Source organism: Sus scrofa, chromosome 15, assembly GCF_000003025.6.
Source record: "Sus scrofa isolate TJ Tabasco breed Duroc chromosome 15, Sscrofa11.1, whole genome shotgun sequence".
NCBI lineage: Eukaryota > Metazoa > Chordata > Mammalia > Artiodactyla > Suidae > Sus > Sus scrofa.
In genome coordinates this window covers 6237203-6381381 of record NC_010457.5, presented here as the reverse complement: position 1 = coordinate 6381381, position 144179 = coordinate 6237203, and positions in this window count along the sequence as shown.

Below are 144179 nucleotides of genomic sequence, written 5' to 3'. Positions count from 1 at the left end.
AGGACCTTATTCTCTCTATTTCTATTGCCATTCTCCATGAAAAGTGGGAAAAAAAAAACCTTTTTGTTTGTTTAAAATTCAGACTAGTTTAACACTAAAACCATATTTGAGGACAGGTTAAAGTCACAGTGTTCTTTATGGGATGTGCATTCAGTTCACATTCTTTTGAATTACTGACTAAACTGAAGGCAAGACCCATAAACAGCAACTATATTTACCTCCACATCTACTGCATTCCTAAAGACAGAATATCAGTTGAAGGACAAGAGTTGGGGATTATTAGGATTTTACCTAAAATCTTATTTTGATTCTTTTTCTCTCCCCCTTTCAAAATTACCCCCGCCAAAACATGTTTTATGATATGGCTGGACAAACAGCAAATTACTTCCCCTCTCTTTGAGAACATTATTTTTCTTCCTCTTTATGGAATCAATTTTACCTTAAGTTAGTTAGTTAAGATTAACTAACTTAACTCACTGGATCTTAATTTCTTCTACCACAAATGAGGATAATAAGAAAACCTACCTCTCATAGGATTGTTAGGAATATTAAATGAGATTATTTGTATAAAAAGATTATACTACAGGAGTATTCAATGAATATTAGTCCCTAGGCAATTCTGGAGTAAGTAGCAGTTGAGAGTGTAGAAAAACCTCACCAGGGTGATACTGAACCACTAGCTAAGTTAAGTAGGATTCCTCAAATAGAAAATTAAAATTTGTATTTTTTTGCATACCAAGTTTGGGAAATGTAACATGCTGTATACAGGAACCAAAAAGAGAATCAGGAAAGTGAAAATATTTAAAAGCTAGAGGAAGCAACAATATTAATGGAGGCTGAGATGGGGCTGAAAGGTGAATTAATAATATCCAATGTTATTGTATAAGAACTAAAAGATGCCTCTTTGTTTTATCAACAAGAAGATCTTGATAATGTTGAAAGAAGTTATTGCAGTGGAGTGGGGAGGTGAATTGCTTTGGTTTTAGAAATGAATAGGAGAGAATGAATTGAAGATTGTAAATCAGCAAATATTTCAGAAGTTTGGCTATAAGGGGAATGAGAAAGGGAATATTGAGGAGAAATTTAAAACAATTGTGCAACTCCAGTGAAATGTGTTTTCTAAACCAGTGGTAGGTAGTATAACAGCCCTCCAAGGAGGCACACATCCTAGTTCCCAGCACCTGTAAATATGTTGCCTTCCATGACAAAAGCAATTTAGCAAACATGGTTAAGATAATAAACCTTGAAACTGGAGATCATCCTGGATTATCCATTTGGGCCCAGTCTAATTCCATGAGTCCTTAATAGCTAGTAACCTTTCCTGGCTATTATCAGTGAGAGAAAGATCAGAGAGGTGCAGAGTTTCTCACTTTGAAGATGGAGAAACGGGGCCACAAGCCAAGAGATATATAATCTCTAGGAATTAGAAAAAGCAAGTTACTAGATTCTTACCCAGAGCCTCCAGAAATGAATGCAGCCCTGCTGACAGCTTGATTTTAGATTAATGAGACCCCGAGCTGAATCTGATGTATAGTGTAGTAAAATAGTAAGTTTATGATGTTTTAAGCAACTACGTGGTCATTTTTTGTGGGAGTCATACAAAACTAGAGCAAACCTATCTTTTCCTCTTGGCTCACATCCTCCTCTGAGATTAGGTGGTTCCATGTGACTAAAATCCAGCTAATGGGATGTGTATGAAAATGATGTCAGTAGCTCATGAGATCCTTCCAAGTCTTTCTCTTTTTTGCTATCCAGTCATAGAGGATCCAGTGGAGTTTTTCCTGTCCTCACATAGTGGAATAACCATAGGATGGAAAGATCCTTATGTAGAACTTTACTGGACGGAGTTTTGTCATGATTAGAAGTAAACTTTTATAGTGTTAAGCACTCATATGATGAGATTTGGAGGGTTGTTTTTGTAATAGGTATCCCATTTTTTCCTCTAAATTAACAATTATTAACTAACAGTTGTTAATACTTTGGATTTTTTTAATGATTGTTGAGATTAAAGGTATTCGCATCCTCATGAAAAGAAGCAAGTTGACATGGTAATATTCAAGATAGGGATGGAAAAGGTAGAAAGAGAAAGAGAAGGAAATAAAGCAGTAGAGCCAGAGTGTAGAACACAAGTAATTGAACTAGACTTGGTGTGGGAGGGAAGGAAGCAGAGAAAAAAAAATGAGGGTAAGTTTTGAAGTTATGGTGGAGAGTTCCCTTTGGGCACAGTGGAAACAAATCCGACTAGTATCCATGAGGATTCAGGTTTGATCTTGGCCTCTCTCAGTGGGTTAAGGATCCAGTGTTGCCTTGAGCTGTGGTATAGGTCACAGACTTGGCTCGGATCCCGCGTTATCGTGTCTGTGGCATAGGCCAGCAGCTGTAGCTCTGATTGCCCCCTAGCCTGGGAACTTCCATATGCCATGGGTGCAGCCCTAAAAAAACAACAAAAAAATTAAAGATATGGTGATAGAAAATAACTGATAACTTCTGTTTTCTCTATGAAAATGGTGGTAAAGTCATTTGTTGGAGAGATGGTGAATAGTTTGGTCAGAGATTGGATGAGGATGAGGAAGAATGACAGTTGTCACTGAGGAGAATAGGAAAGTATGTTGACTAGAGTTTCAGATAGCACTGAGTATCCAAATGTGATGGAAGATCATGATTTTATAAAGACATCAGCATTCCCACTTCTTAGTCTGTTTATGTAGTGATAACCAACACATACCTAGTATTGGATACTTAATCAATTGGATTAAAATGGTGTTGCAGTCTTTCTACATAGGTATGAATTATAAAACATAAAACTTGGCATCAGAATTACTGAGCTGATGGGCCATATGTCATTTAACTACCTGGGAGCTGTTTTCAGTCTTCTTGGCAATGCTTTCAGCCACAGGAGGCTGACTTTTATGGGCTGCATCGTACAGGCTCTGTAACTTTGACTTTAGTTTGCCAGAGGGAGGCACTACCAGGAGGTTTGAAGAGAGAGAGGATAGAGTACTTCCTCCTCTTGCCTTGCCTTGATTCTATCAGTGACTGAATTCTCCATAAGCCTTTTTGTCAAATGGTCCTTGGCACATGGCCTCAAACTCTCTCTGGACTCTAGCAACAATGTTTTATCCCATTTTCTCCTCAAATCTAAGATTGGTAGTGGCTTTTCATTATTGTTATTCTCTGGATGTTTACTTCCAATACTAGTTTCCTTAACCCTACTTATGTCCCTGTGAATGTCCCCGTTATTATACACTCTTCAGTTAAAGCACCTGTGTATACCATCGGCTTCTTCTAGGACCTTAACTAACATTGATTTGGAGGCTATTGTAAGGCCCTTGGTTTTGCCCTGATTGGGATGGGAAGTTCTTGGAATATTTTGAGCTCTGCAACTATTTAGAAGAAGTCACATAGCCTTTTTCCACTTTAATGTAATCTATAAAATAATTACTGTATTGAATAATTTCAAGGATCCTTTGTGTTTTATAAAGTATTAATGTGTTAGTCATCTTTAGACTAATTACTCTGATTATTTATTTACTCAGTGAGTTAAGAATGTGGATCCAGGGGGAGCTACCTTTCAATTTATTCCCCTTTTCTATCTCTTTTTAAATGTACTTCCATATATACCTATATATCTCACTATAGGTAAATATTTTTTTCATTGCTTTCAGTTTTTATATTTGAGAATTTCTGGATATTTACTATAAATTGTTTAGGTTTTTTTGTTTGTTTGTTTTTTTTGTGTGTGTGTGTTTTGGTGTTTTTGTCTTTTTAGGGCTGCACCCATGGCATGTGGAGGTTCCCAGGCTAGGGGTCCAATTGGAGCTGTAGCTGCTGGCCTATGCCAGAGCCACAGCAACATGGGGATCTGAGCCACATCTGTGACCTACAACACAGCTCATGGCAATGCTGGATCCTTAACCCATTGAGCAAGGCCAGGGGTAGTACCCATGTCCTAATGGATGCTAGTCAGATTCACTAACCGCTGAGCCACGAGAGGAACTCCTAGTTTTGAAAGAAATTATTTAATTTGTGAAGATAGTGATACTAAAATTATTCCCTAAGTGCAGATTTTATATAGAATGAGCAGTAAACACAAAATTTAAAGAATTGTGATTGCATATTCATTGTAATGTGTATTTAAAGTGATGAATACAAGATGAAAAGACCCCAAAAAAAAATTCTGATATACTCAAGCAAACCTATTCTGTATATTAAACATGCATAAAGTATTTATTATCCATGACGTAGTCATTTTCAGCAATTGGAAATATATGGTTAATTTTAAATGTCCTTTTTCCATAATTTTGATCCATCAGAAATCACTAATTGAGTGCTCTCATTTATTGCTCAATACTTTTGCTCTTTATTTGGCTTATGAAATTGTGATTTCACAGGGTTACTTTCCAAAGAAAATGTATCATTCCTCTGAAAATTCTCTTAGCATTCTCATAACTGTGTTACAACTTATATTTTATTTTTCAGTCTTTAATATTTCCATGATTAACCTAGAAAGTACAGGTTTTGTTTTTTTTTTAATCATACTTGGTCCACTGTCATTCCCTACCTTCCCAACATTTTAATGAATTTATTTGAACTTCAGTAGTAGCATTAATAAGGGAAGAAAATCACAACAGATCACGTTCTGTTAATGAAATGACAGAAAATGTTAATGAATGAGGAATGGAACAGTAGCAGCTACTGTTTTCCTATAATGCTAGGCGGGTTTTATGGGCTGATTTTAGAGGTTTTTAATGTGAATCATGTCATTTTTACCATCAATATGTAGAGTCTCCTATTACCTTATTGCTGAATCATGAACTATTTATTTGCCCTAGAATTTACATTCCCAGATGAAAAGATTCGTGGAAGTTATATTGATACTCCACATCATGTATGTGTGTATATGTATATATATATACAGGTCTTAGACAGGTCTGTGCTAAGATACTCCTTTTATCATCACCTAAACTAATCTAAGTAGTTGCTGTTTCATTTGTCTTATGCTCTACAAGATTGCATTTTGGAAGTAAGGATAAATTTATATTCACTGCTATATACTTTCTAAAAATCCCATCTACTATGATTATTAAAAGCAATGATTATGGATATATCTCTTCCTTCAAAGTATGAGAAAATGAGTGCCAAGAAATCCAATAATCTTTCAAAGTCTTGTAACTAGTTAGTAGTAAAGCAGGGCATAGAATCTAGGTCTCTTTAATTTCAGACTGATTTATCTATTTCCTGACACCACTTTCTTGGAACTTCTCTATGAACTTTCCTCATCCTACATCTTGTCTCGAACTCACTTCAGTGAACTAACTCACTCTTTCTTTCGTTCTTTCGTTTTTTCTTTCTTTCTTTCTTTCTTTCTTTCTTTCTTTCTTTCTTTCTTTCTTTCTTTCTTTCTTTCTTTCTTTCTTTCTTTCTTTCCTTTTCTTTCTTTCTTTCACTCTCTCTTTCTTCCTCCTTTCCTTCCTTCCTTCCTTCTTTTCCTGAACTTCAGTGGCAATTTTGGATCTCAAGAAAATTTTTCTGGTTTTGTTGTCAGCAGAATGCATTCATGTTATGCCTTTTTATATTCTTGTTCAATCATTGTCTGAAGGATGAAATATTGGACTTGCAATGCTGCACATATGTTATGTAAATTATAGCAGGATATTGTATTGCTTTGACCTTTACAATACTCTATAATTTGATTGGCTGACTAGTCAAGTTTATAGTGTTTACAACCTTGCCCTTACTTGGATGGACATGATGAGATGCTCTAATCCAGCCAATCAAAATATAGAATATCAAAAAGGTCAAAGTAGTATAATGTTTTCTTAAACTATATAGTCTTCTTCCCTATTCTGGTCAAATAATGCATTCTTATAGAAAAGAAAGATATCCTGTGAAATAAAACATATCTGATATAAACTACTATATACAAAATAGATAAACAACGAGGTCCTTCTATATAGTACCGGGAAATATATTAAATATCCTGTAATAGGCCATAGTGGAAAAATATTTTAAAATATATATATACACACACATATATATGTGCACAAATAAATCATCTTGCTGTACACCAGAAACTAACACAACATTATAAATCAACTATATTTCAATAAAACAAGAAGAACAAAAAAACAAAAACATATCTGAGAATACTACATGTGAGGAGTATTTTTACCTGATTAGGTCGATGTCAACTTTCTTGTTTTCAAAATTGATTTTCTTAAGTGAACTGCTTGGTTTTTTTGTTAAAGCTATGTTGTCACTAACACTATGTATTTCACTATTTAAATCTCCAGCACATATACTAATGTTATATTATAGTAAAGTGCTATATATTTTATTTATATTTTATGTATTTTATATATATGTATGTATATATATAAATAAAATAGATGAATAAAATTTGCAAACTATAACAAAACTGACTCATTCTTCTGGTTCCTAGGTACCACATTTCCTTGGTCTTCTTTGCAGGCTTCTTTTGTTCTTTTCGGGGTCTTTCAATGCTCTTTTCACTGTATTCTTTCTTCCTGGGAAATAGCATTCAGTAAAACATATTTCAATCATTATCCCTGTAAGCTGAATATCTTTCATATGTGTATCTCTAGAACTCTCTTTTGAGTTATAGATCCTTGTATCTAATTTCCTACTTGAATTTCCCAATTGAATTTCAGGGGGAACTCAGTTTTACCATATCAAAAACCAAACCATGACCCTCCACAACAAACTTGTTTTTCTCCCAGTGCCCTTATCACAGTGAGTTGAATGGAATATTGGAGGTGGAAGGAAACTTATAGACAATAGACTCACCTCTTTTGTTTTAGAGAGGGTAACTGATGGCTCAGCAAACTGCCCTGTAGTTAATTAGCACAGAAATTGCCCTTGAACTCAGACTTCCTGTCATACCATCTGCTCAATTTCCCATGAACCTTGCATTACTTTGCCTCTGCTAGTTACTGCATTACTATTCAATAGAATCTCATATTTCTATGTACTTTAATAATAATACAGTATCAAGACATAGTATCATAGTATCAGTATTAACCTCATGATAAATTCCAAGAGATTGGAACTCAGATAATATTCTGAACACCTTTTGATCCTATCTAGTAAGATGCTGGACAGGATAGAGACGGGATGGTACGTGATCAAAGGTACAAAAGTTAGGGGTTTGAGAGAATAAATAAAAATAGTAATGTTTCTATACCCCTGTAAATTTTAAATACTAAATTTATATCCTAGATGGAAAATCATGATAACTTTCTGTATTTGTACCATCTATTTTAAGTACCCTGGTAAGTACTGTTATTGAAGAAGAAAAAAAATGCTTTCTGATTAATCCAGTTTTAAATTTTTTTGTCTTTTTTGGGGGGGTTGTATTTTTTATTAAAGCATAGTTGATTTACAATATTGTGCCAATTTATGCTATATAGCAAAGTGACCCCGTAATGCAGACATATACATTCTTTTTCTCATATCATCCCCATCATGTTCTATCCCAGGAGATTGGACACAATCCTCTGTGCTATACAGCTTATCCAGTTTTTTTTTTTTTATCATTTATATATATATATTTTGACTGTACAACATGGTGACCCAGTTACACATACATGTATACATTATTTTTTCTCACATTACATGTTCCATCATAAGTGACTAGACAGAGTTCCCAGTGCTACAATGGAATTAGCAGGATCCCATTGCTAATCCATCCTGAAGGCTACATTCTGCATCTGTTTACCCCAAGCTCCCAGTCCCTCCCAGTCCCTCCCCCTCCCCCTTGACAACGACATGTCTATTCTCCAAGTCCATGATTTTCTTATCTTTGGAAAGGTTCCTTTGTGCCATATATTAGATTCCAGATATAAGTGGTATTTGTCTTTCTCTTTCTGACTTACTTCACTCAGGATGAGTCTCTAGTTCCATCTATATTGCTGCAAATGGCATTATCCAGTTTTAAATGCCTGTTTGCTTGAGGATGTATTAAGCAAACCATTATCACAATTAAATTTAAACAAAGATTTTGACCATTTACAAATACTTGATTTTTCTTTTCACAAAAAAAAAATAATGAACGATATGTTTATATTGTCCAAAATGAGATGATCAACCACATAAAAAGAGATGGAGGGTGGTTTTACTGTAAGGTGGATCAGAACCTAGGAAATTTCTTCATTGATAATTTTTCTAAATTCTATATGGGACTAAATATTATATATTCAGTAATTTAGTAAGAGGAGGGTTTCTCCCTCCCATTTACATATACAAACATAGGTTCCTTGCTTTATAACCCTTGGAAACCTGCCCAAAGACTAGAGATGGAAAAGATTAAAATCTGGCCTATAGCTTCTAACAACGTATGGAGGGTCTTTTTAGGAATTGGTCAAAACAAGAGGTTTTTGATAATGGAGTGGCATTTCTATCAAGGGGATCTAAACAATTGTTTCCTCAGATTTAAAAACCACTCCCCCAACACGTGGTTATTCTCTAATTCCTTGGCTGAGTAAGTAACCATTTTAATTAGACTCTGAGGCAAGCAATATTGTGTCCATGGTAACAGGTATAAAAAGAACTTAAAAAAAAAAAAAAACAAGAAAAAAAATGTGATAACTGAAAATGTGTTTAAATCATGATAAAAGGATTTAAACAGATGTTATTTTTTTCAAAGTGTTATTTTAAAAAAGAATTTTAAAGGGCTCTTGATATGAGAAAAAATCATTTTTGGATGTGTCTGTAGGGAAGGTTTCTCACTCCTAAATGCTGTAGTTCATGATTGTCATGGGTGAATTGAGTGCCTGGTAAACGGAAGGGTGCTAGAGAGGAGAAATCTGAAAGGAAAACCAAGGGGCCTTCAGTCAGACCCTTAACTCCAAGTGAGTTAAAGTGTCTTCAGTATTGTTTAATAGATTGTAAGTGTAACTGTCCTTCTTATTGAAGTTTGTGTTCAGAAAAGAGAAAGTGCTGGACATGAGTTTTGGAGATAGGACTGAGTGTGGATAAATCTAGACTTATTGCTTAGAGTGTGGAATGAAAGGCAAGAATGTAGAGCAGTAAGTTAGACATACTTATACACTTTAGGCAGTAACTACCATGTATCAAGTGATTTTTTCAGACTCAGTATTTTCAGACTATAACACCTCTTATTATATGTATTCCTACTTTAAAAGCTACACACACACACATGCACGCACACACACACTTATTTTTATATGAAAAGGGAGATGGGCAAGCAATTGTCCCTTCCCTAGCAATCCAAGTTTTTAGAATCATTCAGAAGCCATTAAGAACAATAAGAAGTCTTATTTCTCTTGTGTTCAGTTTTTTTATTTTTATTTTTGCTTTTCTGCCAACAATTGCCTTCTCTGGGTACAGTGATTCTGCCACTTTGTTTAAAATGAGTAGTAACTCCCTAAAGTTAAATGTCCCTCAGAGGGCCCAGGCACATTCCATGGAACTAAGTGAAAGGTAAAGTTATAAGAGGAAACCCAGAGAGAGTAGGAGGAAAGGAAACTTTGGACCTGGCAGAAGGATGGCTTATTTTGGCTGAACTCCTCCTGTAGTTTAAATACCTACTGACTGAAAGCAAATTGGACGTTAAAGACTAGAGTGCCCATGTAAAGGAAAATAAACAGGCAGTGACCCTAAGTTGGACTTAGAGGAAATCACATCTTGTGTTGCTTTGCCTCAAGTGTTGAAAGAGCCTAAATGTTGCTTTGTGTGCAACATGATTTTTAGTTCTTTGGTTTCTGATAAATAAACTGGTTATTTGAGAAAATGCCAACCAGTGGAGGTGAACTTTGAGGAGCAGGAAAGAGTATGGGAAGATAGAATAGAATTTAAGAATAGAATTTTTAAAACTTTATTTTAAATTTGTACTCAGATCTGATGTTTAAATTAGTAGGCTTTCTTGGAATTCCTGTCATGGCTTAGTGGTTAACAAACCTGACTATTATCCATGAGGACGTGGGTTTGATCCCTGGCCTTGCTCAGTGGGTTGAGGATCTGGCATTGCCGTGAGTTGTGGTGTAGGTCACAGACATGGCTCGGATCTAGTGCTGCTGTGGCTGTGGTATAGGCCAGTGGCTACAGCTCTGGTTGGACCCCTAGCCTGGGAATCTCCATGTGCCACAAGTGTGGCCCTAAAAAGACAAAAGACAAAAAAAATAAATAAATAAATTTGCAGGCTTTCTAAGATTTAGTAAGTCTATATTTCATATGGGATAAAGTGAACATAGTATAGCAGTAATTATAATACATGTTATATTAAACAAGGAATTTCATTTTGCCCATCATTTACAGGTAAATGCAGTAGTTACATAAAGACATTCCTAAATCTGTGTACATAAATACAAACTCACATACACATGTAAACACATACTCATACAAACACACACACATACTCATACCTGTATGCAAACAGGGAAAAAAAAGTTCTCAGTAGCTATACATGCAGTTTATATTATGAAAGTATTTCATTCTGCCCCTCCATCACAATGTGGGTATAAATGATAGGTATATAATTAAATTCAAAAGCCTGAAGTTTCATTTTGCCCATATCAGTTTGCCTACAAACAAAATTATATGTCTTGTTAAAATTTTAGTAATAGGCATTCCCTGGTGGCCTAGTGGTTAAAGGATCTGGAGTTGTCACTGCTATGGCACAAGTTCACTCCTTGGGCCAAGAACTTCCTCATGCCATAGGCATGGGAAAAAAATATTTAGTAATAATATAAAGATATTTTCTAAAAGAGTTTTTTTTTTTTGGCTGTTACTTCCAGGATATTAATAGGTGTTCCATGAAGATAAGGGCTCCATATCCACATATGTTTATGGGAATGATGTGTTAAAGTCAGTTTTTTTTTTTTTTTTTCATGAAGAACTTCTCAAGATTTTGAATCTGTTGATCATGATCTCTAAATGAAAATTCATTCTTCAGTATTGGCCAAACAGATTTGTTCATAGAGCCTTATTTTCATAGCCATTTTAAGAATAATATAACATGGGATGGGGAATGCTAACAGAGGGAAAGATGCTTTGGTTCAAAAGGTTGCTGCTCTAACACTGCATCCTTTTAAAACAAATGTTAGTTACAGTTTTTGTTCACCGACTAGACCAAGCACTGTACAACAGCTTGTTTTATTCTTGGGACAACCTTGTGAAATACATATGAGTATCTTCATTTAGTGGCTAAACAAGCTAAAATCCAGAGAGACTAAATATTTTCCCCAAGTCCATGCCGCTAACAGGAGATGAAGCTCACATTTGAAACGACTTTGTTTTTTTTTGCAGGCTGTGTTCTACCAGGGATGATAAGCAGCCCACTGACTTATTTTTGATCTAAGATTTAATCAGGGTCCAGGCACATAACAGGAAAGCAAGAATACATCTTTTAGAAAGCATAGTAAGTAATTCATATCATAATTTCAGAGAAGCCAGAAAATTCCCCCTCCTCAAAATACTTTCTTAAGACATCTACAGAATGCAAACCTTCTGAATAGAAATGCTCTGCTTAAAACATTTATTTTCCTCTTTGAAAAATGTAAATGGTCTTCCATATACTTCAAATGTGTCCCAATACTTTAAAAATAATCCCAAATCTGACTGAGCAGCGGCATTACTTAGAGAAAACTTAAAAAAGAAAATCAAAAACAAACAAATCCAGACACCTTAGAAACCACTAGACCTTTTAAAACATAGTATCTAAAACTGAAGTTCAGGAATTTTTATTAATCTTCTTAATGTTCCCCAAGTAATTTTAGGAATCACTACTTTAATGTTTATCAATATTTCCTTTCTCAGCATATATAGAGTAATTAGAGAGGCATTATGATGGCATGGAAAAAAACAATAAATACCCTCACTGCTTAAATCCCCAAGACCTTTTTCTTCTTTTTTTAAGCTGTAAGACCTTGAAGTCAGTTATCTTATGTGGTTTAAATGCCCTCATTTGGTATTGGAGATACTAACATGCCTCAAAATATTAATTTTATTAATAAAAGATATCCTAGATGCAAAGAGGTATTTTGCAAGTGACTCATTTCTTCTTTCTGTGGGGTAGCTACAGGAATGTTCATTCATGGTGGCACATGGAGATAGTTAGACACTTTGTTCCTTTGAGGGAAGACGGGAAGATACAAAGGGGGTACCTCTTGGACTTTCTTCTTTGTCCTTTTCCTATTCATAATTCTTTCTTGGGTCTTTTTCATCAGGATAGGACTGGAAGAACCTTTTAGCTCCAGGTGTTTTCTTATCTCTTCTTAACTGATTCTGGATCAGGCTCAGGTTGTTTGAGCATTTCCTATTTACGACTAGTGCCTCTTAAAACAAGGTCCAATTTACCTAGCAGACCAGACCAGGCTCAAAGGTACATTTTCATTTTTGATTATATCTGGCATTTGTGTAGTCTACCTCCAGATCATGACTCTAATAAGGAAAGGGACTCATATGAACTAATTTTGAGTTTAGGGAGTGATTATACAAAAGACTAAAAGTAATTTTTTTAATTCTAAAAATTCCTTGAAAGTGAATAATTCAAAATAACATTTGAATGTAAAAATAGATATTTTTCATTTTTAGTTGAGTGGCCAGTTTATTCCTTGAATGGCTATAATGTAAACTAGGAAGTTAGATTCTTGTGGGGTTTTTGTTTGATTGTTTTGGTTGATTTCCTAGCCCCTTTTACTTGACTCAACCTATAAAATCCAATTATTTATAATTATTTATATAACATTAAGTGGCTACTTATGAAGATTCACATTCAGTGGATGTTTTTGAAGATACTTCTCTACTTGCACATGAAACATTTTCCAGTTTACAAGTGAAGTATCACTATTTTTCATGTAATAGTGTAAGAAATTATCAAATGGTTATTAAAGGAAAGTGATGTGTTATCGCATAAAGTAGAAAGATCTAAATCACTGTAATTTTTTTTTTTGTTTGCTTTTTAGGGCCGCACCCATGGAAGTTCCCAGGCTAGGGGTTGAATCAGAGCTACAGCTGCTGGCCTACACCACAGCTCACAGCAACGCCAGATCCTTAACCTACTGAGCGAGGCCAGGGATCCAGCCCGCAACCTCATGGTTCATAGTCGGATTTGTTTCTGCTGTGCTACAATGAGAACTCCAAATCACTGTAATATTTTAAAATAATTCCTTTATGCTTGTACAGTGGCAGAAAACAGTTTTAAATTGTATCTAGATGAATTTATTGTTATCACAACTGTGATAAGAATGACTGAAGATAATTATGTTCATATTTTTTGAATTTATCCTTTTTATTAGTTTATACTGTAGATCATACTGTATATACGTATTAAAAGAAAATTTAAAAATAAGGTTTAATTGAACAAGGTTGACAATTAGTTTTGAGAAATCCTGGATAACGATATTTTTAGAAGGTACTATAACAACTCAAAAAGAAAATTATCATCAATATTCCATTTTACTCATTATCCAGTCCTTCCCTTTTAACAGAAAACATCACTCAGAAGTAAGTCGATCTATATGAAATTGCCAATATTGAACCATTTTTTATCTGCAAAAAAACCGGCAATTTCTTATGGTTCCATTAAATATTAAGTTAATTATGTAACAGCAGATAGTCAAGTTAACATTATCAAGTCTAACAAAAAGCACATCTTCTCAAAAAAAAAAAAAAAAAAATCCCAAGGCACAGGCACATTCAAGTAGATAAGTAAATAATCTCTAGTTCAAATAATTTTCTTTTAATTCGATGAAACTATACACCATCTTTTGTTTTAGAAGAGGTTAATGAGAATTAGCTTTACTAAATAATTTCCACCAATTTCCAATTTACTGCAATAGCTTCTTCCAAGTACCCCATTAAAATAGTGTGGGCACCATTTTTGTTGGTAAGGAGTCTTTTGAACACTGAGTACTGTACATAATTCTAATACTGACACTATAACTTTTATAGGACCATAGCATTTGTCTATTCTTTGAGAAATATATAAGAAAAAGAGGACTCGAATAAACTTCATATAAGCTGCTATAAAATAATAGACGTGTTTTGATGGTCAGTAACATCAATATGATTCTTTGATTATATCAATAATTTTCAAATTTCTGAGATATGATAAATTGAGACAATTCTAGGAGAATTTCTTCAAGACCTGAAATTCCAAAACTGAAACAAATATTTATCATTTGTGAAAACTGGCAGTCTCCTAGAGGAAGTGAAGTACAGTATTAAAAAAAGACCACACAGTAAGTTCAATATGTTGTTAAAGATATACTACCATTAGGTATATTGTTTACTGAAGCAACTCACTCTGTTTGTTAATAATTCAAAAATGGGATGGGGAAAGGGGTACTCACTGAGATTTGAAAGACAAGACCAGACTTCTTCATTCCCTTTTAAGCCTTCTTCTAATGAGTCAAACTGCTTCCCTCTGAATCATTGTTAAGCAGACTATATGTCATATAATACTTCTGAGTAAAGACAGATTTTAATCCCCAGATTAAGTCCTGCAGAATGTCAAAATAAATATGTGAATAGGAACTTTTTAAAAAAAATCACAAGCCCTTGGTATTGTCTCACTTTCCACTTTCTTTTTCCTTTTGTTTTCTTTCATCCTTTGTATAAAGTTGATGCTCCCTATGACATACCCTACTTGGCCTTAGTTCCTACTGGGATTTTATTGTTGTGGGGAGAGGGATGAGAGAGATCTTCAGTAAGCTGTATATTTTTCAAGTTATCAATCAATAGGAAACATTATTTTAGTAAATTTCACTGGCAGCAAGCCTAAATTTAAAATAGTACCTTGGCCACATAGCTCTAAAAAATAGTAGTGTTCTCACCCCGAAGCTGCAGAAAGGTATATAATTACACCAAAAAGGACAACAAAACAATCCTTGATCTCAGTGTATAAGACCAAGCACCTGTGTTGAGACTTTAATATATAGCTCTGCCCAGAAACTCTTCATTTCCATAGCCTACCTGACTTGGAGGAAACACTTTGGAGAAAATCCACTAAATTACTTGAGAGATGCTGCCTTTTGTTTTGCTCTGTGTTCATCTTTGTGCCTCATGCTCTAACCAGGGATGCTGATCATATGAAACCTTAGACAACAATTTTTTGGAAAGATGTCTTTAATTACTAAACATACTTTCCCATGTGTTAGTAAGTTACCTGATAATTGGTTGTGCCAGAGATACTTGAGAGGCCTCTATGCCCTTATTAAGCCTAAATGATGTTTGGGTTTGGTTTTATTTTTATTTTATTTTATTTTACTTTTTTGTCTACTTGGGGCTGCATCTGCGGCATATAGAAGTTCCCAGGCTAGGGGTCCAATAGGAGCTGTAGCCTCCAGCCTATGCCACAGCCACAACAATGTGGGATCCGAGCTGCGTATGGGGCCCACACCACAGCTCATGGCAACATGGGATCCTTAACCCACTGAGCAAGGCCAGGGATCGAACCCGCCTCCTCGTGGATACTAGTGGGGTTCATTAACCGCTGAGCCACAATGAGAACTTCTGTGTTTGTTTGTTTTTAATTGCAACATTTAGCAGGTTATATTTCTGTTCTGTTCTAAGAAAGAAATTTCCACTGCCACCTTTTATTGCTGGACATTTTGATTCTAAATAAAGTATAATATGAGTCCAGACCTTTGCAAAATCAAGAAAAACATCATGCTGCTTAAGATCTTAAAAATGCTGTTCTTCCTAGTTATAATACTCTGTGATAATGATTTTAAAATGTGAAGTTTCCATTTAATGTAACTCTGTGTTGCTCCTCTAAATGTAGGAAATTTTTACCCTTATTATTTTTTGGTTTATCTTCACACCAATGACAGGGAAGTTGAGATTTCCAGTCAAAGTTGCTCTTTCACAGTGATTCCAGTTAAAGTCTTGTTATATTCCTTGCTCATGTCAAACATCTTGTATCTAAACTTAAATGGAAGTCACATATGCAGCCTTGTGAGATCCAGAGTACCCTTTAAATGTTCCATGGGCCTCAGCCAAATGAATAATTGTCCATCAGCTTATGGTTCATTAGGGACCATAAATCAGTTGAGTGGGAGGTATTTCATAGGAAACTATTCAAACCTAAGTTTTGCTAGATTCCTGATGAATAGAACAGCCTAGGATAAAGAACTTTCATCTAAGAGCTCCAAGGTAGTTAAGCTGGTGATAGCTAAGGCCTATAAAGCTAATTGGGCAGATAAGAAAAAGGGGTAGCAATCTGGTCTGGGCATAGAAAGGAGACATTCGTCGGTGTTTATTGGTGAGTAGAAAACTTCACTGGAAGGGTGATCTATAAATGAAATTCACTAAAGAATTAAACTTCAACAAGCGTTCTCCATAGTGGAAAATATAGCAATAAACCTTGCAATTTTGATTTTTGTTTCTTTATAAGGGGAAGACTGTTTTTTGGTGTATGTAATTTTAAAATGTATTTTTATTAGCATTAGCTTACATTATAATTGATTATTTTTATAATTTTTTAAAATTCATTTTGATGAGAGTTATTTTTATATTATGTTCAATTAGACTACTGTTTTAAGGAGAAGAAAACTGTAGGCTAGCTCTAAATATATACAAATAGATTCCTCTTGTCTGCCTTTCCACCATTTTTGCCCTATACACATATGCTTAGAATCAGTTTATGAAGAGTTTTCTCTTTAGTCCCAGTGGAAAGTAAATACATATTTCAGGTTTCAGAAATTCATGAAAGAAATAAGGTACCTCTGTTAAGGTCATATTAAGAAAAGCTTTAAAGGGACTGAATCTTACTAAAACCAACACAAACAAAGCAAGACTTCTTGTAGCATTCCACAGAAGATTAGGGAGATGCAGAAATAGTCCACGAAGTTTTTCAGTTCCTAGTGACTTTGATACTTGAAAAGTGAAAGGGAACCCGTGAACTAATTCAAATGGTTAGCTGATCTTTTAGAATCTTACAGACATTCTGTATTGTTAATTAAAATATACTTTGAATAGATTAATCAGGTAACTGTGAAACAAATCACCCAGTCTTGCTTTCTATGAGAATCGAGAAGGTCATTAACCCAGAGAAAAATAATGTCCTGCATTTCCTTTGGAAGAATTTTAAAAGGTACGTGTTACCTAGGAAGAAAAGGGGAGCTCGGAGACATCTGTTAAAACACAAGCTACTTAATGAAATGAGCTAAGAATAATTCTGGAGCCAAATAGGAAAGTGTCCCTAATGTCATGCAAAATGGGACAGAAAATTTCATGTGTGAAGGGGAGGGGTATGGAGCCATCAACATTCCTTCTCAGTGGCTAATCTGGGCATGCATCAGAGGGAGTAGCAGCAAAGATGATACAAATATTTCACAATTTTTCTTAGCAAAAGTCAGTCAGAAGAAACATGAAAGTCACAGTATCACATTGACTAGAAGGAAATGTAGCATTCCTTTTTCTTGAACAATTAGGGGAGCTTATTTACTGGCAAGAATTCAATTCTAAGTGAAATATACATTACACATTTACATAACTAGGAGTTTTTATTATTATATGATTTTGGAATTGTTAAATATCTGTGTTGAGTAAATTAAATCAATTCTACATCTGAATCTAATTTTGTATACATAAAATTGACATATGAATTTTAGGCCTCTTATTTATGTCATAAAAGCTTAAATGATTTTTAACCCAACTACTCTCCATCTCTCTTATTTCACATATCAATATACTCATATGTAAAATTATTACAGTACATTAATACAAAATTTTTGTTGTAGATGAAAGCTCAGTGCATTATTAGAACTGCTTTCCCTTCTTACAAGTGCAGCCATTCAACTTTGAAAAACAGTATTTCATTGATTTACATAGCAGAATTTTAAGTTATTGTTGAGAGTAATTGTTCACCTTGCCATCTTTGGCATAAAAATGCGTAGATCTCAGAATTTCTCCAAGAATTCACACATCTAGGAAGAAAAAAGCAAACTACACAGAACAGTTCTTCCACTGTGAAAAATAGCAAAATTCCACACCTATAACAAATTGAAAATTTTCACATATTTGCTCCAGGCAAACATTTGCAATTTTCACAGCAAATAAGGCTTTTGGCTCCAATACGCAATTTTTTTTGTATTCTCCCCCCTAAAAAAAAAATCACTTTCCCTATTTTCCGAAAACCAGAAAAACACATGAGGCAAAATTACTGATAATATCATGCTTATTCTTAGTATTTTAATTTTGATATTTACCATTTAGACAAAAAATACTAGTTCAACATGACTGTATATGATTCAAGATTCAGTGAGTTTGGAATTCCCATTGTGGCTCAGTGTTGTCTCTCTGAGAATGTGGATTCTATCCTAGGCCTTGCTCAGTGGGTTAAGGATCTGATGTTTCCACAAGCTGTGGCATAGGTCGCAAATGTGCCTCAGATCCAGTGTTTTTCTGGTGTGGCGTAGACCAGCAGCTGCAGGTCTGATCCGACCCTGGCTGTAGGGGAAAAAAAAGAATCAGTGAGTTTGTACAGAGACTCTGCAAATGAAACTTAACTGTTACTGTGACCAGGGATACCACATTCCATTCTTATCAGAGGGATCACTCTTAAATTAATGTTGCTTAGTGCTTTCAGGAAATAGGATTTTTTTTTTTTTTTCAGTGATCAAATAAAAAAGAGAAGTTGGGTTTCCCCTAAAATAATTACTTTTTAATTTTAGTACTATAAGGTAATAGTTCTCAGGCAAGGGACAACCAGCTATGAAGTGCAAAGAATATTTTTTCTGCTAATACTCACGCAGACATTTTTTACATTAAAAATAAAGAACATAAACATCTAAAGACAATGCAAGTCTGTCATGATACTAATATGCTCCGATTTACTTGCTTTCTAATGTATTTAATGGAAGGAGAATGACAATTGTAGCTTTATTACAATAAGCACATTGGAAACTGTGCATAACCCCCTCATGGGAGAATCTTTTCCAGACAACATCACCCACAACTTTTTGTTCTGTTTTTTTTTTTTTTTTTTAAAAAAAAAAGATGAGAAGTTGAGCATTGCCTTTATGTTATGGAGATAAAGTATGTCATTTAACCAATATTGGTTTGGGTTTTCAAACTTAGAAATTCTGTTCTATGCCATTCATTTGGTTTACTTCAGAACCACTTTATTTTTTCTAGTAATGTAGGGGTGTGTGGTGTGTATTGCATAAAACTTTCTGGGTTGCATAGCTATCCACTTTACTTTTAGCTTCTGTACAGAATTTGTAAGTTATTCTAAGAAAGTCATCTTCAAGGACAGAACAGAGCAGCTCTGCGTCTCTTCAAACATGGCCTTTGACACAGAAAAAGGTCCAATCTCTTTAGCCTGTTTTTTGTTTTTTTTAAAAACAAGCACAATTGGATCTCATTCTACATTACCTGGTTTTTCTTCCATATCTTTCTTCCGTCTGTCTCTTTTGTGCTACCAATATTTGAACATTCTGCCATATTTAATATTGCTTGGTTGTCTTTTCTTCTGCTAGTTTGATGTGTTCTTTCTCCATGCTGTTCCCTTGCTGGATTCCTCATCGGTTAAGTTTCAGGTAACATTCCATTTCTTTAGAAAAACTTTTCACCGTTTCCCTGTTTAGAACTCTTTCCTGTCTTCTGTACTCCTGTCTCTATGATATCATTAATTCAAATCATTCACTTGTCAAATCTTTATTAAGTTCCAAATATTGCCAGCATCTGACAAAGACAAATGCAGAAGTTATTAAGCATAGATTTTGCCTTTTAGAAGTTCACCATGAGGGACATTTTCCCACTCCAACTTTATAGGCAACCAGAAGGACAGGCTATCTCTTTATACTCACTGGTACTTTAAAACGGCAAGCACTTAATTTTCTTGGATGAATTACTGTGCTTCACCATTTGAAGAATACACATAGTCATTTGTTCAATATTTGATTTATTAGAAAAGTAAGAGTGAAAAAAACAGAAAATGGGGACTATTTATATAAATGTAGTTTTTAAAAGTGCAATTATCTGCTCTACAACTGAAAGTACAGTTAATTTACAGAAGGAAATACCCTGCTGGCGTGTTTGTGAGCTTCTTCCTTATATCAGCTGTGCTTTGATAGTAGTTACTATGGCAGCTTCCTATTGTGAGTTACTTTGTCTTTCAGAACTAATAAGAAAGGATTTTTATCTAATCCTGTTAATTTAATGTACATCTTAGGTGTATCATATAAAATGTTCATTTTCTTTTTTAACCTCTATTTTCTCTACCCTTTAAATTGTAGGCTAATTGCAATAAACACAGTTGTGCAAAAGCTTTCATATGCTGACACAACTATCTGGTGGAAAACACAATTATCAAAGTTGATTTTTTTTGTTCTGGCCTAGCTATGAGATAATTGTGTATCTATGTGTGTATATGTCACAGCAGCTACCTCAGGGATCTGGCTGCCACTCTAGTCCCAGTAGATTATGTTTTTATTTGCAGAGGACAGAAGGTGAACTCAAAAGCTTAACCAGGTTGCCCTCTTCCTCTCCAAACTTATTCTTGACTAGACTCTGTTTCTCATTTATTATCACATTTTAAAGAACTGCTTCTCAATTCATTTCCACTGCATACATAGCCACACTTCTATGCCTGTGTTCTTACTGTATCTGCTGCCTGGAAAACCCTTCCTACCCACCATGGAAATAAAATAAATTTGCCATAACTTTAGTTATTAGTTGGAAATTCAACATAATTGTAGTTTTTAAGAAGCTTCTCAAATCATAAGTAAAATGTCACCCTCCCCTGCCCTACTTGTCTGACACTATGTGTATTTATTTTAGCATTTCTTTAATTTGTGTTAACTTTTTGTGTGTCCTTCTTTGACTAGATTGCATGCACTGGGAGTAAAATGCTGCTTATTTTTCATCTCCAATGTCTACCACATTGCTTAGCATTTAAAATGCATTCAATAGCTGAATGCTCTTGTACTGAGATGAACTTTTGGGTAAAGGAAGAGAAAGAGACTCATTCTGTTTAACTTATATACTTTGTCATATCAAACATAAAATGAGAGGTTGTTAAAATTCTGGTAGTTCTGAAACTAACTGGTAAGGCTACAGATACTTTCATCAACACTTGGGCAACTCTGTCTGGTTTGCCTCTTCTGTATATGATTTCATTTGATCCTCACAGTGAAAGTGTGGTGGGTATTATTATTATCTCCAGATTAGAGAAGAGAAAATTCAGATTTAGAGAACTTGAATAGCTTCCTTAAGATTACACCGCTAGACAGTAGCCAGAAAATTGAGATTAGGCCATCAGACTCTAAAACTCTTTCTGTAATACTTAACATTAAGGTTGTTACAAATGATTTAAAAAAAAAAGCAGTTGATTTATTGAACCCTCCTAATGCATCAATGACACTCAACTGGTAAATGAGGTTTTTTGGGGGGAAGAAACAGTTATAGTATGTTTGGACCCTGTGCAATAGATGATAACCTTAATTTTGTCACTGATGTATCAATAAAATTATTTCATAAAAGAAATACATGTTCAATAAAAGGTAATTATTATTTGCTAATTTTATTTCTATCATTTAATCTATATATATGTATATAAGTATATAAAGTATGGAAAATTTCACAGACATCTTCAACATAATTATCATGCTTTCCTTATAACTTTGTGTGAAGTGGGCTTTTAACTATAGTGTCCAGAAACTATAATATGATGTAAGTATTAACTTGTTCAATAAATAAATTCTGGTTTATTTCCTGCAGACATTTATTGAGTGTTTATTATGTTGGACCTAGCACAGATCTAGAATTGTGTTATTGATATAGTGGGGTAAACAAAGATGAAGAAACCGTATCCCTTTATATTTGTGTTCTGATGGTTTTGTAACTGAATAGAACTGGAGATCATATTTGAAGGGTCTGTAGATTTTGGAAAACCAATTCAGATATTATTTGATAGACAGAATAAAGCAGGAAGGTGAAATTGTTACTCGTATCTCATTAAAACATCTTTGATACTAGCGTGAGTTAGAGAAAACCTAATGGTGCAAAGTCCCCCGAAGGTTGTTAAATATAAATATAAATATAAATATAAATATAAATATAAATATAAATATAAATATAAATATAAATAAAGTTTGTGCATATGTATGTATGTATGTGCAGTTTGGTCCTTGTTCAATGGATGTGGTAAGGATAACTCAGAGATTTAAAGACTACTAAGTAGAGAGATTGTAACACCAAAATTTTAGAGACAAGGCAAGGAATAAAGATATTTTTAGGAGGGATTATTATTCAGTTTAAGACAGAATTTGAATGTGCCTTATGACTGACCAAAATTATTTAAAATTTGTCTACTGAAAATATGTTATCTCACTGATATACACACACCTTTGCTTATACACTCATACGTCCAAACCCCTCTGCCTCACCCGACGGCTAATATATCCGTACAATGAATATTTCTTATTTCATGATAAATAACTCCACTGCATTGGAATAAAAAAAACCCTGATTTCTGCTCATGAGAATTAGTGTTAAAAATACATGGACTGCTGAAAATATGTGACTTGGATGGGTATACATGACTTTGTAGGACAAAGGAGGTGAAAACACTGTCTATGGGTAAAATGGTAGAATAAATTAAAATATTTTAAATGCAGATTTTAAAATAAATACTGAAAATTCACAAATACCCAAATTTTTTTACGTCTATGAATAAAAATAATCCATTTCACTTGTTTACTATTTTTATTTCCAAAACACTTTTCAAATCTGAAGGATATTATTTTAATAAATGTCTGAAAAAGGTGCTTAAGTTTTTCTTAAGCAAAAACCCATGTGTCATGGGGGGTTCAAATGCCAACATACAATTTTGGTGACATTCTTACTTGCATCTCCCAAGTTGGTAACTGAAAAGTCAATGCAACATTCTGTTTAATTATCTTTCTCCAGATACTGATTATAATACTGATATATTACTTCATCACTTCTGGGGAAATGTTTACTGAGCATTTCCTATGAGCAAAGAACTCAGGTAAGTATTGATGGCCATGTAAACAAGTGTTCTGGCTCAGATACTCCAGAATGACTTTTTTCTCAACTGAATCCCTCCATACTTGCCCTCTACATTCCATCTAATTGCAATTTCCAATGTTTTATCTCTTGTGTATGCCTGACTTTGCTAATAGTTAATTTTTCTTAATTATTTCAAAAGGCTTGATGAAGCTACTGTATGTTAGTGTGCAGGGTAACATGTTTTTATGGTCTTCTAGTTTGCAAATTTTATAGCGATTCAGTTTTCCTTAGGGGGGGTTGATGTCATAATAGTTACGTGGTGATCAATAGGCAAGTGCCCACAATTCTGTGATAATGATACTAGTATTACCTAATGACAGTTAAGATTGTGGAATAACGCTTCAGAGCCAAGTGTTTGCAGCCATTGAAATGAAGAACTAAGAAGCCTTAAGGTTTTATATAGTCACTCTTTAAGTTGTATTCGTTAACTATTATTTTCTTATCAAGGTTTTTGAAAGGACTTGGCTATCAAACAATTTTGAGGGCATGCCTTTTAGAATGTCTAGAATTTGAGTTTCCCTCTTTGTTAAAAAGGGCACACATCTATGATTCAGAAATCAGATAAGCTGGTGATTGAGTCGGGATTCTTTTGGCCATTCTGGGAAAAATGATTTTCATAAACTCCTCTACATTTACTATTCTGAGAGATCCATGGAAATGGCTAGCAGAATATCAAATGGAGGGGAATTTTCATCAGTGACCAATATTGGAAGTATGATAGTTTCACGCCCTCAACTTCAAAGGATTTTAATTAATAATCAGGAGGAAATGGTGAAGTGAGTAGGAATGTGTCTTCTGTCTAGACTCTTGACTCAATAGCTCCATGATCACAGGAGAAAATATAAAAAAATCTTACCCAAGTGGTCATATTTTGTAACTACCTTGTAGAGTTTCTGTGAATTTAAATAACAGGTTAAGTACTCATGCTGGTGCCTCATCCATGGGAAGCACTCAAAAGGTGCTATTTAGCAGTTCACTTCTTCCCCATCTTCCTCACCTTTGTTTTGCAAGAGAATTAGGATCAGATTTCTGACCCTCTCCCACCACCAAAATTTCCCCAAGGAACTGTGTGGCCAGGGTCTGAGTGGATAAAATGCCGAGAGAACACTGTTCACAGCCTCTGTGAGGGAAAAGGATAGGATGTGGTCTCAGTGAATGTTTTAGAAACAGTGTGGCAGGGTTTCATCCCTCATTGGCAACCAGAACAAACAGAAAGTTTCTAACTGAGTATCAGAAAAAAAAAAACCTATAAGTTCTATAAAAAGATGAATTATGTCCAAAAAAGGGGACATTCCTGAGGAATGAGGGGACTTAGAGGAATAATTTCATTGAAATACATATACTGTAAAAACAAAAGGGAGCCATATAAAAACCACACAACAGAATAAAAAAGAATGTAACACAATATTTGAAACTTTCTGATTTATGATCTCCTTAAAATTCGAGAGAATGTTTTATCTGTTTACATAGAGGAAAGAAATATGAAATAGGAACAACCAGAAATCAGAAAACATTGCATGAGAAAGAAAAATGTGATTGCTTAATTGAAACTGTGATGGGTTTCAAAAATAACAAATAAGATACAATAGAAAATTGATTTGTAGAAGTCAAGTTTAAGGAATTCAAGCAGGACTCAGATGAAAACTGTGAAAAAGAAAATGAAAAAAATAAGAAGGGTGAAATACAGATAGAGGAAATAAAATATAGAGCAAAATCCCAAACAAGAGCACAAATTAGTAGCAATAATCAAATAAATTATTTAAAAAAAAACTTTATTGGGATAGCAGAAAATCCAGATTTACATGTTGATACTTCTCAACAAACATCAAGAGCAAGAAAACTGAGGAGTTCATTACTTGAGTATATTCTGATGAAAATATTCAGTCTTAATTATTTTAAAATATCTTACTAGCAGTCAGGATGACAAGTAACCATAAGGCAATGATTAAGTTAGAGTGAATGAAGTAAATATTGTGAATAATAATTTAACAATTATCACCTAGATCAAAACCAGATTTTATCATAAGATCTTAGAATGATTTTAGCCAAGAGTAAGGAGATAAAAATGATGGTGAATTTCAAGACAATTTCAGTATTCTATCATTCAAAAATCATATGTTTAATGTAAGTGGCAGGCATTCTGTACTGAAATAGATTTATTGGAAATTTGCTTCCTCAAAATTTTACATTATTCCCCAAACCATCACATTGAAAATGTTATGAAAAGAAAATAAACTGAAAAAATTTCTAAAAAAGTAAAAATGAAGAGAAGCAAGGCAATTTAAAAACTTCATTTTCCTCTTTTTCTCCTTCTTCTTATTCTTTCCACCCAAAAGGAGGGACAGCTCCTCTTTTCATGGAGCTGGATCATAATCATTTCCAAAAGCAAGGCTTTCTTATTTTCACCCAGCCATCTCCCAAGGGCTCTTCAATGGGATCTAAGATTAGGTCTGGCAAAAATGATGCCTTTCAAAACTTCCTCACATACCACCACCATTCTGAAGAGGATGGGAATTCTTCAGTTCTTATTTATCTCACACAAGGCTGCTGTAGTTGTTGGCACTATATCCCTGGCCAAGCTATTTCCCTTTCCTGGCTTCAATCCCTCCCACCCTGCCCCCCCAACAACAGTTGGAACTGGTCAAGGTGTGTTAGTGTTCTTTGTGTTTATAATTTTAAGATGGTTTATGAATTATGGAAGTGATATCAATCTTGAATAACATCGGAATAATGTGGCAAGATTTTGTTTTGTTTTGTTTTTAAAAAATACTGGTATCTGTTTCTCATCCTGAGATTCTAATTTAAATTATCTGGGGGTAAGGCCTGGCAATCAGAATTTTAAAAGCTGATCAGGTAGAGAACCATGGAACTAAATTAATTTATTGCACACCAAGAAAGTGTATTCATGTAAAAACATTGAATAATGGTGAGAAGTTGGATTACAGTAGCCAAAACCTATTTGACTTTTGTTGTTGTTGTTGTTGTTGTTGTTGTTGGCAGGGAGGGGGGCGCATCTGCCAAGAAAAAAAGCAAATACCTCAAAAATTAAAATATTTTACAAAATAATCTGGTTCCTTCAAAGAGGTCTTTTTGCCAAGGAAGGCAGCTGTCCTGAGAGGATTCCCTCTGGCCATACCAACTACAGGGTCAAGAATCTTTTATTTAATGTGAAGTCCGAGCAACGATTTGGTAGAATAGAACAGGAAGAATAGGTGGGACATGTAAACTAGCAAGCACTGGAAAACTTTGAAAAATTCTGCTTCAGCAGTACAAGACACTTGGCCTAGAATTCTCTTGCACCATATTGTCCACATGTCTCTCTCACTATATTTGGTCACTTCTAAGAGAGTGGGACATTCTCTGATCATTCTGCCTAAAACAGCATATTTTACCCTTTCTGTATTTTTCTGTATACTTTTTGCTATTTTATTTTTCTTTCTTCATAAGACTACCTGACTTATTATATACTTAGCTGTTTATGTGTGTGTAGTAATATGGTTCCATTCTTGAAGAGCTTCTGGTTTATAATTTGCAGTCAGTTAATACTCATTGACAATGTCAGCAAGATTGGAGTTCTCATAAAGAATCAATTTTAAAACTACCATAAGAATTGACCCACTTTTCCATCAAAAGTGTACTTTATAATCTTTATAGAAGGTCTTGGTGGCATTTAGCATAAATATTATTCAAGAACATGTTAATAAGTGATTAGACCATGTCCTCAAAGGACATTTCTTATTAACATTCTGTCTGCTAAAAGACTCTCACCCAAACCTCTGGCTTATTTAGCTATATTTTTTAAAGGATATTAAAAATGAACAAACTGGATTGAATAATTTTGTATAAATCAAATAATGGTTGAAAATTACCTGTTAATCATACAGAAGACACTGTGAAGGAGCAAAGATATTATTGCTGTGGTTGATAATAAACTATGCTACTTTATATTGGCTGTAAGGATCATTATCTCAGAACTACTCACTTCAAGTTCTTGATATCCAAATGATATTATTAGTTATCATTATACATTATCTTTGTTTTACGTGGTATGCTACATGTCCATTTTACCCAAGCATCATAGAATAACAGTCAATAGTAAAATCCAACCTTGCTTGCATCTTGTGTCAAATATTGAAAATGAGAGACCCGAATCTGAAACTTGTTAAGAAGAATTAGAGTCACACTGTACACTTTACTTTAGCAAGAATTAATTGTCACAACATTTGAGAGAGTAAGAAATCTAAAAATAACTTTGTAAACTATACTTTGAACATACAGAAGGAAATGGATTAAGTAAATATGGCAAAGAATAGTGCTCACAGTTAGAAAAAAATTAAATAATCTTTCAGTGTGTCATCTTTACCCACACTTTATATAATATAAATGAAAAAATATAGTGAGTTTTGATCAAAGAAAATATTGCCAAAAAATAGAAGTATGTGGATATTCAGAATTAGGAAAACATTCCTGACTATGGAGCTGTTTTCAAAAATTTGCCTTAATGTACTCATCCCTCTATCACACTCCTCTAAAATAATAATAATAATAAAATAATAATAATAATATACACTTAGTATTAGAATCAGAATTTGTGATCATTTGAAAACATGTTCACAATTATTTGACCCTCCTCCCTTTGAAAGGTAAGTTCATGCCTCCTACACTTTAATCAGGACCAATCTTAGTGATTTACTTGTGACAAGTAAAACATAACAGACGTGATCCCATGTAACTTCCAACTCTAGGTTTTAAGAGACCATGAAGCTTCCTCCATCTTAAGGTTTGATCTGGGGTAGGTCAGCCCCTATATGAGAAATCTGATTACACTAACACTGCCATGCTAAAAAGGCCATGTGTAAGTGTTTCAGGTACCAGCTCAGCTGAGCTCCCAGCCAACAGCCAGCATCAATTGCCAGCCATGTGAGTCAGCCATCTCGGATGTTCAACCCAGATGAGCCTTCACATGACTTCACTCTCAGCAGACACCTGACTACAATTACACAACTGATACAAGCAAGTATTTATTGCCCAATGAGTATCTCCCAAATTTCTGACCCTTAAATACAAAAAAGATAACCAAAAATAAATCATTTTTTTAAACAACTACATTTGGGGAACATTCATTTCACTCATATATTAACTAGTACAAATTAAAGACCCATACTTCCACAACCTCTCTGCAAAATGGAAAAAAACAAAAACAAAAACTATGCCATACACAATTAATTTTTCAAATTGTTTGTGTATTCCAAACAGAAAGCATCTCAGAGGAGTATTTTAAGCTGACGTTATTTCAGGTTTCAAGTTGCTTGTAACTGACTTAAACTCTCATTTTATGATAACCCCTCCCCTTTGGTATTCCACTTTATATGTCAGACATCTGTCAGCTGTGCCTTTTTTTGCCCCCCCTTTTTTTCTGACAATCTTTGTTGTACCCTAGGGAAGGTGTCCCTCAGATTTTATTCAAATAAAATTGGTTAAATTTTATCTAATAAAATTTTCCAATGGATTTGTCTCTTAAACCATCATTTGTGTTAAATAATGACATTACTAAATTTGGCCAGCCAGTTTTCTTCTTGACTTCAGACAAATATCCCTTAGAGGATTGAAAAATGCTTTGTCTGTAAGTAACTATATAATTATTATTATAATCACAAATATGTATTTACCCAGGTGCAGGTAAAGTTTTGGCAATAACATCACCAGTCCTTTCCATTAGATATTCAGAAAAATTATACTTGCTATATAAACATATGAGGAACACAATGTTGTCAAATTGAGTCCAGACACAAAACATACATATAAATATAGACAAAAACATGCATATATATATATATATATATATATATATATATATATAGCATGAAACATGTATCATTAAACAAACTAAATATATCTAATTAGGATATTAATTAAGTAGGCATCGCACATTCCCATAAGAATTGTAATAGAGTTTTAAGAATTAGTTTCTGGAGTCATGCTGTCCAATTTTTTCTTTCCTGTCTGCTTTTAAATTCAGCCTCAGTTCCTATGGTAGAGACAGCAGATCATTCACCAAAAATGTCTGTTTCCTTTTCCCCTGAGCATATTTCTCACCATCTCTTGATGTTAGGATGACCACGTACCTAAGGTTTTGAAATTAGACATGAGTAAAAGAGATGTGCCATATCTAGGTCTTTCCCACAGAGCCTCTCCTTCCCTCGTCTGTATGTCATCTTTTCAGATGATCTTGAAAAAACTGTTTTTTATTTGGCAGAACTTCTATCAGCCAAGTTCCATGAGTGATAGCATGGAAAAGAGCTTCCCCATCTTCAACTCAAACTCACCTTTGAGTAGGACTGCAATTGAATATTAAATGTGCATATATATATATATATATATATATATATATATCCTGGATTTAATGTTACTGTAGACACAGAATGCTAGAATAACAACTATTAGCTGTGTGACCTTGAGAAAAATTAAACTTTCAGTGTCTCAACATCCTTATGTATAAAATGTCCATAATAATACCTCCTTTTGGGGTTGTTGAAAGGATTACATTTAATATATGTTGAGTACTCAGAATAAAACATGATTGATGGTAAATACTGGGAAGTCTTAGCCATTATCATCATCATGGTGAGGATTCAATATAGATAATGTCTAATTGATAATTATCATCTCACATTTCTAAAATAAACACTAAGGATTACTTTTAATGTTTGACCTATTAAGTTTTAAAAGTGCCAATTCATATTTATTCTTACTCTGATGTATTAAATACCTACTTTTTATGAAGCATAACTAATGTTAAACATGACAGATACCTTTCTAGACCTCACAGAACAAGTCCTTTGATGGAAAAAAAGTTATTACTTAACAGTCGCAACACAGGAAGTCTCATATACAAAGTAGAGAAGAATGAAATTGAAGCAAATAATCAGAAATATCTATTTCTAGACAAATCAGTGCCTCTAAAATAAGACTTTAGTGTTAAGTGTGAATTACCTGGGGTTTATCTAGTTGAAGAAGTGGATTTGAAAGCTGGACATGGAGGAAAAGAGAGTTCCTGCAGAAAGAAAAGCATGTGCCAAGGTTAGGTGGTAAGAGAAAGCATGGTAGAATCTTAACATTAGCTAAAGCAATGTGAATATGTGAAGGAACAGAAGGTTATGGAGAAGGACAAGAGGGAAGAGCAGGGCCAGATCTTGAAGAAACTTAAAGAATGTGCTGAAGCCTTTGGGTTTATCTTAAAGGCTATAGGTTTCATGTAGAGGGATTACAAGAAAAGTTTAGGGTTTTAGAAATGTGACTCTGTCTGCAGTGTGAGAACAGATTGGCAGAAACAAGTCCATTCACCCTAAGTATTCAGTGAACTTTGGGAGGCTGTTGGAGGTTGCAGATAATGGTAACCTGGGCTAGGATAACAGAAATGATTTAGAGCAATGCATAAATTAAGGACCTGTAGAGGCTGTGAATATATAGGACTGAGAGATTGTTATTTGTGAACAAAGAGAGGAAAAGTCACAAATAATATTCTAGTTTATAATCAGGCTACAGAATGGCTGGCAGCATTTGAAGGGACTCCTGAAGAAAATTTTGTTGATTTTGAGTCTGCAGAATGTAGTGGATTCCAAAACAGAGATAATGAGTAGGCATTTGGCTTTTAATGTTCAGAAGTCACATCTGCATGTATTGTCAATGTATTTGCCTGAAAGAGTGGTGAGCAGGCAAAAAGGAGTCTTCTCTTGGTCTACTCAATAGTCCTGAGTTGACCTGAAACAAAGTTAAGGTCAAGAAACGTGACTAATGTAATGTTTGTATGTTTATCCAGCTGACAAGTCCACGTGGAGTAATGGGGATTTGAATGAATATTTATTGGGATGATTTAATAAAGGAGAAGATTCCTGAATTCTAAAATGTGTTTTAGTGATAATTCCATATTGGAAATTCTCTCCTTTACTCTCATCATCACTGCATAGAAATGGGAAGCTCTGAAAGGAATCTTTAATAAAACCATTCTTTAAAAGAAAGAAAATCAATGTAATTGATCTGAAGATAGAAAAGAGATCCTGTTCTCCTTGAAAGGACTTTATATTGCAACTTTATTAGATAGGTTCTTCAGATTTTTCTTCTTTATAAAATATTCATGATCAATTAATTTTTCTGATTATACAAGCAAAACTTTTTATGAAATTTGTAAACATTAAAAAGTTAATAGAAAAAATTATCTTAAATATTTAAGTGAAGACACTGTTAATATTTTTGTATATTGCTTTCCACACTTTTAATATGAATATAAATTTTTTCTACAAAATTAACAATACAATTTTGTATCTTGTTCTTGTTTATTTATTCTTTTAAAGTATACACTTGTCATTAAATATTCTTTGAAAATTTAAAGTACTTGAGCTTCTAGTACTTTAAATGTTTATCTGTTCCCCTGTTGTTGGATATAACATGGATTCTAATTTTTCTTCATTTAAGCTAACTCCAGTGATATTCTTTATACATGATGCAAGAATCATGTATTCTTAGAAGTAGAATTACTTGACTTAAAATTATGCCTAGAGGGGAGTTCCCTTTGTGGCTCAGTGGTAATGAATCTGCCTAGTATCCATGAGAATGCCATTTCGGTCCCTGGCCCTGCTCAGTGGGTTAAGGATATGGCATTTCCATGAGCTGTGGTATAGGTCACAGACGCAGCTCATATCCCACGTTGCTGTGGCTGTGGTGTAGGCCGGCACTACAGCTCCGATATGAGCCCTAGCCTGGGAACTTCCATATGCCATGAGTGCTGTCCTGGAAAAAAAAAAAAAAAAAAAAAAAAGTATGCCTAAGGGGTTTTTAAGTCATTTGGTTATTGTTCAGTGTTGCCACTTGGAAATCGTACCCCAGAACCTAAGCTAAGTGGGACGTTTCTACTACCTTCCTCTTCTATAGTGTTGGTTTTCTGTTTATGAGGCGTTGACTAATAACCAGTGATAGTTTAAGGGATATCATGGAGATGTTATCTGGTCAAATAATACATTTTCGCTAAAGTTTCCTCTGAGTACTGCTCCAAAGCATGTTTACCATTCTCTACAATGGTCCTATTTCTTTCCACACAATGCTCAGATGTACAAGGAAACCTTGAAGCCATAGCGTTCTCCATAGCTTTAATGTGTTTTATTCTGCATGACATTGAAAGGCAGTGTCAATTATGATGAATCGTGAAGCTCACAACTAATGATGCATTTAAAGCCAATTCATTTATCTCTTTGATTATGTAAATGCATTGGCATACACCAAGCTTGCTGTGATAGGACATTCTAGCTACTTTGGAGTCATTTCATTGTTACTTATATATCAGTGCAGCTGCCACTAATGTTTACAGGTCCATGTGCTGCACATCTTCAAGATGTTTTGCAGAGGGTAGTGCTCATGCACAGTAGATATATTTATTATGCAGGCAGTAACAGACCCACAGGAGCCATTACAGCTCTTAAGAGATTAGTATCTATGATCACTCCATTTTATCCTATTTCCTTCTTACTCTCTTTAGCTGGTGAGTTCTTTTTGTTTTTTAATTCTCCACCCATATTAAAACCATTTTGTTACACTAAAATAATAAAGTGTCTTATACTTGTAGATTGTAGATTTTAACCATTTATTGGCCTATAAACCAAACCGATTTATGGAACTGCTAGTATTGCTCTTTGTCTTCGAAGTTATATCCCTATTCTTGTTAATGCAGCCTTGATAGGTATCTAGATAATAGTCTATTATTATATAGGAAATATTTCACATCTTGCAAAGGTTTTGGCAGTTCTGCAATAGTAGGTGATATCAAGGCATAAGATGTTACTCCCTAGATCCAACACCTTGCAGCTTAACTTACAGAGGCTTTCTCTTCAAGAAAAATTCTCACTTGCAACTCATGTTTAGTCTGTTTTTCCTATCTTATCCCTAACAGCTGGGTTATATCTGCTTCCAGGGGAATGTGTTATGTATGTTTAATACCAATAGCTAAAAAGAACTTTGAAAACTGAAAATAGCCTTACATTTAAGTTTGAAGCAATCTGCCATATAATTTTTAAATTGATCACCAAATTGGCAATTATGGCATTAATCATTAACAAAGGGTATAAGGACTTGAGGTTCAGCTGACAGAAATACAGAAAAGATAACCAAAGATAATCGCTTTGTTTCAATCATAATTTAATATCTACCATTTCTTTCTTTATATCAGGAAGCTTTTGATCTAGGGCCAATTTTCTTTAAGTAGAGATTGTATTTAATCCACAGTGTCTGAGGTTAGTGTGTGAAGATATGAGTTCCATTCCTCCCATGGCCTCGTTGAGTTTCACTCTGCTGAAAGGGCTTTGGTCTTGCCAGATCACGTGCTTGGAATTTACATGCTCAGCCAGGAAGGTTGTTGTGATATTAAATCAGCCTAATTCCCCCAAAACCACACCATTTTTGCTCAAATTGGAAAGACCGTTGGCCAATGGGGGCATTACTCACAGAATATTTGTCAGGCCAGATGTATTGGTGTTCATCATCTACCCATGAGGCAATGTCTTTAGATTTTGAGTCACAGGGGAGGGGTGAAAAACTTAAGCAAATACAAACCTGCAGATATTAACAAGGAAGGTCTCCTTCATTCAGTCTATTCTTTTTTTTAAATTTTACATGAGAATTGTTTTTTTCTGACAAACGTTCTACCACTTAAAATGCATCTCATAGCTTCTACTAGTCTAATTTTACACATTCAGAATCATCATAGAGCATTTTGTTATGAGGCTTTGTACCAATAAGCATAAAGTTATGGGTGAGTCCTGAGTTGTGTAAGTGTATTGAAAGATGGTGTATATAACTATTGCTCTACCCAGTGACCTCAATACTGAGTGGGAGTGTTAATGTGAAAATGGTTTTATCACCTTGATTTAGTGTTATCTATCAGTGGTGGGTAAACAAGGCTTCCTAACTCACCCTATCTGAAGAACCATGAGAGTCCCAATGGATTGTTTGGTTTCTCAGGCCACAGGAAATGTTCGATCATAGCACTATCTAGGAAAACCCCAGAACTCACTTTATGTTATGTATTTATATAAAAGATATTTAAAAGGCCATTGGATTTATTAAATGTTCATTTGAGCTCTTTCTGTTAAGCTATCTAGAGTAAATTCAATCAAAACTATAAATGGATTTGTAGCCAGAAAAATCTCTGAATATACTCTATATTAGTGTTTTTAAAGAAAATATCCTTATTTATTTCATACTTTTATACTAAAATATGATAGAGCAATACCTGTGACATATTCAAACTCCACTGTTATTTAAAACCAACTTAAAAAACAAAATACCTGTAAACTAGATTATATTTTGCAAAAATAATGCATCTATAATATTGAGGCAATTTTGTCCATAAAAAGAATAGTTTCTTTCTGAACACTAATCAGTTCTTTCTCTTAGCTCAAAGGAATATTATATAGGTAGCCGTGCCCTTAAAAATAAATGGCTTTTTCATAAGCAGAGGATTTGGTACTATATGCGTTCTGTCTCATGAGAGAATCTTTTCATAAAGCATGACACTAAAAAAAGCACTGATTTTAGTGCTGAGTAGAGAAAACCTACTAGATACTATAGGAAGATTTTTAAAAATAGAATGATAATAAACCTAAGTTCATTGAGTGACAAAGGTAGATTTTCCTCTGGGGAAGCATTAGGAAGGTCCTCTGATATTACTAATCTAATTCCTGATGAGACGAGTAAATTAGTCATTTAAAAATGTAGTATCATTATTATACTTTGAGACATGATGGAAGGCTGAATTTTTGATGCTTGATGCCAGAAATTTATTTTCACATAATGTCTACGATGTAAGTGACCAAGACATATTTACTACCAAATAGAAAAAAATTCCATGTGAAAAAAATTTCTTGGGCAATATGAAAAAGATTAGAGGCAATCAAATTATATTTGTTGTATGGGAATGAGCTATTTGATCTCATTTAAAAAAATATACAACTTTCAAACAGTTTCCAAATTGGGATCCTGCATCATTAAGCATTTGACATTTGTCCAGTTAAAACTATTGACTCATGCTTTCATTGCTTCCCCCTCAAATTACTACAGTGCCACAGCTGATCTGACTATATTTTCCATTTCTTATAAATAGCCACAAGAAAAGTATTAATTATCCTTGTACGATTTAATGCACCAACTGCCTTAACCTTTCAGGTTTTCTTAAACGCCAGCATAACAAGGCATATCCATGGCAGCAAATGTGATTTATGACAGGAATCTTTAATTTCTGTTTTTAAATATGTTACCCACCGATCTGCATACATTTAAATTCGCCTGCAACACTTTTCTCTGTCTTGAGGCTGTTGTTTAATATTCAAGGATGATTTTTGTCCACATACATTTTGGTCTATGTCACCTCAGATTAAATTATTACTGTTTGCAGCCTTTTCGGAGCAGGCCTCAGGCCCTTATTTACAAGAATCAATGAAACAGTAATGAAAATCCATTTTTCATACTATCAGCTCTGGCCTGCTTTTATTTAGTTAGCTGTTTCTAAGCAAGCAATTCATTTTGTGCAAATGTCATGTAGAGAAAAAAGGATGAGCCGTGAAAGGGTTAATCATGAAATAAGACTGGAGCATTCCCCCATATAAAAAGCATCCGTAATGTTAAAATTAAAAAAAAAAACCTCTTAATATATGCAAAGTAATGTATATTGACACATAAGCAAGGCTTTTCATGATGAATATTGAAATATATATGCAAAGCACAGGAAATGTGTAACATGTTATAGATCTTTCAGTGTACATTTAGAGGAAATGAACCATTTATATTCTACAATTTAGTGAATACCTACTGTTTATTGGTACAGAGCACATAGGAGTATATTTGTCTTAGTAATTTATTTAGGTAAATATATTTATTCTTCTAGGGGTTCTTGTGCTTTTCTTGGTTCTATAGTACTAGACATAAATATTTAACAATGCATTGTCTCAAATGTTATTCATGTAATTTATCAGAGAAAACAGTGGAGTTGTAATAACTTTTAAGCCTGCACCTTCTCTTAAACCTGAGATTGATTTAGAATACAGGCAACTGAGCTGGATTTTCTTCACATTACTGAGAATTATTTTACTGGATCTAACCAAGATAAGCTAAACTGGTCCAGCTACCAAAAGAACAAGGTTCATTTAGCCCTTTTTGAATCAGCTTTCTTAAGCAAATACTTTGACTATACAAGAAAGGGGGTTAGTGAAAAAAGAGAGCATTTAATTATTATGAATATATTTTTCTATGCTTGCTGACCTACCCACTTTCCTTAATACATATATGTATACACAGAAATATACATATATATTACCCTTTATGAGTATTACTCTTGGGAATTTCTTCTAAATTTTAATGCACTTGGCTATAAGGATGTCAGTTCAAATTATAGCGAGGGGCTTGTAAAAATGACTGTCCACTTTTTCACATCACAAAAGAAATGAATGGAGAGTGAAAGGATTTGGAGTTGTCTTCATCTTTGTTATAGACTTTCTTGGAAATGAATTTTATAGACACAAAACCTGGATTTTTCTATCTGTACATTTTTTCTTTTATATTTGGTTTTAAACAATCTGTTTCCATTATTTGGTGATAGAATTTCTAATACGGCATAATGTGCAAATCTAAAAGCTAGCTGATTTGACAGTTTTAATTATATTTTAAAAGCTGAGCATAATTTTCTATAGAGCCAAAGCAGGAAATTCCTGCATCGTAGTCCAAAAGCTGCATCTAAACAGTGGATTTAATACTGCCTTTGCTCATATAGATCAAGACAAGGCCTGGTAATTGAACAGGTCACTGTAAACCAGTCACACATGAAGCAAAAACATTTAGTCAACTTCATTTACCAAAGTGTGTTTACCTCCCAAGATCTATATCTATTACAATGCACACAGTGAATAGTTTCTATTTCAGTATTAAAGCCTTACATTTTGAGATTTTGAAGTATAGGAAGAGGACAACCTTGTGCATTATCAGAGTCTGAATTATTCTGGATAGTTTATCACTAAAACCTTTATTGTTGGGAGTTCCTGTCGTGGTGCAGTGGAAACAAATCCGACTAGGAACCATGAGGTGGTGGGTTCAAAACCTGGCCTCACTCAGTGAATTAAGGATCTGGTGTTGCCGTGAACTGGGGTGTAGGTCACAGACATGGCTCGGATCCTGAGTTGCTGTGACCGTGGCACACGCCAGCAGCTATAGCTCCAATTAGACCCCTAGCCTGGGAACCTCCACATGCTGACGGTGCAGCCCCAAAAGGCCAAAAATAAATAAATAAATAAATAAATAAATAAAATCTTGTACTGTTGAATGAACATCGCTAGCTCAATCTGATAAGAAAGACAATTGGCTGGTTAGTGACTGGTAGAAAATGTTACTTTTTTTTCATGTCTTTTCCTCTAGAATCAAGCACACCATTAGCCTGACTTCATACTGACATTTATATAAGGTGACAAGGACTAAAAGGTTTCCTGACAGACATATAAATATGAAAAATAAAGTACTCTGTGTTCAAAAACTACTCTTAATTTCTCAAAATGTTCACACGAGAGAAAAAAAAAGCAAAAATTTGCCTTTAAAGTTTGAAAGCAATCCATTTGGCTTTCATTTATTCCAGCAATCCACCCTGCTTGTCACTAAGTCTATCAAGTCCTGGCCTATACAGTTGAATAGATTTTGTTTATCTTGAGATGTAAACATTCTCACTTACATGTTTTTCAAATACATATAATTGCATTACAAATTCAACCTTACAGGACAAAGAGGTAAAAGTTGTTTGCAAGCCAGTCTTTGAATTGAAAACTCCTGTTTACAAATGGCTGGTAGATCTGTGACCTGTGTTCCATTCTTTTCACTCAGAGAACATTTATTTTGTCTTTTACATTACATCTGTAAAAATCTGGTAACAACTTGGGGAGAACACTAATGTTATGAACTAAGTTTAAAGAGATAGATACCCAGTTGAGAGACTGCAATTAGTATCTATTTACAAACTATAAGAGATGAGGTGTTAAATAAAAGAATAGAAAAATTTAACATGATTTAAGATGACTTCTTAAATAAGAAGATGACATCTTAAATAATAAGATGACTTCTTTTTAAAATATTTTTGTGCTTTTTATATTCAAAAATTATGAAATGAGTAGACACTTGATAACATCTCCGTAACAGGAAGGATTTTTTTTTTAAAAAGAAATGAAGAAGAAAGGCAACCTCTGTTAGATGGAGGAGGTTTTCAAAGGGGCTCAGAACCAAGAGTGCCTCTCTCACCCAAACGGGGTGTTATCTTTTCCTTCACTTTTCTTTTCAATGAAAATTATCCCCATAAGGTATTTGTCTGAATTCAGAAAATTATCCCCATAAGGTATTTATCTGAAATTCAGATTTTACCTTTTAAAATCCCTCTGAGAAGATTTAGAAGAAACTAATATTTAGATAAAAAAGTAATACTTGTTTTGTAAGACCTAGGTTAGATTAGCTATGTGAATAAATGAGTAGTTTGATAGTGGGTTTAACAAGAGGGGAGAGGGCTAGCATTGTGGAGGTAGACCTTGGTGTGCGGCCGCACTGGGATGGGATTTGGGATGGAATAAATATACTTGGGACCCAACCCTGTCACTTCCTCATTGTGAAAAAAAAAAAAAAAATCTCTGAATCTCCTTCTTTTATTTACACATCTGTAAAATTCTGATAATTTTAGTACACACATCACAGAGTTGTGGTTCCCATAAAATAATACCTATAAAGCATTTGAACTTACCCTTGGAATATAGCAAGAGCTTAAAAAATGTTAGCTATAGATAGTATTTAAGTGTTTAGGAATCAGTAGAGTAGACTATTTTAAATTAGAGGTAGATGCAGAAAGAAAGTCTTAAAGGTGTAATTTTTTTTTTCTAATTGACTGTTCCTAAAAGTATTGAAACAGTTTTAAATCCAAGAAAAAGGGAGGGTGGGGGGAGTAATTATCTTCATTATGCTTCTCAGTCTCCTCTTCCCTGAAGTAGCAGGGACCCTGCTGTCAACAACCATGGCTAGTATAATTGGCATTGATTAAACAGTATGATTTATATATGGGCCAGTCTGGGAATCTAACAGCTATATTCTATAGAAAAATATGTTACCAATTACAAACAGCCAATCTACAAATGCACATTTGGAATATATTCATTTTTAAATTGACCTTTATATTTCATATATTTATTTGCCATCTACTTAACAAATGCATTTAAAAATAGTATTGATATCTATTCAACTGAGAGTCAATAAGGGATATAAAAACAAGAACCGGAGAATATAGTGTAAAAAGAATTTCTCAAATAGACTAAATATTGGTTAACAAATGTTCTTAATGAGCAAAGACCAGGATTTTTTTTTTTTTTGTTAACCCTAGCTTAGAATTTAGAAAATTAACTAAATTACAAATATGTTCTATTGCATTGTCATATCTCATATAAACCCCAAACTGGGAAGATAAAATAAAAAGGAATAACAAATAGTTATCTACTAGATACTTGAAAATGAACCCTTGTGACCAATGTACTTAGACAAAAAGCTAGACAAAACATTACAGCAGACGTATATAGTATATAGTAACTAAAGAGAGGGGGAAAAATAAGAGAAAAATATCAGCATCTGTATTTTTTTACAAATATCCTGTCACAGCACAGAATGTTACAAATATGGACAACAAAAGTAGCTATTCTTCTAAGAGAACCAGAGGATGAATCAATTCATCTTAAGCATATTCAGATTCCATCAATGATTTATGACCGTTTATAAAGAGAAAATATCAATTTCTAAATTTATATTTAATATTTACAAATATGTAAATGAGGCTGTCTCAGAAATGTGTAGCAGATGTCCCTATCTTCTTGGTGCTGATGGACTGCCTAGGTATTACTTTAAAATGATAGATTGGCAATGAGAATATTGTTTTCTACTCTATTTCATCATATTCATTTGGAAGCATTAATTCTTTTAAAGAAGATTATACATGCAATCCAATCTTGACAGCCTGCCTCTATGTAATGGGATGTTCTATTTAAATGTGAGGACATATTGATCTCATTCTGATGTATCTATGTAGTATCTATCAAGAGGATAAAGTTTGAACATTTTCCATGGTAGGTCCTGTTCCAAAATTTTTGAAATTGAATATGCTGTAAAGAAATAAAAAAATAGTAACTTTTCAATTCTTGATTTGGAGACATTTTAAGCAAAGAAAAGAACATTGAAAGAAGTGTGATTTTTCTTTATACAGGATATCCTTTAGTGGGAGGATAGACCATACACCTCAAGAGAAAAGTAAGCCAAAGGGTTTATTTAGTTCTGTATTTTGAAAAGTGGATTATTTTTCTCAGGGGCTCTGGGCTGTGAACTGTCACTATCTCTACATGCTCTAATTATGGCAGTGTCCCTCCACATATACTCTTTCTGAGCACTTATGAAAATGATTGAACTAAGTATATCAGTTCACATTACGAACTTAGCTTTCTCTTGATTATTTAAAATTTGAGTGGAGAAAGTGTTCTCACTAAATTATTTTTATTCTTCATATGTGCAAAAAATGGGAATCATTTCTTTAATATCCATTTAGGGAGAGTGCATTAAACATGGAAAGAAAGAATATTTTAACAAAATAAAAATTGACCATAACCAATGACTGCAATCAAAAAGAACTGTCATTTGGAGGGGGTGTGTGTGCATGTATGTGTATATAAAATATATTACATATTACAAACCAAAAACTAAGAAAAATTTAGAGTGGTGCCTAAAGCATAAATATATTGAATAACAAATGTTGTTTATTTAAATGTTCTACATTAAAATGTTTTAGCCTAGTAGAATTCTCCCAGTAAAGTTTGGATTACATTTTGCATATGAATATCGAGTGCAATAGTTGGTAATCATAACATATTACATTTGACTAATTGAAAATATTTTCATTTTAAAACAAAAACAATAATGACTAATACATACAGATTTTTCTATATTTTAACAGAAATGAATTAAATAAAATTTTGAGCTTTAATGATACATTAAGAATAATATCAAAAATAATTTTGGAAAACTTATTAGTAATTTTCTGTTTGGGCTTTTTAATGGTTGTATTAAAAAGTAATAATGTTCTTAAAAGTACAGGGAATTTACGTTAGTTAGCATCCAGACACTGTATTAGTAAAAATACCATGATATCTGTGAAAAAATTCCCATTCTTTATAGGGCCTAGACTATCTGGCATAATAATTGTCAATACAATGGATTTTGAAGTATGAAAAACATGTATGTTATCATGAGATGTTTTTAGATGTTCCACTCAATCCCTAATATAGAGTTATGATTGAAGTGTGAGAGCTAGAAATTATAATATACATTTTGATATAGAGATTTTATAGTTAATATTGACTATTACTAGTAAACATTTTAAATTAGAATGCTGTTATTCAAACTCCTGGAAACATGATGGATTTTCACAAAAAAGGTGAAAAGAAGACATTGTCTTAGAAATAAATGTATACCCATTTAATATTCACTGGATGTCAAATGATTTTCCTAAAAGATGTTCCCACTCATTTTTATATTAGTTTCTGTTATATATAAAATAAATTACCTTTTTGAGACAAACCTATGACTTTCTGCACATGATATATTTTTCTCAAGAGGCATTCACTTATTTTCCTTCCAAGAAAAAGAGTAGTCTTTTTATTAATTACTATCTAACTGGAACCAAAAAGGCAAAGTGATCTAATTACTAAATAACAGAAATTAGAAATGGGATAAATTTTCACTTATCTAGCTAAACAATGTTGAACAGATAGTTCAAAACATAGACAATAGTCATTTCTATTTGTATTTAGAATGCATTATTAAAATCAACTTGTATCACATAACTGATGGCTGAAGGAGCTGGCCCAAATCCATTTTGAATGATGGTAAGAAATCAGCCTGGGAGTCAATTTGCAAAATATTCTCTCTCGTTCAAATGAATGTTTCTGTAGAAAGGTTGAAAGCTCCAAAAGTTTCTTGGTGAATGTCTTTAAGCAATCAAAAGATCAAAATAAATTTGGAACCTCTTCTTCAAGGATCTATGGAAGGCAATCTGGAAATAAGTTAAAAATGACTCTTTTTTATGAGTTAGTGGCTATAGATATTTTCAAAATAGCCTCTTATAATAAAATATTCAAGAATTGTATCCTAAGTGACATCTTTTCTGTATATTTTGAAAACAAAATTCTAAAGAGGGTAGTCTCACATCCACTTCGATGTCCACCGATCTGTACTGCCTTCAAATCTTGGTTGCTCCTTCCTACTATATCTTGGTCTTAAATCATTGTTGGCTTCATGGCTGGTTACTTTCCAGAATTCCAGGATTCATAGTAATCTGGTTCATGGAAGGCCTTGCCATGCTGTCCTTAGTAGAAGCATCCTGCAGAAAGGCCATCCTCTTTGTACTGAATCCTTCTTTCATTTTGGCCAATATTACAAGACTGGGAAAATACTGTAGTAGACAAGACAAAGTAGAGAAAATGACAATATTGAAACCTTCCTGTTAGACTCAAGAACTAAAGAAAACACATTTCTCTCCTCTCTCTCTCTCTGTCCATCTGTCTCTCATACACAAACACACTCTCAAATACAGGTCGTTCCTTCCAGGTCTGTTCTCCACCTTGTTTATGTCCTGTTCCACTCCTCTGGGAAATTGGCGCTACAAGATACTTTTTCTTTGGCTGCTGGTTCACTATCCAATTTAGCCAATGAGAAATAGAGGAATCCACTTGGAAAGTGGAAGAAAAATGATGTTAATATATATATATTCCACTGTCTCCCACTACAGGTCATCCTTCTCCCAAAGGACCCAGATCTTGTTAAGTGGCCCACTCCACTGAATACCCCATAGTAATCCCACTACTTGCCCCTTCAATGTAGGAAGTGTTAATACTTTTTTTTCTTGTTGGTCTTAAGTAAATGCATCATTTGTTTTTGTTTGTTTTTCTTTTTCCCTTAGTATCCACCTACTACTTTAAAAATAATATTAATATTAAATGTGGCTCAACTGCAAGCCAGAAACCTGACCGAGTACTCTCTTTATTAGCAGACCCCTTTTCTTGACCTTGTTTTCCTCCTGGATCTTACCTTCTTTTAATTCTTATAAGGGAACTCTTTTCTTTAGACAAATACATCTCACTGCTCTCAGGCATGATGTTCCAAAAGACTCTCACCTCTTCCTGTACCAGGGTGATGTGTAGTACTGAGTATTTCTCAGCAGTATATTTCTGAAAGGCTGATTTATTTAGTTCAGAACATGTCCCCTCTTTGTACTTGCTGACTTCTAGAATCTCATGGAGAGTTTTCCAAACAGAACACACATATCTCCCAAGGTAAGAACACACACATCTTATCCAAGATAAGAAAATTAAAATTTCTGTAAGAAAACAATTTCTTAAAGGAAAGATATTGACAAAACTACTTGACTTTCAGGGTCATGGCTTTTCCATAATGTTGTTAGTTCTCCTTTTTTGATCTTTCGGTTTCCAGACAAGACCCAAGAGTCTATGGTACATAAGAAATGGGTTTCATAACAACCCTTTTCTAAACAACATGGTGTCCACCCTTGATTAAATTATTTTCCTTTCCTTGAGCAAAAGTAAATTCAAACTCCTGGGTGTCCATATGTAAAAGAAAACTGAATCTAGACACAGATTTTACCCACGTCACAAAAATTAATTCAAAATGGAATTATAATATAAAATGCAAAAATGTAATAACTACTGAAAGACAATATCTTATAGACAATATAACTAGTCTATATAAACATAGATATGAGGATGACTTTTAGATACAAGACCTAAAGTACTATCCATGAAAGAAATCATTGCTTTCAGGAATGAAGCTGGATTTCATCAAAATTAAAAAAAAAAAAACAAAAAAACTTCTGCTCTGAAAAAGACGTTGACAAGAGAATAAGAAGACAAGCCACAGACAGAAAATATTTGCGAAAGACTTGTCTAATAAAGGAGTATTGTCCAAATTATACAATGAATGCTTAAAGCTCAACAATAAGAAACAGCCTCATTAAAAGTTAGAAAAGACCTGGACAGACAACTCACCGAAGAAGAGATATGGATGGCAAATAAGCATAAGAGAGATGCCCAACATCATATGTCATTAGTTGGAAATGCAAATTAGGGAGATATTATTATATACCTATTAGACTGTCCTAAATCCCAAACACTGACAACACCAAATGCTGACACAATGTAGAACAGAAAATCACATTCATTGCCGGTAGAAGCGCAAAATGATTCAACCACTTTAGAAGAGGGTTTGGCAGTTTCTTACAAAAAAACATATTCTTACCCTACAATCTAGGAATTGGACTTCTTGGTATTTACCCAAATGAGTTGAAAGTGTGTGTCCACCCAAAAACCTGCACAGGGATGTTTATAACAGTTTTACTTATAATTGCCTAAACTTGGAAGCAACCAAGTTGTCCTTCAGTAGGTAAATGGATAAATAGACAGTGGCACAACCAGAAAATGAGATATTATTCAGTGCTAAAAAAAAAAAAGAGCTATTGAGCCATAAAAAGACACTGAAAAATATTTTCAAATGAAAATTTAAATGAAAGAAGCCAGTCTGAAAATGCTACCTATGATTACAACTATATGATGTTCTGGAAAAGGCAACACTATGGAGATAGTGGAACAATCTGTGATTTCTAGGGATTAAAGGGGAAGGAGGGATGAAAAGGTGGAGCACAGAAGCTGTTTAAGCCACTGACATTGTTTTTATAATACTGCAGTGTTGGATACAAGTCATTATACATTTGTCAAATCCAGCAGAGTGTACAATACTGAGAATTAACCATAATGTAAACTCTATGAAATGGAGGTGATAATGATGTATAAAATGTAGAGTCACAGATTGGAACCAGTTTACCTTTCTGGTGTGAGATTTTGGTGGTAGAAGAAACTGAGCATGTGTTGGGGCAGAAAGTATATGGGAAATCTCTGTATGTTCTCAATTTTGCTGTAAACCTAAACTCTTCTGAACAATAAAGTCTATGTAAACAGCAACAAAAAAAAGTATATTTGTAGTCAGGGTTTTCAGTTCTATTCCCACCCTTATCCCCACCAAAATATACTAACTACAGGAAAGCACTATAGAGAAGTTATATTCTCCTTTGTATAGTGATCACGCCACCATGCACCGTATCACCCCTTATTAAAGAGTTGAGCATCATGGATTTATTTCGCTTAACTGAACTCATAGGCATGTAGAATAGTGGCAAATAATTCAGGGTTTATCCAGTAATTCACTGGGCCATAGTCTATAGGATGCTAAATAATGTCATCATTGTCTTACCATTGAAGGAACTAGGGCAACAACAAAAAATATTAAACCTGTCTAGGCTAAAATGGAAAATTAAAACTGCAGCAAAGACAAGTCTTTAGAATTTCATATATTTCAAAATATGTGAAAAAAATATCATTTTACTGAACCAAGTCATCCTTCTTTCAATTTCATTAAATAACGTATGGAAGCTAATTCTAGTGACACTATCCTCCAAGCTATTAACTTGAATAATTGGATCAATGCTTATCTTTCTAGGAGTTCCCATGGTGGCTCAGTGGTTAATGGACATGACTGGTATCCATGAAGACATGGGCTTGATCCCTGGCCTTTATCAGTGGATCTGGCATTGCTATGAGCTGTGTTGTAGGTCGCAGATGCAGCTGAGATCTGGTATTGCTGTGGCTGTGGTGTAGGGCGTCAGCTACAGCTGATTCGATCCTTAGCCTAGGAACCTGCATATGCCGTGGGTGCGGCCCTAAAAAGACAAAAGACAAAAAAAAAAAAGCTTGTCTTTTTAGAGATTTTTACTTTGACTTTTCTCACTACAGGTTATTTTTTTTATACAATTTCAAAATATGATTATGTAATTTTATTTCATCTTTAAATTGGCAAACTGGAAATGACCATTGCTATTTTCTTACAACCTAGAGTTAGTCGGCATGGTCTGTTGATTTCTACCTGATAATGACTCTCAACTCTTTCCCTTCTCTTTTCTCCTTAATCAGTTTTCTATCGCAGTTGCTTATTCCACCTGATACTAAATTTACCTCTGGAATTATAAATCTGTGGGTGTATGCGTGTATGTAATTTCTATGCTAAAAATGGGCAAAGGTGGATAACCCCTTTCCACAAGAAAAAAAAAATCCAAATTCCTCGGTATATTTGTTCATAACCTTCAAAGTTTAGAATAACTTACCTTTCTAGTGACAATTCTTAATACTACCTCATTGTTTAACCCATAAACTTTATTTTCCATACCACAGCCTTAAAAAAACATGTGTTTAATGTTTCTGTGTCTTAAATCTGCTCCCCTTTCTTGATAAAATGCCCTCCCTCTTCCTCCTGGTAAAAGTATACTCATCATTAAAAACCTAGCTCGTATTATTTGATCTGGAAAGTCTTACCAACGTTGACATCCCTGGAGAGAATGGATAGTTCCAACTCTTGCAGGTCTTTATACATACCTATCAAATTTAAGTCAGTCTATTCCAGTAGACTGAAATTTCCTGGAGAAATATTCATTTATGCAAAGCACATGGTAGATACATAATAAATACTTTCTGAAAGAATGAAGGGATAAATGAATGGTTCTCCATCTTTCAAACTGGGGCTTAGAGAGGATAAAGTGACTGGATAACACAGTGAGAAAACGAATTAGTCAAGAAGATGACATGGCTGTTTCAGGATTTTACTATTCTTTCTACAAAAATCATCCAAGAAACTTATTCAAAATATAGATGCCATGTGTCAGGCCAGATCTAAAGCAGCAGAGTCTCTGAGCCATGCACCAGGATGTACAGGTTTCCAAGGCTGCTCAAGTGAATAGTGTCAGTAGGGAGTGCTGAGAATGACTTAGTTGTGCCATGTCACACCCACACCTCATCATATCCACACTCACCTGCAGAAACACAGTTGTTGGCATCACAGATACTGCAAGCCTTGACTCAGTCTTCTGAGAATTCCAGACTCTGATTCTGAAAGAGGAAAGTGAGGAGCATGGGACTAGAGTGGTGAAAAGAGGAAAGAATACTACAGAAAAGAATTCTGCAAAAGAGAAGGCAAACTCCTCAGAAACCATGCTTGCCTGGGGAGGGAGTGTGTGGCCATTCAGCCTCTGCAGTGAAGTCAGGGATATTGTAAGACAGAGAATATAAGTCAGACTGCTGTAAAGTTGCTGATATTAAGATATAGACACTTCAAGACAAATAAAAATTTGCCCAGAAGTTACATAAAAGAATCGTTGTCATTTAATAAGACTGAGGTAACTTCTGAAACTTTCCCAACTAATCACTTTTTGAAATTGAAATATAGTTGATTTATAGTATTGTTAGTTTCAGTTACACATCACAGTGATTATATATATATATATATATATATATGATTCATTTCCCTTACAGGTTATTACAAAATATTGAGTATAGTTTCCTGTGCTATCCAGTAGGTCCTTCTGAACCCATTATTTTTTTTGAAAGGGCACATAATTTGAATAATCCAGGGGTATAAAAATCATCCAAAACTCATCTCCATTTCTTAAACTTTGCTGTACATCCCTTGAAAATGACATTCTGTACCTTCAGAATAGTGGGAGTATCATCATATTTAGAAAGAAAGGGCGAAAATTGATCTGTAAATAGCAAGTATATCTCCAAATATATACTTGATTTTCACTGTACGCAATGGGGTTTTTTGTTTGTTTCTCTTTATGCTTTTTGTTTGTTTGTTTTGTAAGTTTTACCACCAACTACCTAGTAATGACATTCGACAATTTCTTTGTGAATCAGTTCAAATCCCAACTCACTGTTTACTGATCCTTTTTCTGCTCTTATTGATTATATGAGTTCCTTAGAATCCTAAGCCACAAACAATTTGATTTTCTTTCTTCTGTTTTCTACCTGCTCACTGTTCTCTTTGCCCTGACCTACTAGGCACCATATTTTGCGTGTGTGCTGCCTGCTACCAGCATGTCCTTTACATGGATAGGCAATGTTTTGCCCCCTTTTGGCCTGCAGAAATGATCATCTCTTTGATTTTCTTGCTTTGTTCTGTTCCCCAGTTTTCTTCACCCTAGAGGCAATTGCTGGTAGTGGGCTAAGACCCCCAAATAGATTCAATAGCAGTGCTGCATGATTTTTTCATTATCTCAGGGTTGTCTTTTCAGATGCTCTGTTTCATTTCTATGTTGTTGAGAAGTTTGAAAGCTCCTGAGTCTAATGAGCATTAAAATCCTCGGGAGTAACTCTTCTCTTCCCATCAGCTATTTCTGTGTTCTTTCAGAGTTCACTTCCCCTTTAATCTTGGGGCCTCATTAGTTACTTTTATACTTGGATAAAGAATTGAATTGTACAGAATGGAAGCTCATGCTCTGAAAACACTGACATTTCCTCTGTCATCGTGACTGCATATGGTAGTTGCTGTTACTGACATTTGTTGAAAGATTTAATATCAAAGATAAACTTATTTTTCTTAGGTGCATCAAGCTGATCATTTTATTGCGTAAATATTCATGTAAAAGTTCAGAAGTCGGGAAGAACCTTGAATAATCACATTAGAGCTTGTGGGAATAATTAATGGGAGGCAATAAACATTTTTTGCATATATGCTACACATATATAGTGAGAGAAGGAGAGAGAGAGTCACAGAGTCACAGAGACACAGAGACAGAGATGGAGAAAGAATGAGTGTTAGGGCAACTCTTAAAGTTTATTTCATTTATCCACTGAAGAAACAGTACATTAGAATTTCAACAGTGTATACAGAGCCTTGTGTGAGACCTTTGGGAAGGATGCTTTAGAGGCACTAAAAGATTATCTCTGACATTGAAAATGCCTGGTCTCTTGTCCTTGCCTTTTAGACCTTCTGTCTTCAAAGGCGTTGCCTCTAGAAGGACTGACTGCAGTGATATGCTTATAGCTCCATTTGCAGACTTTCTTATAGGTTCATAAATGGAGACTAGAAGGAGGAGGGAAAGGAATAAAATTTAATAACTGAATAAAAATGTAAATAAAGATTTGCCTAAAATTACTTGTCCAAGAAATAATTCTCCCTCCCCCTTAAGCTAATACTTTGATAAGCTCAGTACAGTGATCCTGATTTGGAGCGTGACCTTTGAAAATGCTCTCCAGCTTGATTAAAGATGTATTAAATTTGTTTAAATAAACCTCGTTGTAATGGCACATCATTTGTAAGAAGCTATTAGGGGGCTGGAAACTGTGCTGCTGTATTTGCATGAAAATGTGCCCTGCTAGAATTGAGGATCTCTCCTGAATTAACTGCAAAGGGAAAGTGACACTTTCATAATTTTTTCTGACAAAAAAAAAAAAAAAAAAAGGAAAGAAAGAAAAACTTTATGCAAATCTCTGCAAGAGAGGGAAGAACTGCATGTCAATAGCAGAGCCATACACTTGTCACTCTCTCAGTCCAGCTGGCACTCTTGTTCTCAAGGTATTTGGTTAAAAGCAATCAATAATATTTATCTGTCAATTACTTTGCTCCCAGAATGGCTTCATCTTGAGTCTGTGTGTGGGAGCACAAGAACTATCTGAGAGTAACCAGATCCACAAGGATGTTCAAAAGAAATCTGAATTAAATTCCAGCACAAGGAATTCCCTTCATGGTTCAGTGGTTAATGAAACTGACTAGGATTTCTTGAGAATGTGGGTTCAATCCCTGACCTCACTAAGTGGGTTAAGGATCCAGCGTTGCCGTGAGCTGTGGTATAGGTCTCAGACGTGGCTGGGATCCCATGTTGCTGTGGCCTTGGCTTAGGCTGGCAGCTGCAGCTCAGAATCGACCCCTAGCCTGGGAACTTCCATATGCCTTGTACGTGGCCTTGAAAGGCAAAAAAATAAATAAAAATAAATCCACACATGACTGGAATTATCTTCCTAGCTTCATTTGATGCCTTCTCTGCCAAAGTAATGCCCCCTGGGTTTGTGGAAATCCTTAAGCACCCAAATGTCCCTACCATCACGCCCTCAAAGTACATAATTGCCAGATGTACTACAGTACTTCGCTGCTTGGTAGCAAATGAACTCCTACTCTGATGAAAAGGGGTCTCTCCTTTAAATAAAATATTAAATTAAACCTTTCACATCTTCTTGTAAGAGTTCAGGGTTCTAGGTAGGGCACCTGTCAATTTTGCAGGAACCCCGGCCTCTTTCTAGTCACCACTTTCCAGTCTTATCAGGTACAGATAAGACTGTTCCAGGCATTGTGCTAAGACTTTTCATGGGTTTTTTTTTTTTTTTTTTTTTTTTTTTTTTGATTCTTAAAATAGCCCAATGATTAAATAATGTTCCCATAATTATAAGTTGATGGACTGAGGCTCAGTAACTGGCCTGAAATCACATAATTAGCAAGTAGTGAAACTGGGTTTTCAGCTTAAGTGTGTCTGACTCTAATGCCCATACCACTTTATTATACTTTGATTCAAATTTACCATCTGGAGATAAATTAAAGGACCCAGCTAAGAAACATGACCAGTAATATTGATTAAAAGTTCCAGATTCAGACACATATGAGTATGTCCCCAAGAAGATAAACTATTCATGTGAAGGACAGTTCTCTCCTGATCAATAATGTTTAAGGAAAAATAATTATTTGTTTGTTGGAAATCATTTAGAGACACCCTCCCCCCCCAGTGCTCTCCCTCTCTCACTTGCACACATGCCTTTTTACAAAATTTTCTTTATGGATGCAGCACTTCCTATAAATAGTTTTAGAGAGCACATTTTCAATATTGAAACTTTATAAAGAATTTTTATAATAGCCTAATGTCATTTGAGAGTCAATATGATGATCAAATAGGGTTATAGTTAGGGCATGATGTGACTTCTAGGTAATAATGTTTTCCTGCTGTCTAAATTTCATGAAGGCAATTCCAAAAAGTTTAGAGCAATGGAATCATATTTGGAGTCAGTACAGTTTTCTTAAGTGACTCCTTTAAAGAGAATAATGCAAAAGGAAAGCAAAGGAATATAATTCAAGTTTTATCAGAAGACTAGAAAATGAACAAATGAACTTTCTTTGATTATATTTGAAAGGAAGTCAAATCAAGCTTGAGTTAATTCCCTTTTTTATTATTATTTTCCTACCAATATCTGAATAAAAATTTAAAATAAGTATATTTTTGAACTAGAAATTCTTTAGAAAATTGATTGCGAGTTTAACTTTCTTACCCAATAAAAATAATCAGATAAATTTTAAAAATGACTCTAAATTATGGAAAGGAAATTGATGACAACATGGTTAGTTAATGGCATAGTTATACAGTTTCCCAGCCTATACTTTTCTTTGTTTTCTTTCTTCTACATGATTCAGTCCCACTTTACTTCTTAGGCTTTTTCAAGCTACAAAGGCCTTTAGAGAAAAGTGTCATGTCAATCTTGTCATTGTGGAGGTATCATTTTCTTTTTCATGCAAATTCTAATTCAAATTTTTTCCTCTAGGTTTGATATAGAAAAAGGGACAGAATAGAGAATGCCCAGGAAAATCATGAAGTAATAAACTTATTGTTTCTGGAGACGGTTCTAGTTAGGTTTGTTATCTTTGGTTCAGATGACCTACTTGCTCCTGTTCACCATCTTCATCAATGTGAAGCCCTAAATAAACTCCACCTCCACATTATTTTTTAATATTTTCCTTAAGCAGCATTTAACATTAAGATAGTGAATAAAAACACTTCTTTTTTACCTAAGTGTGGCTACAAGTACTACCTGTGCCCCCTGAGATTAGTGAAGGCCCACATAGGGTGACCTGCTATTTGCTAGAGATCTATTCATATGTTTGCTTGTTTTTCTGTAAACAAAGCAAAAGGGATCTCTCTCAGAAACTTTCACATAGGGACCCAGAATTCAAATGGATGATCCTGCCTTCTAAAGCTTTTTTCCTCCACATTTCCTTTTAGTTTTTAATTTACCATTCCCAGCTGAGATACTTGAGCAGATAGAAGCAACCCAGCTCCAGGCTAATTGGTTCATCATGCACTTTATGATAATTTTCATTCTGGATTTTGATTAGGTCAGTATGGGGACTGCTTTGGTCAAAGCTTGTAATGATCTGCCTATTAACTCTGAAATAGGGTCTTTGACTGTACTCATCTTATTAGATATCTCAGCTGCCTTTAACTCTGCTAACCATGAAGTACTACTGAACTATCCTAATATCCTATACTGGACTCTGATATTTTCCATATTCATTTTAGCCCTGTTCAACTCAGTTTGTTACATTCATTGGAAGTTGTAAGTGTTGCTGATGGGCAGAGGACATACTCTTTACCCTTACAAATCTTTTATAGGATCAGCTCTTCACATATATGTAGTTCATTGAAGTGTGTCACTGTTTTTCTGAGTCAGCCATACATGGTTGCATTTGCAGCTCCACCACTTACTAGATTCTCTACTGGTGACTAAATCATATATCCTCTTTTTGCCTCTCCTTCTCCAGTGTGGTGCTGAAAAATAGTTGATATGATATTGATAATGCATAGCACAGTGGTTTGCATTGTGGAAAACTTCAGGTAATGCTGCTAGTATTACTACCATTTTAGGGTTATCAAAGCAGATTTAAAATATTATATTTCATGGAAATATTGATTTAGGCAGGTTATTGCATGGAAAAAATGGAAAATCTTCAGGATTCAAACTAAGAAACTTTGCTTCAGTTTTCTTGATTTTTACGCAGTGATGATTAGGGAAGTAGAAGTATTTGGACAGTTGTTTCAATTCTCACTTTCATTTTCTATGCCTGCCATTCTATTAGGTTTTGGTTAATTCTATCCTTGCCTTGTTTTTAATAAATGTCTATGCAATAACATTACAGAATAGTAACCCTTTCTTTGTTCATATTCTATTGATTAAGATGCCTTTATAATTTATTTTTTAGCAAATTTGAGTCCAGTCTGCATTGTAAATTTAGTAATCCATGTCCAACCACTACTTCCACTCTAAGTTCTTATTTTCTTTCTTTTTAATAAATTACTTTAATCATTTGGAAACTTGTTTTTTAAGTCCTGATGTAATGCATTTTGTTATCTCTGATATTGTTTCCCATTTACTTTCTACAATTTAAAGTTTAGACATGATTTAATTTTATTCTCAAAAGGCTAAAAAATGCTGAGAGAAGAGCTTTTATATAACCAAAGTGAAATTTTGAAATATGGCCTTTCAAAAATGGATGTTTACAGGGAAAAAAACACATCTTAATTTATCTGAATCAATAATCAATATCTCAAGGAAAAAGCCACTGGTTTTCATATGTATATATAATTTTCATATATTTATTTTATTTTCATTCCAACTCATCTTTCTATATAGTACCTTATTATGTTTTACCTTTAACTAATTGGTTTCTAATTTTATTTATTTATACTTTTTTTGTGTTTCTTCGTTTACTTTTCGTCAAAAAAAAGTAAAGGTTTTCAGCTGCATATTATTGTCACAAGTAAGGATTTTATTGTATTTAACAATACATTATATTTAAAAAACAATATATTTATTGTTTTTAATTGAAAACAAATTAAATTTTGATCGCATTTATTGAGATTTATCAGCTACTTAGTGAGCTTCTTCTGTAGTTGCTAGGTCATTTTTACATTAAGTTTAAGTAGAAAACAACCCAAAAGCAGCTGTCAACCTCCAACAACATCTAAGCCAGAAATTGTCAAACTGGATATTATTATTTTCTTTCCAAAGCCATTTACTTAAGAAAATATGACCTTGACTAATTTTTGTAATTTAGAAAGATCAGACTACAAATCAGCTACTTTTTATTCCCACGTCTGGAGAACCGGAACCGTTCGCTTCTGAATTGTGGAAAGTAGTATTTTATAGACTCTTTGAAAGAGGATTTTTCCAAAATTATTTTTGATATTTTATTTAGAAATCACTTAGTTACGAAAGATAATTTTAATGTTCTGATTGTAAGAGATCATAAGCACCTGTGAATGGAGTGTCCAGGTGCTGCCGTCCGAGGGAGCTGGGAATTTCTCTGCAGCTCTCTGGATGCAGTTTGAGGAGGGCGTTGTGGAGCCCTGGGAAAAAACTCACTTTTGGGCAAGTTCTTATAGATGGGGTCAGCATATTTGAGGATGTTGTTCTTGGTGTGGTAGGCTTGGAAACCTGAGGTAATTTACTTCGGTGGGCTGGCTAACTAACCTCAGCCAAGTAGTATATAAATCAGGCTCCAAATGTATTCATTTACAATGCGAGCTAATTCTTTTCCTGGGGCTAGAACACTCGTGTTTACTCCCAGGAACAGCTCTTTTTTCAGAGCAATCCAGAAACCAAATTGGTAACCAGAAAGTTATTCTTGCATCTAGAAAAAGGAACACTGAAAAGGCAAGGATTTTGAACCCTTTTCTTGGAAGATGTGTCCTAGTTCCATCTCTTTTGTGTGGGGTTAAATAATAGTGAACCAGCCTAAACTTCCTTAAAATATATATATATATTTTTGAATTAAAAATTAAATCTAATGTAGTACATCAATTTTTCCAAGATTACTAAATCTCACAGCTCTAAGTCACACCATTATTGTAACCTAGCATGGATTAGTAAAATTTCAATTTCAGAGATTTAAAAAAAAATAATAAGTTATTCTAAGAATTAATGAAACACAGGTAATAATGTTGGTTAGTGTCTTTGTCCATTCAAGCTGCTATAACAAAGTACCATAGACTTAACGGTTTATAAACAGAAGTTTCACAGTTCTGGAGGCTGGGAAGCCCAAGATCAAGGCTATAGCAGATTTGATATCTGGTGAAAACCAGCTACCTGGTTCATAGACAGCTTCTTTCTGTATCTTCCTAGGATGGTGAGAAAGAAGGAGGGGGTGTCTTTTATAAAGGTATTAATCCCATCCAAAGGGCTCCATTCTCATGGCCTAATAAGAACTCCATCTCTAAATACCATCATATTAGAGATTAGGTATCAGGATATCAATTGGGCGGGGAGGGAGATGAAAACATGCATGCAGTCTATAGCAATTAAGTAAGAATATTTTCTCGCACTGACAACTTTTAAATACACGTGGAAGCTGACTACTGCTTTTAACTTGAGAAAACAACTTTTTCCCCCTTTTCTTTCTTTTTTTTAATATGCCTTTTGTAAGTATCCAAACTCAATTATTATAAATTGACCTTAAAAAACAGGTATCCCCACCAACCTACCACAGGCCTGAAATTTTCTTGCATTATTGCCTTTCATGTTTTTCTTAGTGGAAGCAGCATAAATTAAACCATGGCTCCTATTTAAACATTATGTTAGTGGCTTAATTCTTTGATAAACTGTTATCAGAGAACTGGAAAAATAATTATATAGGGTCCAAGGTTTGAATTTTGGTTTTACCATAAACTACGTTAAAATTAATTTCTTTTTCAATGCAGATCATAGTAGCACTAATGCATATTGTCATGTAGATTTAAAAAGATAGTGCGTATACAATGGCTAGTAAAATACCTGATGGTGATCAGCATCCAATATATTTCTATTGCAGCTCTATTTAAACCCCACCTCAGTTCTCTTCTATCTCCTCCCTTTCAAAGATGATTTTAAGACAATTCAAGGCAAAGTAAAACTTGTTTTAAAAATTGTTCTTAAAATCTTAAAATCAGGAGTATATTAAGATTTCCCATTCATTTCTGATCTTTGTCCCAGGAGTATTATTGAAATTACCTTCCCTTTCTACTCGGACATAGTTGTTTGTTGTCTCCTGTTTGTAAGTGCATTTGTGTTCCTGCTCATGTCTCTCTTCTTCCTCCTGCTCGTTACCTCTCCAGTCTTCTAAATTTTTCAGTGTCAAAATGTCATTATCAGTCAAACCCACTTCTCTGTTTTCATTTACAGTTAAGCTTTGTAACAACAGGTTTTTTTTTTTTTTTTTCTTACATGTCTTCCACTTCTTTCCTGTCCTTCTTTCCTTAGTCCCATTGTTGCATGATTTCCTACAAAACACTCCCCTGCAATTGGTATTATCAACGCTATTGCCCAAAGGACTCCTTTCTTTTTTTTTTTTTTTTTTTTTTTTTGTCTTTTTGTCTTTTTGTCTTTTTGGTATTTCTTGGGCTGCTCCCGCGGCATATGGAGGTTCCCAGGCTAGGGGTCTAATCGGAGCTGTAGCTGCCAGCCTATGCCAGAGCCACAGCAACTCGGGATCCGAGCCGCGTCTGTAACCTACACCACAGTTCATGGCAACGCCGGATCGTTAACCCACTGAGCAAGGGCAGGGATCGAACCTGCAACCTCATGGTTCCTAGTCGGATTCGTTAACCACTGCGCCACGACGGGAACTCCAGGACTCCTTTCTTGAACTTCTTTGACTTTTTCAATTGCATTAGCCATTGCTGTTATGAGAACATACCCTCTCTTGGCTTTGATGTCTCCATTCTCTCCTAAAATAGTTTTAATGTCCTCTTTTGTTCCTTGTTCAGTTCTTGATAGTCACCAGTGCTCTATCTGCAGGTCTTTTTTCTTTATATACTCTTCATAGTATTCTAAGGCAGGTCATTTTCATAGTTGCATTGTATATATCCTGTAGAAACTTTCACTGATCTCAGTAGTATACCCATTTCCCATCTCCTCCCAGAAATCTTGAATATATGAGTAGATATACCTGATACTCCAGGCATTTAAAACTGACCTCATCACCTTTCTCTTTAAACCCATTACTCATTTATTTTGTATCAGAGAGTGCATGATTACTGAAAACAGAAATCAAAATGTTTTGCAGGATTTCCCCCATAACCTTATAGTCTCTTGGCATTGACTCTTAAACATTAGAAGTACTTAATATTTTTGAATTCCCTTCTTTTACCTCCCCCTTGCCAGATTACTTTATTCTCTCATAATTTCTCAGCAGCCTATATAACCAATGCAATCAGTGGGCAATAGTTGGTTGACTCTCTTGAAGCCTTTTCCCATTTTCCAACAGCTGCCTTTTTTTTTTTTTTTTTTTTTTTTTTTTTTTTTTTTTTTTTTTTTTTTTTAAGAATATACTGCTTCCCACCCAGTTCTGTGATGTCCATCTAGTATGCCAACCAGGTTTCAGGAATGAAGCTAGTAATTTGGTTCTAAGCCAATTGATACTATCCTGCTAAGCAAGTCCAGAAAGGGCAATGCCTAGACTCTTATAGGAAAAACAAGGAAAAAAGACTCCCTCTACCTACCGGGCTTAACCTTGGAAGAGGTAGGACTGGAATGTAGTGGCCATTGGGTCTAGAAGAACCTAAGAATAAAACCAGCTTAGGGAAAGAAAAACTAAGAGAAGAAAACTGTTTCTTGCTGTCATTAAAATTTTCAGTTAAAAAGACCAATACATTGGAGTTCTCATCGTGGCTCAGTGGTTAACAAATCCAACTAGGAACCATGAGGTTGTGGGTTCGATCCCTGGCCTTGCTCAGTGGGTTAACGATGTGGCGTTGCCATGAGCTGTGGTGTAGGTTGCAGACACGGCTCAGATCCCGTGTTGCTGTGGCTCTGGCGTAGGCTGGCGGCTACGGCTCCGATTAGACCCCTAGCCTGGGAACCTCCATATGCAGGAGCGGCCCAAGAAATTGCAAAAAGATGAAAAAAAAAACAAAAAAAAACAATACATTTACTTTTTTATTAGGTAATTTTGGATGATTTATTATGAATTATTATTAGTAGTCTTAGTAGCAGTAGTACCTAAAATGTACTTAAATGAAGTGTTTCTTAACTTCTGGTGTGGTCAGAGCGGTGCTATTCACATTGCCTAGGGCAAGAATTTGTATGCAGGTTCACAAACAGTATGTCTAAGTTTTTAAAAATTTTAAGTCTAGCTAAAAACTGTTAAATGAAAATACCCCCATTTTAGTCAAACATGCATTTATAAGGACAAAATTGAAAACATTATGATGTTCTATTTTTTAAATGACTGAAATTCAGTAAAATATTATAGAATTTAATTATTGTTTTTGAATTTCCAGTTCTGTGATGGACTAGTAAAGTTTGTATGGTTAATAAAATAAAGACATAAGAATTAATATTTTATTAATTACTCAATATAATTTATATTTATTTCAGCTAAATTAATAAGTTATTATTGTAATAATTATAATTCTAATGGCAATGTTTATGTAAAGGATAAAAAATAAAATACCATTATTCGCTGTGTACTAAATTGTATATAATTTCATAAAATTCTTGAAAAGGAAAAAAAGTTTTTAGATTTTCCATATTTTCAAAAATATTTCATCCCAAGAGTCAAATCATCTATTAAAATAAAAATACCAATATAAATGATAATATAATATCAATTATCTAAATAAAATGAAAAAAGGAATTTAAATTTTAAAATTTTATCAACTCTTATTAAATACTTTTACAAAAATAAAAATGCTACAGTTCTGTTCTATGCTCACCTAAGCTGGTTGTAAAGAAGCAGTACCATATTACATCTAGGCCTATATATAAAAAATGTTAGTTTTAACAATGAAAAATATTTTTCAGCTATAAAGTAATTATAGCAAAGATTGCACTAATTCATGAAATCTCTCTAGAACTTCAAATTAGAGCATTGAAAAAAAATTATGAAGATGATGCATGATATTCCTGGGAAATGATACTTCATATAAAAATGTATTGCACACATGCTCTCTGAAAGGAAGAATTTGACAAGTTAATTAATGGGTCTTTCCTCTTATCCAGTGCTTCCACTGCTCATGTACTCTACTCTGAAAAACTGTCCTTCTTTGGTATCAGCAGAAGCAAACTCCTCATATCTTTAAGACATTTGGTTGTATTTGTCTTTTATTTAATTTGTAATTAAATAGCATTTATTTGTTTTGTGTTTCTGATATGTCAAGTTGTCTAAAGTGTGGAGCTCCTTATGTCCAGGCTTAAGGATATCACCTGCCTTTGTCTTAATGGACTGTATTCCCTACAAAACAACCTCTCCCATTAATGACTCCCCACTGTCTACTGGAAAAAGATCTTTAAATAATATTCAAAGGTATGCCCCAAATAATGCCTGCTTCTTTAGATTAATTTATTACCACTTCCAGACCCTGCATTGATTCCCCTTGCTTATTTCTTCCTTGTTCCGTAATGTTTCCTCTTTCTATTTGTTGTAGAGTCAAGACTTATACACAGAATCGAAATTCAGGACCTGTGTTCTTATCCATCGAGTTCCACTATCTTCTATCACTCAGTTGTCCATTCTGCTATTATGCATCTATTGCTTCACTTTCCTTCATAAGAGCATTTAGTAATTCCTACTGCCTAAGGACAAATGTCTATATACAATTATATGGCACCACCTATTGAATCTTATCTTAAATGCTTACTAAAGTTAATTGTTCCCTCTCTTTTCATATTAGAGCATATTTGTCACTAACTAGATTACTCACTCTTGAAGGCAGAAATTATGCCTTATACTTCTTGATATACCCCTTATTGCTAAAGATAATCACTAGAATAATATTTAATAGTTATGATCTTAATAAGTCCATTTTAATTGAAATCCTACCTATCATTGAGAGTTGCTTTGTGTAAAATAAGTCATGGTGTTACTTGCTTTCCCTCTTCAATTAATTTGGTGAAATTTCCAGCTAGAACACCATGTCTGTATAATTTATCATAGGGCAATCCCTCTTTTCCACTGGGAACACCTTCTCCTTGTTCTACATCTGTGTGTGCTTGGGATAGACACCTGGTGGAAGGTCTGTTCACACCCATGCAGATGGGTGCTCGGAGCACACCGCCCCCTCATGAAAACCGGCTTGCTACTGAGAGAAATACCTTATGTCCTCTAATCCAAAACCATTCTGCATGTTTTCCTCACCAGGATTTAAAGAACATACTCTGTTCCCATCCAAATGTGAGAAGTTTAATTTCAAAATAAAATGTGTCACAATAGCAGAGAAACAAAAGTGGAAAGATACCTTATGCCATCATCAATTGACATGTCTTACTTTTATTGAGTATGTACATGGTACAAATACTTTAAAATACTCTTAATAAAATGATTAAAAAATTCTTTATTTCTATGAATCTGAATCATTTAGGGAGAGATGTCAAAGATATTTTCTTCACACTGCCCAGTCTGAACATGATAGTTTAAGAACTACTCACTTCACTTCTCAAAAATGTATAAATTCTCTTTCCTTCTGCCATAATTTTTTTCTTACTCTAAACCATTACTGATGACCCTATAGATGAGACAATGGCACAACCTGCTACAATGAATCTAAGGAACTTACGATTTCTATTGCGATTGTCTTTTTCTAATAGAATGCATCCATTAATTCATTAAAAGCAAACAAACAAAATTGAGCAGCAGCTAAGAACCAGGGATTTTGTCCAGTGGTTATGCAAACAAGCATCAGATAAATTCCTTACCATGCAGTAGAATTGATAGTCCCTGTTAAAATGCAAATGTTATCTAAATAAGCTAGTACATCAAACCACTTAACCACAAATGGTTTGTGGAATTACTAGTCAGTCACCCAGCAGGACACTGACCTGATGGAATGGAACTTGATGAGATGAGGGTGTGTGAGAAAACAGAAATGAGACATTTGCACAAGGGATGATGTCTAAATGAAATTTTCAGACCATTTGGTAGATCATATGGGTTTGTCAAAGAGGTTAGGTAAATAGAAAAGTAAATTCATAAGTTTTAGAGGCACAGTTGTTTCAATTTGGATTTTTCTTGTGACCAACCCTGGATAATGCAGACATCTAAATTCTTATGGGTGTAATATTTTTCTTCCAGTAAGGTAGATCTGGTCAAAATGACTTTTGGCCACATGCTTCATGTACATAAGAATATGGATTAAATAATTTTTAAAAAAGAAGGCACAGTTTCCCATTGCTTTTCACAGAAAAAAAAAAAAAAAAGAATAAGAAAATGTATTGGTGTGACAGGTTAGGGTAAAAGGGAGGACTGCCAGTGTCCCAAGGCAATTGGCCTCAGGGACTTCAGCAGACCCTGTCCTATGAAGCTTCTTTAATGGATGGGAGGGGGGATACTTCCTATATCTGCCTCTCATTTGGGACACATGAATATCTTCAGGCACATTCAGTAAGCTTTCGGTGGAATCTGAAACAGTCCTTATAGAGTGACTCAATGTTATCCCAATATGATTATCTATAATTATTTATATTTCTGATTTTAAAAAATCAAAATGACAAATAATTACAGATTGTAGGATCAATTCAGCAAAATTATCCTTTTTTTTTTTTTGGCCTTTTGTCTTTTTAGGCCCGCACCCACAGCATATGGAGGTTCCCAAGGTAGGGGTCTAATCGGAGCTGTAGCCACTGGCCTACGCCAAGGCCACAGCAACTCGGGATCCAAGCCGTGTCTGCGACCTATACCACAGCTCAAGGCAATGCTGGATTCTTAACCCACTGAGCAAGGCGAGGGATTGAACCCGCAACCTCATGGTTCCTAGTTGCATTTGTCTCCACTGTGCCACAAGGGGAATTCCAAAATTATCCCTTTTTTGACAAATAAAGACTTTGCCTCTTCCAGAATCTTTGAATGCTTTATTTTGAAACAATTGTAAAATACAGAACGTATTTCTTTCTTATTTTGCTCTACAGTCCAGGCAATAGAATATTCAAATTAATACATTGAATAATGTTAATAAATAGCAAATATCTTCTCCCTGAATTTACAATAAAAAAAATCATCCATGCAAGTTTTATATTATTAGATCATTTAGTGACGTATATATATAGATCATGATATGATGTTATATGAAATGACATCAATTCACAGTATTATAATATAGGAAAGGGAAAATACACACTCTTAAAGAAAGAGAATATGCTATTTATATTACAGAAATTGTTATTTCAAAGGAAAAAAAAATCTGACCATTGGGAGTTACAGAGGTTTAGATATAGAAACCATATTATTTCAAAATGAGGGGGAGGAATGGGATAGACTGGTAATCTGTGGTTATTAGAGGCAAACTATTGCATTTGGAATGGGTAAGCAATGAGATCCTGCTGTATAGCACTGGGAACCATATATAGTCACTTGTGAGGGAGCATGATGGAGGATAATGTGAAAAAAAGAATGTATATATGTATGTGTGACTGGGTCACTTTGCTGTACAATAGAAAATTGACAGAACACTTTAAACCAAGTATAATGGAAAAAAAGAAAAATCATTAAAAAATACAAATAGCATTAATAATAAAAGTAATATTCAAATGAGTGAAAATTAATATACAAAAATGAATATAACTTTTTATCTTTTTTGTACTTTTCTTGACTTTCTATATTTGCTGTAGTAACAACATACTACTTTTGTTATTAGAGAAGATTATTTTGATTAGATAATGTGTAAAGAATGTGTCATTGGGAATAACTTGGTTGAGCCCTTCCAGTTTCCCCTGATGGTATACAACTGTGTTCAAAGAACCTGAGATATGTAATCTCACTGCTCAATGTAATTACCATGCAGTAAGAGATCCTTTAAATATAAATTCAATGCATATTTAGGAGCTAAACACACTTAATTGAAAGTGCTACCAGTTGTCTATTCTAATGAGCTGCTAGCTAAATGGGAAAAAAAAAAAATCACTGGATTGTCTGTCCTTTACTTTGAAACCTTTAAATAACTTGGAGAAAGAGAAGTGGAAGTAGGACTCGAGAAACAATTGAGCAATATCACAGTTGTGAGTTTTACCTCCTGTCTCAGCAAAGCTTTTCCTGTCATTTCAGTAGCATAGCTTTTCACAGGCTTGATGTTTGTTCTGATGAGAACAGTATTGTTATCAAAGTCTGCCAAAACTCTTTCATTGAACATGCTATTATTTGAGAATTTAGTTCCCACAACATTTCTATTTTTGCTTTTTGTTTCAAACTTATTTCTAGAAACATATAACATTGACTTTTTTGAATTTGTGATAGGTTGCCTTGAGATATATTATGAGGTGGCAAATAAAGCAAATTTGATTGAAATCAAATGTAAATAATAATTTTAAGGATGATATTGATTAATTTTAGGTTCTATTTCCTGCATTTTGAATGCTTATTATTTTTTCCAACTCCTGTGACCACAAAGAGCTGATTCTACTTTAAAAAAAAATGGAAGATTTGTACCTATTTCCTACCAATTATCCTGAATATTGAAGTCTCTCTTTATTTTGAAAGTTAAAATCATCTGACTAAAATTGTTACATGCAAATTGTCTTTCTTGTCTGAGAAGAGCTCAGACCTTTGCTAAATTTTTCATCAGTATCTTCTGGGGATGAGTTATTCTTCTCCCAAATTGAGAAAAAATCCGAGTGAAAATAATAGCCAACCAGAAACTTTGGGAATTATTTTGACACATGATTTTGATATTTGATTATAAGACTAGAATAAGACAAAGAAATATAGATGTATCACTTCTGGTATTTTTTTGAATATTTAAGAAAATATAGGAATATCTTCAACTGAATATGTTTAGACATATGGACACCATAAAAATAAACCATGGACTTAAGATGGTGGGTGGGAAAATAGTAATTTGTACCTAGAGCAAATAGTAGTGTCTCTTTATTCAGTTTAAAAAAAAAAAAAAAAAAAAAAACTTCCTTGAGACAGAAGGAAATTAATCTTCTCCTCTACCCATTTTCTCTCCTCCATATTAATTCTTAAAATGAGATTGTAGTCAATTTAGTTCAGATGAGATAGTGCCTTAGCTCAGGCTGTGAAAACAAAATACCATAGATTAGGTAGCTATTTAGGTAGTAGAAATTTGTTTCTCACAGTGCTGGAAGCGGGAAAGTCCAAGATCAAGGTACTAACAAAGTAGGTTTTATTCTGAGGCATCATCTGATTTTTAGGCAGCCACCACCCCCGTTTGCTCAAATGACCTTTTCTTTGCATGCATACAGGGACAGAGACCATCTCTCTGATATATTTTCTTATAAGGACGCTAATTCCATTATGAGGACCTCTTTCTGATGACCTCATCTAATCCTAATTATCTCCCAAAAGCCCTGTCTCCCAATGTCACCACATTTGAGGGTTAGAGCTTCAACATATATGACTTTGGGGAGGGGGAATATGCCTTCAGTCTACAGCAAATGGTGAGATACCTTTTTGAAAAAAAAAATAATAATTTTTAAACTTTAAAACTTATAGGATCCAGAGAGAGTGCTATGTCTTGAGATGATGCTTGTGATTTTCCTTAAGTTCCTTTGTATGTAATGGGAGAACACTGGCCTGACAGTTTGTAACAAGTGAGTTTAAATCCTGGTTGTTTAATTTTCTAATTGTGTGTGACTTTGAATGTTAGTCTCTAAACATTCATGGGTAAATATTTTGCCCTCTTTGTTGTGTTATAAAGTATCATAAAAGTAGTATACCTGAATATGATTAGAATGTAGTAAAAATTTAATATATGCTTCTAAAATGCTTTGTAAATAAAGTGATCATGTATCTTATTATACAAAAGGAAAAAAAAAAAAGAAAAAAACACCACCATGCAACAAAGAGGCCATTAATCAAATAACTACAATTGGCCATAGACCCCACAGTCAATATGCAAGAAAGGGTATATCCTGTCTTTTGATCTTTCCCTAATTCTATTGAATTGCAAATTGACCATATTAATTATGACCAAAATGTTAGCGGAGAAAAAAAGTTCTCTAAAGGAATTATCATGTATTTTAAGTTACATATCAAGTTGAGTCAGTAGTTTTATGACTATTAAGAAGGATTTTTTCCAAAGAAAATTATCTGCAAATATGACCTATAGGATTATCACATGACCTTTTAAGGGAAACCATTTTTCTTGAGATGTCGAATATTTTTGCTTTCATTGGTGGTGATAGTGGTTATTTCAAGTTTTTGATATTCCTGAGTGGGTATCTCTCACACTCATTGCAAATTTTCTTTAGCATTTAATAAAGGAATTCGAAAAATATATTAAAAATACTGTGATACAGAACATGTCCTCCGTTTCAGCAGACCTATCATCTGGGCAGATGTGAATCTTTGTATTTTTGTCTAGACCTCTGTTCGATATAAAGATAATAGCTTCAGCTCATGGAGTATTTTGCCACATTTATCTCTTACTTTATTAATGATAATTCCCAGAAGAAAACTGCATGACTGGGTATTAATGAGTCATTTCCAGTCACATCACTGACTAGAGTAACTAAGATAAGATTTTGGAAATGAGTACTACCTAGAAGGAAAGTAGGCTATGAAAATAGTTTTGGTTGAAACTTGGGTGAGTCATTTTAGCTGTATCTATGAACTTAGCAAAATACAACCTCAGAAATAGTGAATGTCTTCAACTATAAATGACCTTTCAAAGTCCAATTACAAAGTGTTGTTTTCTGTCTTCTATTTATTTGCTTCATGTTTAAGGTGCTTTTCTATACTACCATTACTTACTAGTTTCTTGAGTAAAATAAGATGTAGATTCTGAAGAAGAGGATGACAGATGAGTGTGGGAGTGTTGTCTAAACAGAGAAATGGGTGTGTCAGCTCCCATCTCAATTGTGACTTCCACCATCATGTAGCAGAGAATCACTGGAGACATAAGCTATTTAGCTAACTGACAAAAGAGGTTTCAGGTTTTGGACCCAAGGTGTAGTGACACCAAGGCACTACAACCTGTCTCATGGTGTTTTACATTACGTCATGATGATATCACAAAACATAGGGAAAGCTCTTCAAATGATTTGCTACATCATCTCACACCATGGGTTCACAAATAACATACATAGCTGCTGATCAATTTTGATTAGTATAATGGCTACCAGACAGTTGCAAATAGAAACAGTAGTGTACTCAAACAGTCCTTAGTTAGATACAGTAGGACAGAGAGACAGAACCAAAATTAATTATGACACTAAAAATGCTGGGTTAAGAATGTGGGACACAGTCTACCTTGCACTTGACTTAAATTAGATTTGAGTAGATTAGGTGGTACTAATAGGCTTGTGGCACAAATTCATGTTGAATGATTCTAGAAGAAGATCACAAAATACATATGAGCAGACAAGGGGATCATCCTAGGTTTCTATACTGTGAGAATAGTATCACTAACAAGCTTATTAGAATCTAATATTACTCATTTGTTTGACTTCCTTTAACTTTCTTTTATTCAGAGAGGTTTTGAAATGGAGTGCATACCTCAACCAAAATTATGCGTCCGTGATCAAATAGTTAAACTAGTGTTTTCAGACATGATCAATAAAAATAATAAATGAAACTTCGGGGGCCACCATACTGCCTAACTCTAGAGGGACTCTTATTGTGTTGTATTATCTATTGTAAATAAGAAACACACTTATGCTGCATTTTATCTAAAAAATAAAAAAGTCAGGACTTATTGTTGCATTGTATGCACACAGTCTATTGTGCAATCATGTGCCTCTGCAGGATTTTAAACACGGATTGATCACATAGTACTTATTGTTAAGATGGCTTATATCTTTATGGGGGAGTAAGGTGAATGGGTGTTGTTAATGGAAGGAAAAACAAAAACTCTTCTGTAAGCTATCTCATTAACTATCTTATTTAAGTGTATAATCTTTCTTTCTCAGAAGCAAGGAAGTATTTTTTTGTTTATTACTTATATAACTGGCCACTGCAGTTTCAATTAAATACCATGTTCTTATTACTCTTCTCTTTATTTCTTCTTTCCATCTTTATTGTTAGGTGTCATAACCACCTCAGTCCTCTGAGAAATGGAGAAGACATAACCCCTGAAATATGCTGAGAAAGAGGAGACCTTAAGAAAACTGTGACTTGAAGGATGTGAGGGCTGTCATCATGCTTTCACCAGTCCCTGTACAAAGACTTCTTGGCAGGAGAAAGTCAAGGAGAGAAAAAAAAAAAATCATAAACTACAGATGTTTAGCTTTTCAGATTTTTGTCATTGGTGACTCCAAAGTAGCTCTGTGAAACTACCCTATTCCCCACAACCCTGGAGAGAGCCAGTAAAGTTGGGCTCAATATTTCTTGTTCCCATTCCAATAGTACTATCTTGGGAAGAGAATATTTCCAAGAAAGTATGTTCAATTCTGGAAATGCTAATGGGTTGGCAACATTCCCCTAAATCTTTCTAGCCTGAGGGAAGGAATGAGGGCAGAGTGCAGCAAGTTTCTGAGAGTACTTGCATTTCCTAACTTCTCCAAATTGCTTACCTACTAATCCCTAGGCTTTGCTTTCCTGTGAAATAAATCCCATTCCTGGGAATTTGCATTTGCTCTAAGGGATAAGGGTAGTGCTTGGGACAGGCTATTACCTGTGTTTGTGTGTGTAAAACTCGCACACGCTCTCACCCCAAACCAAACATTTGTTTTCCAACCAGAAAAGAGGAAGTAGATTCAGATTCAAGTTTCTTTAGGGACGAGATCATGCTGAGAGGCAAATGAATGGCCACTGTGGGGAATTTATTTCTCCTGCTGAAAAAGCAAAGGCTAATAATAATTGAGGTTGATTTGCAAAATGCACAGCTTTACAATGATCATATGATACCTAGTAATTTTGAAATTGAGGTGAAAAAAAAGGAAGCACTTCAGAGCCGGAATTATGAAAATCAAGAAGTTGCTTAAAATATTTGAGAGTGTGCTTAGAGAATCAAATGCCATATGCTTTATTTGCTTCTGAAAAGAAATCCTGTTTTCTGTTGGAACAAATTACATACACAGGTGTTTGATACAGGGTTTATAAGCTATCAAGAGGAGCCAGAATGTTTGGGGTTGGGGTAGGAGGTGTTAATTTGGGGAAGGTAGTATAGGGGGAGGATGGAAAGAACAGAACAAAATGAATAGGAAAAAAAAAGAGGTTTCTTAGCCATATTTGCAAACTGGGTGGAGTTGTTAGAATTAGAATTTACCACCTGAGTGCAAACCAACCTTGATTTATGCAGTCAAATTAGGATTCTACTTCTCAACTACTTTGCTTATGAGTCTCTGGTATAAGAAAAATTAGAGAAATAATAAAATTAACATATATGTGCTTGCTTGTTCTATATCTATTTCTGCCTATTTTATGAGAAATAAACATAAAGCTAGCATATTTCCCACTCAGAGGTCCCAGTGGAATTAAACATCACCCATTTAACTGGTGAGAAAACTGAGACAGATTGTAATTGACTACAGAATGTATGTAGTATGTGTGACTGCAGTAACACACATTGCTTCTCACAGTGACAGATGCTTACACAGAAGGTCATCCATGTCAGACACATAAAGCCTTAATACATTAATATCTCTCTGAAGAAATATGCAGTACTGTTTTTGAGCTGAAGTTTCTGATGAAACATATCAATGTAAATTGACTCAGGTTCATAAAATAAGATAGGCAGTTTGACATTTCAAAGTCCTGGCTCTAGGATAACAAAAAACAAAAACTGTTAGGTGGAGAGAATGGGGCTCACTCCACATGTTTTATTATACTACATTGGCTTTTCTTACTAATATGTAAACTATCATGGATTGCTCTATGTAATATCAAAACATCAGATGGAAAGAGTAAATTTAGCCACATTTAATAATGTACCTTCTATAAGTCGGTTATTTAAAATCATCAGAATAATTCTTTGGGGGAAAGACTCTTACAACTGGTTTGTGTAAAAAAAGTCTGTGTTTCCCTTTAATCTCCTTTTAACCTCTCTTCCACTAAGGAATCCCGCAGAAACAAACAACAAAAAGGTATTTCAAACAAAATATATAATTTTAAAAGCTCTGAAAGCATATTTAAAAAATACATTCCAAGCAGTTGAATATGATAGGAATTATCTAAAAAAAAAATAACCAGAAAATCAGCCATTCTAATTCTCACAGTTATTCTAATTATGACAAATTTTCTTAATTCTAAAGCAAACTTGTTTATTATCCATGAATGTAGAATGTTTAAATATTTATTATTTCCATCTGATTAAATATTAGGTGGATTTCCCTTTCTCTTTATTTTTTGAAACTAAGTACAAAAGCTCATATTTTGTGTTCCTTTAAAGATAATTTTTTTAAAAGTAAGCAATAATAATTGAGTATTTGAAAATTCCTTAAGAGTTTCTGATAGAAATTAACCAATGGCAAAAATAATAGGATGTTAAAATCCTAAGACAGTCATTTTTGCTGTTGATAATTGTACTAAAGCCAATGTCCTAGAAGTTCAATATGAAAATATCTTTCTTCTCAGTGTATTCAATAATAAACCCATTGGTGGTTTTTGAAAGGAAGCAGTCATAATTGGTTTGAATAATCTGAAAATGCTGTGTTTGGTACAATAATTTGACTTACCTTCTATCCATTTTTGATAGAATGTTATAAATCTGGAAATCAGATGAATTGAAAAGCATTAAGTACAGTATGCTATTTTGGACCTGGGTTATTAATGATATTTGAATTTTGAAGGAACCCAAATCTCTGTAACATTTATTTTTTGTTCTGATTATAACTACTTGAAAATATGTGTGGAGGTAGAGCAGGGGGGTTGAACTGTAGTGACTTGTTACTGGTAAAATCCCAAACTAGATGACTCAATAGCATAACCACCCATCTGTACCAATTTTGCAAACATAAGGGCTGCTGATAATTATGGCATATATAGCTCAATCATGAAAAGAGATATTTTTGAACAATAATTTTATCTTCCCTGTGTAATTCCTTATTTTTGCTATCTTCCAAAGATTTATTTACTCCAGTGCAAATGGATAGAATTTCTTTACCTTTTATCAGACTTGTGACTCCATAGGATTTTAAAACAAAGTTTAGAAGATAAGGGTAAGATTGCTTAATCTGGACAATTTGGCAATGTTGTATAGTAACAGAATAAGAAGCATTTAAAATATTTGGGCTTTTTTTTTCTTAGATCCTCTGTCTGAGGATGATTGATCTAAGGTCATAATTGTTTGTTATCCTGTTCATCTTATGTTTTACTAAGGATAAACTCCAATGCGGCAGAGGGGAGTTGGGGAAGATTTTCTCTTTAAGATATTTCTCTTAGATAGCCAAGCAACAAAATAGGCAGAAATTTCTTTATTAGTGTTGGTTACTTCTTTTTTATTTTAATTATTACTAATGGAAGTCTTAAATGTGTACCTTTAGGATATTAAATAACTTTAAATTTTAATGTGAGCTATGTTTAAGTTTAATACTGAGTGGGATTGTCTACTGTCTTTTTATTGATTTGTATTTATTTTTGTTTGTTTTGTTTTTTGTCCTTTTTTTTTAGGGCCGCACCCACAGTTTATAGAGATTCCCAGGCTAGGGGTCTAATCCGAGTTGTTGCAGCTGGCTTAAGCTAGAGCCACAGCAATACCAGATCCGAGCTGCGTCTGCGACCTACACCACAGTTTATAGCAACGCCGGACCCTTAACCCACTGTTTCTGCTATGCCATGACAGGAACTCCGATTTGTTTTTGTTTTTTAAAAGAAAATCGGGAGTTCCCGTCGTGGCTCAGTGGTTAATGAATCTGACGAGGAACCATGCGGTTGCAGGTTCGATCCCTGACCTCCCTCAGTGAGTTAAGGATCCGGCATTGCTGTGAGCTGTGGTGTAGGTCACAGAGGTGGCTTGGATCCCGCGTTGCTGTGGCTGTGGCGTAGGCTGACAGCTGTAGCTCCGATTCGACCCCTAGCCTGGGAACTCCATATGCCACAGGTGCAGCCCTAGAAAAGACAAAAAAATAACTAAAAAATAAATAAGAGAAAATCATCTAGTGATCTTCAAAGGTATAGTGTTTGACAATTTAGCTCAAGTTCATAAGAGCCTTATTTGCTACTTAAAATTAAATTTCAAACCTAAAGTGTACCATTACAAATATATTTCCAAGAGGAAGATAAGATTTTCACTAAATGATTTTTTTAAAACTAAAAATATGGCATGAAAAATGCATTTAGTATTTTCTTCAACAGCTTTGTTCTAATAAAAATAAATATGGGTATATAATTAAAATTAAAATGTTCAGTAATTACTTTCATCTCCATAGGCTCTTTTCTCCAGTTATCTTCAGTGAGGTTTATGAAATACTCATTGTATTTCACAATCTAGAATTATCTAGTTGGATTTTCATTTTCTTTCATTGGTTAAAATAATTTGAAATTTAGTAATAATTAATGTTTTTCTTTTCTCCCTCTGCCTTTACTGTCAGCAGATTAGCTGGCAAGAGATTAACTATACAAAGAAAGTTTACATACAGATTACATACTGAAAAAGTTATAAGTGGAATTTTAGCCCTGATACTTACTTTAAGAAGATGAAACTTAAAGCGTTCCATTTGAGATCAAGTCATATAATTTTCAGTGAATATTCAGGTGACATTTTCAGAGAGTGACTTATAATTGAAATAACTATAACTGAAGGCATTAATCATTTCAAAAAGAATGCCAATTCCAGTCGGTGTGGATTTCAGCCAGAAGAATAGAAACCAGACCAGTATGGGGCGACATTTGGCTGACTCAGTATAACAACACTGAGATGTGATGGTGTTGGCATAATGACATCACCACTCTCTTGGGACCAATCATTTGGAATGCAGGTGGCAGAACTATACTGATCTCATCGGAAAATAGTTAACCCGTACAAACTAATTTTTTCAGGGTCTACCATTGCATTTTCTGTCCATCCTCATCACCACAATAAAGGATCTATACAAGTAGCATTACAATATTAAGTTTAAGATGTTATAGGTAATCTAGGACCAAATCTCTTACTTGCCAATGAAAGCATCAATTAAAGACATTAAATAAAACTTTACATACCCGTTGGACCAAGGTCTTGTAGAAAAATCTAACAGTCAGTAGGTGTAGATTACCATTGCTTTTCTGTCATTTGTGCAATAGAACAGTTTCTTTTCTCCTCCCTCCCTCCCTTCGTTCGTTCTTTCGTTCCTTCCTATGGACTATGTAGTATCAAAATTTTATAATATCAACTGCTGGATGTGGAAGGAGTTGGGTAAACTGAATTAGAATAATTTCCCTTCTATGTGACTTCACACTTTTGGGTAGATATATCGGAATTATTAAGATAGAGATGTTCAACTTAATTTTTTAATTTAATTTAATTTTTAAAATATATATCCAAAAGTAAAATCACCAAAGTTGAAAATTGTCTTTAAGATCCAGTCTGTATTTTTGGTTCACAATTTGGATGGTGCCACATAATTGTCATTAAAATCCGAACCTTATGCAAACCCTTAAGGCATGCCCAACCAATAGTGTTTTATCCCTTCAAGCTATCTGATTCCTTGATGTCTCTACATTTGCATTTATTCTAAATATCTATGGATGTTCAATGCATCAAGACAGAAAACCTTGGAATGTAAGAGGAAGAATACATTATGTAACTGATTAATAATAATTGTTGTTTGCTTAGTCAGTATCCCCAAGTTTTCAAGGAAATGTTGCTATTATTCTTACATAGTGAAAATACACATAGTGAAAATCTTTTGCTATGACAGCACCCATATGAATTTTATTTTATAAAGTAGAGAGCTAAACAATGTATGGAAAAGGCAATAATTCATTTACTGGAAGATGGAGGGTATTTTCTTTAGGAAATTAGTTTGTTCTCAGTTAGTTATCAAAGAGCGAAGAAAGTTGACAATCTATTTGTAGCCACCATTTAAAATTCATATCATTTCCTTCTCAACAGTCACTCGTTACAAAAAACACCACTCACTATATAAGGTTCTCAAGTAAAAGTTCTTCCGTTTGGATGGCCTTAAGAGAGCCTTGCCATGACAGATGGTTTGGGTAATTACAAAATTAAACTTTATGCTATTGAGACATAATTTCAGTGAATAATATTTTCCAGACAGAGTTTAATAAGTAGCTTGTGGTTGAGTAGCCTTTTGCCCAAAAAAGGGAACCAGGTCTCTGTGACTACCTTCTACATTCAGCGAGCATGAGAGCAGAGGATGTTAACTTGACCACCCTAGGAACTGAGTTCCAGTAACCTTATCAGAGCCTAGCAGAGTGACCCCGCCCTAAGTGTTGTGAAAGAAGGACTGTTGAAATAGCACCTGGCATTTCACCCTGAACTCTTATAACACTTGCTGATTCACTGACCACAGTGAAGGGAAAGTACACTGGATGTTCAGCTGGCCTTCCTGGGTGAGTCCTGCTGGTAAACATGGACTCATCTGAGAAATCACAGGTTTTAACATTCACATAGCAGAAACCTTGATTTATTTTTGAAATGTGGCAGGGCAAATCATTTTTGAAAAGGTTGAAATTTACAAAGTCAAAATCTAGAAACCTAAATGTTTTTCAAAGGCAATGTCTTTTACAATTGTGGATCCTGTTATTGTTGCTATTTATGTATTTTCTTAATGAAAAGTAGTTGGAATGATTAGTACCTGGTGTGACCAGAAGTCTACTGTTTGGTGAACATATTTTCTCCAGATGATTTTGGAGGACTAAGTTTTACTATACTTGACTAACTTGAATGAGTTAATGGGAAGAAATTTCATACTGAGGCCACTGGTTTTAACATTCTTAGTTTTAGAAATAGTATCTGATCTGAGTAGAATCAAGCAAGATTTACCTGAATATGTAAGAATTTAAAACATTGCTAATATATGCAATGACCTACAAGATATAATTTTAAATTTTTTCATGTATATTTTGGAAAATAACAGTACCGTTAAATACTAGACATACAGAGGAGCCAGCCTGCACGTGTTGCTTGTTCTTCATGAAACAGACAAAAAGAAATTAAACTGATTTTCTCTCCAATAAATTACTGACTGCTTTACTAAATCAAAAGCATAGAAAAATTCAGAAGTAACTAGATAAATTAACTGCCACCAGAAAATATTCAAATGATTATCCTATCATGAAAATTATCCTGTTTAATTCTCTTAATCATACTTCAGTAGTTTTATTGGAAATGTTAGTTACATGATGGTGTAATCATGTTTTTTTAATCTATATATTACCACAGAAATTTTTCAGCATTTAGTAATTTTGAATGGAAAATCTTTAAATCAATAAATGACTGACTCAGACTTCTTAGAATATGACTATCAAAATTTAAATCAATTCAATAATTGTTACATCTATAAAATATTGTTTAATTAATAAGATCAATGTATTGTTTATATGCTCCTTGAACTTTAAAAAAATACTCTGTTTTTAATGGTGATAACAAACTGGTCTAATGGCCTAGGGGAAGAGTTGTGATAAATGCCTTATAAAATGTATCAGAAAATCATCATAAAAGGACAGAAACCACAATCTCTGTGATTAGAATAGCTAGTGGAAGATGAGATGAGAAAAGTGAATCAACATATATTGTGTCCCTAATAAATGTGCTGTATGTTACTACATTTTATCTTTATGAAATGGGTAAGAACTTCCAAAATTAAGGCTCAGGGCAATTGTTAAAGTGTTTAGTACAAACAGAATGACACTAGCCTTACCAATTTGTAAATAATATCTTGGTGTAGTTTAATTTTTAAAATCACATAAATTGATTGCATAGTATACATTCAATAAAATGTACCCATTTTAAGCATATCGAAAAAATGTGCAGGTAGGTAACTACCACCACAATTAATACAGAATCTTTTCATCACCTCAGAAAGTTTCTTTCTGTCCCAAGCTAATCAAGCCCTTCCTCCCAATCAACCCCAGGAAACCACAAATCTGCTTTCTGTCACCATGTACTTCACTTCATCAATAATTTTGCATCAGTGGTTTCATACACTATATTCTCTTTGGTGTCTGGCTAATTTCAGTAAGTTTAGTGGTTTTGAAATTCATCCATGTTGTATCATATATAAGTAGTTCTCGTCCCTCCTCCCCATCTTTCTTCCCGCCCCAGCAGCAATAAATTACATTGTATTCCATTGTATGAGTTTACCACAATTTGTTTATCCCCTCATCTGTTGATGGACATTTGGGTTGTACTCAGTTTTTACTATTATGAATAAATCTTCTTTATTTCCTTGCAAGGTTTTTTTTTTATGTGTGTGGACATATGTTTTCATTTGTGTTAGGTAAATACCCAGAAGTGGAACAGCTAAGTCATGTGAAAAGTATAGGTTTAATTTTATAAGAAATGAGACATCAGGGAAAGTCCAAAATAAATGAACTTTTGGTGCATCCATTTTTCCATCAGAAATGCATGAGATTTCCAGTTGCTCCACATCTTACCTATTACTTTATTGTTAGGAATTCATTTTTTTGTTTTGTTTTATTTGCTTGTTAGTCTTTAGCATTCTTTTAGGCATGTAGTGCTATCTCTTTTGGTTTTAATTTGATGACTAATGATGGTAAGCTCATTTCTATGTGTTTATTGGCCATTTTTATTTCTTCCTTTGTGCAGTGTTAATTCTCATACTTTGTCCACTTAATAGTGTCCTTTGTATTTTTTTTAAATTTATTGTGAATGCAAAATTTTGTTAGATATACACACTGTCGATATTTTTCCCAGGAAGGGGCTTTCCTTTCCATTTTCTCTTTTTTAAATGATTTTTATTTTTTCCATTATAGTTGGTTTACAGAGTTCCGTCAGTTTTCTACTGTACAGAAAAGTGAACCAGTCACACATGTATATATACATTCCTTTTCTCACATAAACCTCCATCATGTTCCATCACAAGGGACTAGATATAGTTCCCTGTGCTATAGAGCAGGATCTCCCTGCTTATGCACTCCAGATGCAATAGCTTGCATCTATTAACTCCAGGCTCCCAGGCCATCCAGCTCCCTCCCACTGCCCCTTGGCAACCACAAGTCTGTTCTCTACGTCCATGAGTTTCTTTTCTGTGGAAAGGTTCATTTGTGCTGTATATTAGATTCCAGATATAAGTTATATGGTGTTTACTTCACTTAGTATGAGAGTCTCTAGTTCCATCCATGTTGCAGCAAGTGGCATTATTTTGTTCTTTTTTATGGCTGAGAAGTATTCCTTTGTGTATATATACCACATATTCTTAATCTGTTCATCTGTTGATGGACATTTAGGTTGTTTCCATGTCTTGGCTATTGTGAATAGTGCTGCAGTGAACATGTGTCTTTTTCAAGGAAAGTTGCATGTGTCTTTTTCAAGGAAAGTTTTGTCTGGATATATGCCCAAGAGTGGGATTTCTGGGTAATATGGTAGTTTATATTTAATTTTCTGAAGTACTTCTATAGTGTTTTCAATAGTGGTTGTACCAATTTACATTCCCAACAACAGTGTAAGAGGGTAAACTTTTCTCCACACACTCTCCAGCATTTGTTATTTGTTGACTTCTTAATGATGGACATTCTGTTAATGTTGATATTTTGAACTTTTCTCATGAATCAAATGTTCTTAATGTTATCTAGAAGGGTGAATCCTTTCCAGAAAGCGTTACAGTTTATTTTGTCCAGATTCATCAAGGAATGAGTATTTAAGGCCCAGCCATAGCTTTGTGAAATGTTTGTTTGTTTGTTTGTTTCTTTCTTTCTTTCTTTTTCTTTCTTTCTTCCTTTCTTTCCTTCCTTCCTTCCTTCCTTCCTTCCTTCCTTTCTTTCCTTCTTTCTTTCTTTCTCCCTTCCTTCCTTCCTTTTCTTCCTTCCTTCCTTCCTTCCTTCCTTCCTTCCTTTCTTTCTTTCTTTCTTCTTTCTTCTTTCTTTCTTTCTTACTTTCTTTCTTTCTTCCTTCCTTCCTTCCTTCCTTCCTTCCTTCCTTCCTTCCTTCCTTCCTTCCTTCCTTCCTTTCTTTCTTTCTTTCTTTCTTTCTTTCTTTCTTTCTTTCTTTCTTTCTTTCCTTTTTTGTATGTCAGGGCCACACTCATTGCATATGGAGGTTCCCAGTCTAGGGTCGAATCAGAGCTGCAACTGCCAGTCTGTGCTACAGCTACAGCAAATCCAGATCTGAGCCGTGTCTGAGACCTATGCCACAGCTCATGGCAACACCAGATCCTTATTCCTCTGAGAGAGGCCAAGGAACAAACCTGCATCCTCATGGATGCTAGTTCGATTTGTTTCCACTGAGCTAGGAAGGGAACTCCATATTTCTTGGATATCAAGACTTGAAAATCAAAACTACTCCTTGATCTATGGCCTGCAGAATGAATGTTGTGGAGGCATGGGAACAACATGAATCTTGTACATCTCCATCAGAGCTCTAGCGGACCATTGCATTGTCAATAAGTAGTAATATTTTGAAAGGATTTTTTTTTTTCTGAACAGAAGTTCTCAAAAATGGACTTAAAATATTCAGTAAACCAGGTTGTCAACAGATATGCTGTCATCCAAGCTTTGTTGTTCCGTTTATAAAGCACAGAAAAAATAGATTTATGCCCTAGAATTCTTAAGGGCCCTAAGATTTTCAAAATGGTAAATGAGCATTTTAAAGTCATCAGCTGCATTAGCGTCTAACAAGAGAGTCAGTCTTTGTAAGCTTTGAAGCCAAGCATTGACTTCTCCTCTCTGGCTATGAAAGTCTTAGATAGCATCTTCTTTCAATAGAAGGCCATTTGTCTAATGAAAAATCTGTTGTTTAGCATAGCCAACTTCCTTAATTATCTTAGCTAGATCTTTTGGATGGTTGCTACAACTTATACATCAGCACTTGCTGCTTCACTTTGTGCTATTATGTTATAAAGATGGCTTCCTTCCTTAAACTTCATGAACATAACTCTCTAGCTTAAAACTTTTCTTCTGCAACTTCCTCATCACTTTTAGCCTTCATAAAATTGAAGAGAGTTTGAGTCTTGCTCTAGATTAGGCTTTGGTTTAAGGAAATGTGGTTGATTTGATTTTCTACCCAGACCACTAAAACTTTACATCAGTAATAAGTCTGTTTAGCTTTCATATCATCTTTCATTCATTAGAGAGTATCACTTTAAATTGATTTCCTTCAAGGGCTTTCTCTTTGCATTCACAACATGGCTAAATGTTGGGTGCAAGAGGCCTAGTTTTCAGCCTTTTTTGACTTTCAACAAGCCTTTCTTATTAAGCTTACAATATTGCTATGACTCATGGAAGAGGGAGACACAAGGAGAGGGAGAGAGATGGGAAACGGCCAGTGGATGGCCTAGTTAGACCATATACAACATTTATCAATTAAGTTCACCATGGACATGGTTCCTTGTGCCCCAAAACAATTATAGATAACCATAACAAATATAAAAATAATGAAAAAGTTTAAAATATTGTGAGAATTAGCAAAATGTAATACAGACACAGGAAATGGGCAAATTGTGTTAGAAAAATGAAGCTGATAAAATTCCTTGGCAGATGGTTGCCACAAATCATCAATTTGTAAAGAAAACAATATTTGTGAAGCACAATAAAGCAAAGTGCAAAAGACAAAGTATGTCTATAGTCCTTCTATACTCTTTCTCTGTATAAAAAAAATCATATGAAGTGTATTGGTTTATGGTCTACAGTATAGGCTATCTTGGTGAATATTCCAAGTGTATCCAAAAAAGAATATGCATTCTGGTGTTGATGGTAAGGTTGGTGGTGTTCTATAGATGTCAATTAAGTCAGGTTTTCTTTTAATATTATTCATATTTTCTTTTTTTGTAACTATTTTTTGTCTACTCAAACTATTAATTTCTGAGATAGGAGTATAGAAATTTCCAAACATAATTGATTACATTTCTTCTTTCACTTATATCAGTTGTTGCATCATTTATTTTGAAGCTGTTAATAGGTGCATACATACATTCATCAGTGTAATCAATATTTTTATCTCTGGTATGGTTCTTGTCCTCAAATCTACTCTACATGATATTAAAAGTCACTTCACCATTCATCTAGAGAAAGGTTGAGCAGTATATCTTTTTTCATTTAATCCATAAATGTTGTAATGATTAAAATATATGTATTATAAATAAAATATAAACAGTTCTTGACTTTTTTCTAGTGTTATAACCTCTGTCTTTAATTACAGTATTTAGATCATTCCATTTAATGCAATTATTGATATACTTAGGTTCAAACTTATCATCCTGCTACTTATTTCTAGTTGACCAATCTATGTATTAGTCTAATTTTCTTCTTTTTCCTTTATTTTGGGTTAGTTGGGTATTCTTTATGACTCTATTTTATCCACACTGTTGGCTTGTAAACTTTACTTCTTTCTTTTAGTTCCCTAGTAATTTCTCTAGAGACACAAAGCACATCTTAAATCTATCACAGTCCATCTGTGAATAATATTATGACACTTCATGTAGAAAAATATTTTAAGCATGTATGTCCATCTCTTATTAGTTGTTTTCTTGATTTTATACATTTTTATTTTATTTAGTGAATCCCATGATATATTATTATTTTACTTTATTTTTGAAAGCATCTTCAATTTTCAATTTTTTTCTTAATTTTCAAAACTTGTCCTATAGGTTTGATGAGAATATGTCTTTGATGCAATATTTGATATATAAGCAATCAGTTAAGAATGGAATGGTGTTAAAACTCTTACTTCTTTTATTGTCTTTTGGATATATCAGCGTAATATGTTTGACAGTGATATATTTAAATTTTCTAACATAAGGTAAGTTGTCTATTTTACTTGTAGTTTCGTCCATTGTTTAAATTGTTTTGAGCATGTACATGCTCATTTCTTGGTGAATTTAATTTGATATTAATACAGCTATAACTGTTTTTTAGTAGTTAATGTTATGCAAGTACATTATTTGTAGTACTTTCACCTATAGTCTTTTTGTGCTTTTACTTTAATACATATTGCACAAAGCTTTTTAAACAAAATTCCAACTGATAAAATTGATCTTTTAAAATTGATGTGGTTATGAGAATGTGGAGAAAAGGAAACCCTCCTACACTGTTGATGAAATGCAAACTGGTGCAGCCACTATGGAAAATACTGTGGAGGTTCTTCAAAAAATTAAAAATAGAAATACCATTTGATAGAGAAGTTCCACTTCTTGGTAGTTTTCCAAAGGAAAATAAATAGTAATTAAAAAAAATATGTACCCTTAATTTAATTGCATCATTATTCACAGTAGCCAAGGTATAAAAGCAATATAAGAGCCCAAAAATAGATGAATAGATAAGGAATATATGGTATTTGTATAAAATGGAATGCTACTCAGCCATAAAAAGGAATAAAATCTTGCCATTTTTGACAACATGGATAGATATAGATGAAAATGAGACAGATCAGACAAATATTATATAATCTCACTTATATGTGGAATCTAAAAAATTAAAAAATGAACATAAAATAGAAACAAAGTCATAGATACAGAGAACAAACAGGTATTTGCTGGGGGTCGGGGATGATGAGTGAAATAGGTGAGGGGAATTAAGAGATACAAACATATGAACTCCAGTTACAAAATAAATACGCGAGTCAGGAATGTAATGTACAGCATGGGGAATATAATCAATAATAATGTAATATTGTTTGAGGACACTCGGTAACTAGACTTACTGTGGTGATCATTTTGTAATGTATAGAAGTAGCTATACAATTATTATATCTATATAATTACATTTTGTAATGTAATTAAATATCTATATAATATGTCGTACACCATAACTAACATAGTATTGTAGGTCAATTACACTTCAAAAAACAGAAAAGCAAGCCAACAAACATATAGAAAAAGAGATCAGATTTGTGGTTACCAGAGGCAGGGTTAAGGGAAGAGGGAATTAAATGAAATTGGTCAAAAGATACAAAATTCCAGCATAAGATAAATTAAGTAAGGGTGTAATGTACATGATTAATGTAATTAACACTGCTATATGTTATAAGTGAAAGTTGCTAAGAGAGTAAATCCTAAGAGTTCTCATCACAAGAAAGTTTTCTTTTATTTTCTGTCTATGTGAAACAATGGAGGTTCATTAAACTTATTCTGTTAATCATTTCACAATAAATGTAAACCAAATTTTTATGTTGTACACCTTAAACTTATATAAAGTGCTGTATGTCAATTAAATAAATAAAACTGAAAGAAAAAATAAAATAAAAATAAAATTGATGTGCTTACAAGATATTTAGATTTCTATTTAATTTAGAACTTCCTAAAGTTTTACATTTTGCTAGGTTTATTGTTTTTTTGCTTTTATCTTTTGCATTTATTAATATTCCTCTCACAACTTTCTCATTCTTTTTTTTTTTTTTTTTTTCCTTTTTAGGCCCACCTGCAGCACGTGGAAGTTCCCAGGCTAGGGGTCAAATCAGAGCTACAGCTGACCACACCAGGCACAACACCACTAGGTCAGAGCTGTGCCTGCAACATGCACCACAGCTTGCAGCAACATGGGATCCTTAACCCACTGAGCAGAGCTGGGGATCAAACCCTCATCCTCATGGATATTAGTCAGGTTCCTTTCTGCTTAGCCACAGTGGGAATTCCCCATTCTTTTTTCTACCCTATTATTTTGGAAATTATATTTTCCTTTTTCCAGAAAATCTCAATATATGACTTCAGCTAAACAAGAGTTAAAGCTAATATTTTTACCTTCATCTCAAATAATTTAGTTTCTTTAGAACTGTTCTTTAATCCAAGCATACCCTTAGTGGCTTTTATATTATTGTGATGCAGCATTTTAATTTTATCTTTGTTTTTCTCTGTAGGAAGAAAAAAGCTTTGATGTTGTTTTATGCAGTCAATGTCTGTTTAGAGACATAAATTTATCATGTTTTTAGCTCATAGTTTGCTACTTCTCTCACAGTCTTTCAGTAGTCTTTTTTTTTTTCATTTTAGGTGTATTTTGTTATAAAACCTCTCAGAGTTAATTTGTCCATCAATTCCTAAAATGTAAGTTTTCTGGGTATGTAAGCTCCTCAAGGATACTTTAGCAAAGTACCACAAACTAGTTTGCTAGAAAGAACGGAAATTTATTATTTCATAGTTTGGGTATCTAAAAATCTGATATTAAGGTATTGGCAGAGCCACACTCTTTCTGAAACCTGTAAGAATGAATTAATTTTTATTCTTTCTCGCTTCTGGTGGCTTACCTATAATTGCTGGCATTCCTTATCTTGTAGCTACTGCAGTCTCTTCCATCATTGTCCTATGAACCACTTGTATGTCTTTGCTTCTTCTCCACTCTTTATAAAACACCGGTTTCATTGGATTAAGGACCCACCTAAAACCAATATGACCACATCTTATCTTTAGTAATCCTACTGCCAAGGACTCTATTTCCAAATGAGGTCACATTCTGAGGTACTGGGTGATAGGACTTTAACATATATTTGGGAGGAAAATAATTCAACCCCTAACACAAGAGTAGAGAATTCTGACAAAGTTATTTTTCACCAAACTTTGAAAATAAAATCCACTGCTTTCTTGCTTCTATTGTTACTATTTCAAAAGTTGACTAATTTTTATTGTCATTCATTTCTAGTTCATCTGTGTTATTTTTCTCCATCTCCATTTTAGATTATTTTTTCATTGTTACTTTTCTGCAGTTTGCCAGTGATTTGCACAGATCAACTCAGTATGGGATTGGCTCCCTGAGCCCAAGAATGGTTAAATTGTATTAATTCAGGAAAATTCTCATCACATAGTGTTTTGGATAATTCCTTCCCAATGTTCGCTTGCTCCAAGCCATCAAAGATTGTCATGTATTCCCAGAGCAATTTTATTTTTTTGCTAAGGATATGCATTTTCTTAATTACTTTTGGCCTATAACAAATACCCTTAATTTTCTACTAGTGTATGTATAAAAATCTACAATATTTTTAATCTGCTGATTTAGTGGGGCTGTATGGTAGGACTTTCTATAGACATTTACCCCGTCACATTGCAGAAAATAGAATTTTAGGATTCAAAAAAAAAAGTGTTTAATATAAAGGACAGTTTATTATAAAGAAATTAATAATTTTTACTCCAACATAGATAGGAGACATCTGTAATCTAAATGATGACAAATATAAATTATTTTTCAACATGATCTAAAAGTGTAGTACACAAAATACAATGATGAGAATGAATCAGATTTATTATTTTCATCAATGAGAAAGAACTTTGATATAAAATATCTTTACATGGCAAAAGTGAAAAATTCTGGATACAGACTACTGTTGAAGTATTTATTCAAGCCAAACATAAAATCATCTTCATATCCTGTTTATTTCCTGAAATTAGTTTCTGACTATTTCAATATATTATTTGCTCTTTTTCCTATTGGCAAGTATTCTCGCTCTCTTTTTTTTTTTTTTTTTTTTTTTTTGGCTGAATTGTTGGAAACTACATGCAAGTACCCATATATGTATTAAATTTACCAATAGTAGCTTTGTTTACAACTCTCCATGAAATAATGTCAAATGTCATTGCATTTAGAATCCTCTTATATTTTGACTTCTAGCCTTACTCTTTGATTTTTCCTTTCCACTCTAATTGACTTAAAAATAGATTCTAGGAGTTCCCTTCCCCTGGCTCAGTGGTTAACGAACCCAGCTAGCGTCCATGAGGACGTGGGGTTCAATCCCTAGCCTCACCAGTGGGTTAAGGATCTGGGGTTGCAATGAGCTATGGTGTAGGTCTCAGATGCAGTTCAGATCCCGGTTGCTCTGGGGTAGGCCAGCAGCTATAGCTCCAATTCGACCCTAGCTTGGGAACCTCCATATGCTGCCAGTGTGGCCCTAAAAGACAAAAAAGCCCCAAAAAATAAAAAAATAAATTCTATAAAGTATGGGAAAGTGGGACAGCTTTTTCCACAGCATACTCTAAGTGGCAGTGGTACGGGAGAAGACATTTCTTTCATTTTTCATTGTCAATAAGATTAGATAAGACTATGAATTGATCATGTTATAAAATCGTTAACTTGATTTTTATGTTAAGTATTATCTAGGCTTTGGAATTATCAACTTCTGATGAAAAATAGATATTTATTGGCTTTTTTACAAGATAAAATTGTTCTGTGATTTGTTTTAAATCTACACATTCAGAGAAATACTTTGAAAAATCTAGCATACTTTTTAAGTAGTTGAGAGCTGCTTAGAGACTCTGAGTTTGTGTCAGAAAAATAAAATTTTCAGAAGTTGGTATTATCTTTTTCATGTCATGTTTGGTATAATTACAAAGTACTTCTGTATAACATATTACCAGTTGAGACTCTTACAGACAGTACAAAGTTAGGAGAAAGCTTAAAGGCACATATGTCACAATTATTAATAACTGATATATAAAGTATATACTTTTTATCTTTTGGTTGAATTACTAACATTAGTTTTTGGAAGAATAAGAAATACAAAATTTTTCTTAGTGTTTCTAATATCTACTCTAATAATTCTAAAAGTAATTGGTATTATTAAATATGATTATTAAACTAATATATTTAGGGCAGAGTAATCAGTTTACATAAAACAGCTGAATAATTCAGCTGCATTCAGAACTGTATTTTTATTACTGATATATATAACTTTTGATTTTTCCTAAAATGTTTTGTTATGATTTTATTCATATCATTCAATAGAAGTTTGATGTGAAAATTGAAAATGTCTTCTAAAACTTTTTTTTGGATGCAAATAATTAGTGAATTTAAGCAATATATACATAGAGAATCTGAAGTATTTTTTTTTGTCAATTGTTAGATCAGCAGTAAACAAAGCACTCAATTTATTTTGATGAATTTCACTGCTTTGTTTTAGAGTTATACAAGTAATTTTCTTTTATTTTTAAAAATAACATTTTGTTATTACAGAAGTCACAAATGTGTGTTGTATAAATTAATGGTATTTATAGAAGTAAATATAAAGTCTAACAAAACATTATATTCTCACGGCCCACAAATTGTGTTTTCTTATATTTTAGTGTATATTTTTTATGTATATTCACATGTAAGCCACACAGAGCCACAACAAATATATATATATTCTATTTGATTTTTAATTAAAATTGTACGTTATAATAGTTTTAGATTATAGAAAAGTTGCAAAGGTACTATATCTGCATTTTAACCTTGATTTTTCAATCCTGAACCTTTTTTTTTTTTAGGGATGCACCAGTGGCATATGGAGGTTCTCAGGCTAGGGGTCAAATCAGAGCTACAGCCCCCAGCTTATGCCACAGCCACACCAAGGCCAGATCCAAGCTGCGTCTGTGACCTACGCCACAGCTCACAGGCAACTCAGCATCCTATGAGCAGGAAGCCAGGAATTGAACCTGCATCCTCATGGATGCTAGTCGGATTAGTTTCTGATGAGCCACAAATGAGAACTCCTTCTTCTTTTCAATTTCAGTAAATTATTTCATCTAGTATATAGTCTATATTAACATTTCCTGAAATTCTGTATAAAGTTTAAGATCAGGCTGTCCCTCTGATTGTTGTTCCCTCAAATAACATATGATCTAATAAAATCCCTTTTTCATGAGGAGACTAGACCAGCCAGCTTTCTACAGAATGTTCAACCTTCTTGTTTGTCTGCTTGCTTATTTTGCTTTCTTTTGTTCAATTCCAGTTGATTCATTTTTCTTTGACATTTTGTGGTATAGCATGGATAGAATGCTTGTTGTGGAGTCAGAGAAACTGAGTTTTTCTTCCACTTTCTTGACAATAATGTGACATTTAGTCACTTAACTTTTCTGTACCTCATTATATTCACTTATTTAAAAAAATATGTTATTGAATTAGAAGGTCATTTCCAAATTTTATGACTTTAAAATTACATTGTTATACAGAAATAACTCAATCTGTGCATATATTATAAACAGTTTTAGAGTTACTTATTTAAGAGAAACATTTTTATCAGGGTGATTAAATGCAGCTGACATTTTGGATATAATAAAAATGGGTGTTGATCACTGTGATTGAATTAATCAGTTAAAAATTTATGATAATCATTAAGTTATTACCACAAAATTACTTCTGATGACATATTTTACATGAGTTTATCTTATTTATTTATTAAATGTTCCTTTGAATAATTTTTAAAATACTTAAAATGAAAATCAAGAAGAAACCCAGCCAACAAGCAAGGGTCTTTCACTAGTGTCAATTAGGAATGAATCCTAAATAAATATACTGACACAAGTGAAGTTTTATGTTTTAAAATACTTAAATGATGAAATATTTTTTAGTAAAATTTACTCTTTAAGATTCAATCTTTCATATTCTCTTATAAAATTTTATTAGACCATATATACCATAATTAATACTTTAGTAGCCAGATAATAAGACAAACTTGCATGCTAGGCAGCATATGGACAAAACAAGAATGCATTTAACTCAAGGGGCCTTATGAAAAGACTTTATTTTAATTTAAATCAATTTTTTAAAATTTTATTGAAATAATTTTAGATTAAGAAGAGATGTAAATATAGTACAGAGAGTTGTCATATCATTCTGCTTTCTCTAGTATTAATATCTTACATGACCAGTATACATTTACCAAAACTTAGATGTTAACATTGGTTAAATTCTATTAGTTAAATTACAAATGCTATTCAGATTTCCAGTTTTTACATAGTATGCTTTTCTCTCCCAGCTTCCAAAACAAGGTAAAGTTTTCATGTCTCCCTAGTCCTTCTAATCTGTGAAAGTTTGTTGCTTTTTCTTCATCTTTTACAGTCTTATCATTTTATAGAGTAATCATTAAGTATTTTGTAGACTGTACCTTAAACTTGGAATTGTCTGATATTTTTGCATCATTAGGCTGAGGTTAGGTCCATTGGAAAAGAATTACATCATGTCAGATTCTACATAATATCAATATGGCATATTATTAGTGACATTATACTTGTTCATTTGGTTTAAGGTCATATCTGTTAGGTTTCTTCATTGCAGAATTATTAGTTTTCACTTTCAGTAGATGAGATACTTTTAGAATCTAACAGTTTTGATATTGAGATACTGTTGGTCTCAAAAGGAGATAAGAATAAGAAGTGTTACATTCTTTTTTTATTTTCTGCAAAAGGTTGTATAGAATGTGTTTTTTTTCTTCATTAAATGGTAGAGTTTACCAATAATATCATATGGGTCTGGAGCTTCATTTTTTTGGGGAACATTTTAAAATGTAATTCAGTTTTTGAAAAGATATAAGACTCTTCATATTATCTGTTCCTTGAGTGAGTTTCAATAGTTTTTGTCTTTCAGGGAACTGGTCTATTCCACCTGTTTTTGAATTTATGACATGAAATTTTTCATAGTATTTCCTTATTTCACTTTAAATATTTTAGGTTAGTATTGACACCTCCTCTTTAATTCCCAGTAGTGGCAATTTCTGTTTTCTTTCATCAGTTTTTTGGGTATTTATCAAGTTCATAGGTATTTTCAAAGAACAATCTTTTAAATTTATTAATTGTTGTTTTTCTGTTTACAACTCTATTGAATCTTACTCTGCTACTTTACTTCCTTCTCTCCACTTGCCTTAGGTTCAGTTTTCTCATGTTCTTATTTCTTAATGATAAGTTTTGGGTTATTGATATTGATCTTTCCTCGTTTCCAATAATAATATTTAATGATATAAACTTTCTTTAAACTTATAGCTTGACTCTTCAAATTTTGATACATTTTATTTTCATTCTGTTCAAAATATTTTAAATTTATTTTGAGACTCATTTTTTGGTATGTGTATTATTCAGAAATATGATTAATTTCTAAATTTTAAATGCTATTTAGATGGATTTCTATTATTGGATTCTGAGTCAATTCCATCATGATCTGAAAGCATACTTTATATAACTTCTATCTTTTAATTATATTCAGGTATGTTTTATTGTCCACAATATGCTCTACTTTGGTAAATGTTCCTTCTACATTTTTAAAGAAGGTGTATTTTTCTGTTATTAAGTAGAGTTTTTAATGAATATATTTAGACTATTTTATGGCATTGTTTAATTCTATTATACCTTTACTGATTTGTTGTACCATCATTTACTACTTATTATATTAATTATTGATAGAGTGTTGACCTCCAACTATAATTGTGAATTTGTCTGTTTATCTTTTAGTCCCATCAGTTTTTGCTTTCTGTATTTTGAAGTTCTGTTGGTAGGAGAATTAACATTTAGGATTATAGGTCTTGGAGAATTTCCCCTTTGTTCATCACAAAATATTCCTCCCTCTACCTGATGATCTTCCCTGTTCTGAACTTATCTTTTTCTAAAACTAATATTGTTATCTGAGCTGTCTTTTTGTTAATGTTTGCATGTTGTATCTGTTTACATCCTTTTATTTTTAACCTATCTTCTGTGTCTTTCTATTTAAAGTAGATTTTTTAAAGACAGTGTATAGTTAGGTCCTGCTTTTTCTTCACGCTAAAAATATTCCTCTCTAGCCTTTGTGTTAAAATCATTCATATTGGGAATTCCTGTTGTGGCTCAGTGGTAACGAGCCCAACTAGTATCCATAAGGATGCAAGTTCAATCCCTGGCCTCACTCATTGTGTCGGGGACACGGTGTTGCTGTGAGCTGTGGTGTAGGTCACACATGTGGCTCAGATTCCCTATTGCTGTGGCTGTGGCTGTAGCTCCTATTAGACCCCTAGCCTGGAAACTTCCATATGCCATGGAGACAGTGCTAAAAAGACAAAAAAGAAAAAAAAAGAAAGAAAGGAAAGAAGTCATTCATATTTAATAAGATTATAGGTATGGTTAAACTGAAATATCCCATATTGTTAACTGTTTTAAATTTATTCATCTTTCTTTGTGTCCTTACCAACTTTTCTGCCTTCCTTTGTGTCAATTTGAGATCGCTTTATGATTTCATTTTCGTTTATTGACTTTTTATTCTTTTTTTTTTTTTTGCATTTTTCTAGTGGTTTCCCTAAAGGTATATAGTATACATATTTAATTAATCAGTCTACCTCGTAATAACATTACACCTTCTATATGATATAAAGTTCTCAGAATCATATATTCCTCCTCTACCCTCCCATCCTTTGTGCTATTTTTGTTATACTTTCTGTATTAATAATCTACAAACATCAATGAATTGCTATTATTTTTCCTTTGCACAGTGATACATACTTTGGAGCAACTAAAAACAAGAAAAAGTAAATTTAATTTTACCTTCATTTATTCTATTTTCAGTGATTTTTTACTTTCTTGTGTAGATCCATGTTTTCAGCCTCATAATAGTTCAGTCTGAAAAATTTCTTTAGTTCTTATATGGTAATTATGCTGTCATTGAACTCCTTCAGCTTTGTCTATGAAAGTATTATTTCTTCAGTTTTGAAAGATAATTTTTTCAGGAGTATGGAGTTCTTTTTTTCGCACTTTAAATTGTCTTCTGGTTTCTATGGTTGAAAGAGAAGACTACTGTAATTATTTTCTTTTTCTCCTCTATATGTAATGCTTTTTTCCCCTCCTCCACTGGCTGTCTTAGATTATTTCTATTTGTCTTTCATATTCAGCAGTTTGAATATATCATGTCAAAGGATGGTTATATTTTGGAGTTATCCAGACAGGTATTTTCTGGATTTCTTAGATCTGTGGGTTTTTGTCTGTCATTAAATTTGTAAAATTCCACTCCATTTTGTCTTCAAATATTTTTTTTATTCCTGTTCCCTCTTTATTCTCCTTCTGAGATAAATTGCCCATGTATTACAATGCTTGATATTGTCTCATGGAGCTTATGTATTCTGTTCTGATATTCTTTGTTCTATTCTTTTTTCTTTTTTTATTTATTAGTTCTTTGAAGACATTATAATCTCTCTTGGTATGTGTTTATTTATAGCATTTTCAACTAATTCTCTCCCATAATTTTTGTTCCATCTGATTTTACATTTGTCAGACTTTCTTTTAGATTCTTAATATATTAATCACAATTATTTTAAATTTACTTGGTGATAACTTGTGATTAATATAATTTGGGAAGACAATTAGATGACCATTGATAAACATAATGTGCAAATTTTAAAAATTAAATTTATAAAGCTGCCTAAACACAGTAGTATGCATTGTTTTTAACCTAATTTTAAAATCAATAATATGCCTAAAAATAGCATGAAAGAAAAATAGATAAGAAATGCAAAGAATATAATAAGTGATGCAATAGAAATGGTGTTTGACAAAGAAAAGATGAGCATTTACTTGGACTCTAGTTTAGTTAGCTGAGCAGTAAATTAAATTAGAGTTTTAACCCTGACTACTTCACTAGTCTCCTATAATGCTTTGAAACGTGCAATAAATTCCAAAGCTGTATGAGGCAAATTGAATAGAGCATAGTTTATATACACCCTAATACTTTGTGGAAAGTTTCCAGGTACTGAGAATCTTAAAATTAACTTCTCTATCTCTACTATTTTCTTAAACATCCATCTTATTTCTTTTCATATCACTAATTTATTGAAAAAAAAATAGGCTACATTTAGTTCATCCCTATGCAATTTCTTTACATTTCAAAAATATCTGCTTAGCATATAAAACACATACACATACATAAACACGCATATTTTCTGGACATAGTTTTAAGCACTATATTGATATAAGACAGTATATAGTTCTGCCACCATGCTGTTTACAATCGGGAAGTGTACAGAAACAAATAGCAAAGTTTGGTTTGCTGTGGATAAAGATCACATTAAATAGATGTGGGTATGTCTGCCTCTTCTCTTATAATCTGGCTCTGGCCCATCCATTCAGGAAAAACTCTTTTTTAGTAGTTTACCAATGATCTCTCTCTGAAAACCAATGTATAGATTTTTTTTAAACCTTGATTTCATTTTTGTGTTTAAAATACTCAGTGATCTTCACCATCTTTTCCTTGTATTTGAATGTCTTCTGTAATTTCTAGAATTGTATTGGTTTATGATTAAAACACCTGCAGTGCATATAATAAAAATACCCAAACAATATAATCATGCATATATTTACATTGTGTGAACATGCATATGCCTTTTAATTAATTTTGCTATGCTATTAATATTGGCAATGAAGAAAGCGTAGAAGTCATGCCTCTCTTTCACAACTGCTTTCATTGCTAACAAATGCTTTCAGGGAGATATGGTGTGGAATGACTGAGAAATCTTCCTATATTTAAAACACTGCATATGTGTACATGCTTAAACATTGCCTATTAGATGCTTTCTTAGGACTCTTAGATCCTTTCATCTATAACTTTTTAGTATATTTTGACTTTAAATATTTTCTTTGCAAGAAGATTGTGCAAGTAATTTCACAACTTTGTTATTATTTAATTTTCAGTGTATTAGGTTGACACATTGTGATAGGCATTTATACTTGTAGATACATGGACATGATTTAGAAGGTTGGTCACAAAAGTATCATTTGTCATTGTATTGGGGCAAAATAAGACTTGACTTGTCTATAACAATGTTTTTCAAACTTTTTTTTTTCATTACGTCTCCCTGAGGAACCTTTAAAAATATTTTTCCTAATCTGTCATCCTATAAAATGTTAATGTCATCAAATACAGTGTATCTGTTTATGTTTATGTAATGTACTTCCTTTAGAGGGCTACGAAGCACTGTGATATCTAAGGTTTCTATTCCCCAGAATCCAAATTTTTCCCCCTTGAGGATGATATTTTCCCTGTCTAGAATGTGTGGTCTGTAGTATCAATTTATAATTGTGGCTTTACTATATCTTTTATTGTTTCATTTCAATTAATAAAACTTTATATACAATTTTTTAAAAATATTTTAAATTCTAAATACTTCTAAGTCTTGTTGCTATGTTATACTCTTTCTATTATCACAATGATTTAGTTATATAGCCAAAATTTTGTGGTGGTAGAAATACAAAGAGAATTCAACTAAAATACATATAGTTCACTTCTTTCCTTACAAAGTAGTTTAAGGTTTCATCTGTAGACATAAGATTTCTGTGAAGAAATCAGTGACATCACACAGAGACAGATTATGCAAAAAAGATAAACTTCACATAAATGGAAGTGGAGGTGTTATTCAATAAGTCATGAAAAGCACTAAAATGTGAGTTAGGGCAACATAGTAACTTCAAGAATAATCCTGGCATTGACACTCAATGATAAACTCATTTTGCTGAAATGATTACAGTGCATTTGGGAAAAGGTATATTCTTGATATAATCTTAAAATTGTAATCATATGATCAGTACATCTGGAAAATAACAGTCAAAATTAAACTGAACTTCGTCTGGATACTGCAATTTTTACGTGGCTCTGTCAAATGTCAGGCTTCCCTCTCCCTCACCAATTTCAAAAATGTTTCACCATGATTTCAAACAGTGAATCATCCCATCCTGTGCCAACCATCTGTTTTGTCTGCCCCCTCATTGACTCAAATTAGATGATGGAGGGCAGGGCAGGTTCTCAAGAGCAGCCATTAACACTAAAGGAAGGAGGGTTTTGGCAGCAGACTGTCCATTGGAAATTATGGACTATTAAAACAGGCAAAAGAAACTTACAGACAGAGCACTGAAGAGTAAAATAAAACCATAAACCAAAAATATTAAAAGATAAAAAGATCAGCTAATCGATGTAAAATTGTCATAAAACAAAGTTGAGAAACTACTATTTAGCAAGAAGAAAAAAAGGGTGAAAACTTCATCTGAAAAAAAATTTAAGAACATTGAGAAAGAATCTATGTATGACAGATTATTATATATCTTTATAAAAAATATTGCTGTTTTTCATAATGTGTTCTTCTGACTAGGATTTATATTTGTGAAAAGTTAAGTAATAAAATGTAATTCATTATCAATTTCTTTTGTATTAGACCATGTTTGAAGGAAAAGAGAGAACAATCCAATGATTTATTGACATGAGATAATGGACATGCTTTAAGAAAATCCTTCCAGGAGTTCCCATTGTGGCTTAGTGGAAATGAACCCCACTAGTAGCCATGAGGACGTGGGTTCAGTCCCTGGCTCCGCTCAGTGGATTAAGGATCCGGCATTGCCACGAGTTGTGGTGTAGGTCACAGATGAGGCTCATTTCTGGTGTTGCTGTGGTTGTGATGTAGGCCAGCAGCTGTAGCTCCAGTTCAACCCTCAGCCGGGGAATTTCTACATACCACACCTAGGGCCCTTAAAAAAAAAAAAAAAAAAAAAAAAAGAAAAAGAAAGAAAGAAAGGAAAAAGAAAAAAAAAATCCTTCCAGATACCATGAAAAAAGGAAATTTAGCAGATTGTGGTAACAATTCATTTTGCTGGGGAAAAAAAAAATCCACATTCATTTTGTCTGAAGAAATGAGCATTCTTAAATCCAAACAGTGAGGAGTTCCCTTCGTGGCTCAGTGGTTAATGATCCCGACTAGGATCCATGAGGATGCAGGTTGGATCCCTGGCCTCGCTCAGTGGCTTAAGGATGTGGTATTGCCATGAGCTGTGGTATAGGTCATAGCCATGGCTCGGATACCACTTTGCTGTGGCTGTGGTGTAGGCCAGAAGCTGCAGCTCCAACTCGACCCCTAGCTTGGGAACTTCCAAATGCTGTGGTGTGGCCCTAAAAAGAAAAAAAAAAAGCCACACAGTGTGAAACAGCTAGTGACAGATAGTACTCTTTATTTATTTTTGGTTTTGTATACAATGATTATTAATTGAATTGATTTAAAATTTATCAAATGTAGATAATTTTAGCATTAGATTTTCTAAGTAACATAAAATCCATTTCAAATATAAAACCTTATAATATAGTAATATATAACATTACATATAAATGTAAATAATATATTTACATTTTATAATGTAAAATCCACTATAAAGTGGTAGGATTGTCCATTCTTTAAGATGTTTTCATAACTGATTTGCAAGATCACTTTATATTCAACTAATGTGTTAATGCTTCATTAATTTTTTAAAAGTCAGGGTATACTATAATATTTACTTTATTTTACTGTACTTAGAAGTATACTGATAAAGAAAATCGAAGGAGATCTATTATCTCATACTCTATAATCAGCCTATTATTATGTCATGGAATCTCCTCAAAAATAAATCCTGACCCTTCTTACCATTGTTACTATCATCCCAGCCCTATCAACTCCTCTGAAATACCAAAATACCTCTTAACTTGTTTTCCTTATTTCCTCTCTTATTCCTTATAAAATATTCTTTACACAGATGTCAGAGTTACCTTTTAAAACTATAGAGTAATTCATGACTCTCCACTGATCACACTTCTCCAACGTCACCTCTTTAAATGTAGATAAAAATCCAAAGCTTTTCCTCTCTATGGTCTATCAAGTCCATGGGCTCTGTGCCCTACCTGCCTCTACAACCTTTCTTCCTGCTCACCTGATCCTTCACTTTGCTTTAACCACACTGGCCTCTCTTCCCTTCCTATCTCAGTACCTTTGCTTGTCTTCTAACTTCTGCTTAGAAATCTCTTTTCTTGGACTGTTTCTAGAGCTAGCTCTCTCAATTTTGTTAGACATAGCCCAGATCTCCTTCAGAAAAAAGCTTTATGTTCCTGTCAAAAGATACCAGTTTTTTCCAATTAATTTCTTTCATAAAATTCATCAATACCGTAAACTATATTATGTACTGTTTTGCTGGGTTAATTTTAATTTTTCTTGCCAGAATTTAAGTTCCTTAAAGACAGGTAACTTTACTATGACTATTAGCCCACACTTCTAGCAGTGCTTGACACAGAGTAATTAGATGCTAAATACTTTGGAATTAATGAATGAAGAAATGAATTAATTAATTAATTTTGAATCTTATTCTAAATTCTCTAAGTACATTTTCTCCAAACATAAATGCTCAATATGTTAATTTTAAACTACTCTCATCTATCATTTTGTTCTTTCATTTTTTTAAACCTTTTAATTTTGTTTGTTTATTATTGGGGTCCCAAATTTCTCCCTAGGACTGGCTTTTTCTCTTGTGCTTGTGAAGTTATACATTTGTTCAGAAAACTGCATTTATTAAGCTTTGGCACTGCTTATAAGAGGTAAGAGAGAAGATGTGTAAAATAATGTAAAAAGGTCAACTATCGCTAAGAAACTCATGTTCTAGTAGAATGATATATTATGAAATTGTAAAAATATAGCTCCTTCTTAAACAAATATGTGGTATTAGAGATGTAAAGGACATTTTCAAGTGTGATCATTCAGGATGTTTTCATACAGGAAGTGGCACTTGATATGGGGCTTGAAGAATTCTTTGATTTAAGATGAGGTAAGAGGGGGATTATGAAAGGTATCATGGCTCAGCATGTTCCTAGTAAATGGCAAGCAGTTTGGTATGAATGGAGCAAAGATTCTTAAGAGGCAATTGTGGTTCTAAAGCCTGAGAAATAATTAAGAGTTATATTTTGAAGGAAGCTTTAAACTATGCAAAGGAACCTGGATTCATCAATGATGAAAAAATGAAGCAGGAGAACAATCTCATTGCATGTACATTAATTCTTAGAGCATTATGCAGAGTAGAGTAGAAACACATGAGGCTACAATGAAGGATAGCTTTCAGAGACAACTCATTTAGTGTCTCATAGTGTAAGGATGATCTAGATAGTAACAGTAGAAAGGATGCAACAGAGAGAGGTGACCTTCATGTTTTCATGTGTTTTGGGAAGCTGATCCTGAGCCCTGTCCTTTATGTAGCCACTTCTGTAAAACTATCCAGACAACAGCTCACTGTGTAATGAGCGGCCGTGAGCAACCATGTGATGTGGGGATGACCCCAGTCTCTCTGACTAGAGCTGGTTGAACCAAGTAGGCATCTGACCCGGGACAGACTTTCTCCAGATGTGGCATGATTATGTGAGAGGTATGAGGTGGTTTGACTTGAAGGATGTATACAAATAGGTGTACAGATGGTCCTTAATTGGACAAATCGTGTTTTATCTCAGAGCAGTCTGAATCCAAGTTACATATGGAAAGAACCTGAAAGGATACACTCAGAAACCACAAGAGATCATGAAGCTTTAGTAAGCCAGAGCTTAGTAAACAGAAACAATAGGTAAGCAGAAGCTAGGGTAGTAAGAAAAAAATAACAGACATTTGGTGGTTGCAGAAGCAGAGGTACCAACACATTGATAATTTAAATTGATATCAGAGAATCCAAATGCTCAAGGGAAATGAGCTAACCTAATTCACATCCAAACCAAATTCTAGGGAACTGTAAGAACTGTTATGTAAGTTTTATTCTTCTCACGAGACCCCTTCTGTTTATTTTTCCAGATTCCCTTGAGAGCTAGAACTAGCTAAGTGAGTGAGATTCCTGTCTTTCCCTCTCTCCCTCCTCCCTCCCTACCTCTTTTCCTTACTTGCTTTTTTTCCCCCACCTTTGTTTTTCTTCTTCATTTTTTGTGTAAACATCTACTCTTTTTTAGTGTGTAGTAATATAAAAAAACAAACAAAAAAACCTAAAGCAACACATACAAGTTTAAGGAAATGTATTTTAAGTGTATATATACATATGCACACACATAAATATACATAAAGAATAGGTAAAATAATAGACTCTAATAAATATTGACTGATTATCATCATGCTAAGTATTTTTGCATGAGTTTGTTCTTGCAGTTTATAAAATGATATTCTTTCAGTAAATATTTGTTATACGTTTCTTTAGTGATTCTTATGAGCACTGGTTGACCTGGGAAATATCCTCTCAGTGTGATAGCCTGGATGGTATTTCTTGTATTTCTTCAATTTTCTAGTCTGTAATAAGCTTAGTGGAGAAAAGGAACAATTGTCATCCATTATCCATTTTCTCACACATCAGAGGTCAGCTGTGCTCAGCAAGCAGCAAGGCTGTTTCTTGCTGAATGTTTTGTGGGTTTTCATTCAGTGGTGGCTAGGGTTGGAGTCTTCTTTGAGATTTGTACAGTTGGGTGTCTGGAACCTGGGATAGGGAGACTCAAAGGTTTTGAGATGGAATAGATGGGGCTCTGAAGGTACCTCCAGCATGGAATTTAAGAGGAATTGGACTTCTTACATGGTATCCTGGGACTCCAAATTCTTATGCCCCAACCTAGAAAACCAGGTAGAAGGGATCTATATTGTCTTGTTTTCTAAACTCAGAAACCATGAAGCAAGGAATTAAGGTCAGCTCATATGCAAGGGTAGGGGATTTAGACTCTACCTCTTGATAGGAGAAGTATCAAAGCACTTATAGACATGTTTTCATGATAATCACATTTTATTTTATTTTATTTTATTTTTGTCTTTTTTTTTGTCTTTTTGTCTTTTTGTCTTTTGTTGTTGTAGTCGTTGCTATTTCTTGGGCCGCTCCCACGGCATATGGAGGTTCCCAGGCTAGGGGTTGATTCGGAGCTGTAGCCACCGGCCTACGCCAGAGCCACAGCAACGCGGGATCCGAGCCACATCTGCAACCTACACCACAGCTCAGGGCAACGCCAGATCGTTAACCCACTGAGCAAGGGCAGGGACCGAACCCGCAACCTCATGGTTCCTAGTCGGATTCCTTAACCACTGCGCCACGACGGGAACTCCTATTTTTGTCTTTTTGCCATTTTCTTGGGCCGCTCCTGCAGCACATGGAGGTCCCAGGCTAGGGGCTAATCGGAGCTGTAGCTGCCAGCCTACGCCAGAGCTAGAGCCACGCAGGATCCGAGCCACATCTGTGACCTACACCACAGCTCAGGGCAACGCCAGATCCTTAACCCACTGAGCGAGGCCAGGGATCGAATCCGCAACCCCATGGTTCCTAGTCGGATTCGTTAACCACTGTGCCAAGACGAGAACTCCCAATAATCACATTTCAAAAAATTCAAATTATATAATAGGTCTCAAGCTTGGCCAAAGAGTGTCCAGTATGTCTAGAACTCGGGAGTTTTCTGGGATGCAGAACTTTTAGTACTAAAACTGGGAAAGTCTTAGATGAACTCAGAAGAGTTTATCACCTGCAATTATTTTACAAAAAAGAAAATGGGAAAGTGAGGTAGAGAGCTATTAAATAAAATCCTCAGAGTTCTCGTCATGGCTCAGCAGTTAAAGAACCAGATGAATATCTATGAGGATGCAGATTCAATCCCTGGCTTTGCTCAGTGGGTTAAGGGTCCGGCGTTGCCATGAGCTCTGTGTAGGTCTCAGACACAGCTTGGATCCCACATTGCTGTGGCTCTGGAGAAGGCCAGTGGCTACAGCTTCGATTGGACCTGGGAACTTCCATATGCTGCAGGTGCAGCTCTAAAAAGACAAAAAAATAAAAAATAAAAAAAATAAAAAAATTTAAAAAGAATAAAAAAATAAAAATTAAAAAAGACAATAAATAAATAATAAATAAATAAATAAAATCCTCACTCTGCAAATTCACGTTAGATCTACCAAAATATGCCTTACGGAAAACTACAAAGAAAAAGCTTTGTGAAAGAGTGATCCCTGGCCAAATAAAAATTGACAGTCTTTAATAACATTGTCTCCTGCTTAGAGACCTAGATAATTTACCCCAGTATCACAAAGTTATCTTTGATCACCAAATAATTTTTCACATAAAACTTGTTATATGGATAACATTTTAAAAATGATGAACTGAATACATGGAAACAATGCCATAAAATGTTTATTTGTGTAGATACAAACATTAATATGGAGGCACCTCTAAGGATCAGAAAATGTTAGAGATTAAAGAGCATGGTAAAGAGGAAATGCATGCTTTGTGTGTACCCTGCCTGACTCATTTGATCTTAGGTATTTGAAAATAACATTAGTTCAGGTAAAGTTTGAAGTACAGGGTTAAGACATGGATTTCCAGAAATAAAGCCAATTTTGTTTTGAATAAAATAAATAACAGACACCCAAGCTGAAATTATCTGGCTGAATGTCTGAGTGGAAAAGTTCTCACATCCTCCTCACTCTCTGCTTCACTCTAATCATAACCATTAATCTTCTCATTCTTTTGAATATTAAATTCACCTGTGGTAGAGAAATACAGGAACATTCAAGTTTCTATTGTAAAAACACAAAATACTCTCTGAAAATCATACATTAGCTGTCTTAAAAGCCATTTTATTCAGTAAGTAATAACAAAGTCAAAGTCAGAGTTGATAATTATCCAGATGCATTTTAAAAAATTGGTTAAAGATGTTTAAAAATCATTTTTAATTACAATATGATGCCAAATTTTGAAGGAAACTAGTAGAAATAATCCTTAATTTTCCTTTCTTTTTAATGCAGAGGAATTGTGGCCTTAAAGTCCTTAAATGAACCAAAACCTGTGAGTTAGTAATTCTGAAATCGGAAGGCAATATGTTGTCCTAAAAAGCATCCAAGAGTGGGGAGCTAGACACCTGATTTTTGGATCTAGTTCTGCAGCTACTGCGGTATGTAATATGAGGAAACATAAGTCTCTCAGAACCTCAGATTTCTCATCTATAAAATAAAGGATGATTCCTTTCATGCCAACTCTTGAATTTGGTATATGAATAAAATGAGGTACTATGTGTGAAGGGATATTTTAAAAATAAAGTCTGATTTATGTTAATGCTATGATCAGAGATCAATTTGTATTGAGAGAGCACCACTCCTTCTGATAATAGCTCTTACCACTTATGAAGTACTTTGTCATTGCCTGATTTTGTTCTGGATGTTCCATTATTTAATTCTAACACCATTCTGTTGAGAGGGATTTCATTTTAATTTTGCAGATGATAAAATTAAGGATCAGTTAGAAAGTCATTCTCCAAGATCACACATCTGATCTTGGAAAAGTTAGGAGGTGGCAAGTGTGTCTGTTCTCTTTCCACTGGTTCAGGGCACTCCAGGCTACATGGTGATCAGAGTTGCCCTTGATCTAAAGAAGTTCTTGAAGGTCCAGTGTACTATACCCTTTTTCAACACTGGTAGCTATTTACATTAGATCATAATGAAATTACTGAGAAAGATTTTCTTTTAAATAAACATAACTCATTGTCAGGCTTTATGTTGGACATTATTCAAACACTATTGCATTTATTTTACTTAACAATGCAGCCAATGATATAAGACTCTCATTTTACACATGAGGAGACTGAGACTCAGCTTGAGTGAACAACTGTCTATAGAAGTGGTAACAATTTAGTTTTGGAACTAGAGGTTAAACTCAAGGCTTTCTGTCTTCTAATCCCATGTGTTTGATTTTAAGATACACTTTCTTCTACCTTCCACATAGCATTTATGGTACATGTTTCAAATGGATTATTGAAATTCTTATAAAAGTTCTTTAGGTGCACTGAGCTAAAAAATATATACTTTGACTGAGCAAATTTTGTGAGTATGATACCTGGGAAAGCTAAACATTCCTTTAGTGCTTTCTTTGTAGATCACAACAAGCCCATCAGGGGTTGTCAATCAGTAATGACCCAATAAAATCAATAGAGATTTTTTTTCCACATTCAAAACAGTTGTGTCATATTTCCACACCTCCACTTGTTCATAGGATTCATTTTGCCTAATAATTTTATTCAGCAGCTTCTGTTTTATCCTCTATCAACACACTACTTGGAGCAAAGAGTCCCCTTAATAAAATGAATGAGGTAATGAGTTTCATACTGCATTATTTCAGATTTTCCATTTTATTGGCCTTCCTAAAAATTAACTTTTGCTCATTCACATTGCTCTTTTGTTATGGCTTGGCAGACCAATACATTTTATATAAGAATAAATATTAATCAAATGAACTGAAAGAATACTGATTAACCCATCCATACACATTTATTGGAATACACAATTTTGGTTGATATTAAGATGAGTTACAAATGGAAAAGATGTTTTCCAAAAAGAAAAAAAAAAAAGAAGGAAAGAGAAAAAAATGGTGTTTATGTTAAACAATTCCCATGCCTTGAATGATGCCCATTTAATGTGACATCGCTATTCACTGTGCCTACTACTACATTTTACAGAGAAACTATGTAGCTTGCTGTTTTTCACCAGAGCAGAGCCTTCAAGAATATAATCCATGGGAGTTCCCGTCGTGGCGCAGTGGTTAACGAATCCGACTAGGAACCATGAGGTCGCGGGTTCGGTCCCTGCCCTTGCTCAGTGGGTTAACGATCTGGCGTTGCCGTGAGCTGTGGTGTAGGTTGCAGACGCGGCTCGGATCCCGCGTTGCTGTGGCTCTGGCGTAGGCCGGTGGCTACAGCTCGGATTCAACCCCTAGCCTGGGAACCTCCATATGCCGTGGAAGCAGCCCGAGAAATAGCAACAACAACAACAACAAACAACAACAACAAAAGACAAAAGACAAAAAGACAAAAAAAAAAAAAAAAAAAAAAAAAGAATATAATCCATGGAATATGAGAAAGAAATGTCCATGCAGAGGAAATATTGGGGTAGGAGGTAGCAAGGAAATGAAGGTTCCATTTTTCTAGTTCATACATTTTTGTGCCCTTTTTTCCTTCTTTCTAAAAAAGGTAAGAACCAATACTACTATCCATTGAAAACCTTCTATATTCCAGGGAATGTCTTTTTCAGTTAATTTAGTTACAACAGCAACAACTCTGAGTTAGGCAGTGTTATTTAATTGTGCCAGTTTTACAGAAGAAAATTTAAAGTTCAAAAAAATTAAGGAATCCTACCAAGGTTGCACTGCTATAATATTAATTCTGGGACTTCTTAGAATGCTTTAACTGCATGTATCCAAGCAGATAGAACATGTGTGTGTGTGACCTATTCTTTCTGTATATATTAAGGAGCAGAAGAAACCTGTATTTTTCTTCCATGGAATCATGGTTTCATAGGCATGGGGATTATGTGCTCCATTTTACATGCTGAGATTTTGGGAGCATTGATGAATATGAAAATGGGCCCTGAGTGAAGGTACTAAGCTCTCTGCTACTTTGTTGTACTTACTAGAGTTTTCTGCAATTTGAATACGCATCTCAATAAAGTAATTCAAGGGATAAAATTTATATTACAAACCCATTTACAGAGAGATATCTGTGACTTGGTCACAGAAAATTCCATGGAGTGAAAAGTTCCTGGAAATAATCGTCATATAGGACTAAAACAGAAGTCTTCCTATATCAGTTTCAAGTGAAGTTTGTTGATAGAGTTTGTTCCTGACTCTCATGATGCTTCTTTTACACAGACTCTTGCTCTTGGAGTCCTATGGCATTCCTTGGCAGAACTTAAAATGACTCTAGTACAGCAGCCCCTCTGCATGGCATGCATTTAGTTGACCAGATATATGCATATATCACTTCCCCCAGTAATCTCTGGGATCCAAGCATATTGAAAAGTAGTCATCCCTCTCCTGTTGTCAAAGTAAGACTCAATTGCCCATTTAGGAAAGAATGTAGAAACTCATAGAATGACAAGGACTTTAAGAAGAGATATCTTCTTGTAAACATATTTTTAACATTCTGTTCCAACAGAAAATCCTAATAACTGTGGAATCAGGTCCTTTTTTTTCTTTACATTTTTTTCCCCTGTGGCAATTTCCTCACCTTAACTTCTGTTTTTATGTTAATATATATTTTATGTCCTTGAATATGAGGCTTTAGTTTTTTGATTTTTGTACTTTGTTACACAATAAAACATACTTTTAAGTGACCAACACAGCTTGTAAAATGTTCACAAAATATTTAGTCTACTAGAATCTTTCCAATAAATTCAAGGCACCTGGTCTCTCACAGGTATAACAGGTATATTTTACAATTGGAAGACACCAAAATCATTTCACAAGAACTTTATTTCGTAGAGTATCATAATTGTTCATCTCTAAATATATTTTTATTCACTGTTCTGTAAGCTCTTTGAAGACAAGGACTATATATGTGTATTTTTTAAATGTCTGTATCACCTGGCTCGGCATTGTACCTATCATATGGTGAGTACAACAAATAATTATTGGAAGGCAGTTCAAGATGGTGGCAAAGGAAAAGCCTGAAGTGCCTTTTCTAATGAGCATAACAAATATGCACCTACACATGAACCAGTTCTCGCTGAAAAGATCTAAGAACTAGCTGAACACCTGCTCCACAACAAAGTATCAAAAGAACAACCAGACAAATAAAAGAGGCAGAGAAGTGCTCCTAAAAACTTCACCCCTGGTGTGATGACACACAGTGGAGAGTCATCTACCAGATGAGTGCTTATCCAGTTGGCACCCCTGCCCCTGAGATCTGCATTGGAGAGTTGAGCTCCCAAAATACCTGGCTTTAAAAAAATCAATGGAGTTGATGGCCCACGGTCCTGAAATTCCCTGGGAAACTGAGACTCTCAAAGGTTCATGTGCAGTCTCACTCACCCCTATACTCAGCGAATTAAAAACTATTTGTTTGATACATGCTGAGTGCTGAGACTATAAGAGAAGGAGAGTCATTTACAAATCTAAAAGCATCAGTTGGAGGAGAAGAGGAAGGTGGAAATGCTTGCCTGAGACAGAGGTGTGGCAGACACCATTGTTGCACTCCCCACTTAACTTGCTACACAGTCAAGTGAGCTCAGACATGACAGTGAGTGGTCAAGGCACTATCATGCTGTATTGCTGAAGCCAAAGAACTCTTCCTTACCTGTGGCAGTAGTGGGTGGGTGTTAATGGCCACAGGCACTCTCCTGCTCCCTAACTAAAGTCCATAAGTGCCAGTGGCTCTGACAGTCCCCCACCCTCTGGCTGGGGCTGGTGAGTGCAAGTAGTCAGGGTATTCTCCCACTCTAGGCCTAAAGCCGTTGGTTACATAGACCAGGCACTCTCAAGCTGCATTTCTAAAGCCTATAGTTGCCTACAGTTAAGTTATTTTCCTGCTGCCTTCTTGGAGCATGAGACAAAGCATCACCCTGAACTCTCCAGCTACTGAGATAAAGCCAGTGAACTCCATACAGGGGATACCCCCTTGAAATCCTGGACCTGGTGGCCAAGAGGTCTGGTGTTTCTGAGTTCCATGGGACTGTAAAAATTGTAAAGACAATTCTTGGAAGGCCACTACCTCCAAAGCATTATTCAGACAACAAACAAAAACAAAATATCAGTTTTCCTATGAAAAAGACCTATTTATATAGCCTGGGGCTTCACTCTGAGGAACTACAAAAACAATCAAAATAATTTGAAAAATGGCAATAAAAACATACCTAGCAATAATTACTTTAAATGTAAATGTACCAAGTTATGGAATCAAAAGACATAGGGTAGCTAAATGGATTAAAAAACAAGCCTCAATAAATTTAAGATTGAAATCATAGCAAGTATCTTTTCTGACCACAACAGTATGAAAACAGAAATCAAATACAAGAAAAAAAAAAACTGCAAAAAACAGAAATACATAGATGCTAAACAATAGCTAAAAGGATTATGCAGAATGATCAAGTGGGATTTATCCCAGGGATGCAAGGATGATTAATATCTACAAATTGATCAATGTGATATACTACATTAACAAATTTAAGAATAAAAAAATCATATGATCATCTCAGTAGATTCAGAAAAATCTTTTGATGAAAAAGTTTAATAAAATTTATGATAAAAAATCTCAAGAAAATGAATATAGAGGTAACATATATCAATATAATAAAGGCCATATATCACAAACCTAAAGCCAACCTTATACTTACTGGTGAAAAGATGAAAGTATTTTCTCTAAGGTCAGAAAGAAGACAAGAGTGCTCATTCTAACTATTTTTATGCAACGTAGTATTGGAAATCCCAGCCACAGCAATCAGAAAAGAAAAAGAAATAAATGGAATTCAAATTGGAAAGGAAGAAGCAAATCTATCACTGCAGGTGACATGATACTATATATAAAAAATCCTAGAGGCACCATCAAAAAACTATTAGAACAAACACATTCAGTAAAATTACAGGATAAAAAAAATGAATATATAGAAATCTGTTGTATTTCTTTTTTTTCTTTCTTTATTATTCTCTTTTTTTCAGGCCACACCTGTGGCCTTTGTAAGTTCCCAGGCTAGGGGTCTAATTGGAGCTACCGCTGCCAGCCTATGCCACAGCCACAGCAACACCAGATCTGAGCAGCATCTATGACCTACACCACAGCTTATGGCAACTCCGAAATCTTAAAACACTGAGCAGGGCCAGGGATTGAACCCTCATCCTCATGGATACTAGTCAGGTTCATTACCACTGAGCCACAATGGGAACTCCCAGAAGTCTGTTGCACTTCTATACTCTAATACCAGAAAGAGAAATTAAGAAAACAACCCTATCTACACTTGCAACAACAAAAACAAAACACCTTGGAATAAATCTAACTGAGGAAGTAAAAGACTCAGAAAAGTACAAAAAACTCAGGAAAGAAATTGAAGATGACCTAGACAAATGGAAAGTGACACTGTGATCATGGATTGGAAAAATTAATATAGTTAAAATAACCATACTACCCAAGGCAATCTAAAGATTCAGTACAATCCCTTTCAAAATACCAATGCAGTTTTCATAGAACTAAAACAAATAATTTTAAAATTCATGTAAATATAAATGCTCTAATAGCCAAAACAGTGTTAAAAAAAGAATAAAATGGAGGTACCTTACATCTTGATTTAAAATAATACTAAAGCTATAGTAATCAAAATGGTATGGAATTGGCACAAAAAATCAGACATAAAGATAAATGCTGCAGATTAGAGAGCACAGGAGTGAACCTGCACTTACAAGGTCAACTAATCTATGACAAATGAGGCAAGAATACACAATGAGGGAAAGACAGGCTTTTTAATAAATGGTACTAGGAAAACTTGACAGTTCCATGTAAAAGAATTAAACTGGACTGTCTTTTCACATCACATATAAAAATAAATTCAAAATGGATTGAAGACCTTACTTAAGGGCTGGAACCATACATGTTCTAGGAGAAAACATAGACAGTATGGTCTTAGCAGTACTTTTTGATACTGTCTCCCCAGGAAAGGGAAGCAAAACAAAGATAGACAAATTGGACCATATCAAACTAAAAAGCTTTTGCACAGCAAAGAAAACAATCAACAAAATGAAAATGAAAAGGTTAGCTACTGAATGGAAGAAAATATTTGCAAATGATACATCCAATAAGGAGTTAATATCTAAAGTATACCAAGAGCTAATACAACCTACATCAAAAAAAAAAAAAAAAATCAAACAGGCTATTCAAAAAATGGGCAGAGGGCCTGAATAGATATTTTTCCAAAGAAGACATACAGATGGTCAATAGGCACATGGAAAGAGGCTCAACATCGTTAATCATCAGGGAACTGCAAAGCAAAATCACAGTAAGGTATCACCTCACAACTGTCAGTATAGCTTTTATCAAAAGGCATCAAATAACAGGTGTTGGCTAGGATGTGGAGAAAAGGAAACCCTTCTCCACTGGTAGTGGGAATGTAAATTGTATAGCCACTATGGAAAATAGTACGGAGGTTCCTCCAAAAATTAAAAAAAGAACTAAAATATGACCCAGAAATTCCACTCCTGGGTATTTCTTCAAAGAAAATAAAAATGCTAATTGAAATGATGCTCTATTTCATTGCAGCATTATTCACAGTAATTAAGATATGGAAACAACCTAAGTACCCACTGTTAGATGAATGGATAAAGAAGATGTTTTATAGTGAAAACATAAATGGACCTAGAGGGTATTATTAAGCTAAGTGAAATAAGGAAGACAGAGAAAAACAAATACTATATGATTTCACTTATATGTGGAATCTAAAAACAACAAAACAAATGAATAAACATAACAGAACAGAAATAGGCCTGTAGATGTAGAAAACAAACAGTGGTTGCAGGGACAGGGTGGGAAATGTAAGGATGAGTGAAATAGATGAGGAAAATTAAGAGGTACAAGCTTACAGTTAAAAAATAGGTGTGTCACGGGATAAAATGTATAGCATGGGGAATATAGTTAATTATAACATAATATCTGTGTATGGTAACAGATGGTAGCTAGACTTATTGTGATCATTTTGCAATGTGTAGAAATATCAAATCACAATGCTGTACACCAGGAAGTAGCATACGTTGTAGGTCAATTATACTTCAGCAAACACACAGACAGACAAACTCATGGAAAAAGAGATCAGATTTGTGGTTACCAAAGGCAGGGGTTGGGATGGGATAAATTGATGAAGGTGGTCAAAAAATACAAACTTCTATCGCATGATTAATATAATTAACACTTCTTTGTGTTATATATGTAAGTTGTTAAGACAGTAAACCTTAAGAGTTCTTTTACAAGGAAAAAAATACTTTCTACATTTTAGAAATTTTGTGTCTATGTGAGATGATGGATGTTCACTAAAATGACTGCAATCATTTTATGATATATGTAAGTCAAGTCATTATGGTGTACACCTTAAACTTATGCAGTGCTCTATATCAATTATATTTCAATGAAAGTGGAAGAAAAAGGAATACAGGGAAATCTGTCAGATTCTTATTTTAAGTTCCTTTCAAGACATCTGTTAATGTATGATACAGGGAATAGGACCAAAACAAAAGCACTTTGGCTTGCAAGAGCTGGGCTAAAGATGGGAGGAAAAAAAAGATTTATTTTAGAATTATAAAAATTTAGTTTTGCATTAAAATTAAAAATTGAGAAATAAGAGTTTAAACTACAAACTATAGATGAAAAGGAAAATACATAAGTTTATAAGAGGATATTTCTGGAGAGTGTAGAAGGAAATGAAAATTTGACCAGATGGCAGGGGAGGAAAAATTGGAGAGGGTACATGTAGGAATGAACAGAGGCTGTGTCTGAGAAGGAACACAGCTCTCACCCTTCCGGGCCAAGTCTTGGAGGTCTATGCCAGGAAGCCCTAGTGGGTTTAGAGGATACCAGAGAAGCAGGAGTGTGTATACTGGCTTCCCAGGTTAAATCCTAGGAAGCTTGATGCTTGTAAAGGCACAATGATGAGGAGATCTCTGGGTCTGTGACCATTGAGGGCAACTTATCAGGGTCCCACATACTTTAATGTGGTGTGATGAAAGTACAGCCTTTGAATCCCTGGAGAGTCAGGAAGGAGATTCAGAGAGGGACAGGACTCTGACAGTTCAGACATGGAGGACTCTGTAGTTCCTGGAAGGAGGTGGTACTAATCAGTGAGATCTGGAAGAACTTCCACTAACTCAATAGCTACAGTGTAGGCAGAAGTTTATGTGCAAAGAATGTGAGACAACCAGCTTATTTGGTAGAGGCCTGATAAGGTACCCCTTTGCAATACCAGGGTGATAGATACCTCAATCTTCCTGGAACCTGGATCACTCTGGGTAGAAAGGGAGAAACAGCAGATGGGAAAGAGAGAGAATCCTCAAAGAAGTGGGCATTTCAGTTTTACACTCGAAATGACTCAGTTCTGGAATTAAGTTTTATGTTACGACTAGTTCTAAAATACAAAGCTAATTGCCAAAGAAAAAAATAAATGCATTTACACCTGCATTTTGTAGACTGCTAAAGATATGGAATTACTTTGTCCTTTGTGCTAGTTATGACAATTTTTGCAAACCCTAGGCTTCTGTTTCTATATAATTGGATGAGGATATAATTAGGTGACCATGCATGCCTGGATAATTGTTAATAATTTTGCTCTTTCACTCTCCAAAGTTTACCAGTTATGGTCATCTTATAACAGCAATAATAAAACAACTTATAGATTTGCTTTTACCTGAAACAGTGCAGACAGGCCCTTAGCACAGTTTTTGGTATTTTCTAAGCACTAAATAAATTATTATTATTCTTTTTAAGTAGCATCTCAAGCCAAAGAAAAAGGTTTTTTAAAAAAATGTAGAATTTCTTCAACTCTAATACAATCTTGATAACTTAGGTGAATTCTGAGCAACATGGTTTGCCTTCATGGCATTGGTTCTAGTGCATGGTCCACTTCTGCGCTAACTTAAATTACTGTTGGATAACTAACAGAAGACCCAGAAAATCCCAACTTTAGCATTTGAGAATATTTCTCTATAGCTTTCTCATGATGGGAGCAATAAGTTTACTGCTTAAGCATCAATATGAGGAAATGTAGTAATTAATAGATACTTTAAACTCAAAATATATTTGAATGGATTTCAGGTGGGGTGTCATGTTAAAAATGCATCTTGATTACGTAATAAGGATTAGGGAGGAAATCTTACCCCATCTTCACAAGCTTTCTCATCTAGATCCGCTTCCCAGCAGAAGACCCTGTGCTTTACTGATGAGTGAAAATGGGTCCAGGGCAAAGGCTCTTTCAGTGAAGGGTAGGGCTTTATGAATCAGGAAACTATATAAAGGAAATAATGCTAACTCCCCAAGAGCCCAAATAATCTTAAGAAACAATTGTATATTTTCTTCTCTCTTATGGCAGGAGGGTGTCGGGATATTAGGCAGATAGGTATCTAACTGACCGTCAATAAATCCTGGTGCTAAAGCACCAGCCACAGATAAAACCTAGGCTCAGTGCCCATCTCCATCCACTTCACAGAACAAAAACAGCTCTATTTCTGCTGTCTGCAGTGGCCAACATGTGCGGATTTCATCCTTGAAGTCCTCTTCTCTATTCTAGCCCTTGGCAATCTCATCTAGTCCCAGCTTCAATTATCACCTCTGTGGGGGTGACTCCTGCTGCTACCCAATCATTGTTCCTTTGTATTTATTTAAAATCTTGAGTTCTTTTGAAGATCCCTCCCTCCAGCTATGCCACTGTCTCCATCTTTTTGTTTTTGTCATCTAAATGCCTTCTGGGTCTCCTTGAGGATATTATTAGTCAGGTCACAGTTTTTATCTCTAACCTGACTCCTGGGATTATTTTATGTCTTCATTGCCCAGTGTCGCATTGTTTAAAGACATTCACCTCTTAGTTAATCCAGTCTTTAAAACAGGTCCACCATTTGGAATAATTCCAAGTCCCACTCTCAAACTACCACCTTTAAGATTACTGAAAGCAGGGTGTCTAAATCTTCTTTGCAGTCTTCAAACACTTTTACGGGACCTTACATTTAGCATGCAACACCTCCTTCACCTTCAAGCTGCACATATCTTTTCTTTATCTCCCTATACATACTGTAGTGTTCTCTTTTCATATTCATTCCCTTGGCATCTTTCACACTGATTTCTGAAATGTTCTACTCTAAGTGTCTCATTCAAACTTCTGCTTCTATTTAATTTGTCTTAATTCTAGGCCATGTATTCAGTTCTGGGACTTTTAATTCAGTTGTTTCTGTTTTATAAGAGTACGCCCATAACGATAGCATCTTCTTTGGGCATTATGTACCTGTGTATTTAATATGAGTTTGGAGAAAGAGTCATCCTTACTGCACATCCTTGCATATCATAAGGGAAGGTGACACCTGGCAAAAGCCCACTTTGCCCAAAATTATTTTATGTGCATTTATTATGTTTAGTCCTCATGAAAATCTTCCAAGACTGATTCATTAAACCCATTTTAAAGAAGTGGAAACTGAGAAGTTAGTGATTTTCCCACAACTACAGAATCAGTAAATGGTAAAACTAGAGTTTGATCCATACTGCCTTAACAGTTCTGCACCCCCAAAATAAAATAACTGATCTGGTGCTCCTGGAAAACCACAGCCTGGCTGTAAGCCTAGTTATAGTGAGTGCTTTCCATCCATTTTGGAACATCATTAAAAAGGAAGTATAACCATTCCTATTTCACAAGTTAAGAAACTGAGGCACAGAGAGGCTAAGTAACCTGCATGCAAAGCCTTACAGTCAAGTACATGCTCCAGTATGTTATACTCATTTATTCAAGTTAAGCCACCTAAGTGAAATATATCAAATCACATAAACAAGCAAATCATAGAATGTAAAAGCTGTGATTTTTGGTTCCCTGGATTTACTGAGTAAAATATCACAGGTATATTAAATAGGTTTCTATGGACTATTGCCTATTGAGAGGGTTCTATTCATTGAAATTCCCCAACAGACTAACTCCATGTGAACAAAAACTCTGGGCTTCATGCTGTCTCAGATTCATTTTGATATTATTTATTTAGGACATTCAATGTTGTCTTTTCTCCTTGGAGAGATCTGGCTTCAGATTGTAAAAGACCCAGCAGCCCTCCCCCTAGGCAGAGTCAAGAAATCTGTCTGATGCGCCTTAAAGCACTATACACAAGAGATGTAACTTCAGAAATGTGATTTTAAGAGACTAGATCATCATCCAATGGGGCAAACAAACAAAAAAACATCATCAGAATTTCTTCACAATTCTACTAAAGGATAAATACTCTTGTTTCGCAATTGTGTCAGTTTTCAAAAGTAAATGCACCTAAACAAGGAACACATTTCTAGATTTTATCTGTACTACTTAAAGTTGAAACACAGGGTTAATCTCTGATTTAACATAGGATAGAAAATTAGGAGGCATGGAAGAAGAGCTAATAGTACCAAAGATTGAACCTGTTCACTTTATGATTTTTTCTGAAAACAGGTCCAATCCCAAGGTATTAAAAATAACCTTAGTAAGTCACCTTTCTTCTGAAAAACTGACTTAAGTCAACAAAAAATTATCAGGGCCTAAAAGACACCAGAGAGGAAATTTTGTAGATTATCCTTTCCGTCTATACTATCAGCTTTTACTCTACCAAGTTTATAAGGGGTATGTGTGTGGGGCAGAGTGGAGGGTGTTTTTCCATAACAGTAGTAATCTTCTTTGGAGAATTTACTTAGACAGTAGAGGAGTAATCGAAAGAAGGACAGGCTTTAGAAGAGATGTGAAATCATTGATAAACGTGGCAATATCAAACGCACATTTTTGTGTCTTGAGGATTCAAAAAGTTCATGAATACATATTGATTCTGAGTGTCTTGCTGATAATAAAAATGAATGAATGAGAAATAGTAGAACAATGTGGGTATGTGGTAAAATAAGAATTCACAGTTTATTCCAGAAAACTTTTAAAACTGAATATATTTACCACTTTGTTTAAACAGGAGGAAAAGGCTTAAGTATGTTGTAATACACCAAACACTTCAGGGAGATGGAAAATACCACATCAAACAAGGGGACATAGGTGATTTTTTTCCTCTGGTGAGCTGTAGCCCTTGAAAGCTCATTTATATTATCACTAAGGTAAAAACTAGGTTTTAGAGAATTGTAAATATCTAGGTATGTGTAGCACACATCCTATCAGAAAAAAGATCTGGTCCGTGTGTACGATGTGAATTATACTGATGTCTGTTATAAATCCCTAACATAGCTCATGAGATCAATTAAGATGTTCAAGCAGCTACAAAAAGGATGATTGAGGCAAATGGTAACATCAGGATGGCCATATGGTAAGGGGAAACTAGAACTGTTTGGATGTAAAATGAGAGCCATTGGAATTCCAGTTACAATCATACACTACACAGCGAGGAGATAGCAGAATGAGGCAGCCAAGAAAAATACTAGATGAAGAACAGTTTGGGCAGTGATAAAGACAAACAAGCTTGTGTTTCCAAGTCAATAAACAGGTGGTAGGACTAGAGGATGACATCATCTGTGTCTACTCTCCTTCCCTCTCCTCAACTAAGAGCCTCCTGCTTTATTGTATGGCCAGGTATTTGTCAAAGAAGTAGCCCTTGGATTTTATAAGCAATGAAAGAGGCTTTGGGGGGAGTATTTCACCAAGGGGGAAAATGTTTCTTAAATGAAACCATCAAAGGTTGTATTCCCCTGCTTTTCCCAGGAACAAGCACATTAATTTTGTTGCTCCATACATGATCTAGGACAATTTCTCTCAAGGCTGCCCAGTGGGCTGTGCAACTACAAGCCATCATCACTACAGGACACAATGGCCTTTGGAAAACTTAGCTCACCTAGAAATGCATTATCAGGTGATAACAGCCTTGCCAGTTCATGTCACCCCAGTAGTAAAGTCTAAAAAGCTTTTATTTTTCAAGTTTCCTTCAAACCACTAAGCTGATTGGCAATTTAGCCTAACTTTTCACAGCAGTCCTAAATCTATATTTACTAATGATTCCATCATGTGTTGAAAGGAATATACTTTGAAAAATTTCATCAATTAAAGATATTGAAACATAAGAGCTTAACCCAGCCCTCTTGATGGAATATGCCTTTTGGAAAATCCACTGATCTTTTTATTCACAAATAATAAAGGCACTCTGAATATATTTCAGCTCTCTGAAGTTAAATGGACGTTTCAGAGTGGGAAACACTTCATAATCAACTAAGAAGAATGTTATCTTCAATAGTTCCAAATGCAGGAAAGCATTGTGTTTAATAACGTGAGTTTTGAAGCAAGATCTGGAACTTACTCTATATATGATATTGGACAAATAATGTAACCTCTCTATACCTGGATTCCCATATCCTCAAAATTGATGTAATGATTGAATCTATCTCATAGTTTCTTTGTAAGAAGTAAGTGGTACAAAAACACTATGTGCTTAATGCAATATTTGGTATAAGGAAATGTTCAATTTGGTGTAAGTTAATATTGACATTATTATGAAAGTTACATAAGTGGAAAGAGAAGGGAGTGTCTTGTTTATAGTAAGTGGAAAATACAAGAAACTCGACTATCAGTGCCCATAAGAATCACCAAGGAGAATATTAAGAATACTGATTTCTGTCCCTTAGCTCCAGTCTTTATGTTGTTATTATTTATATCACTCCCTTTGGTTACTTTGACACAGGTGGTCCACCAAGTATAGTTTGAGAAACATTGGAGTAAGACATTCCTTTTCAGATTGCTAACAAATCCAGTAACTCTAATCACTAATACCTAGTTTGAAAATACCTGTTTCCACCTAATGGCAGGTATGCTTTCTCTGATGCTCTTCAATATAAGCAGCAGTTTAGGTTGATTTCTAATGTTGTAATTTTCACCATAGAGTAAAATAAGTAGAATTGCTTCATATATTTTCTTAAAACTATTTTCTATAATTGTTCTATTCAATTATTTTTATCAGAGTTTATCAGGTACTTCCCCATACACCGTCCTAGGCTATGTAGTTATCCTGATAAAGGCATATTACCCTGGTCCGTAAGGAGCTTGCAGTATAAAAGAAAATTGAGTAAATGAAAAAATTAAAATATAATATTATGAGTACTGTAGAAGTGTAAGCAAAGCATTGTGTGAAAAAAGAGAGAGAGAGATACCTAATCAGAAAACCTTATGAAGATGAGAGATACTGGAGAAAGTAGAGAAAGTTAAGACCATAAAAATTATAAGAGGTATACCAAACAGTTTTTATAGGTCCACATTTCAATTCCATAAGCATTTGATAAGTTCCATTTAAAAAATATGCTCAAACAATAATGGAAATTAAAAAGTTTGACTCAATCCTTTTTATAAATGTTGCTTATATTTTAGTAAATGATTTTAGTATAACTAATTATTATTGAAAAGGAATATAACAAGTGTTCTAGTAAATAAAATGTTTCTCAACTTCAGTACTTTTTACATTTTATTGTGGGGAGCTGACCCTTGCTTCATGGGATGTTTAGCGACATCTCTGGCCTCTGCTCTCTAAGTTGCCAGAAGTATTCCTTTGTCCACTTCTTTCTGAAACATGACAATCACAAAGTATCTCCAGACATTAAGAAATGTTCCCTGGGGGGCCAAATTTTTCCTTGAGAATTAGTGCATTAGAGATACAAAGTGAAACATAAAATGAGAAAGGACAAGGTAGATTTCAATCGCATTGTGTCAAGGAAGGCTTTATGGGGTGAGACCAGGTGGAGTCGGACCTTTGAAAGGCAGACAATATGAAAGAAGATAAATCAAACAGAAAAGCCAGTGACTAGAACATTGGCTGCATGAGAAAGATGCAGACATAAAAATGCAGCCTGGGAATTGTGGCTGAGGGGTAATGAACGCTACTAGCATCCATGAGGACACATGTTCCATCCCTGGTCTCGCTCTGTGGGTTAAGGATCCGGTGTTGCCCTGAGCTGTGGTGTAGGTTGCAGATGCAGCTCAGATCTGGAGTTGCTGTGGCTGTGGCATAGGTCAGCTCCAATTCGACCCCTAGCCTGGGAACTTCCATAGCTGCGGGGGGATGCAGCCCAAAAAAGAAAAAAAAGAAAGAAAGAAAAAAAAAGAAAGAAATGCAGCCTGTAGGATTGTTGGAATTCTTATTTGCCAAGGTAAGAACTTTAAACTTCATTCTGAGAACATGAGTGATACTTGAATGTTTTGGAGCAAAGAGTAATTAACCTGTATTAGAAAGCTAACTCTGATTATAGTGTAGAGAACACACTGGGAGAGACTGTAACAGAAACTAGGAAAAACAGTTCAGAGACTATTGCACTAATATAGGCAAAACATGATGTGGCCTAAATGTGGATATTCATTAAAAAAAAAAACAGATAAGAGATGGATCAAAGAAACACTATGGCAAACTAAGTGATTCTAATGAGAAGGAAGTAGGAGTAATACATTTTTGGCCTGGAAGATGGTATAAGTTGATATAATAAATAAAACAGGAGACACCCAATGGAGAAGAGTTGTCTGTGTGAGGTAGGAATGAAAGTGACAGTTAATCATATTTGGATGTCCTTTGCACATGTAAGCAAAAGTATGCAATGGACAATAAAAAGTACAAATCAGAAGCTCAAGAGATAAAGAGTTCTCAAGCTTCAAAATATAGATTTGGCTGTTGGATGTCAAACCAGAAGGAGAGAAAAACACACACATAAGAGTTCCAAGCATAGGATTTGAGTAATTAAGACAAGTATGGGAAGAGAAGTAAGACTGAGAGATGAGCAATCAGAAGATACCATAATAATAATCAGGAGAAGACAAAGCCATAAAAGCCATGGAGGAATTTCATGCAGGATGTTTGAGGAGAAAGATGTCAGAAAAGAAGTTTTTATGTTTGGATATTAGTAATGAAACTTTACCAATAAGAAGATAAAATGTATAGTATTGATTAACTTCCACATACAATACCAATTTTCCATTTTAATTGAAATAATAAAGACTTTTTGAGAAATGAATAATTTATCACTGTCACATTTGTAAGTTACAACCTATTAGAAAATTCCTTCAATATCTAGTTCTGCATTATACCAATTAAATACTGTTTTCTTGCTTTCAGTTTTCATAATCATTGTATATACCAAGCACACACACAAAAAAGGGTAAACATTAAGAAACGATGAGAGAAGCTGAGTTAATGGAGGGAGAACTGAAACAAGGCATAGGGATACAAATTTCCTCACTTGATGTATTGGGTAATTTGGGAGATGGCATCTACAATTTCAAAAACTGTTTAAATGAATCACATTGTTAAAGGGCAGTTTCTAATTCAAAAGGATGGAACAGATATGTTTGCTACTCATCCTTTAAACCAACCCCAATGAAATGTAAGTACTAAAGTGCAAAAATAGGGTAACCCCATAACTGTAAAGAGAAAGGTAAGAAGTATTTATAAGTAGATGAAAGTTTTCAATTTATTCTTAGACAAGTTAAAATGTGTAGATCAATCAGAGGAAACCGCAACCTGGAACATACTCTAACAAGTTTACATTTCTGTCAGAACCCCAGAAGGGCTTTAGGCACTGAGTTTGTAGATATGATGAAGAACAGGAGTGAAAAGTGGAGCTGAAAAAGGGAACAGTTTAAGATTTACATATGGAAAAATTACCTGCCCTCTTACCTCTATACACAGAAGGAAGCAGGTTGGTTCCAGCATCCACATAGACCATGAAACAGTAAATATATAAGTAAATCGATCATTTTAGTATAGGTTCTGTTTCCCCAAGTGCAAAGCCTTCTTCGAATTGAAGTATAGGGGTTTGAGTCTGAAAGCCAGCTCATTGATTACCCAACTCCAAGCAAAGCCTGAGAATAATACTCCATTGCAGGCATACTTCCCACTCATGGAAGATGCATATTACAGAATTTATTTACCTACCAAATGGTAGAGGGAACTCACATGAGCTGCCCACGCCTTAAATCTTAAATACCCAAATATACTGCCACGAATTTCCAGGTATATGGGGAAATTCCACAAAATGGAAAAGAATACAAAGACAAATATGCAGAAAAAAAGGAGCTTGGAAGAATAAAAGCTTATTCTGGAAACAAAAGAACTTTTGAAACAACTTTTGTGACTATGTTAAGACAATTTTAAGATGTTCTAATAATCATAGAGCAAAAAAAGTACCACACATTGAACAGAAGGAGCTCTTTCCAAGAGCTAAAGGACACTGTTCCAATTTGGAAATGTCTACCACATGCCCACTGATATAAAAGAAAGGATCCACTCCTGGGCATCTATCCAAAGAAAACCATAACTCAAAAAGATACATGTACTCCAATGTTCACTGAAGTACTATATACAATAGAAAAGACATGGAAGCAACCTAAATGTCCATTTATAGAGGAGTGGATAAAGAAGATGTGGAACATATATACAATGGAATATTACTCAGTCATTAAAAGGAAAGAAATAATGGCATTTGCAGCAACATGGATGGACCTAGGAATTATCATGCTAAGTGAAATCAGTCAGATGGTGAGACACCAACATCCAATGCTATCACTTACATGTGGAATCTAAAAAAGGACACAATGAATTTCTTTGCAGAACAGATACTGACTCACAGACTTTGAAAAGCTTATGTTTTCCAAATGAGACAGGTTGGGGGTAGAGGGATGCGCTGGCAGTTTGGAATGGAAATGCTATAAAATTGGGTTGTGATGATCATTGTACAACTATAAACATAATAAAATTCATTGAGTAATACAAAAAAGAAAGGATCCATGTTTGGAGTTATTGTCTTATTGAAGAGAAAAAACTTTAAGTTCAAGAAAAAATAATCAGAAACAGCACAAGCTTTTTGCTTACAACTTTGGGTTGTAAGCAAATTTTCTAAAATTTTAAAGTAAAATGAATTTGAACATAGCATTTGATACCCAGCAAAAATATCATATTTTTTTAAAATAACAATCAGGATATTTTTAGACAAGTAAAGACTTTCTTTTCAATTTTTTTTTTTTTTTGTCTTTTCTAGGGTGGCACCCATGGCATATGGATGTTCCCAGGCTAGGGGTCTAATCAGATCTGTTGCCACCGGCCTATGCCAGAGCCACAGACAGCAGCTTGGGCTCAGAGCTGTGTCAGCAACCTACACCACAACTCACGACAAGGTGAGTCCTTAACCCACTGAGCAAGGCCAGGGGTTGAACCCGCAACCTCATGGTTCCTAGTCAGATTTGTTAACCACTGAGCCACGACAGGAACTCCTCTTTTCAAGTAATTTTAAATGTTTATTGAAACTGTAATTCATCAAAAAGAGGAGACATATGGAGACATAGGAATATATGTAGTTTAAGAAACAGTACATGTCGAGTGCATGGCAAGCCTAGAGAGAAAAAAAACAAACAAGAAAACTGAAAAATTAGGGGGAAAATCCTAGATTTAAAAAGTATATAAAAATACAGAATAATTAATAAATTTTAAATTTACAAAGATAAACCTAAAGACAAAATTTATGGTAAAAGTTACTGTCCTCCTTTTAGGAAATAAATAGAAATGTTAAAGGAAAAGTCTATGTAAGAAAGAAAATCCTGGTTCACATATAAGGCAAAATAATAAATGGTACAAATTTTTAGTCATTAATAAAGCATAAAAAAGGGAACTCACTTGATTTAGTTATCCTAATACCATTTGCATCCTTCTTGGAGGGAAAAACTGACCTATAGAAAGAGATGTATTTCTGCCTATTTCACCCAACAAGGCACAGGATATACACAGTATCAAAATAATCTTAGTCCTGCTTTGTGGATTAAAATTTTGATCAACCTTTACACAAAGCACAAATGACTTGGTTGTGTTCTGTGTTACAAAATTTAAATGTTGGAATGCTTAAAGATGTGTCCAGTTGACAGGAAAGCGATACAAGTGAAATATCTGGTTTAACTTTAAACATTTTGGAGTTCCAAAACATTTGATTGTAATAGAAATACAAATCTTATCTGAACCCTATCATTCTTACTTATTTCAAAAGCAAGCCAAATAAAACTGTAAGTAAGTGACTTTTATTCCGGATGTCTTCAAGGCATAAAGATCAAATAAGCAGTTAATAAAAGCATACACATATATTCCATGTAGCTTATTTGTTAATATGGTTGTTAGTGAATATCCGTGAAAACTTAGCATATATTCTGTAGTAGATTTTCAAGGATTATACCTCCTATACATTGCCATAAAATGGCAATATTTAGGTTCATATTTTAATAAGCACCCTTGTCATGTTTTCATTTCCAAATATATTCATGTACAATGATGGGATAGAATAGATTTTACATGTGAGAACATATACTTTTCTACACACATATAATATATATGTATGTGTGTATACACACATACACACACACACACACGTATCATGCCACTAATGTTACCTTATGTTCTTTATATGTTGAAAAGGGAAACAAGATGTAACATAATTCACACAGGACTTGGAATAAAATAAAACTAAGTATGAGTCCTGATTCCACAGCCATCAGGCTGTATGGACTTAATAAGTTACTTCCTAGCTTTGATTTCCTCATCTGTAAAATAAGGATGATAGCATCTATGTTGAAAGGTCATTGTGAAAATTAGAGAAAATACATGCAAACTGCCTAGCATATAATAGTCATTCTCTAAATGGTGCCTATTGTTGCTTTTATTATTAACACTGCATATTTACCAATATTCTCTGGCATCATGAATATACAGTGAAGATTATGTTGTTAATGGTTTTACTTTTAATTTTTTAATATTAATGTTAGTCTGAAAATGGACATAAATCATATGAATAATACATTTAGTAAAATTATCACTCAGGAGTCTTAATTTTGTAATTGGAACATACCTACAATGTACAAAATCCAAGAATTTTAATAAGCTTATTAATGAGGGCCTTTTGAGACCACTACAAGTTGTGACCACAAAAAACTCAGAAGCAAAGAGAGGTCTTAATAATAAACTAGTGTTGCCTCCAACTAGCAATAAGAATTGAAGGTCAAGCAAAATCTGAGAATTGTTGTTAATACTGAGCAATAGTTTCCTATGAGTATAATATTATTGAAATGTCAGACATCTAGAGATTACCACATTCATTTCTACTACATTCTGCACCTGTTACTTAAAACAAAACGAAATGAAATTTGTCTTCTACTGCCATCTAATTTAAGATACAGAGTGGAAGTTTTACAAATGAGTTATTGCTCCCTAATTTCTTATCAACAATTGCCAGTCCCAAGAGATTGGCCAAGTTGAGGACCCCCTAATTCTCCAGCAATGTGAAGCTCTATTCTCCCCATAGAGTGCTTGGGAAGACAGCATACGAATCATGTAGGTGGCAGCATCACTAGAGGCTCTCATAGTGGTGTAGATCTGAAACTGTGAATCATTAACATTGTTGTAAATGTCAGTTGTCAGACTCTCAGTGTCATCTGAGGCTCTACTCCTTTTTTTACTAGATCTTCCATTGCCACAGGGGTTGTAGGCATTGCATTGTTTAAGTATTCATCACAGGGGTCGTGATGCTTTCATGATGTTGGAAAGAAAATGTGGTCAATGTATCTCAGTGCAAACCTCTTGGTATGTAGAGTGGGTAGTACTGTAGGAACCAAATAGTCCTGGTGCATGCCTCAGTGCCAGGATAAGAACACAACAATAACATGTAGTTCATATCTGTTATTCTTTATTTGTTATTCTTTATTTTACCTCAATTGTAGACTTTGACATTAAAAATTCTTTTGTACACTAAAATTTTATGCCAAGGAATGGGAAAGAAATTGATTTTGTGGAGCACAGAATTATTTAGATGTAAAGTACTTTAGCAGCCATCTTATAGACTGCCTTCATTCATTTTATCTTGTTACTAGAAAGGATGCTGAACTTTTTCCAAATAATAAGTGACAAATTTTTGTAAATGATATTGAATAAACTAATGACTACGCTTCATTTTCTATTTATAGATAATAAAATAATGACAGTTCGGTGTATAAGACAAGTCACCAAAACCCCTAGTCATTATTCTTTACAATTTTAATCATACTTAAGGTAACACCCACTAAAATATTTGGTATATAGTCATTGCTCAGTAAATATGGGAGGAGAAATCATTCTCATCTATGTATGTGTGTATGTTTTTTATCCTTCTATGTATGTAAATATATCCTTCTATATATATATACATATCCTTCTATATATAATATAACTATATATGATAGGTGTCAAGAAGTTATTTAAAGGTTTTCCCCTCCAATATCAATCTTTCAAAGTAAAAGGTAATCACAAAAATAACAATAGTGTTCAGTTATGAAGGGTTTATAAATCCCCATGCATTTATCTAAATCATTAGTAACTTGAGTATAAAGAATCTGTTTAGCTGATTTTTCCCATTTCTATCTGCACTACTTATAGTATTGGAAAGACCACGGTGGATATGAAGTTACCCAAATTAAAAAGAAGGTGAAATTCATCTTAGGTGGTTCCTATAATTATAGCATCCTCTTTTTTTAATGCATCCTTTTTTTCTTTTCCTTATGGCATCTCTTCTATCCCGAATTCCAAATGCTCTAATGCAGTCCTGAATGACACGGAATCTGTTTTATCTGATGTAATAATGTCTCTGAACTACATATTTGGTAATATATGTTAAAGGAGGAGATTTGGCACTTGAATAGCTAGACATATCTGAACCCAAGGAACAAACTCCAATGATGGAGATACATTGTAATAGAAGGTAGAGACAAATATTGCCACTCTTCAGGTGATATGGACATTGTAATTATGTCTTCCCATGAGATAGAATTATTCCAATAGTATAGATGAAAAATGTCAGACCAAACTTGTCACAAAATTACTCCTAATTTGTCCCTTGTAGAGCTGAAATTTAAAACCCTACTTTTTAAAATTTTATCTTTCCACTATCTACAGCTACCTCTAACCTATTCTAGAATTCATTCTGACTAAACCTTACACCTAAATAGGACTATATTACACTGTGACTTAATGTTCCTATCAGTTATATGATATTTGTCTATAAAAATATGAAACACCTAACAGGTATCTCAAAAGCAGCAAACAAAATATGAGGGTAATTTTTCATTTGTTTGCCTACTCCAAAAGCCATAGGGAGTTGAAAAAAAGTCTCTAAATCAATATTGATTCTGTGAAATACTTTAATAATTTATTTTAATCCAAATATTGTTCAATTGACATTCTCATAATCATTAATCCTCAAACTTGAAGCCTGATCAACAAATTATTTCATCAATTCATCAATTTCATAATTAAAAAATTGTTATTGAGGCATAAATATGAATTCATATATAAAGTTACCATTTGATAAATTATGACATATGTATATGGCCATGAAACCATGACAACAATCAAGATAATGAATATTTATATCGTTCCTGAAAGTTTCTTCAAACCTCTTTGCAATTGAGGGGAGCAAAATGTGTCACCCCAAATTGTGTCTTTTTGGCATGAGGATTATTGTAGACTTTTTAAATTTTTAAAAAAGAGACTACAGAAAAATTTTTTCCACTTAACTGCCTAAAAGAATTTAGGTAAAGGGCCTGTTCCTAGAATATAGCTGTCCCCAGAGAGAGCTGCAAAGAATATAGTCAACTTTGTGTTCCATTGTCTCTTCAGAGCCCAACAAACATCTGTTTACCAAACATTTACTTTTCCATCTCCATGTGAATTGTCTTCCTCCCCTTTGAAGTCCCAAACCACTATCCCAGTGTCTTATTTTGTTTTTTAGCTGAGGATGATGATTTATGCCATTTTGGTAACTCATTCTTCCTGGGTGAGTTACTCATTCTCTTCCATGTATACATGTTATTAAACTTTTGTTTGATTTTCTCCTGTTAATCTGAATTAAGTTAATTTAATAATTCTTGGACCAGTCAGAGGAGCCTATCTAGAAGGGTAAAGGAAAATTTTTTCCTCTTCAACACAATCCACTTTTTCCTCCAATTGTGTCCTGCTTTCTGTCACTGTAGATTTGCTTTCATATTCAGTCTTTACATAGGTAGAAATACACATTATATACCTCTTTTTTGCATAACTTCCTACATGCAACATAAAGATTTTGAAATCATTCAGTGGGTGATGTTTATCAATAGGTTTTTTTTTTCTTTTTATTGCAGAGTAGTATTCTATTGGACAGATATAATTTGTTTATTCATTTACTAGTTGGTAGATATTAAGGTTGTTTCCAGCTTTTGACAATTACAAATAAAGCTGCTGTAAACAATACCAGACTTTGTATTTTTGTTTGTTTTTGATTCTCTTGGACAAATGCTAAAAAGTGGAGTTGTCAGTCAATATGGTACATATATGGTTAACTTTTTATGAAATTGCCAAATTGTTTTACAAAGGAGTTGTAACATGTTATATGCTTACCAGCATTGTACAAGAACTCTGATTACTTCATTTTCTCACACATAGTTCTTATAGCGAGAATATTTAACTTTAGCTATCTAACATGTGCCGTTTTATCACATTGTGATTTATATCTGTCTTTCCCCAGTGACTATTTATGCCAAACATCTTTCTATGGGCTTAGTGCTTATTGGTAAATTATCCTTTATCCAGTATCCTTTCAAATATTTTCTTATTTAATTATCTTCTTAAAATTAGGCTTTAGTTGTTCTTTATATTTTATAGACACAAGTCCTTTGTTTGACAAATGTGTTACAAATATTTTCTCTGAGTCTATGATTTGCCTTTTTATTTTCTTAATAGTATCTCTGAAGAGCAAATTTTTATTTATTTATTTTTTTTTGTAAAATCAATGGCAAACATCAGGAAAGATGTAATTTAAATGAATTATCTAATTTCTGGCCTACTTGCTATCACTTGCTGAGAGCTAAGTTGTAATATCATCCCGCAGAGGCACATGGACCACCTCACCCTCAGGCAAAATTTGGATATCAACACTGATGATGCCATATGTACATTGCCTGGGTATAAACCAGTTTATTATTTACACAGTTGAGGTCTCTGAGCTATCAGAACATGTGTCTCAAGCAGATTCAAAATATTTTGAGAGAGCAAGGGAAAGATCTGGACTTTTATTATGGTTACCGGTAGAACTGAGGTAAGAGTGGTTACAGGTGAGCCAGAACTGGAGGGATTTGAGTCTCCCCCTGGTGTTAGAGGAGGGAGTAGTCAAACTTTCTTTCTTTCTTTTTTTAATTTTTTAATTTTTTTTTGTTGTTGTTATTTCCCCAATACAATTTTTATGAGTTTGCCCAAAGGTGGGACATAAGGGGAAGAGGGAGAGGTTAGGCTTAAATCTATCAGCAAACGAACAAAAAAAATGGTGTCAGATTTATCATTACACGGGTGTTAAAATTGTCATTTATGATTGTTCAACTGACTATTTCCCCGCTAAATTCTCTCCATTTTTGCTTGATATATTTTGAGTCTCAATTTTTAGGTATGTAATAATTCATAATTTTTATTGTCTTCTTGAATATGAAATGAGCTGGAAACAAATGGCATATGACCTACACGGAGACAGAGATTCAAAGAATCTCTTTCTCTCTCTTAGTACTATTTGCCCAAAATCTATTTTATCTGATATTAAAATACTGAGTTTTTTCTTAAACTCTTTGTTTACGTGGTATACCATTTTCTGTCCATATAAATTTCAACCTATTACTGTCTTTATATTTTATATGTCTCCTGTAGATAGTATATAGTAGAGTCTTGCTTTTTCTACGATCTAGTCATCCCTGATTTTTAATTGGAGTATTTGAACCATAACGTTTAATGTAATTAATGACATGTTTGAAATACGTTTACAATTGTATCTGTTTTAGTTTTTCCATTTGTTTTGGTTCCTTTCTTCTTCCTTCTTTCTGATTATTTAAATATATTTAATGTTTCAGTTTAAATATTGACATTTTGGCTCTGTCTTCTAATGTGTGTGTGTGTGTGTGTGCGCGCGCGCGCGTGTGTGTGCGTTCACGTGCGCGTGCTCATTTAAGAAAAGGAGAGAGAGAGATATTGCTCCAAGGATTAAGATGTACATGCATAACACCTTTCATAAAGTACTTGTAGAGCCAATATTGTATAAATGTACATAAATTGTACAAGCCCTGAAACCTCATAGGAATGTCTACCTCCCTTACCATTGATATATTATTTATTGCCAAATATACATTTACATAAAATGAAAATATCATCAGGAAATACTATAATGTTTGCTTTAAAGAGTCATACATATTTTTAAAGAATTTAAGATGTTAAAACCTAGTATTTTGTATTTATCCAACTGTTTACCATTTCTGTTGTTACTCTTCATTCCTCTAATAGTTTGCTTTTCCTTTCAGCTTGAAGAGCTTCCTTAAAATTTCTTCTTGAATATGTCTAATGGCCCTATATTCTTAGTTTTCTATTATCTCAAGAAAATTTCCTTTTGCTTCATTCTTGAAGTACATTCTTAATAGGAATAAACTGTGAATTGACAGTACTTTCATTTACAGTTTTAAGATGTTTTCCTACCATTGTCTGACCTCCACTGTTTCTGATGACAAATCCAGGATCATTTGAATCTCTGTCTCCTGTAGGTCATATGCCATTTGTCACCAGCTCTTTTCCAAATGTTTCTATGCCTTTCATGTTCAGCATCTTCTTACATGCTTGCAGGCAAGATTTTTTTTTTTTTTTTTTTTTTTTTTTAGTTTATCATGTGGAGAATTGTTTGAGCTTTTTACATTTATAAATGGATGCCTTTCATACAACTTAGGATACTCCATCCAATGTCCCTTAAAATGTTTTCTGCTTTAACTTATTCTTCTCAGAGTTCCTTCTAGAATTTCACAAATATATCTTTTAGACTTTTTGATATTGTCCCACCTGTTCTTGAGGCTATAATCAACTATTTTTTTTTCTTTTGTTTATTTCAGATGTGGTCCTTTTTATTAATCTATCTTCAATTTCCTCATTTCCCTAACATCTTCATTCTGTATTGAGTTTTTTTTCTAGATATATTATTTTTCAATTCTAAAATTACCATTCAATTTATTTTCATGCTTTTTTTATTTTTTGTGCCAAGTGTGCTTATCTTTTCATTCATTTTAAGGGTGTTTTTCCTTTATCTCATGAAGCATAGCTGTTACAAAAACTTCAGCTTTTGAGTTACCTTTTCTTGTTTTTCCATGGCATGTAATATTGGATTGTATTCTGGATTTTGAAAGTGCTGTATTGTACAGACTCTGAGTTATGTTATAATCCTCTAGAGATTGTAGTTATATTTTTATTTAAGCCAGTAAGCAGTACTAATCAATCTGATTTTGCTCATACTGAAATTCTGTTCCTTCTCTTTTGTACTATTGCAGTTCAAATCTCAATTCCATTCTGTAAGTCTGTGTTATGCTAATTTTGGGCCTATCTATGCATTCATAGTTCAGGGTCCTCTGAGCCTGGCGTGGGTGACTCAGATCTCAGTTCAGTTTTCTAAACCTTTCTGATGCATAGCTCATGGGTTAAGTTGAGAATTGTGTGTGGTCATACCAGAATTCACATATCCTCTTCTCTAAATCTTATACCTTAGGGTCTCAACTATCCCTTTTGAGCCATAGGGGCCCTTTCTCCTGCTTATATTGTCCATGCTTTCTTTAAAGTTTTAGCCATGGCTGAAAAGAAGAATGGGGGAAACTCATTTGCTTCTCCAAATTTTGTCTAATATCCAAAGTTTTCACTTTGTTGCTTACTTATTGGCATCTCCAGGTAGTTTTTAATTTTTTTAAGTACTTTTTTTTTTTTTTTTTTTTTTTTTTGCTTTTTAGGGCCACAGGTGTGGCATATGGAAGTTCCCAGGCTAGGGGTCAAATCAGAGCCAAATCTTCCAGCCTATGCCACAGCCACAGCAACATGAGATCTGAGCTGCATCTGCAGCTCACTGCAGCACCTGATCCCTGACCCACTGAGTGAGGCCAGGGATAGAACCCACATCCTCATGGATACTAGTCAGATTAGTTTCCCCTGTGCCACAATGGGAACTCCAATTTTTAAAAATACTTTATCTAGATACTTCTTTTAACATAAGATAGATAGAATAGGTGGGTTATAGTGGACTTAGTCTACGAAGCCAAAAAATGGATATCTTCTATGTTACTTTTGGTGTAAATAATTAGTATGTATAATATTTCTTTTTATTGGGCATTATTTTTTGTGATTTTGAATGTTACATCTCTGTAAATATTAGAGAATAAAACAACCATATGCATCATCTCATTTAGGTGAAAAAATTAACAACTTTAAATCACATCCTATCCAAGTGGCTTCTCCTGAATTGCTATCTTGTTTTGTTTAAATTTTCTCTTTCATTATAAAAGTGGCCATTCCATGAAAAAGGAAGTAATGAGTGCCTCAAAGTATCTCCCTTTCATTATGAGTTGGTAAGAGTGAGTTAATCCTACATATTTCATTCTTGAGAAAGTCTTACAACTCTAAATGTAGTAGAAGTGCATTTCTTACTTCTGCTGTGAAAATGGCTCTATCTAGAAATACCAATGGGAATATGTTCCTAGATATCTGGTTTATGAAGGCATTCAGTTAGAACCACTGCAAAACATAAAAAATAAGTATAAGAAAAATGACCATTCTCAGATAAGGTTAAGTGAGAATAAGTATCCTGAAAATTTTAAGAGACAATACCAAATTTTTAAAAAAATGTTTGTTTTACATATATACACATATCTGTGTTGCTTGGGGCCATCAAAACCTCAGCTTCTTGTTTGAAGGTTAATTTTAATAAGGCCCTGTGGGTACCTGGCCTCATGTCAATTTGCATGGCTGAATAAATTTTCCTATACACATCTCTTGATAAACAATTTCAGAGTTTCTCAGTCTGTACAGTTATAATAATTAACCTCAAATTTCTGTTGTCACATAATTCCATATTAGCTAAGGGGACAGGGAAACATCTGGACCCCATCATCTATAAAATAATTCTTCATATGATGAAATTTCTATTGTTTCCCTCAAACTATTTCTTTTTTTGGATTAAGCAATGCCAGTTTCTTTATACATGGTCTCAATTTTCCAATACTCTTTTTTTCATCTTCAGTTTTTCCACTGCTGGATCCCTCTCATGAATTGTTGAAGGACCCTATTGTTCTGGATTTGAGTAATTCTGCCACATTTTTAATCCTTCAAATTGGCCCCAAGTAATGCTTCACATATCCTAAACTTTGTTTATCTCCAGTTTTTACAGGTCAAGTTCATGTTTATATATATCCACTAAAATGTTCACTCACCCCTTTCTTTGTCTCAACAGAACTACACTGTTGTTTAAAATATTATTATAGAGTCAAATCAACTTGTGACTACAAGGAAAGGAGGAGTCATTATAAAACATAACTGAACTTGCAGTAGTTTGGTTAAAATGTTTCCCAAGCTGCCTGAAATGCATGACTGAGGACTATATGTTTTGAATTCCTTCCCCGTCTGTAAGGAAATTTCAATTTAACAGACACTCTTCATTTGGAGATCTACTACTGTGAGGAGGGAATGAAAACTGGGCTGTTTATAAAGAGTTATTAAATGGATGCAGTTTAAGAACAGCTATTCATAGTAAATAGAAAAAAAATTCTGAATGGCCACACATTCTGGCTCATGGTAGTACTGAAGCACGTGGAAAGGTCGGGGAGAATTGAAGCCGTTAACTCCACAAGGCAGGCCAAAAGAATACATTTTGCTTGAAACTTATACATAATTGGGGCACAGTTTTTTTTTCTACAAACATCTGGCTTAGAATTCTGTATCAGCTTAATTTGAAGGCACAGCCTAAAATGAGATTCAATATGAATAGGGTTAATACATCCATGAAAAGTCCCACACTAATATTTGAATCATTACAACCATAATCGGGGGAAATAAAAATGCCTCCACAGTCTGAGATTCTTTAAACCTAAAAAAACCTGGGCTGGCACTGCCATCTTAACCAGCATCTTCCAAGAAAGAGGGTGAAAGGAAATAGTCTGAGTCAATTCAGAATGTCAGTCCGGACTTTGTTTTAACCGTAAGTTGCTAATTTTAATTATACAGAGACAATTTAATTACTTCATTTTGTCTGTTATTTTCCTTCACAATTATATTCTGTACCTTTGTTGAGCAAATCAATGCAATATGATGCACTGTGAAAAAAAAATCTGTTCTAAATTATAGTAACATCAGAAATAGTCCTACAATTGGAAAAGTTTTGTGTTTCTTCCTTTCAGAAATAGAAATTGCTAGAGATAATTTATAGGTTTTCAATTTATTAATTCATCACAACAATGACTTCAGGCTATCAATTATTTGACTGCAGGGTAATTTTATACTATTGTTTAGATTCAACATCCAAAATAAATGTAAAAGATAAATTAGTTCTTATTGATCATAGTCAATCAGTGAGATCCTTGAGGGCAGGGGCTATGTATTTTTCACTTCTGCATTTCCAGGGTCTGTTACGGTGCCTGAGACAATGTAGAAGATGCCACAAAAATGATTATTAAGTCAATGTATGGCAATGATGATATTTTCTACTGTAAAAAGTAATGGAACTTTGCATTTAAAATTAAATCTAAAAGCAGTAATTAGACACAGAAAAGAGAAAACATGTATATATTCAAAGCCCCTTCCAAAATAATTTATTTTCTTCCTACAGTGTATTGCCTAGTTATTTTTTATAGTCCAATTTGAACTCAGCCTAATGGTTGTAGCTCTTACTGTTTCAACTCTCCATGATTAATTTCTAATGTAGCACAACTTTGACATAAATGTAATGAGGACAAATGACAAAAGGGACACAAAAATCTGACTGAATGGAGAAGTTATTCCCATGAGAGGACACTTTCTTTCAGTTCCTCTCTGTTTCCTTCCTGAGTCCTGCCTCTGTACTTCCTTCAAGGCTACCTTTTATGTGTGTGACAAACTCAAACTGTTCAGCCAAAAAATCATTTACGGCAACTCTTTTACCCTCTCAAGCAGCACCATCAAAAGATCTCCAGGAAAAGACTTCTACATCAGTTTCACTTGGCACAGGACATTTTTGAGAAAGAAAAAGGAAAAGAAATTCTAAGTCATAAAAGGTTACAAAATTGAAAACTACCATTTTTCTTTCTCTAAAAGAGTTCAAAGCTGTGGAAGAGTATTCCTGACACCTTCAAACCCCAGAATGCTTCTCATGCAATTGAGGACACTGGGAACATCAAAATTCCTTTAATTCATATTTATATTGCATTATTAACCTGATTCAAACTCTAAAATCAGTTATTGTTGAACTTCTCACATTAGGGAAAAAATTAATGACTTCTTGATAATTAAATGATAGAGATACTCCTTCTGCCTAGCCTAATGCTAGGGAAGATTGGATGTAAATTATTCTTGAAAACAGACATAGATTTAGCTTTAAAGAAGTGCAAGTAGGGAAAAGAGAAGCAAGAATTTTTGAGCTTCTAGTTCTCTTTAGCGTCAAGAAAGAAAAGATGTGTCAACCAAGAGGAATCAGCATTAACATGAGTATCTCTTCCTCATAGCTTTCTTCCGTTACTCCAAGATTTCTGCTTCAGTAACCTATTTAGAACAATTACCAACAGAATGTAAGGTGAGGATTGTCATGATAAGGACAAGGTCTGATAGTTTCCTAAAGCCCTACCTTTATGTGTCACTTATTTGAAAAATCTCTTCATTACTGAGTTAGTCAATATTCAGTTTCTCCCTCTAAAATGCTACTGTGGTTGTGATGAGGTGCTCTTGAATTATGCTTTACATTGCCCTATATTGATACCCTAGTGAGTAACTCTCTAAAATATCTGGGCATATAATAATATATACATAATATCTAAAATATCTGGGCATTTCACGTATCATTTTTGGGAAAATTCAGCCATGTTTTAAACTAGTGTTTTCTTTCAAGAAGAACATCATGTGAAACTCCAAACTATTATATGTTCTTATTTGCCTTTGCTGTAGAGTTATTCTCTTCCAGGAACAGAAGGACATGATGATAGCATATGATCTGATTAAGACCACTCAAACTTTGGGAATTTTCCCAAACACACTTTGCTCTCCTGTGATGTTCTTTTGTTGGACATTCACATTACCCATTCCACTGCCTCTTTGGATTTTTGAGATACTGTTTAAAAATGGCTTCCTCCTCTGTCATCTTCTGATACACTTAAGTGTGTTTGCTGCTGTGCTCCAGAGGTACACCTGGCATTGCCTCTTGATTGTGAATACTTTGAGGACATGAACTATGTTCAGTCTTCATACGTGTATTTTTAGAAATCAGCAAAATTCTTATGCAATGTGCTTAATATTTTATGAAGGAAGGCAAGAGAGAAGAAAAGAAGGCAGTCAGCTAGACAGACAGGACAGAAAGAAGTAAGAAATGAAGGACATTAGGGAAAACTACACGTTTATTCATTCAATATTTTTGATACAGGAGTTCCCTGTGTAATTCAGCACATTAAGAACCCAACATAGGCATTCCTGTTGTGGTTCAGTGATAACAAATGGGACTAGTACCCATGAGGATGCAGGTTTTATCCCTGTCCTCTCTCAGTGGGTTAAAGATCTGGCATTGACATCTGTGGTGTAGATCACAGATGTGGCTCAGATCCCTCGTAGCTGTGACTGTGACGTAGGCTGACAGCTGCAGCTCTGATTGGACCTGTAGCCTGGGAACTTCCATATGCCACAGGTGCAGCTCTAAAAAAAAAAAAAAAAACCCACCCAACATAATATCGGTGAGGATGCACGGTCAATCCGTGGAATCACTCAGTGGGTTAAGGATCCAGCATTGCCACAAGCTGCAGCATAGGTCGAGGATGTGGCTCAGATCCTATGTTGCTCTGGCTGTGACACAGGCTGGCAGCTGTAGCTTGGATTTCACCCCTATTCTGGGAACTTCCGTATGTTGCAGATATGGCTGTAAAAGGAAAAAATATATATCTTTGATACACATAAACACCTAAAACTGGTTTTTCTCTTCTTTTTTATTAACCTGAAGGGGATGAACATGTCGAACCTCGAATGTGCTCAACTGTACAAAATAAGTGTCAGAATGCCAAGTAAGCAGTTCCTGTGGTGGCTCAGTGGTGACGAACCTGGCTAGTATCCATGAGGCTGCGGGTTCAATCCCTGGCCTTGCTCAGTGGGTTAAGGATGCTGCGTTGCCATGACTGCAGTATAGATTGAAGATGAGGCTCAAATCTGGCATTGTTGTGGCTGTGGTGTAGGCCAGAAGCTGCAGCTCTGATTCAACCCCTAGCCTGGGAATTAACATATGCAGCCTAAAAAGGTTAAAAAAAAATGCCAAGTAAAATTCATAAAGAGAATAGAAATTGATAGCGTTATTAAGTCATGTGCATGCCACTATATATTCTGAGTCCCACTAATTCCAGTGATTTAAGTTTCATCTCTAGACTCCCAAACAAAAAATTCAGATAATTTTTCTTAGATCAAAGAATATAGACTTGCAGTAAATATGTTTCTGTACTCAAACAGATCTCCATTTTTTTAGACAAGGTTTGAATAGGCAAATTTAGTAGTATTATTAGGCTTGTCTAGCTCTGTCTACTTCCTGGAATCCTAGAAAGGAATGTAATGTACACACTGCAATATGTACAAAGGACCCACAGCTTTTGTGCTGAAATGACTTAGAGAATAAATTTGACTATCCCTCCCCCTTTGACTTTACTAAGTATCACAAGAAAAATCATGGAGACTCCACCACAGCACTGAGAATATAGAAACTGACATTCGGTGTTGTGTAGACAGCATGGCTATACTATGGTCTACCCATAAACTGGAAATGTTCTCGTCAAATTAGAACATCAATTGCAATTTATTTTCAAAAGCAAGAGCTAGCAATCAATTTTTGTAAAATTAAAGTTGTATTTTTGAAATGGCCAGCAGTAGGCAGAATTTTGGCCCTACAGTCATTGCCCCTGATGTTTCATCTGTGACTATATTACATTATATGGCAAAATAAACTTTTCAGATAAAATTAAATTCATAAAACTTAAGATAGAGATATTATCCTCTATTATTTGGGTGAGAATCCCCTGAGACTTTATGAGCAAACCTTTCCCCACTGACATTAAAAAGAGACAAAGAGGGAGTTCCCGTTGTGGCTCAGTGGTAACAAACACAACAAGAATCCATGAGGAGGCGTTTTTGATCCCTGGCCTCTCTCATTAATTTAATGATCTGGCATTGCCTGAGCTGTGGTGTAGGTCTCAGATGCAGGTTGGATACTGTGTTGCTGTGACTGTGGTGTAGGCTGGCAGCTATAGCTCTGATTCGACCCGTAGCCTGGGTACCTCCATATGCCACAGGTGCAACCCTAAAAAGACAAAGAAAAAAAAAAGAGAGAAAGAGAGGCAAAGAAATATGACTCAGAAGAGCTAGGAAAGGTTGCAAGCAAGAAAAGGAATCAAACTAGTACTGCTGACTTTAAAATACTGGGGACACAGGCCAAGGAATGTGGATAGGCTCTAGAAGCTTAGAAGGAACTCTTGATATCCAGCAAGGAAACAGGGATTTCAGTCCTATGACAGCATGGCACTGACTTCTGCCAAAACCTGAACGAGTCCAGAAATGGATTCTCCCTTTGAGCATCTAGAGAGGAATGCAGTATTGCTGACACTTTCCCTTTGGCTTTGTTGGACTGGAAACAGAGGACACAGAAGAGTCCAATCAACTTATACTAATAAAGAAGTGCTGTTTTGGGTGTTATGTTTGTAGTAATGTATGTAGTAATGATGTCAAAAATGTATATGTAACATATTTGGGTGAGTTATAGTTAATGATTTTTCTTTTTTTAACTTTTTAAATTGTTTTTGTTATAGTCAATTTACAATGTTGTGCCAGTTTCTGCTGTACAGCAAAGCAACTGAGTCACAAGTATTCTTTTACTTATGTAATCTTCCATCATAGTCTATCATGGTCTATTTCAAGAGACTGGATATAGATCCCTGTACCATACAGTAGGACCTCATTGCTTATCCATTCTAAATGTAATAGTTTGCATCTACTAACTCCAAACTCCCAGTCCATCCCCCTAATCAATAATTCTTTACCACAAATTAACCCCATCAATGCCTGGGTGTGTCTTTTCCAATTACTTGAACTTGCATTTACAGAAGTTTTTTTTTTGTTGTTTTTTTTAAAAAAAAAAAAACTTTGTTATTGTGTGTCTTTTTAAAATATCTAAGGCAGGCATTTCGTTGCATGTTTGAAAATGTTCTAAGCGAAAATCACCATGTTCATGCTCTGTGACTTTAAATTTTGTGCTATAAATTCTCATTCTGCTCTTTTTACTTTTTGAAGAAGAATCTTGTCTCTGTACCCAAAACTCCCTTGGCATCTCCAAGTGGAGGCCAGCGTCCTTCTATTCAGCCATATGTCATCACTAGGTGCTTTACATTCTCACACTGATGCCAGATCACCTTCTAGTGTGGATTATTGGTAAAGCATATGGATTGGTCCTTGATATGTAACTTAATTTAAATGTTACACTCCAAGTAACTTCTGAGGGAGAATGACCTCAAATTCCCTGTTCGTCAATACTCATAAGAAGTGAAGTGAGGGAAACATTATTTGTCAAAAATTAGTCAAAGGATATGCAAACTGGCCATTCTTCTAGATAGTCTAAAAAATCTATCCTTTGATTTTAATTCAAGTTTGTCTTCTATTGAGCATCTATAGTGAGGTCAAACACTGTTTTAGTTTTTGAGATTTGTCAATGAACAAAACACAAATCCCTTGCCCTTATAGATTATACAGTCTGGAAAATAAAGAAATACACTAAAAATCCATATCGTTAATGCTACGTATCCTGAAACCCAATAAAACTAAGGCAAGAGAAAGAGTGCTAGTGGCAGGGGAGGTGATACACAAGCAAGGCCTTTCTGAAAATGTGGCTTTGGATCAGAAGCCTGAATGGAGGTCACACAGTTTACTAGGGGAAGAATGTACCAAGTATAGAGAACAGTAAGTGCAAAGGCCCTGAGGTGGAACTGTGCTTGGCATGTTCAAGAAATAGATGGTTAGCATGGCTAAGATGACGTGAGCCTGGGGAAGAGGTTGAGGATAGTAACAGAGGTCCTATGAGGTAGGGCTGGGAAGGAAGAAACTTGAGTTCTATTTAAAATATGATAGAAGCCAGTGGAAAGTTTTAATCAAGGTAGTGACCTGATCTGAGTTATTTATTAAATGGATTACCTTCAACTTCTAAGTAGAGAATAAACATAATAAGAAAGAAGGTAGAAATATTTTTCCCTTTTTTTTTTTTTTTGGCCATGCTCATGGCATGTAGAAGTTCATTCTGGGCCAGGGATTGAACCCTTGCCACAGCAGCTATCTGAGTCACTGCAGTAACAACACTGTTCCTTAATCCATTGCACCACAAGGGAACTCCTGGAAATGTTCTTGAAAAGAGGTCACAGGGGCTTGGTCCAGGCTTCTGGCAATAAAGCAGTGAGAAATGAACCAATTAAAGGCATCTTGAAAGAACGCATAATTGAAATTAACTCGTGTGAAATATAAAAGAAAGAGAGGAATTAAGGATAAGAGTCAGGCCTTAACATATGAAAGAATGGACTTTCTTTTTCCTGAGTAGGTGATCTGAGGGAAGGAGTGGATATGAGGGTCAAACCAATTTTCTTTTTTGGAATGTCATATTTGAGATGCTTATTGAGCATATCAGTTTAAATGTTGCATCTGGAGCTCAAGAGAGAAACCTGTGATAGATACGTTTTAGGGCAGTCCCTACAAAGTTGACTTTTAAAGCCACCCAGACTGGATGAGATTGCCAGAGGAGTGACAGTACTCAGAGAAACGGGGAGTTTCAAGGGCCAAATCCTTTGAAGAAGATTCAGCAAAGCAGTCAGGGAAAGCGTGGCTTTTTATCAGAAACCTGTGGAAGTTGTGCAGAGTTATTCTCCATGAGTTGAGCTTTAGTGTTAAGCTACTGATGAGCATTGGTCGAATTTCCTGTATTCTTTTCGAAGCACTGTGATACAAAGTTCTTTCTGGTCCTAGAACCATTCATGGTTGTATTTCTCCTGAGAAATTATCTTATTATAATATGGATATTGTGAATCTCAAAAGACTTTAAAACCCCTTTTTTTATGCCTGAATCTGAAAACATAGTGTGTAATTCACTAGACACCCTCCAGCAAATGTAATCTCTTAGGGAAGACATTTTATGTACCCATCTCACTTCTGCCTTCAGCTTATCTTTCCTACTGCTATTTTACCTTTGTTCTATTCTCTAAGCTATGTAATCTTTAAATTTATTGTTTTTAAAATGATTTTTATTTTTTCCTTTATAGTGGGTTTACGGTGTTCTGTCAATTTATACTCTGTACTGCAAAATGACCCAGTCACATACACACATACATTCTCTTAAATTTCACATATTTATGTAAGTTACATTACCTTCTTCCTGGAATGAATAAAACCAATACTATATGCATAGATAGAGGACAGATAGGTGGACAGATCAATAGATTTAAACACATTAGGAGTCTCATATTTCAATGCCATTTTGCAAGAACTGCACTGTTGGGCAGTGTTTTGCCACAGAATACCAGCATGTCTGGGTCTCTCACTGGTGAAGTAACTCACCACAGGCCAGTCAGTTTATTGTGTGCATTATAGTAAAACAAATTCAAGTTACAGCCCATAGCCCTCTTTCCTATACAATTATCCACTTGCCTTTATTTTCTCTACACATATTGAAATCTGAAAACTAGGCTGAAGTAAACATTAGGAAAGTTTCTATAGTGAGTTTAGCTTCCCTTGAGCCATGCACAAATGAGCTTATTTTATACACATATATTTATATAAAATCTGCTTTCATAATACACATTGGTCAAAATGCCTTTGTCTGTTTAAAAAAAATCATATGTTCACTCTACTAAAAAGTTCTAACAGCTATTTTTCACTGTATGTTCAAACAAACAAAGGAGACAAGAAGAGAAACTAAAGAATATTTTTAATGATAACAGGCCAAAACCTCACCTCAGAAATACACACACCCAGGACTTGTTCACATGTCTGAGGGAGGCTCCTTGCCACTTGAAATCCAATTATTTTTCAAACAAATGCCATCAAGGCTTAAGTTAGAAGAATCTTACATCTGGCCTCTTTTATAATACAGAAAAGTAAGGGCTGAAAAGTTAGGATTTTTACAAACCTATCTTTGATTTCCTCTAAGTTTCTTCACCACCCACTTAAACCTGGCCTCAGTCGTGCATCCTTTAAATACCCACAGTTATAAGGCATACATTTCTTGTAAAGGGTTTAAATATCCCCAATTATAAGATATATATTTCTTACAAAGGGTTTGAATACCCCCACTTATAAGGTATACATTTCTTGCAAAGGGTAGGGTTGGAGGAATGGGGTAAGGATCACATCTAACTCTTCACTCTGGGCAAATTCTTTTTTTTTTTTTTTTTTTTTTTTGGTCTTTTTGTCTCTCTAGGGCCACACCCATGGTGTATGGAGGTTCCCAGGCTAGGGGTCCAATCAGAGCTTTGTCTACTGGCCTCCATCAGAGCCACAGCAACACAGGATCTGAGCCGTGTCTGCGACATATACCACAGCTCACGGCAACGCTGGCTCCTTAACCCACTGAGTGAGGCCAGGGATCGAACCCACATCCTCATGGATGCCAGTCAGGTTCGTTAACTGCTGAGCCACGACAGAAACTCCACAATGGGCGGATTCTTAAATGTCTCTTTCCTCATGAATATTCAAAGGTAGCAGTTGATCAAATCAGTTATCTAACACATAGGAAAAAATTCTGACTTTCATAAACTTAGAGTAATATTTTTTAGAAGAATCTTTGGGATGAGAATTTTTCTTGCTTGACCAGGAAATTCAGGTTGCCATTATGATCTTTAGGATGCTTTAGTCCACATCACTCATTAAGCAGCAATAATTTCTCCTTTATGGCATCTGTCATGCTGCACAGACCTTTGCTATATGCAAGCAGCTTGGAGGAAATATTTCTTTAAGTCTGACATGGACTAGGCACCACTTTTGTGACACATTTTTGGCAGAGAAAACTAACCTCAACAAACCAACTTCTTGCCAGGAGAACTGTGTACACACCTACAACTTGAGCCTTATTTGCACACCCGATGATGATAATAATTTTAAGAACTGGAAATTATAAAGGCTTGCTTGGCAGCCTCTTCGTATTGTGAGTGATAAATCAAACTCAGGGTGCTTGCCAGCAAAAAGTTCTTTCTTATCTGAGTAAATATATGAGGGTGGATCTGATACAGGCAAGGCAATTTGGGTAGAATATCATGATAGGTGCAATGGGTGGGCTTTTGAATTGTTTTATTGCCTTCCTCATTTGGGGTTTTTGGCTCACACTCATTTGTCCACAAGCAGTGTCAGAGGCTTTTCCCTTGTGTAGCAGATTTTCTTACCTTTTTTCTTTCTTCTTCACTTCTAACCAATAAAAATTAGAGAAGTATCTCTCTAGTCTCCAATCTCTCCATCTCCAATCAGCCATGCCTCTGCATACGTGCATCTGTAGAAGACTGCAAACATGAAGCAATGTTTTTCAGTCGCCCTGATTTCACAAGTGTGTAAATCCCCGAAATTCTTCCCTTTTACTCTGAGCTCTCATTTGGGTGTTTGTATAGTTTGCATTCTCAAATGCCACCTGTTGAAAATAAAAGTCTCATGACATTTGCAAATTCTGGTTCATCCTAGTTTAGCTTTACACAGCAGTCTAATTTCACAGTGCTTAGCAATTACTTTTATTAGTTACTCCACCCAACAACCCTATGATGTCAGGAATTTCATCTCTTCCTCTCATTCTTTTCCTCTCTCCTGTTCCTTTTTTACACATATAAACACACAAACATCCACTTATTATCCCTTGAATTATTTTAGTGAATCTCTGTCTGCATCCCCAAATATTCCATATGACTGAAAGTAGCAAATGTCTGAAAAGATCATTTCTGTGTGGATACAAGCAGCTGAAGCACAGGGAAATAGAGATTTTTTTCTCTAATTATATATTTCTTATTTTAGAAACAATTTTCACCAGAAGTCAGAAGACTTAACAGTCTTAGCTATGTGACTTTAAACAAATCATGTTTTCTCAGCCCGCCTCAGTTTCCTTCTTGGTTAAAAGAAGGCAAGTACATGGGGGTCCATGGAGTGTCTGAGACATGTGGCTGTGCATTAAGGTTTTCAAGGGGCATCTGTGAGGTCAGGAAAGGATTTTTCTGGGGAATCAGAGCCAGACACAGTGTTCTTCCTGTTGATCACACACCCTCTGATAATGAACTCGGGGGGAGAGAGGTAAGGCTGCATGTTTCCCCAAAACCTGCTGTGCATACTTGAGATGCACACTTTCTAAAAAGTTAACTTTGTCAAAAAAAAAATTCTTTTAAGCTCTTCAAAATTGATTTATTCCTGTTATTGTCAAAGATTGGCTTTCTATGGTCATTTGGTAAATAAATAGCTTCAAGGGGGAAACAAACAGCGATGTTTTGCTTTTCTACTGCCAAGTTTACAAGTTAAATTTCAGCCACGACGTGTACTAAGAGCTTAGTGCTTCAAATGGCTAGAGGGAACCTGGGACTCTTGAAAGGGGCAGGGCAGTATGTTTTCTGCCATCACTCACTGAGTCACAGAAGCAGAAGATGAATGCCTTTTCAGGAGTTCTGTAGTTGTGATTTCACTCAAGTTCCAGTGGTTCTCAACCACTTCTCTAAATCTGAATGAAGAAGCAGCCACAGGGGCTGTGTGAATTAGGATAAAATGCATTCTGATTAAGGGCCGAAAGTGGCACTGGCTGTGGATTCATAAACTTTACAGTATGCTCAACATGTTCAGTACATGGAGAGCAGCATATCCTAAGAGACAGGACAGAACCCCCAAAACACACACCCTCTCCCATGCCCCGGTAGCAGCCTAACATATTTGTGTTTAATTACAGCCTATTTCTTTTAGCATCTCTGCCTCCCGTCAGCCACCTCTGTGCCTTTGGAAAGGCAGGCCTTCCACAGAGCATGTTCTTTTTACAAGTGTTGTGACAAGATTGTGTTTTGGTTCCAAAGGGTTAATCCCAATGTGAATTCTTTGCATGTGTAATTTAATACTTCATAACTGCTGAAAATTGGAGTCCACATAATTTATTTTCTTTGGTCGGGCACATTTGCCTCATGCTTGGCCGGGGCTGACTTCAGAAAGACACACCTAAAGCTCTCAAGTGTCCCAAGTGGCCCATGTCAGTTGTACAGAGGGATTGTGGTACTTGGCCAGAGCCCAAGGATTAGGTGTTCCTGAGAAGGTTTTTTTGGCTCTACAAAGCCCAAGGATGTCATGGGAATAGGCTGCACTCCCTTTTCCCCCTTGAAGGCCACATATCAACGGGGTATCTAACCACTCAGAGACAGGCTTTACACAAAGGTATACATTAAAACAAATAGAACATGCAACCAGAAAGAACCAAAAGAGAGGGAGGAATTGCTAAGTGGAGACAGGAAACAATTGCTTCATTGTTGGGGCCGTGATCTTAGAATTGCAGAGTGCAGCTCCATCTACAGGACTATTTGCAAAGCTGGAGCTTTTTGCTTAAAAAGCAAGGCAGAACTTTACATGCCAGCTTGCCCTGCACAGGCTTCACCTAATTCAAAAAAACCTACTTTTTACTGAAAAATAATTGTCCCTCTTTGATTAGAGGGATTGAAGAGCGACACAGAGATAATAAGTGAGAGGGGAAAGCTGTTCAAGGGGGCTTTCATTTAGCTCTTTTTCTTACATTGGCAGTAAATATTCTTCTCCTCCTTGCAATACTCATTTAATCTCTTTCTTTCCTTTTCAACAACTTCCTCTCATTTGGTTTCCTCTCATTATTCTTCGGTTTGGGAGGGGGCATGTGTATTTTCCCATTCAAGCAAAATAGAAGGCTGTGTTTGTTTGAACACCGTTCTTGTACTTCCTGGCAAGCTTTTGACTTTCAAGAAGGTTCAGGTTTTTAGGTTTAAAGGAGCTGAAAAACTTTAAAGTAATAATTAAAGCCAACTCTGTAAGTGCACATTTTCCTCTTTCTTCCCCCCTTTTATTTTAAAACCCTTGCCTGCCAATGCAGTGGCTGCTGTCTAATGCTATTTCAACAGGAGACCTGGGTTTCAGGACAAGATCCAGGCCATAGGGGAGACTTGATGGCTCGGGGAATTAGTAATGGGATTTGGAGCCCTTCATTTCTAGGTCACTGGTTTGAATAGAGCCCAGGTCAGTAATGACTGAAAGTTGTTACCACCCGATGTCTGCTCTTCCCACACTGATCTGAGGTTGCCCCGCCACCCAGTCCCCGAGTGCCTGTGGCACATCTGCGCTAATGGCCTTCATTGACAAGTTGGCTGTTACAACTTTAGGCCTAAATGTGATGCAGACCACCTCTGCCATGTGCAGAAAGAGTGTCCACGCTCTGCCCAAACTGCTTCTTCAGAGGATAATGGAGAGAGAGAGACAGAGACAGAGACAGAGACGTAGACAGAGAGAAAGAGAGAGAGAGAGAGAGGAGCACTTTAAAGCTCACTTGTCTTCCTGATGATTCTGGGACCTGGTTCATCTATCCTCACACACCCAAGTCTTTTCGGCATTAGATCCTCAGCCCCTCACAGGTTAAATGCACAGGGAAGGAATACCAGGCTACAGAGTGCTAAGTTTGCAAGTACTCCAAATATGAATGTTTGGAGAAAATGGATTGAAAAGATCTGAATTGGGATTTTTTTTTTTTTTTTATTTCTAGAACCCAAAAAGATGACCATTTGAAAATAATGCTTGCTGGATCCCAAATCTAGGGGGAAGCAGGGTATTTCCTGGGCTTACATTAATAGAGGGTATGAAAAAAGTAATTACTGCTTTGTGCCTTTTCTTTGTTTTATAAGAGGAGAAATGCTTTCTGCAAGAGAATGGAGAGAGGAGTGGAAACTATAGAAATTCAAGGACAATACAATATGTTGGCATTCTCAGTGGCCCCTTTCTGCCAGAGTCCCCCTCTATCCTTTCTGTGAGTCAACTCAATGTGGAGCTCACTGAGGTTAAAGAGAGGGGAGGAGCCGGCCTGCCTCCTGGTGGGGACCAGGCTTCAGCAGAGAAGGGCTAAAGCTGCTTACAGATGCACATTGGTCCCTGGTCCCCAGGCTGCAGCCCACACAGGCCTGGCTCTGTCTCTCCCCTCCTGGCTCTCCCTTCCCTGTGTGGAGGTGAAGGCTACCCCAAGAAGGAATGGTATATGTATAACCAATTAAGAAATTACAGTCACATCAAGACCCATTTATATAGGGCTTATATTTAGATTTCCTTTCAGAGAAATGGGTTTTTAACAGCATTGATTTTTTAGTAAGAAACCAATTACAGGTGCTTACCACATTGCCCAGATACTGGATGAGAAGTTTTAACTAGAAAATTCAGTTAAAGAGGGCAATGGAAACACAGCCTGATGTTCCCATGTTTCTCATTTATCACTTCTGTTTCTACTTTTATTTCTCCTAGATAGTGTTTTCTGTTTGTTTGCTTTTTATTTTATTTTTTAATTTTATTCATCATGCTGCAAATGCAGACTATTTGCCTGCTTTGACTCGTTCATTTTCTTTTCTTTTTTTTTAGGAAGAATCATCTTCATTTTTGTAGGGAATATGGAAAAGCAGTGTGGCTCATGTAAGTACTTTTATTTACTCTTATACTCATATCCTTTAGCCCACCAAGCTCTACTCTGACACTGAAGGCAGTACAACAGTAACAGACATTTCCCAGAGGGTCGCAACCCGCTTCCCACACTACCAACAGGGCCTGAGCCAGTGGTTCGTTGTGTGCTATCCACTTTCTGCCTTTTCTTAGGAGAATCCAATTAGGAACTGATTTTGTTATTATGAGAATCATAGAGTTGGATGGAGACTTAAAAGTCATCTTTACCAGTTTCTATAAAGATGGAGATCTAAATTTTGCTTGAATGCCTCTTGATGAGGGCTTCCCTCCTTTCCCAGGCAGCCTGTTCCATGTTTGGTTACTATCAGGTAGGTTTGGAAATGGGGCTACAGCAGTTTAAAAGATGCCTTTATAAAGTTTGGGGTCAAAATGAACGCTAACAGAATATGCAAACCTCAAATACGGCACATTGGAATATTGATTATTTTGATCTGTAGACACTTAAAATATAGCAAGTGTGGGGAGAAGCTTTCTCTGAATTTCCCTTATGGACCTAAAGACAAATCTTCCAAAAGGAACTCAGTTGTCATAAATCCCCTCCCTAAGTCTCATCAAGCAGTCTCACAAAGAGTGAGGCTAGACGTCTACACCATACCCAGAAAAATCTGTCACAACTTATCATATCTCCCATGTATTCGTCTAAGGTCCCATTCATCTTTTGTAAAAGACATGTACTCTCTCCTAACAGGCCTGCATCCCCTTTTCCTTTTTCCTATTAAGCTGGTATTTAAGTCTCAATTCTAAGTGACCCCCAGAGTTACTTTTTTCCCCCCCAGGTATCTTCCATGTATATATGAAATATACATGTTAATAAATTGGTGTGTTTTTCTCCTATCAATCTATCTTTTATTATAGGTGTCTTAGTCAAGAACTCAGAGGTGTGTAGAGAAAATTATTTTTTCTCCCCAACACAACTGTAGAAGAATCAACAAATAATTACAAAGAAGTTAAATGTTGATCAGCTTTGCCTACTGCCATCTTTCCTAGGTTGAATCAAAACCCACATACCATGAACACCCACTCATGTCCTAACGTGATATTCTTTTTTACATGGTGGCTCTTAGGGACAGTAAATGACTTAATACACACTTCAGGGATGCTGTTTTTTAATTCCCACAGTCCTAAGAACTTGACAGGAGTTAGCTGCTCCCTGAATGCCTGGATCTATCAGGAATGTCAGCTATGTTCATGGTGGTGGGACTTTTGAACCTAGAGAAAAAAATTGTGCCCCTAAAGTTGCAGTGACTATTGGCATCCAAATTATTACTTCCATATGTTGAAGAGAAAATGAGATCAAGTTTGCAAGTTTTCAAGGGGGGAAAATGGTTTGAAATACATGCAGCTATGACTCGGGTTTCCTCTACCCATTTTTTTTCTTCTGCATCTTTAAATTGGTGTGAAATCTCTGATTTTGCGAGATTTCCCTATGGAAAAATTTGGTAAGGAACATGACAACTTGAACATTGTAATGGTTATGAAGGAATAGTTTTACATAATAAATTTAGTAACATTGGAATGATACCAAAAAACCCATAAAAGTGATTAAATGATGACCTATAGGGTAGGTAACAGAGGGGCCATGGCTTTTTTTTTTTTTTTAAAGGACTTCCCAACCTATAAATTTTGATTGATTTGATTTTTGGACTGTTGATTGTATTAACTATTCACAAGTGATATACAATATAATTTCAAGATCATTACCATTTTTTAATAATGATTAAA